Here is a 132,430-nt window from a genome sequence, read left to right as displayed (position 1 = left end):
TATAAAGGCTTAATTCAATTGCCGTCGACTAAAGAATTAGTACCGTCAATTTCTTCATAAAATGCAAACAACGCTTTTAAAGGATATAAGGCCGATAGTTGCTGGTGAGTCAAGGAAATGAAAATTTTCTTACCGCGTGAGTTTAATTTAATACAAATATCCAATGTAGCCTCCGAACGACTAGGCATCAGTATTGAGCTAAATACTTCCAAGGGTACTTTCAGTCATCCTGCACTTTATTTCATTCAAATGATTGGAGTTATAATATGGGCCATAGCATTCTATAGCTACGCAATGGAAAATTTCGCAGATGTGGACAAAATAGTTGCCGCCATGACAATAAATGTACAACTTTTTACTACATCGGGCAAAAATTTTATATTTCTAGCGCGACGAAAGCGTTTTTTGCGCTTAAATGAGGCATTGGAACGACTGGCATTGAAAGGTAAATACATAAAAAATCTTCTTTTCTGCATATAATTATTCAGAAATAATGTTATAATAAAGCTTTACTTTACTTTCTTCTGCGATTGCTCTCGTGAAGGGAACAAATACGAGCGTGAGTTATGGAATGCCACGAATCGCCCGGTGCTGCCGATCACAACGGCCTATAGCGTCTCGTGCCAGCTGACAGTCAATATTTGTGTGCTTTTACCAATTTTCAAACTACTCTTCTACTATATATGGTATAACGAAGTTGTCTTGACACTCCCGCTGCCCGGCATGTGAGTCTCCCCTTACTTAACAGAGAATGGATACTTTAACGTAACCTGCTCTTTCTCTTTCTTTTCTCTATAGATTTCCTTATGACTATACCTTACCCCTCTACTACATTTTAACCACTATACTCACCGTTCTGCTCGTGCAACTCTGTGCGAACACCATAACCGTTGTGGATGGTCTGTTCGGTTGGTTCGTCTACAATATATCGGCACATCTGCAAATCATGCGTCTAAAGTTGGAGCAGCTTTTGCAATTGCACGTCGATGATCCGAATTTTCATCGCGATTTCGTCGCTCTCATCAATTATCATCGCGAAATTATCGACTTGGCTTTGGAGCTTGATGCTGTCTATGCGCCAATCATATTCTTGGAGGTCACGTCTGCGTCCTTGCCAATTTGTTTTCTTGCTTATCAATTGTCCTACTTATCCGACCCAGCGAATGTACCCTTCATATGTCTCCTGTTGTCGTCTATTGTACTTCAATTGATGATTTATTGCTTTGGCGGTGAAAAGGTCCAAAATGAGGTATCTAGATCGTTGTTATAGAATTTTGTTTGGTTTGGTTTGTTTAAGTCCCTTAACGTATATTCTTAGTGTGATCAACTCTCTGAAAATATTTACTTGCTAATACCATGGCACAAGCTGCCACCGAAGCATTCCCGTCTATTACTTATCCCATTTATTCGCTCGCAGCGTGTTTTAGTCTTGACCGGCTACTTCTTCACAGCCAATCGTAGTCTACTTGTTTGGGTAAGTTATAACAAAAACAGCTAAAGTTAACGAAAATAACTGAAATTTGATTATACTTCCAGATATTCAGAACCGCGGGCTCATTCACTGCTATGTTATTTGCTCTGAAAGAAAAGGAGGTGTAATTCGCATACAACAACAACTTGAACAATAACATTTGAATATAATGACAATTTTTATAAAAATTGCGTCTTATAGATTTAATAAATGGTGTAGAATATTCTGGAATAAAAGACAGGATCTGGAATAAAGATTATAAAACGGAGTTTTTGGTTGCTTAAGACAGAACAAAATGTTTCCATAGTGACTATTGCGGATACGAGAATAAATTCTGAACCTATATGGTATATCAGATTTATTTCACAATCTCTAATTATAAGTATAATTTCTTATAATTATCTTTGTCTTAGAGAAGACAGTAGAAGCAATGGCAACTATCACTTCATTGCAATGGTAAATCCCTGATTTTCTCTATCAAAAGCAAATAAATTATCCTTAGCATATGTGGTCTATAATTTTAGTATTTATTTAGAACATGCCTTAGAAAGCTACGGTCCTAGTGTATCTTTCTTGGTGTATGAAATGAATGCAGCTTATATAATAATAATTTTCACAAACATGTCCAACTTTTTGCCTGAAAAAGTGTATTTTTGTAGAGTTCTTCTTCTTTGTATATCAAGAAAACCATAGTCGAAAGTTGTCGTATTTTCGTGGAAGTTTATAGTGAATATTCTTTAGCTTTGGAAACATGCCAAAAATAGTCTGGATCATTGAAAAGTAAGAATTCTGGTTTAGAAGAAGAGAAACGACCTGTCTTGGGCGACCAAAAATGTTTGAAGGTGGGGAACTCGAAGCATTACTCTATGAAGATTGTTGCCAAACAGAAGAAGAGCTTGCAGAATCTTTGCGCGTTCCTTAAACAGCTATTTCAAAATGTTTAAAATCAGTGGAATGCATTGAAGAGCAAGGAAATTGGCTCACATATGATTTGAAGCTATATCACATCGCCGAATTTGTATATCTTAAAAGTTGCTTGTGCGCCACAAAAAAGTAGTAGTTTCTGCATCGTGATAAACAATGGATCCATTGCTTCAACCCTAAGCGTAAGAAAATATATATTAAACGCGGCCAACCAACCAAATCAAAAGGAAAGCCAAATATCCATGAAGCCAAACTCTGTATTTGGTGGCATTGGGGTACACTGACGGCTCGAAAATACCGGAAGGCATTGAAAGCAAGCATTACGGGACCGCATATCAAACTATCCATACCAATGGGACGTTTTTCGAGCATTTTTCAAGCAGAAGTCTTTGCTATGCATAGAACTCAATATCCACCGCAACTATCGCAACCAGCGTATCGACAGTCAAGCTCTGTATACGGTTAAATTGTAGAGGAGTGTATAGAAAGGTTGAACCGCCTATCACTGTGCAACCCGGTAACCTAATCTGGGTACCGAAGCATAAAGGGGTAGCCGGCAAAGAGCTAGCTCGCTCTGCGGTAGCTTCCAAGATGACGGGCCAGAACCATACATCACAGTGGGGTTCCACTCTCTTAAGGAGCTGCTCCGCACGGAGGAGAGAGAAGGGAGAGAACAGCAATGGCAGCAGGTAGCAGCAATACGCCATGCTAAACTGCTTCTAGGAGGGTACAACGTCGCAAGGTTTAAAGAAATAATCTATCTCCATCGAGACAAATTCCGCAACTTTTTTGCGCTCTACACAATGTACTGCCGCACTGCATTGCTTCTTTCCCAAACTGCCGGTTCTTCGACATGGAACTGGAAACCCCAGAACACCTAATTTTGGATTGCCCAGCAGTTTGCAGAAGCAGGGTAAAGGCCCTAGGTTCAATCTACGTGGACAGTGATCACATCACCTCAGTCGCGCTCAGCAGATTCCTGGAGTTGTTCAGGATGCTGGACCTTGCTGAACATATGTGATATAGAGGAAGGCACAATAGACTGTCAGTCGCAGTGCAATGCCTCAATCTTTACTATCTATCTAACCCAGCCATTTGCCTCTTCTGACTACCATTATTTTCGATCTTTGCATAATGCCTTCACTCGAGTACGGTTTGCACCAAAGCTGGATATCAAAAACCAGCGCAATTCTTTTGGTATGGAATCCACAAATTGTCAGAAAGAGAAGGCGGAATGTTATAGCTTCAGATGGGAATAATTTGGATAATATACGAATATACCATAGTTACAGTTATCCAACAGAATCATGGTTTCTTTACCATATGAAAAATTGGGAAATCGGATTCGTTTACTCACTCTTGAAAAGTAAAAATGTTAAGGATTTTGGTTCACCATGTGCCTTTTATTATGTACCAAAATAGAATTCTAGAACAAAGCTGTATTTAAACGGTACATTGACTTCCTCTACGACTAATTTAGTGTATTTTAGGTAAGCATCAAAACACCACAAGAAAATCTATATCGTTTTATTGAAATTATACACCTTTGCACCAAACAACTGGGCGTCTAGACGTAATGAGCGCCACAAACATCATAATTAACTGTGACGTATGAGTGGTTGCATATACCAAGGATTGAACATATCTACTATATATTAAAAATTTCCACTCATATAAAAGCAATCGAACATCCAAATACCACGCATTCCGTTAAGTAGTGGCCAAAATGTACGAATATCTGCGAATACAACAGTTTAGCTTTCGCGTAATCGGCATTAATTTGTGGGCGCAACGGGATCAGCGCATTGCCAGCGCACCCTGTAGATACTATAGCTGGACCGTGGCTACAGCAATTATTACACTCCTTATGGGTTTCTACATTTACACCAGCGAGCAGGATAAGGCGATCCAAGTGTTAACGGTATTTCTGCAAGGCGTGCTCTCTGTGATCAAGAGTGGCATGTTTGTGGCGAAGGGAAGACGCTTTATAAAACTTATACGTAGCTTAGATATGCTGGCGGCTGAAGGTACAGAGTGATAAACTGAAGAAATCGATTATTTTTTAAAGAAACTGAATTTTCAGCGAATGTCAAAGAGGGGAAAGAGTGGAAGCATGAAAATGACTGGCAACAGCGCATCGCACGTGTTTACTACAGTTGCTGCATGTCAACGGGCACCCTATATTGTGCAGTGCCTGCCATCATTTTACTATATAGCTGGTGTTTCAATGGACATGCCATCTTCATACTGCCCTTCGATGCAGCGTAAGTGAGAATGTGGTGAAAATATAAAAAAAAATTTAATTTGGTGCAATAATTAGTTTTCCTTGAACGCTAAATTTTCTGTCGAGAAGAAAATAATTTTCAACATCTTGTTACTTTCATTTTTATAACTTCCCAGCTTTCCCTTCAACACCGCTCATCCCTTCTTTTACACCGTCTCCTATATCTGGTGCATCTCGTTCATAATCTACGCCGTACACGCCATCGCCGCCATGGATTCATTGTTTTGTTGGTTCATCTTCAACATTTCCGCTCATTTTCGCGCGCTACAGCGTGCAGTGGAAACTGTGGGCGCGGCCATGAGCGGTGCAGAAGACTACGCCAGCTTGCATGGCAGAATCACGCGAACATTGCACTATCATCGCCGCATCATCGAGCTATCAGCGGAATTTGACGAACTCTACGCGCCCATCGTATTCATCGAAATTTCCGTAAGCTATTTGAAACTCTGCTTCAGCGCTTACAATCTTATCAATCTGGGTGACATATCTGGGCTGCCGGTGATAGCTGTTGGACTTGTCACCATCACTTTTCAGTTGTGCATTTATTGTTTTAGTGGCGAAAAAATCAAAAATGTGGTTAGTCTTTGGATTAGTATACCTGATTTGCTTAAGAAGTAGTGAATATATTTTTGTTGCAGAGCGAAGCGGTTTCTGATCGTATTTATTTGGCGTTCCCCTGGGAGCGTGTGCCTCCATCCGTAAGGCGTTTGCTACTTTTGCCACTGATGCGCGCTCAACGTGCCACCAATTTAACGGGGTTTCTCTTCATTGTCGATCACAGCCTACTAGTGTGGGTAAGTTCGGACGGTTGTGCATAGAAAGTAACGGAAATGTTTGGATATTGCCTAGCCAAATTTTATTTTTCAGATATTTAAAACTACCGGCTCCATTATAGGGTTTTTGTCGGCCACCAAAAGTGAAAACACAAACTCGTAAACTACTTAAATCGTCACTTTAAATACTTTAACTTTAAATACTAAATTACTAAAAAAAATTTTCTGAACCCATTTTATTTTCCTGAATATTTTCTATGAACATATTTTTGAGGTTAAAACCGCCTAAGTACCAATCGAAAATGTTTTTATGCTTGAAGTAACTGACTTGGAAATTATCTGTACAATATTCTATCGAGCGTATCGTGTGAAAGATTAAAGCACATCGTCAACAAACTGATTGGACCTTATCACTGTGGCTTTTGACCTGGAAAATTAACCACTGACCAGATATTCACCATGCGCCAAATTTTGGAAAATACCCTTGAAAAGAGGATCGACTCACACCACCTCTTCGTTGATTTTGACGTTACGAAAAGGAGCTGTCTTTACGCCGCTACAAACAAACCTTACCATATCAGCTGTTCAAATATATAATGGTAAAGAAGTTATGAGTGAAGTTGGCTGAGAAAATATTCAGTAAGATCAGCTATTGTCATCAAACGAAACTACTTAGTAAACAATCCAATATTTCGGAAAATTCCATTTTTTGCTTAAAACACTACGGCGTCATAACTGTAAGAGAGGTGACGTTCGAGCTTAAGTTATTTTTGAATACTATTCCACTCAAAAACTTTAGTTGACAAATGTAATTCTGGTAGTAAATTCATAACAAGAAATAGAGAAAGAGATAGGAATATATATATCAAATAATCGTAAAAAATATTTTATATCTTTTCTCGCATAAAATAATACTCGTACGAAATTTTTGCGATAAACAACTATGAAAACTTAATACAAAATTAGGCCAATTCAATAAAGATCCATATAAAGCCATACCTACATACATATATACATGTGTTCGTATTTGAATATATTCATTGATATTTAGTTTGAGTTCGCATAAATTTAATAAAATTAGCGCTTTTGTCTACCAATGATTATTGTTTGTTTTCATAATTAGAATAAAGTAAGCAAAGCGGCAACAATAGTTACAACTTTCTATACGAGAATACATCAAAATGAGCTCCGTGACAGTCAATAAATTAAAAAGCGTATAATGAATAATAAACATATATCATATACATATGTAAATACAATTAAATATGAATCGGTTCTTTGTTAATATAAATCGCCACTGTTTGACATCGCTCATACAATCATCTCTATTATCATAAGAGCTGAACAGCGAGAGCAGCGTCCGCAGGCATTAGACCATGAATACAGTTCAGCAAAATGAGGAAAAACAGACAGATCACGCGTGAGTCGTGTCAAGCTGTCATGTTATTTTTGTTTAGTATTGGTACACATTTCTTCAAAAATTACGCCGATTAGAACGTAACCGTTAATCAATGGATTTATTGAGAAAACACTTCGATGAGTAGATAATATGATATCGTTAGACTTTTTCCTGTGTGGATATGTAAAATAGTTTTTCAAAAATTACGCCGGTAAAACTATGAGGACAATCCCGCCTCGATTCAGGCCTTGGAGCCATAGAGAATTGAACTCAAGGAATGGAACATCTGGGGCATAACCGCGGACAACATTTGAAAGACATAATCTTCAAAACTAAATGTCAAAGAATGTTCTTTCAAATGATAAAAAACATTCCCCAAAAAGTTAGTCACAATCCCGCTAAAGAGTTACGGCTCATTAACGTGGTGAAAATCCGCAAATTTTCTCCCCATAAATCCGTACGTTTATGACGATTTGCTTCAAGTAGACGCCTCAAAATGTATTCCTGATTTGGGTCTCTAAAACAAATTCAGGATGAAATAAGCCACGGTAATCAAAGACAACGAGCCCCTTGATATTTGACTGACGTTGACGTAATTTTTTCTATTTCGCCTTCGGTTTTGGCTTATTTCGCTAGACTCTCGGACAGTTTCAACGTAATTTTCATATAGGAGTCGTCACCAGTAATAATATGTTTGATGAATGTAGGGTACTCAGCTACTCGACGTTCTTTTTGCAAAAGATTCAGGTCTTTTAAAGCAAGTTTAGCATTGACACCTTTCATACCCCAAACATTAACCAAACTGTGTTAAGCCGATCCATAGAATATCTTGAAATCCTCAGATGATGCCAAGATGACAATTTTCCAGGACTGTTTCTAAATGGTTTTACCAATCTAGAGTCCTAATCAAATTTGATGAGATAGTATTCGCAAAGAGATCGTACTTACACGGTAATGTGGGGAGGTAGTAATTATATTATTTTTATTGGACGGACTCCAGATTACATAGTTAACCTTAAAAAAAGCTTTGTGATGAATATCAGATATCTGAACACCGGATTTTGAGTAAAAATTTAAACTAACACAGAATTTAAAAATATTCCGGAGGGAATTCAATGAATTTAGGAAAGCATTCAGCACCGCTCCAGCAATTCTACGCTACCGACCAATTCGTGACGGCTTACTTCGGCAAAAATTACTGCTTCCAAACTTCTCTCGCGCGACTAACTATCCAGAGCTTCCCCCACAGTGAATTTATATGCAACAGTGATGCTCTTCGTCTGCCTCGTGAAAGCAACAATTGTTGAAGCTCTGGCAAGCCAAACAAACATTTACCAGCTATGCAACGCGAAACCGTTCTATGCATTGCAACAAAGTGTCTGTTAGAGATTTTGCAATAGTGTTGTTGTGGCAGCTGCAGCAGCCGCGAACACTTTCCAGACTAGTCCATCCGTCAGCCAAGCAGCCGATTATTTGAAGTCATTGAACCTGCTCAACATCAGTTGTGTGGCAGCCAGTGAATGCATTGGCGCAGCCAAACGAAACTTGCAACAGGTTGCAGAGCCAATCAAGTTGAATGCCAATGCCAGGCATTTAGCAATAACCGGTCAGTCGGCAGTGCTTGCGTGCGAGTAAATTCAATTAGAATGTGTGTCGCCTTTGAAGTAGCAAATATACGTATATCACATGTATGAGTGAGTGCGTGTGTGTGTAAAAGTTGTTTCGTTAGAAAAGAAATGTGCTGAAGTCATTAATGCAAAACATATGAATTCCTTAAAGCCGACGCACACACACATAAAGCCAAACAGGCTGCTTGTCAATCACTAGCGGCATCTCCACATAATTCATTGCTGTGTGTTATTGTTTTTGTTTTTGTATTTCTTTCTAACTGGATGCCTGTGTGGCTTAAATATTTGCAGAAAAGTTGCAAAAATGTAAGCGTCCATTAAGCTGCGAAGTAATTGGCTCCTGCGCATGCGCGTAAATCTAACTGTAATTGGCAAGTGGTTGGTGGAGTTTTGCTAACAGAAGTACTGTTATTTTAAAGTGTGTAGAAATTAAGATAATTCTAAAATTGTGATTTTCCAGTTGCTCTTGAGGAATTTAACACTCAGTTAAAGCAAAAGCTTAGATTTGGAGAAAATCTTTAAATTTCTACGGTCTATGATGGTCTTCTATTAAATAGTTATCAATCATCTCGTTACTAATATCGAGCTTTTTTTTATATTCTTTCAACATATTGCTGAGTACATATAACAGTTTTGTTCTCCTAACGGTTATTTATATCACCTAAAACTAAATTAAATATAAATGATCAGAATGATGAGACGATTTGAAATCCGAGTGACTGTTTGTCCATTCGCCCGTCCGTCCGGATTTCTTTTGAAAGGAAAAAATGCAGTTGACGCTAAAACTTGGCTTGATGGCGAGTTTTCGGACACGCCCAAAAGAGGTTGTTACCGACAAAAACATCAAAAAAGTCCATAAAATAGATTTGGATGACCGTAAAGTCAAGTTGTTCGAGAAAGCAAGCACTATAAAGATATCAACCGAACGTATTTACCATATCGTTCACGAACACATATTTGGGTATGAGGAAGTTCTATGCAAAGTGGATCTCGCGCGATCTCACTTTTGACCAAAACAAAAGGACGAGTTGACGATTCGGAAAAGAGCTTGGAGTTGTTCAAACGTAATAAACCCGAGATTTTGTGTCAATATGTGGCAATACATGAAATACGGTTCCATCATTTCAGGCCGACTTCCAGCCGACTGTCATCCGAGTGGACTGCATACGATGAACGCGCTGTAAGCGCAACAGTCGGCTGTCAAGGTTATGGCATCTGTATTTTGAAAAAAGCGTGGAGTAATTTTAATTTTAATTGACTACCTTGAAAAAGGATGGGCCATCAAAAGGACTATTACATAGCGTTATGGGACCATTTGAAGGACGAACTCGCCAAAAAACGGCCGCGTTTGAAGAAAAAAAGGAAGATATCATGTTACAAGTCAATAAAAACGATGGCAAAAATCTATGAATTGGGTGACTATTTTTTTGTTTTTAGATCTCTAAAGAATGCTTGCCGGAAAGAAATTTTCGTCAAATAAAGAGGTGATCGCCGAAACTAAGGCCTTTTGTGAAACAAAAGACAAATCGTACTACAAAAATTATATCGAAAAGTTGGAGGGTCGCTATAATCAGTATATCACACTTGAATATATTGAATAAAAAAAACGAATTTTGTCAAAAAAAACGTGTTTTACTATGATCGACCGGGGTCTTTTGATTGACTTGTTAGTTGTCATACTTTCAGATGGCGATCTAGGATTCGTTACACGCTAAACGTCAATTAGAAAAAGATGATGAGATAATTCTAATATCTTGGAATCCTGTACCAGAAATTCTGGTGACTAGTGCATCCTCCATTTTAGCCTGGAATGCGTGTAATATTAATTAATATCTAAATAAAGGAAAGCAGATCTGCTTTCGGTTTAGTAGCAAATTATTACTCGACTTTTCATACTTTTCTTTTTGTTTGACTCATTCTAAATTGAAAACAGCTGATTAACGGTTTTTATAGTAAAATTAGCGAATGCGAGCTATAATTAGCATAAAACGTGAGGTCGAAAAGGCAAAATAAAAAAGAAGCTATGAATGCAATAAAAATGCATTAAAACGCAATAAAAAGTTAAATGAAAATCACAGCTTTAATAATTGTTTTTGCCAATAAAATTCACACTTAAAACTGGCAAAGTCGACGCCTCATAGGTGAGCATTGCATTGAGAACTTGTTCGTAACTGTAAAGATGAGCGGTAAATACAATAAATATTCTTATTAATTTTCGAGTCGTACACCTTCCGTCAGTTTTTTCTTCATATGAATACTAAGTACACATGCATATATACTCTGTACTCATACATATTAGTATATGGAGCTTTGTGTGCGGTTTGTCATCAACAGTTAGCGCGATTTACTAAGGTAGGCAATTAACGCTTGCGACAGAGCAACAAAATGCTGGAAAATTGTGAGAATTCTCTAAAGAAAAATATTAAAATATATAGTATGAGAACACATATTTTATATGTTAACTATGTATGTAAACAAGTATGTAGTGGACAATTGCGGAAGTAAAATCAAAAAGTAAATATTGGGTCTGTTGTATTTGTTCCGTGAAAGAGTCGAATTTGTATTATTAGCGTAGTTAAGTAGGCATAAAGGAATAACACACCGGTAAATAAATGGAGCTACGTACATTGGTATGTATGTATGTGTATATATTTGTAAATCCGTGCTCTTTTTAACATGTTCCACGCCTAGTTTGGCGCTAATTTACGGTGTAAACTGTGTGTTTTATTAATATTTGTATTTGCTTAGAATTCTTATATTCTCATGCACATATGTACATATGAACATATTGTATATACATATATATGTATGTATATATACTTAGTAAACTTGGCATTCCACTGGATTAAAGTGAAAAATAAATAGTTGCTTTTTAAATCTGTTAACCTCAAATTAATTTCAATTGCCACAACATTTAGCTTACTAAACAAACACCGCTACTGCATGTCAATAAGTAAATAAGCAAATATTTATTGTTGTTTCTTCCAGCTACTAAGTGTAATGTAAAGTTTAAATGCATCTTATCGATGAGTAGACAAATTTTCAAGATGCTCTTGCTCATGACATTTAATTTATGCTTTCAAAATTGTAAAAAAAAAGACCTCTAAAGCTATAATACGTCTCATGTACCGTTATAGAAATATTGATTTATGTAATTAACGGTACGATTTTATTGCAGCAAATACAAATATGAGAACAGCTAAGAAAATGTTGGTCGCATTGTGTTCAATGTGGAAAATATTTTCAACAATAGTGTACTTTTTTAGCGTAAGCTGCTTTGGCTACTCAAAAACAAAAAAAGGTGTCGGAGACTTTTAGTAAGGATAAGCCAAGAGAAGAAAACACTTGCTCTTAAAACTATTTCGGTTTTTCTAAATTAACTTAAAAGGGAGGAGTTAGGACAACTACTTGTCACAGGGTGTTACTTTTGCGCTAATGTATGGATATAACAGCGATGGTTATGTTGCTATATATATCACAGAATATGTGTCGTATGCAAGAACGATCATATCTGAGCTGTCATAACAAAAACAAAAACTTTATTTTCATGGATCTTAACACAAATCTTTATTAACGGCTTTAAAATATGCTCCTTAGCCATTTCAAGTATGTATGTATGTCAAATTTCCATACACTTGTCATACGCCTCGATTGGGAGAAGCTTCAGTACCTTCAGCGAGTTTCGACTAATTCTGGAGCGCCGTTCGCTTGATTGTTTGTTTCGACATCATATTCTTATGTGCCATATGTAGAGTCCTCTCCTCGACCTCTTACAAAAAATGTGTTTAGCCGATACATAAGAGATGATGAGCTGTTCGGCTTTATCTCTGATATTAAGGCGAAGATTCTCATGCACTGTTTCTTTTACTATTTCGATGTTATCTTCATCAACAGAGGTGGATTGACTCCTATCAGGTTAATTGAAGAGTCCCAAGCACATTGTTTTCTTTTACTCAACATAGTTCCCTGCAAGGGTGATTTATTGTAGTACGTTTGATTCTTTGTTCCAAATTGGGTCCCAGTTTTGGCGATCATCTTTTCATTCGATCAAATTTATTCCCAGCGAGTATTCTTTTCAGTTTTATTGAGATCTGTAAACAGGAAACAGTAGTTGGGCCAATTCTGAAGAATACAGTGGTTGCAGAAACAATTTTTCCCATCGTTTTGACTGACTTCTGGCACCTTGCATTGTCTTAGTGGAACAGTACTTTCTTTTCCTTCTTTTCCTTTAAATGCGACCGCTTTTGGGCGATTTCGTCCTTCAAACGGTCCCATAAATGTAATAGTCGCTGTGGATGGTGCTTCCTTTCTCAAAATAGTCAATAAAAATTAATCCATTGGAACTTCAAAATACAGACGCCGTAATCTTGCTGGCCTACTATTGTGGTTTTCCACACTTTGGAGTGGAACTTCACTTTACGGTCATCCAAAATTATTTTATGGACTTTTTTGATGTTTTCATCGGTAACAACCTCTATTGAGCATTCACTGCGTTAACTGTCTTCGGTACTCTTTTCACCACGTCTAAACTTACCATATCAATCCTTGATAGTCCAAGTCTTTGCTTCAACTGTATTTTTGACCTTAAAAAAATCATTCTAATACGATACAAACGCATTTTGAAGTTTAGGGTAAACTAAAAATCATATGGATTTAATGCCAGTACCGCCATCTATGTACATACATATATGATACTTATCATGTAACGAAAAAAAGGATTCCAAGAACAAAAATTTTAAAATGTTTCACTAATCAAAGAATCGGTGCTTATTTCTTACACTATCAAAGATCTCTTTTATTACATATTTGTACCTACCTCAGAAATTGTAATATGACAAAAAAGTATGTAGATTATTACGAACCTCCGAAGAATATTTTAAATCAAAAGTGTTAAATAGGAGCTAAGAACACTCTAAGAAGAATGCTCCTACCACAATTTTTAGCTAAGGTGAAGGTATTATAAAACTTAAAGTCGATTCCTGTCGCATGTAAAATATTTTTCTTTTTTTCAAAATCGGTTAAACCTTACATCCATTAAATTAAAAAATAATTCGATTAAGTTTTGCACTCCAAATACATTTCCAGTTTCCACCCTCCCTTAATACAAGATAATGCTTCCGATAATTCAATATCTTTATTAATACTTTGCACTAAAGGCATAAATATAAATTGGTTCATTCGTTTATATAATCGTTATAGTTAAATGTCTGTTTATGCTTAGAGTGTAGCAATTCTTCATTTAAAATATATTATAAAACGTTTGAATAGTTTTCTTCAACTAAGATACTTAAAAGATACCTTCAATACAACTTGCGTCCAATTTCACTAATTCTATTATTTTGTTTCTTATGAAAATAGTAAACAGTTCAGTGCAGTCTTCATACTCAATAGCCCTCCACTTGGCGACAAATGCCGTAGCTGTCGCGTCGCTGTCCGTGCATGCACAGAGAATCGTTGGCCTCCTTGACCATCGTGTCGAAGAACTGCTCCCACTCAATGTCGTCTTTGAGCTCACGGGGCGGCACATACAGCTCACCCACACGTGCATTATCCTCTACATCGTCCAAAATCTGTGAGCGATCAATGGCATCGTGTGGCGCCTCAAAGCTTTTCCCATTCGACTCTGGATGAAAGTAGACACGTGGCGTATCGATCGGCGGATATAGATAAGTAGCGCCCAGTGAGTGATCTGCGCGATAAAGCGGCTGCAGATCAGCGCTGTTTTGATGTATACTATTCGGTGAGCTCACACGATTCGAGTCCAGGAAACTGTCGCCGCGTATGGCACGCGAAATGCGATAATAACTGTTTTCTGTGGGTTTGGCCGCTGCGGTTGTTGTGGTGCTAGAAATCGTAGCGACGTCGCCAGCGACAGCATTATTTCCAGCTGCCAGACCAGGTGCCAGCAACTGATTATAGCTATCCAGATAGTTGCCGGAAATACGCGCGGGTGCGCTGTTCAACTCTGGCGGTGGTAAAGCTTGGATGACCGTTGGCTCAGCCTCCAGATGATAGGGTTTGATGAGGTGCTGGTAAGCAAGTGGATATGGTGGCGGTAATACATCCACTGGGCGATCAGGTTGTAAATCCGCTGAAGCATTCTCTTCATTAGCGGCGATATCAAAACGAGATGTAGTGCGACCTTCAATGAAATCTGAGAGACGATTGGAAGATGCACCCAAAGTAGAAAATACTGATGACGGGGAACCATGCGCACCGAGGAAGGCATCAAAAGGAGATTGCGCAAATTGCGGTGCGGTGAGGTAACCACGCGATCCTTCTAAAGAGTGTGGTGCTTGCTGACGGCTCACATACTGCAAACTTGAAGGAAAGGTTACTGATGATTTCAAAGGGTGACGATATTTGGTGCTGCCTACGCTGTTTGCGAAATGTTTGCGCTTCGATTTCGAACGCAACGAACTGCGACGCACTGAGGACAACAAATCGAGTAAGTCTATGCCCTCAGATGGTGACGGTGGTATCAGTACGATCATGAAATTCTCCAAATCGGCACGTATATTATACTGACCGTCCTGACGCTGATCATAGGTTACCACACGACGTTGCGGTGAGTCCACATCGCTGTCGGGTGGTAAAAGCGATGTCGGCGGCGAGGCTATGGGCAACTCGGTTAGAGTTTCACTGGCGGCTTCCTCATTCTTTGCCGTACTAGAAGCAGCCGGCACAGCGGGAATAGTAACTGTGGTTGGCGCGGCTTGTGTGGTGGTAACAGCACCGCTTTCGCCTGCAGCTGCACTCTCCGCTCCGCCGGCTGACTCAATGGTGGCGGTTGGAGTTGGAGTTTCTTTTATGGAGCTGGGGCTAGTTGCTGTTGTTGTGGCTACACTACTAGCACGCGATGCAGCAGCAGCACTTGTTACACTTGCGGGCAACGCATAACTTGCGGAGGTTGGTAAATTGCCATACCTGTGACCCGCTGCCGAGCTGACAACGATCACAAAAATTAAAAACGCGCTCCGCATAACTTCTTCCAATATTTTCGTATTACGCGAGGTTTCTTTATATATACGTTAACTCGAAATTGTGTTAACTTTTCGCCGACTTTCAAAGTTTAGTGTAAATTTTTTTATGCACGAGCAGAAGAAGCCCGTCTGACGAACGTTCTTAACTCTCACGCGTTCCAAACGCAACTGTTCTGTGCTGCGTGCGAGCGTTCACTTAATACTTCGCGCGTCTGTTGCCACTGTGCACTGCTCATCTCCATGCTTCTGACCATGAGCAATGCGCTCAATTGGTTGCTTTGAGAATTTTCAGTTGCTTTTTTTGCTGTTTTGTTATTTATTTGTACGCAAACGCACCTTGCTTTGGCTATGGCATAAAAGACTTGCCTCAGCTCATCTGCTTTCTTCTCTATCAACTCTTTCAACAGTGGCGGGTTGTGTGGCAACTTTTCTTTCCAACATCAGAAGAAATGCAATCGCGTTTGGCTTGCTTTCAGCCTCACCTATTTTACACTATTTACTGTTTGTCTTTACTTTTTCAATTACATACCTGCCGTCGTTCTATAGATACTTTGATGTGGGTTTCTTCTAAATAGTTTTTTCATTTTTATTGCAGCTAATTGGCTTTGTGATTATAATAACGGTATACATATAGTATTACTTGTCAGTTGAAAACTACATATATACATATATGTATACTTATAACGGTATTTCATTTTATTTACAGACCACAAAACAATTCCGGAAAACCAAATATCTGATAAGGCGACCAAAAAAGTCATCCGTCTAGCTAACGAATCGGTACAGAAAATGCGGAAGTCACTAAAAACGATATACAACGAAATTTTCAAAAGTTCTGACAAACGGATCACGGTGCGACGGAATGCTTAAGACACACAGAACGTACAAGATCATGTACAAGAGACCCCAAGAAAAGATTTTTACTTACACGTCCTCGAAAGGTCTACTGGGCAGATGTTGGCCTTGCACTTGACAGGTACTGTCATCACATCTGAGCCGGCTGGGCATATGTAACGACATTACATGCAGAAAGTACAGAAAAACAGGTATGAGTGAGACACTGGAGCACCTCGTATGCCTCTGTCCGGCATTACCTTGAACTGATCTTAAATATCTAGTGTCTCTGCAGTTCAAGGGGCTGGATAAAGTATCAAAATTACACATCAAGTCGCTCTTAAAATTCTAAAACAACGTTGACGTCCTGTATGACAACTACTTCAGCTTAAAATAAAGAGAACCTCTATCTGTAATTACTAAGAACCAGTAGATCTAACCTTATTCATTAAAATCTTTATATGGCTTCTAATAAAGCGAAAAACCAAAAGCTTTGGTGCGGAAGGTCGCGTTTGCAATGGTTCTACCTTGTTGTTGTTGCCATACAAATAAATGTTTACTAAGCCATATACTCTTTACGAGCACTATGAAAGTCTTGTTGGCGTTTGAGCAGACGCTCCTTAAAAATGTGTCACAATGGAATAATTCACAGCGCTGTTGACCCATTTTATTGTTTGTTTTTTACCGTTGACTAATTAACGGTTTGTTTGAAGTTGAAGGTTGAGGCTTTTGTAGATGAAAAACAAATGCGTGTTTGTTAAATAAACGCGAAGTTCGTGAGAAGACTAAGATGGGCAAATATTGAATATGTGTGCTGGTTATGTTCACATACGACAGTTGCTGGTATTTTTATACCTTGGACAAGATGTATTAAGTTTACTAAGGAATTTATAACGTCCCAAAGGAAATCCTGAGACGCTATAAAGTATATATAAATGATCCTTGTGACGAGCTTAGTGGATTTAGCCACGTCCGTCAGTCCGTATATACTCAACTTTTGAGATATCGGTCTGAGATTTTACGCACATCTCTTTCTCTCCAAGAAACTGCGCATTTGTCGGAACTGCCGGACCATTATGGCGGCCATGCCATGCAAACTGACTGATCGAAATCAAGTTCTGGTTGGAAAAATTTTTTATTTGACAAGATATCTTCACGAAATTCGGCACGAACTTTTTTATATGACAACTCTGTAATATCTGAAAAAAATTGTCCAGATCGGACCACTATAGCATATAGCTGCCATACAAACTGACCGATCTAAATCAAGTCCTTGTATAGAAAACTTTTTGAGTTGACAAGATATCGTCACGTAATTCGGCATGGATTATTTTCCATGACAATTCTGCAATATCTGAAGAAATTGTCTAGATCGGCTCACTATAGCATATAGCTGCCATATAAACTGTCCGATTAAAATCAATACAAATAACTTTTTATACCATTTATGCTGTAAGATATGCCCCAGTAAAGGGTATTAGAACTTCAATTCAGCCGTAGCTCATATTTTTGTTGTTTTAATGTACCATTCGGTTTATTATTATTATGTATAATTATTTTATTTTATTCCTTATTATTTATGATTTTCTGTATTTTTAGTAAATTAATAAAAAAAAATAATAATTTAATTAATTTTATTTAAACAAAAAACGCGTACTCATATCTTTTTACTCTTTTTTTAATACAAGCATTTCAATTCAACCGTTGCAAGGACTTTTCCGTCGTGCCTTATGAAGCTCAGCAGCTTCTGTAAAGTCCCTTACACTTGACTCATGCGTCAATGCCTATTTACTTACATGAAACTCTAGTGAATTGTACAACGTAGAATAATGTAAATAATAGTAAAATGCCAGCGAGAATAAAATATTTTAAATCTGCGCGTCATTTCGTCTGCTAAACTCATTTGCTACGTGATGAGCATGCGAAACGTGATTGAAATGCTGCCGAGTTTGTTGTTTAAGTCTTTTGTTTTTTTGCGCACACCTGCGTTATATGCCATAAATACAGTTACACACACGCATACATATATGAATATATTTATGTAAGTAACTCGCGCGAATTATTTTTTCTTTTCGCAAGTGCTGCTATTGAATTTGTCAAAAAATTAGGGGAAAGGTAATTGAACTGCGCTTGTAACAAGCTTATCTGATGATAATTTGTAATAATGCGACCGTTAATGCAATACAGGTTTAACTTTCCTGCTTTTTTCGGATTTCGGTCGCTTATCTTTTATTTTAATTACTTTATTAAAACTTTTAATTACGTTTTCGTGGAATTGGCATTTTTTACTCAAATTATTTTTTAAAATGTCGAAGTGAAAGTTTTTATTATATACTTTAATTTAAATTATTATCTGATAAAAATCGTGTCCGTAGACATTATGGACCTGAAGAAAGTTGATAGTGTCTCAACTTATTTCTTTGAATAAAAAATTATTGAGAGCAGAGACTAATCATTTATTTAATTATTTTAAATTTGTTTTAATTTTCAAAGAGGTATTTGGGATTAGAAAATTGAAAATTTATTATTCTTAAGATTTTCAGTTGTATATATTGGGTAGTCGAAAAAGTATTTCCGAATTTTGCCAATAGATGTCACCGAAAGGTCATCGGCCAACTAAACTTTTACAATAAAGACCAACCAAAATTTTTCATTCCTTTTGGATTGCTCTTTTTTACTCCAAAATGTTTAGTAATGGTCCCTATTTGTATATATTTTCTTGGATAGAATGTCCCCATATATTTTTGATAGGATTTAAGTCCCGACTTATTGCCTGCCATTCCAATACTATATCAGTATTTTTACTTTCCAAAAATCCCCGAGTAGACGTAGCTCTATGTATTGGTGCGTTATCATGTTCGAATGTCCACATTACACCCCAAAATTAGTCACCAAACTTCACTAACATGTTATGCCGAAGAACTATGTATTTTTCCGAGTTTATTTTGTGGCACACAAAACAAACTGAAGTCTTTCTTGATGAGCAAATTCGGTCCATATCACAATCAATCTTCCGTGAAAACTTCTAGCGAACCGAGTTCCCAAAAAAAGGTACTTTACGGCAAACTGAAGTCTCGCCAACTGGTGCCTATGCAAAAGTCTAGGTTTGCGTACGAACTTTTGTAAATTCAAGTAGTTCAAAAAATCTCCAGCATTCTCTCTAGGCCATTAGGAACTTGTAGACCAATGCCTACTAAACGCACACTAGGAGATAGTATGCAAAATGACAAGTGAGATTCAACTTGTTTAATTAATTAATTAATGATGATGGCTATATATACCATTTTTGTAATGCAGTTATCAATAAAAATTCAAATGTTGGTGGCTTCAAACGCTGGTACTGCCTACCGACCACTGAAAAGTGGTTTAAAATGTTTGTTTCGGAACTGTTTTCTTAGCCTCTTAAGAACAGTTTTGTACAAATTTAAAGCGAACAACTTCGGATTTGTATCAGCAATGTATGTTTCTTTAATCTCATTAATTTTTGTACATGTACATATTTATATACAATACATAAATAAAAATATACATATACATAGGTATAGCACGTACATATGTATACATACTGCATAAATAATTAACATTTCAACACTAGTTACCGAACGAAATTAAGCTAAGTGGTATGTCTTTTTAAATTACAGTGTGTCTGTGGTTTGTCTTCGCTATTTATTTAGTTACAATATATTGCATTTTGTAAAGAGTTTATGGGTTTGCACTGCATGTTACAAAGTTTCTAGTGATAAAAAGAGCGTATGTTGTACGTCTTTCTAGGAAATTGAAAATATCTGAATATTGAAAATATGATTTATTGTTTTAATATTTTTAAATTATTTTAATATTTTTTTAATTTTTTCTGTCTAATTTATTTGGAAGTAGAAACTTTTTCACACAAAAATATATTTGTATTTCTATTTAATTTTATACACAAAAGCAACTTAAACAAATAAAATGTTAAATTAATATCTTAGCACAGCGCACTAAAAATGATTTTTCTGATTTTGGAAAATTTAAATATATAAACAAAATTTACCTAGTTTTAATATCTTGTTGTTCTAATGTTTGTTATACGCCATTAAAGCTGCGCACAGCTTTATTCAGTCTAAAACACTAGTTTTACTTAAATATATAGTTTATTTATTTATATTGTATTTTAGAAGACATACGTATGTTTCGTCTATGCACACATACACAATATTCGGAAGTAGCTAATTTTAACTAACTAAAAACTAAACTAAAACATGCATCATAAAGCTCGAGTTCAAAATTTTCACGAACACAAATGACATATTCACATTTCACTTTCTATATACATAAGTATATATGTATGTATATTTCTTTTAGTTTTATAAAAATAAAATTTATGAAATTTGCGTTAAATTATTATTTATATAAATAAAAATATTAAGAGGTCTAAGCGGTTATTGGTAAACTTTTGATGACTTCATTTAAATAAATTATTTTGTTGGCAATAAAATAATACACAAAATAAATACTATTAACTTATAAGTAACTTAAGGTGATGTGAAATGAGGCGAAGAATTAACGAAGAAATAATGGCAAGTGATGTGTGGTGCTAAATGAGCGAAAAATATTGCCGAAAGCAATAAGAAAATACATACAGTTATTGTAAATAAACGAAAAACAAGCGCAATGGCAATTAATTAAATTTTTAAATTTAGTAAAAAATTTAGTTTCAGCACCCACTTCACTTCAACAGCGCAAAAGCACGAGAGCGCAAAGAAATAATAAATTTGAATAAATAGTTTAGATTATATGGCTGTTTGCAATTATTAATTATACGCTTTTTATTACAGTTGCATAATAAATAATTACTTCACTTCAAGCTTTTTAGAATTTTGTATGAACTTAAATGAACTGAGCTGCCAACTAATCTTCTACATCTATACTGTCTTTATTTTATTGACACTAAATGGCATTGCCGTATTCAAAAACCTATTATTTAGTGACAATTCTTTCAAGATCACGTTGTAGAGAGCACGAATTCATTGCACGGTTTGTAAATGCACAAAAATATGAGAGAGCGCTATGTAGCAAAAATATATTACATTAATATATTTCAATGTACATATGTACATACTTGCACTTTACCGAGACCAATCAATAAAGCTAAACTTGCTTTGAAAACACTTTCTTATCGGTAAATTATTAAGTAAAGGGTAAACGTTTATATCGAGCCTCCTGTTACTTTTGTTTTTGCCTAACTGCAAATGATTTATTTTTGCATTTGCATAAGCACACTTGTCTTTTTTTTTGGTTTGGTTGTATTGTTTAGTCGGTTTTCTCCATGTCGCGCAGACGTACATCTTGGGCATTTCTTACGGCTGGTTCCCGCTTGTTCACGCTGAAGCAAATGCGATTGAAATGCTCGCACATTTCATTTACCACATTTGTGCCGTAATGCCAGTGTGTTAGTGTGGTGACGACGAATAGAACATAGAGCATTAGACGCTCGAGTAGCGGTATCCATAAGCCAATGCCCACGAAGACCAAGAATATTGGCATCATATAATGAAACACATCACAACGCGTATTGGACATTTGCGCCACAATCAGACGGCACTAAGGGGGAGAAGAGAAAAGTGTTATTAGTTTAATAAAATTTTGCAAATATACATATGTACATGTATGTGTATTATCAAAATATAGATTGCTAATGACCTACATACGTAAGACCGATTTTTGAAGTGCCCAAATGGTGAACTTATCAGTTTGGTTTGACAAGCCGCAAAAAAATATTATTATCACGCCTCTATGCGCAATAAGTGTTATTATATACATTTTTCAATGCTATTACAACAAAAAATCATATCATTCGTTTAGTCATCTAGTTAACAAGATAAGCCATAATTAACGCACTGCAGTTTTTGTGATCAGTTATTATATACATATGCATATATTTATACCCTGAACAGGTTATATATCGTCAACTAAAATGCAAAACAACGCATCATCAAAAAAAAATCGAAAATCGCTATCGGATATAATATCCAGTTTAAAACGGTATTTTTAACCCAGTCGGAAATGTCGGATGCCTTATAAAATATATATCGGCGTAAAGAGCTCAATGGATTTAGTCATGTGCGTCTGTCTCGTAAGTTTTGCACACGCACTTTTCTCCGAAAGAAACTCATTTGTCAGTACCGCCGATATCGGATTAGCATATAGCTGTCATACAAACTGATTGATCAAAATCCAATCCTTGTATGGAAATATTTTGCATTTGAAAAGGTGTCTCAAGGTAGCACTATAATATCCTAACAAATTGTTCAGATCAGCAGTCATAGAAACTACCCGATCAAACTCATGTCTTCGTACGGACAAATTTTTATTTAAGCAGGCATCGTTACAAAATTTTTCACAGATTATTGCCTAATTAGAATATTGAAAAGGGTATTATAGCTTCGTTGCAGCCGAGATTAACGTGTTTTTGTTTTGATTTGAATTGTTTGCTTTATGAACTTAGTTGTATTAGTATGTGATGAAAATATGACTAGCAGTCACTTCAAATAGACTCAACAAATAGTGAAGCGTCGCAACGCGCAGCAGATAACATATCAGCAATTTCAAAACTAATACAAAACGTGCAATTAATATAAAACTTAAACTATTTGCAATTCAAATGTCTATATACACTACCTGAATGGAATACAGAAAACTATTTAAACAAGGAATTGAACACTTCTTATTTTGTTATGTCATTTAGGTCGCATATTTTGAGATTAGATTTTTGATTTCACATTTACTAAGTGAAACAGTTTAAAATATTGAATGATATCAGGAAAGGGTATTGTGTGCGATTACTTCGCTCACTTGAAATACTTTCCATGAACAAAAAGTACCAGCTATTTAAAGTGAAGGCATTTGTGAGCACATTTCTGTTTGCTATCATTGTTGTGATAAGATAAATGTATTACTGCAATGCAAAACATACACATATTTTGCGGCTCTACAAATCAATAGTAATCGTTTCAACTGTACGAATCATAAGTTAACGCATACAACATTAATTAAATATGAATCATCGGGAAATTTATATAAATCATTTGAGTCTAAACAAGTAATCGCTTCACGCGGGACAGTTTTGCGTCACCGCCTTGTTTTGAAAACAGCTAACATTTCTAATACCTCGTCACTATTTAGTTCCATACTTACACTGATATTCGAGAATATTGTCCCACTCAGCAAAAACATAATACGTGGATCTTTCTCCATGATATCATTCGGTGAGATGAAAGGCCACAGAAGCATTATAACAAGGAATACCAAAAGTGGCCATAATGGACGCATTGCTTCACTGAAGCAACGCATTTTGCCCGTGCGCTGCACGTATGAGCTATTAAATGAATAAAAAAGTCATTAACGAAAATACAAACAAAAAATATATACGACATATGGCTTACTTGTAAACATTAATTATCACCATCGGTGTATTGGCCATAGCGCTGATGTGCAAAACAAACTCCATCATATGTCCGAGCGTGATACCCATAGGTAGTGTATGTTGCCAAAATTGATAGCCGAACCACCATGTCAACAGGTACATAGCTGTTGAACCCCACATGCTCAAATCGTAACCCCACGGTAAATACAGAACACCTGTGTTATACTTTTCCCAGTGAGAAACATAAAAATTGAAGAACACCATCCAGCATACGTAGTACATGCGTACGGGCGCCACAGAGTACTCGGGACTGCGTCCAAAAATGCTATACAGACATGTGGGTATTAGCACTGCCGTATAAGAGTCGAGACCGTGGTCGAAGAGTTCACCCAGCGGACCCGATAAACCAATGCGACGTGCTTGCTTCCCATCAATGCCATCCAATGTATAGGCCAAGAATATATTTACAGCACAGCACAGCCACACCCAAGATGGTATGGGGGTAGTATTTGGTAAGCCAGAACTGGCGTAGAAATTCCAATCATAATAGGATAGAAGCAACAGATTTACCACTGTACAAAGGAAGCCAAGAAAAGTCATAACGTTTGGTGCCAGCCAACGGGGAAAGAACTACAAATGATAGTAAGAAGATTATTGTATTAATAATTACAAGTCCTTACAAATTCCAACATTAATATGGTATTAACTTAATATTATAAATTAAGAATGAAGTAGAAGTGGTGTTTACATATCTACTTAGAAGAACATTTTTTTTAAGTGTTCCTAAAGCATTAATAGCATTTATCTATACACTTAAAGCTACATGTGCACAATTTTCTTTTATTTCTTTATTGAAACGTTTGGTTGTAGTACACCTTTTCAACTATAATTATAATTTCTAATCACATGACATTGAGCTGTGTACATACGGCTTTTGTCTGCCAAGCGGTTTGTTTATGATTATTGATTTTCCTAACGCCAGTTAATTACTGCCCTCTGCAATAGTTTTTTTTTTTTGTTTTGATAAATTGATTTTTTTTCAATACCGGCGAAGGCTGGGTTTTGTTTAGGTCAAATATTTAAAAAATTGCAAATTTTTGCGCAAATTGAGCGATAACAAATTTCAATTAAGCTGGTTTCTTTATAAGGTGCTGAACAGGTTTTCTATTGCTATTTCAACTTACTTTGACAGTCCAATTCCAGAATGGATGCATTACATATACGCTCAGGGGTGAGGTATCACGCGCGCTGTACTGTAATTATTTATTTAATTATTATTTATATTTCAACAACATTTGTTTTGTTAGGCACTTACTTTGTAGTTGTCAAAGCCATTTAGTTGTTCCTTTGTGAGGTATTTGTAATTCAATAACTCTTGTAACGTCATTTTGACTTGGGATTAGGAAATGTGATTCTTTAACACACTACAGCTGGACAAATCTGTCCCAGCACCGTCAAAAAGCTAGAAGGGTATACAAAAGAGTGTTGCTGGTTTGTTACGGAAGCGTGTAGTGCTTCAATTAATTCATATAATCTGCACTATATTAGAGATGAATTTCAAACCGAAGCAAATTCAATTAAAAGGAATGTATGCAAATAGCTATAAACACACGTCCCATTTATATTGTTGCTGTTACAAGCTGTGTTTGCGCACACACACAAATAATTGGCGGCTTGGAATAATCAAGCAGTTCATAAAGATGCGTACAAATCCGGCGAGGATGGCTAATCAACAGCAGGTACGAGGGGTTAGCGCAACAATACAACGCTCACACACATAAACCTATGCAGTGAATGTAGGCTTTTTCACTAATCTAGATTCACAATATTTCACTTGCTCTTAATCGATATTATTTAGAATTACATTTAGACGTAATTTAGCACAATTCAAATTCGATTTTGTGTTATAAAAAACCGGATTTATTGATGATTTTATTCATCTAATTAAAAAGAAAAATGCGTACGTAATATACCCCACCGCAAAATCGAAATCGTGCAATTCACAAGAAAATACAACACACGACAACACGATCGCCCGCAAAACCCGTGAACAAATGAGTGGAAATCAATTTTTTTCTACTGCAAGCAACGCGGCGATTTTTGACACTTCGCTTAAAATCAACTGAGTGGAGAGAGCAAATGCCGCTTGAGTGCTGTCAAAATTACGAAGAGCATGGCGACAACAGTGCCTTTCAAACTGTATTTGGTGTAGTATGTTAAATATATGGTATGCTATTTATCACCAGTAATATTTTTTATTGAACCTACAGTGCAACGCATGCTTAATGGATACAGTTTATGTTAAAAATTATAAACTGTTAAAAGATTTATATAATACCATACACAATTTTTTTTTCTCAAATAACCATTACATATTTGAAGCGCAATAAAACAGCAATTATTAAATTTGATTTTTGATTTATTTATTCAATGAATACTTTATTGATTTTTTCATCACTTTTGTGTAGCTAAATTGAATTCGTATAAGGTTTCGCTTTATGTATTTTTGTAGTGTAGTTTTTTGGATGGTTTTTTTAATCATTTGGACGCAATATAAAACTTATTATAAAATTTCATAGGTTTCACTTAAAAAGCAAAGTATAAATTTGTGTTAGTATAAAAGTTAACAACTTAGGAATACAATTACCATTTTAACTAAGCAGAACAAACTTATTTTAAGAAATATTTTAATAAATTAACAGTAATTTAATTTAAAGGATTTACTATACTATGCTATAGGTATATACATACTTACTGGTTTACAAAAACGCACTGTTTAAATTCGATTATAAAACTCATTAAGTAACTGCAAATTGTAAAAATAGAATATGTATGTATATGCATTCTTACAAAAGCGGTTATAATTAACTTTTTAGTTGTTTTAAAAACGTCTTTTACGCTTTCGAGAATTATTTTTAACATATTTTGCATAAATCCCTAATATAAGTTTACGTATGTATTTATGTATACGTTCTCAGTTGCACCTGTGTGGGTGGAAACACTTGTTTCGAATAACTACTCGAGTTATAACACAATTCATTTAACGATTACTAAATCCGATGAATAAAGGCTTTCAATATATTCCTTTGAATGCGAAATTCGAAATTATCTTTTCTTTTTTTTTTGTGTTGCCTACCTTTTTGAAATTGTTTTTGTTTTTGTGTGTGTTTAATTACCTGCAGTCAGCAGTGCAACTCTTCCACTGAAGAGTAGTTAATAATTCGCTTTCTAAACTTCATGTAATCTACATAGGTTTGTATGTATGTGTGTTTGTTACTACTAAAATTCGCTAAACATTAGAGTTAGTTTGATTTTTTTGCACGGCGTCTAGTGTTGCCAGGACAACCTGTAGAGCTGAGTAAGTGTAACTTCCAGCCACCGTCTAGGGGCAGATGTACATCATCGTGGCACAGTGGGCAACGCGCAGCGCCTGTCTTCAATTCTGTAAAATAAACATACATACAAACATATTTCGCTGCTACAAATAGTAAATTTCACAAAATGCTACCATACCGCGGCAATAGTCTTCCATTTGATGCAAGTCATACAACTGCTTATGCACCGACTCGGTGCAGCGTTCACACATCACATAACTATCCTTGGCCTCGCATTCCTCTATAAAACATATAAATAACAGTACATTGAATGAGAGCTTGAAGCAGGTATGGCGGTTTTTCGGTACTTACTTGTGAGATGATAATTTAAGGCCGCCACTTCCAGTACTTGGCTGCATTGAGGGCACTTGGTTAGGAAAGGACAGGACTTCCAGTAGTGTCGATCCAATTGAGACTGATCGCTGCTACTGCAGCACCAATCGCAAAACGGGCAATGGCTGGAAAGGTAATAAAAGAATTGCATATAGTCCGAAGGAATTCAATAGTTATACTACAAGAAATATACAAGGTTATGCTTATTGTTACTTAATCCACTTTTAAACCCTGGAAGCTCAGTGGTTCACGTCGTGTGAGGCTTTTATAAGTATGTGATTGAGCGTTAAGTTCGAAAATCTTTATTCATCATACCACGCACTCATCCTAATACTTACAGAGGATGTTTTTGTAATTGTTGTAGCGGCAGAAACGTTACCAAGTGTACGTAACCGGAACGAACGCGGATTGTTTTCCGGCCAAAGACTGTAAATTAGGTAGAATTCTGCCACTCCAACAACAACTTACAGAGGATCTATAGGTTTGATGCTCTAGAATTATTCGTTTAGCGGCACCCCTAGAGGCCACTCACTATACATGCCTCTTTACAATATCTGTTATTTTATAATACTCACATCAAATCGGGTGGTTCTTCTAGTGATTCGGAATTCGAGTTCGAATTTGATCCCTTCCTAGAGTTGCTTGCAGATATCATCGAACGCTTTAGTTGCTCATTGTATTGCTGCTTGCCATTACAGTTAGAGAATGTGCCTACCAGTCCGCCGGTACTGCCACTACTTACTCCGTTACCTCCGCCACTGCTACCACTCGCATACCCATTCGTGCCGCCAAGCGCATGACCGCTTTTACTTTTCAGTATACGCGTCTCAGAGCGACGCATCGGACTGGACTGCAGATCCGGTGATTTTGTGCTATACATATAACCATAAGGACTGCTACGGCTGTCGCTGCCACTACCAGCACCACCGCCGCAGCTACTACCGCCAGCGCTGCCCGTGGCTTGCTGCAAGTGCTCCAAATCATTGCGTCCACGGTTTGGCGGTGGCGTTATTGGATCACTATTATTGTGTGCGGAGTATTTATTTGCTTCTAGCATTTCCTTCTTACGCTCCAAATCCAACTTATCGAATTCGGTGAACAATTGACGATAGAGCAGATTGCGTCTGGTTATATCATCGTCCGGTGGTAGCTGCTTACGCACCAGACGTGGATTCACTTTATATACCAGTAATAAAATACGTTCGGCCACCTTACGCACCGGCTCAGCGGGATGATGTATACCCGAACAACCGCACTCGGAAAGTGCGCGGCAGGTTAAACCGCTATGCTTATCGGTGCCGATGCCTTGACTGAGTACCAATTGTTCCAGCATTTGCATGCGACTAAGCGCCAAACGTGGATGTGTGCCCGAACTAACGCTACGTGAAAGCGCTGGCGCCACCAGATGCTGCTCGATTACCTCTGGACAAGCGGCAATACTAAGTATGGTGTGTTGGGCCAAAGTGTGGATACGCGCTGATGGATCACCAGACTTGGCTAGGAGTTCGGGCAGCAAACGGTCGACGCAACGTGCCACTTCACTTTGCGACACACGTCTAGGCACATATTCGAGAAAGAGCACGCGTACAGTTTCGGTGGCCTGACTGAACACCGAGTAGACAGCGTCGCGTACGGCGCGGTGAAGCAGAAGCGCAGCACTGCGTGCCACCTTGTTAGGACCTGCCGTACTCTCGCTGCCCGAATTGTTTGCATGCGTATTCGACTGTTCGGCATCCACGCCTTTTAGAAAGTTACGCAAACTAATCAAACCATCCTCGCGATCTTGAAATTGCCGCGAATAGAATTGTTCAACCTGCAAAAGAGAAACGGATATTTTGATATTTATAGCAAATATTATGTTATGTGGTCTTACCATATCATTGCCGAACACGAGTATCGGCAGTGCAGCCTGACGACGTTCGCGATCGTTTAAGCGCGAACGTCCGCGATTGGGATCGGCCTCCAGTAGAGCAGTACCCTGACATTCCCTTAAAAATTCATTAGTATTTGAACTACAGTACGAGAGTGTAATGCAAATACATATGATGGGTACATTGCAACAAACACCGATATAGGATTTTTTCATACAGAAAATGCACAATTTTTATATAAAAAGAAAGGAAGAAGAAAGAACAGAAATCAACTAAAAGTACACCGAAATGTTTATGAGGTCGCTACAGGATAATTTATACGCTACAATATACATATGTACAAAACTATTGTTAAAACACAGGGTTTGGACGGAAAGTAATAGGACTGATTTTCTTCCGCCACGACTGTACTTCGTAGCGTGCGCGCACCGACTGGATTCGGTAGAGTACGTTCCTAGCTAAGGAACGAGCGGCTGGTCAGTTGTCTCCCAGCTGTTTCTGTGAATGGTTCAAGCTGAAACTCGGTAAATCTGCGACAGAGACGTTTGATATGAAGCAAGCTTACCCAGATGTGGCTTTAGCAAGAAGTGATGTGTTTGGTGGCAGCAGGCCTGTTTGGAGAGCCTAGAAGAGGCCGCTGATAAATGAGCATATAAAAAGTGGAAACGATGCTCGTTATCTTTTTTGGACATCAAAGGCATCGTCCACCATGAATTTGTTCCTTCTAGACAAACCGTCAACGCCAAGTTTTACGTCGAAGTCCTCAAGAGACTCAAACAACGGGTCAATCGGGTCTGACAAGACATCGCAGCCAATTGGGCGTTGCACCACGGCAACGCCCCGTCTTACACCGCTTTTCTTGTGAACAGCTATCTAACCAAGGCCGGCATTCCAACGCTTCTTTTTTGTTTCCTTACCCGAAAAGGCCGATGAGAGACAAGCATCTTGAGACGACGGAGGGGATCCAAGCAGCATGCATCTCGGCTCTTAAGACTATTCCGGAAAATGCCTTCCGTGACGACTTCAAGCTTGGAAATTGCGCTGGCAGCGCTGCAGGGCTGCATCGACACATTTTTTTAAATCGCCTCAGTTCTATGACGTTCCGTTCAAACCCAGTATATAAAATGTCCGACACCGAGTTGGATGATGTGGCAACTTTTTTACTACGGATAATATTTTTTTCTAGGTATGTAACTCTAAGTGATATAGTAATGAATCGGATGAGTTTTAATCAAATAAGCATCATGCATAAAATTTTCTATGAACTACAAATTATGAGATGATACGGAGATCTATTTTTAAAAAATTAGACCAAGGATCGAATTAGTGCTGTTCTGAAGTTACAGACCTTCGGATTTAGATATTTCTTAACAACGCAAATCGGACAGTAAAATGGACAAGAGATAGTTGGCATTTCATATCAGTGAAGGGACTAAGTTCAACAATGTTACCACTTTTTAAAGAACTTAGACTCCTTTTAGATGTTGTATACTGGAAATCCCTTGATACTTCCATTCGCAGTATCTAATTTTTCCTATATTATGGCAATCAAGTTTTTCGGAAAAGGCAATTCACTCGACACAATTTTTTTGACTGATATAAAAGTTACCCTTGGACCTCGGTCCAAAAAAGTGAGGATACTGAGATGTTCTGTAGAAGGTCAGGTACTACTAAAGAAACTGTATATGGTATTCACAGTCCAACGCAGGTTGTCTTAGCAGTTGACTACTTTCTTAATCTACCACTACAATACTCTAAAATAAACTCTGTGCTACTCGTATTTACGACCACGCACCAGAACACCATTAAACTTACTGTCTCAACGCCGGTACAGCGCGCTCTTCATAATCTTCATAGGAATTTCGTGGCGCACTCTTGTTTCTACGGCGCAGCGAACCTTGACGGCTGGACATGGGCGAACTATGACGACTGGGACTACGTCCTTTCCCCAACTTGGGCGAAACAGGTATGTCGTCGTGTGATTTCCGCAGATTCGCATTTGATGAGAGTGAGAGAGTTTCATTTGCATGAGTTTGTGCTATACCAGCTGGTGCAGAATTGGTAGTACCACCACAACCGCCACCGCCGCTCGAACTACAACCATCCAGAGAGGAACGATCGTCTTGTACGCTCTTCGGGCTCATTGTGCTTGTTTGGTAGTGCGCTTCGGCTAGCGCTTGTGCGACGTCTTGCAGGCTTGGCGCAGGTGGCAATATCGGTTTGCTGGCATACACTTCGCTGGCCAAATCATTGGAAGCATTTAAGCCGTTCACTTCCAGCAAATCGTTGACTAACAAGTGTTTTAACACCACTGACTTGTACATTTCTATTTGCTCTTTCCGCAGCTTAGCGGTCGTGAAATCCTCCTGTTGCACCGCCTGACGTTTAGCCAGCGCATAACGGCCCAAACGCTCACCGGCCGTGCGCAGCGCTGTCATACAAAGTTTCAGTTTGCGCGCATACTCGAAACGTTCTGCACCAACCGCCTGCAATTTCTTTTCCTCCATTTCACGTATAATCTCCGCAATGGACTCCTCGACATACATCGAAAAAAGCAAATCATCGCATATGGAGACCAAAGCCGGCTCAGCCGCAGGCCCAGTCGGGCCAACTAAATCGGTATTGTTTTGCTCATTGCTCACAGCTGCAGCGCCGTTGCCATTGCCGCCGGCGTTCTGCGACTCAGCTTGCGCAGCACTTTCTGTCGCTGCAACGGTTACATTCCGATCCAACTCTTCGCCCAAGACGTTGACTGCAATCAGCGCAACTTGTTCGTCCGGATTATAGTCATTGTGATGTGCGCCGCTGAGGCGCAGCTTCAGATGTGTACCGCGTCGCGGATTCACCGACACGCTTTGCAGTTCACGTGACTTGTAATTGGTGGCCGCGTTGTCGGAGAGCGCCACAAAGCCGAGGAAATCGAAGCACTGTGAGGATGGTGTGCTCGGTATGCCCTTGGGCGAGTAGTGCAACCATAGCTCAACTTTCTCAGCTGATTTGAAGAATTGAAAAGAGAATGTTGAGTTGATTTTTTTATAAAAATTATTTAAGCATTTGATTACTTACGAATATGGAACTGATGTGCTAAGATTTGTATACGACATATCTTCGCTGGTCGGTGGAAACGCAGTACGATGTCGTGTGGTGTGCTAGTGTTACCGGGGGCGCTACGCCAACCATGCACTGTAGGACCATGTGTGTTGAGTTCGCTAGCAGGAAAGGCGGGGTCTTCATCTAAACGAGAAAGAGGAATTGAAAATAGTTAGAATAGTTGCATAGTTTCAGGCGTTTAGCGTGTATATGTTTATCTTTTTAGAATAACAACTTGGAAATTAATAAAAGGGACCTCCATCATATTATGGACAATTAATGAAACAAATATTAGTGGCTCGGCATTTTTCATAAAATCGCTGTCGCATTAACTATGCATCGTCAGTTCCTTTATGAGCCACATTTCCATAATTAAATTGACAACACCTTTTATTACACGTTTCGATATACATACATGCATACAATTATAAGTATTATATTTTGATTTGCTCAACCAGAGAATGTAGAAAAATTGTATTATGTTCTCTGGCTCATACTCTCATAGTAGCAGCTGAGCGCCTTGCCCGTAAATTGAGTAACTCCAAAATTAAGACTGACATAATCTCAATGAACAACAAAATAAACAAACAAACAACTAACGTGTTGAGTGGCAACATAAGTACATATTATACATAGCAAGAACAAAACAAAGTCATAAACGCGGAGTAAAAGAGCTTTCGAATCCAAGTAACATAAATATCATATGTAAGTGTGTCTGTGCGTAGAGATGCCACGTACGTTTGAGTAAGCAGGTTTCCAAATTAGGGAAGTAATAACCCAATAGAACATTTTTATTATTTTTTGTATTTCCAAGTATTCCCAACTATTCTAAAATATTTAACAATTTGAAGATGCGTGCAACATATTCAAGTAATTTGCAAAGGATTCTCGAGATAAGGTATTAGTACATTTAAAAAAATTTTATTAAGAATTTATGTTTTATATACCTTTAAATACTATTTCTACTTGAAAAAAATATATTTTTTTTATATACATATGTATATGTAATACATACATATGTACATATATGTATATTGGACAGTAGAAAAAGTCTTTTCGTATTTCTAATCAAACTTCAACTTATTTTTTTTATATTTATACTTATAAATAAATAAACAATACCATTTTGATGGACAGTTTGTACGGCAGCTACATATATGATGCACCGTTGCTTTGAACAATAACCTATACCAAATTTAAAGAAGACATCTCGTCAAATGAAAATTGTTTCCTACATGCACTTCAACCTAATCAATCTATTTGTATGGCAGCTATATGCTATAGTGATTCGATTTCGGTTATTCCGATAAATAAGCAGCTTTATGGAGCCGGAAAGGCCAGGTGCAAAATTTCAGATGGATTGTCGGTATATCTCAGTAGCGCGTTGCGATTTTTATAATGGGTAAAAACATCGAACAAAGAATTTGTCTATAATTTTGTATTTCTAACCACATATCGTGTGCCGAATCGTTGCGAATGTTAGAAAAGACTTACGGTGATTTAAAAATACAAGCCCACGGGTGGTACAAAACCTAAAAAGACGGCCGAGAGATCTTAAACTGATGAGAATATATAAAAAGTGAAGGATATAGTGCTTGAAAATCGTAAGGGAAGGGTAAGGGAGATGGCAAAAGAGCTCGACATCTCTCACAAGTCCGTTTTAAAGGTTTTGGTGGATATCTTGGGTATGAAACGTGTTCTTGCTCAACTCGTCCCGATAGAGTTTAATTGTTTTTGAAAAAGATTACAGTTGTGGCCGAATTTAGAGCCAAGAATGCAATGAATACCATCGATGAACTACCGTATTCACCAACTGTGGATCCGTGCGATTTTTTCTTGTGTCCCAAACTGAAATTGTCGCTCCAAGGAACCCGTTTTTAGTCGAACGAAATAAAAACAAACTCGCTGAAGGAGCTGAAGACCATCCTAAAAAGTGCTTATGAAAAGTGTTTGGAGGACCGAAAAAATCGTTCACAAAAGTGTATTACATCTGGTGGGGATTACATAGAAGGCGACAAAATAAATATTGATAAATAATTAAATATGTTACGTTTTATTTACAATACAGGTTCTTTTTTGTCAAAATGCATACAGCATATTGTCTCTGACATTTCTTTAATTAGCACTTAATTTGGACAAAATTAAAACGAAATTAAAAAAGCAAGGAATTTACCGTTCCTTTCTTATTTTCCAAAGTTAACAAATTGAGTCAATGCTCTCACTAGTTCATTTTACACTAGCTCAAGCTCTCCCTACAGGGTATGCATGCGTCATGCTCTGACGTGGGCTTTTTTAGTTTTATTCGCTCTGGCGCTCTTGATAATATACCCCACCCCTTGCGTTCAACCAACTTCATCATACATCCAATCAGCTGAGCAGTAGACAAGCACAAGTGTAGAATGAATATAAGTACTTAGAAATTTAGCACCGAGACACGTTAGTTACACTCAAAACACAGATCGCATCAGAATTAACACAACAACGTGCTGTTCGTAGTAAAGTGCTGACGATAAACAAATATTTGACACGACGAATTAATTTTGATGAAATAACTTGTATACTTAAAAGTGCTAACATAAAGTGAATTTTTTTACGCATTTGTGAAACATAAAAGTCTAAAATGACAGCAGAAACTGATCAAGTGACTAATTCCGGCGCGCCGGCGACCTCATCGTCGGGAAAAGCATTCCACTCGATTTGGCTGCAGTTGCAAAGTCTCCTCAACACTATCAATCACATTTTGATCGCACTAGTTGGCCTCTACTTTACAGTCTTGGGACGCAGTCTAAATTTCCAAGACACCGCAATGCATGCCTTCCTAACCGTCATTGGGGTATGTAGGGGTCTGCAAGATTTTGTAGATTGACGGCAGTTTTTATTACAGGCGTACCGTAGTAGTTATCAGTTAACTTTTGTGATATTCATTTTAAAGCAGTTCAAAGTGCGCGACCCTTCGACTTCGTATAGCTTCTAAGCGCCGTTTTCTCAATGTCAGTTAAGTTATAGTTAAAAACAAGGTTCTTTACCGAGAAAAGGAGTCTTGATTAAGTTAACCGGAAGTTAACTGGTAGATGGCTGCTAACCAGACATTGGAAAAACGGTTCTAAGCCTGCATATCTTATCGAGTTATTGACTTTTAGTATTTATGATAGCGATTAATTGAGTAAGACATGTGGCATAACTATTTGAGTTATCTCTTGACAGTAGTTTATGCTCTGTATGTATGTAGCTGTGCAAATACATAAGTGTGTTAACAAATTTGTGCCTACTCATTCCAAATTGCATTTTTATTGAAGGGCTTACAAATTTGGTATTACATTCTTATCGAACACAGGTGTATATACATATAATAAACCGATTTTTTTATGCAGACTAGTTTTTCATGATGATTTGCATTTTTTTAGAATTACTCATATTAGTGTTTAGAACAGACTCGAATAGCCTTAGATGTATATCAGGTCTAGTAAAAAGAAATCCATTATTTTTCCAAGAGATGGCTTTAGTAATCTGCATCTCGGAACACCATATAACAAATTTTGTACTCAAAGTGATGAACAACAGCAAAGTAAAAAAAGCACTGTGTTTTCCACTTCATCACCGAAACGGACCAAAACGCCAGCCAAGCGGCTGGAAATTTGAACAATTTTTAAGTTCCTACCGTAAGATCCAATCGCACGCAATTTTATTTCTGTCGAATCTGTTTTGGTGATTTTGACGTCAAAGATGAACCACGCTGTGGAAGCCCATTTGTCAAAAACACTGATAAAATAATGGAAATAGTGGATTTCGACTATCAGGAAAACATTGTATCCATTCTATAGGAGCTAAAAATGGCCCAAAAAATATCATTCGGCCAAACTCTTTATTCGAACGTGTACCGCCAACAGTTCGATCGTCTGAAGCAATCGCGCAGAAGCGGCCGGGCTACATTGTTAGTGAGTCGCCAGAAGCTCCGGAGCTTGGTTGGGAGATACTTTTGCATCGACCTTATAGCTCGGACCTGGCATCAAGTGATTACTATCAGTTCCTGACTATGGGGAATGATTTTGTTGTTGAAAAATTCGTCTCAAGAGAAGTACGTGGAAGTCGAGTGACAGAGTCTTTTGCGACTATGGATGAGGGGTTTCTATGCGAGAGGTATTACGAAATTATCCTCAAAGTGGCAACAAGTTATCGAACAAAACGGTGGTCAGATAATTATAAATTAAACTTTCGTTTTAATGCAAAACTAATGAATTTCGTTTACTAGACCCAATAATATTCTAGAGGCTGGTTGTTTCGGATAAGAACAATAATCAGCACTAGTCATACTACCAAATTTTAGGTGCAAGAAAAGAGGGTATAACTCTGTCTTTGACGACTTTTTTTGAAAAATGTGAATGTTCAAGCCAGTCTTAAGTACTATTTATGCATTATAAAACCTTAGGTCGCTCTTTATGAAGTAATGGGCCGTATTTTGTCTATGAAATCTCAATTGGCAAAAATACTGCAGAAGTAGAACAAAACTAAAACTAATTTATGAAAAAGGACAAAACATATATTTCGAACTTTGAGAAAGCGTTAAAACTTTTCATAAAATTTAAACTGACTAACAATATATCAAACTAATTTATGCGCAAATAAAACAATAAATTTGTAAATAACTTTTACTGACACTTCCATCCTTACTTACACAAATATTTTACTCAACCACAAAAATAGTACCATGTCCTCATGGCCGAAGCACTGATGTCACATTATCCAATCAACTTCGTAACGAATCGTTTCACTCACCGCACTAAATCAAAAATTCACGGCGTCATACAATTGGTGGGCGGTGCGATGGCTTTGCTGGGCTCCATTGGTAAAATCTCGCAGACGGAAGTGCACTTCACCACGTGGCATGGCAAAATAGGTAAGAGTCAAGGTTGCAAGTAATAAGCGGCCAACACACGCACACACACACATACACATATACACAAAATATCTGCTCAATAGCGCCACAGAGAAGTAAACACCACAAATCCTTTGCAATTTCCAGGTCTTGCTGCCACATTCCTCTGCATCGTGAATCTGATTGGCGGCACCGTCACCTATTTTCAACCCAAGTTCATACGTAAATCTCACCCACCGGCGGTGCTGAAATTCAGGCACAATCTATCTGGCATGGTCGCCTTTACGCTGGGCATGTTGGCCATCTTCCTTAGCTACCGCACTAAGTTCACCTATAAATATGTGGATCCGGAATTTATTGTAGTCTTAAGTTTGGCGACGGTTTTGGTGTATGTCTTCACAATGATTGCGCCGATGCGTTCCTTTTTAGATAAACTTAAATATCGGAAGCAACAATAACAAGTATTTCCATGTTTGTACTCAGTATGCTTAACTCATAGTTTATTTGACGGTAATTAGTAAATTATTTAAAAAAAGAAGTGAGGAAGTTGTTCTTTAATTTATTTTAGTTTGTTATTTAGCATTGCCAACAACTATTCAGTCATGTTGAAGTTATTGTTCATTAATAAACGCTTAATTTTAATGCCAACCTTGGTCGAAAGTCTTTATATCAATGCTGCATGAGCAGAGTGTGAAAAATTGTGCTGTAAGGCTTCAGGATGTCGGGTATATGAAGAACACCCCTAAATTCACTTATTCTATAACTGCATGCCTGCAAACTTGGATCACTGGGTGCAGAGGCAATTCGTGACGTCGTTTTCTTTCACATACCGGCGAATGATGAGTGGATGGGAATGAGTCGCTTAAGAAGAGACTCAGTAAGTCTGCTGGATGCAGTGAAATGCAGCAAGGAAGTTTCAAACTTGTCAGAATACTGTTGTCCTAACTACGACAGGATGCATCTTGATGTTTCCTATCGAATCCCTGCATAGTGAGGCCCGTATGCTCACAGTTAAGCAGCAAAATAAACTCCTCTCTAAGCAGTACCTGCACAGAAATCATCTCTACGGTCACCTACTTTTATCTGAACCGCCAAGAGCATTCTCAACTATCGACGACATGAAACAATACGCCGACCAGACTTCGGACGCAACTAACTTCCGGCAAGCACTGACCGCCATTCACAATGGAGCCACTAACAGCTTCAAAGACTCCCTTTCAGTGAATGGCGTACTTGGAGAAAAGCCACCACCCATTGTGGACGAAGAGATCGAGTTGCCGCGAGAAACGAGAGTGACACTTACGCAGCTTCGTTCTGGGTACTGTAGAAGATTAAGCTCCCACTTATCCAGAATAGACCCCGATATATCTAATATATGTCCAGCGAGCAATGAGTCCCCGCATGACACTGGCCACTTCTTTGCATGCCCTACTAAGCATACGTATCTGACACCCTTCTCCCTTTAGCGCGACTCCGTCGAAACAGTAAGTTTCCTGGGATGATGAAGTCGACAATTTATTTAGTCCTTACCATCCTAGCCGGGATTAGGTACCCGTTCCAACAACAACAACAAGAGACGCAGTGAGTTTTTCACGTATGGGTCAAAGGCGAACTTTTCTGTAAGGAACTCTCAGTCAACCTTAGCACGCATTCATGCGGTTATCCTAAAAATCTTGACGGAAGCTAATTGTCAAAGTTGAATGGAAAGGGCTGAGGTTGAAACATCCAAACACTTTCTCCGCTATTATCTAGTCTTTGCCTGACTGAGGTTGAAACATCTCGGCAGTCTTACCTTCGGTGAACCAGAAGATATAGGAGTTTTAGGTACCACAATGGACCGAAGTTCTAAGCTGTCCAAGTGAGATCCTTGTTAGGATCCAAGTGAGCCCCTTTTTAGCATCGATCAGGTCAGATAAAGCGCAGATATCGACTTTTTGTGGGAAGCCGACGTCAAAGAGGCAATCGGCAAAAATATTTTTTTAAGAATATTCATCACTTACCAACTGAAACTATCTTAAATTAATGCAGTGCAGGTAAAAGTTTCCAAAAAGGTGAAGGAACTGTTTATTATAAACGAATTTCTACGTTCAAGCTGCTTGCATATATTGTATTATACACATACACATACCACTTTATCGAAATCACCGAGAAAAACTTGGCCTACCTCCAGGCAGACTTGTCAAATACACATTACTTGCAAACGATAAAAGAGATCGCTGCACTTTCCCTATGCAGCATGCCCCTTTCATTTCAAAATATCTGCGACAAACTAGTATAAACGCATAAAATGCACACATTTCAAATAATTATATGTTACATACAATTATATTTCCTTCAAAGCAGGCAGGAAACGCCTGAATGTAGGCATAGACAATGAACTCTTGCAGAGCAATACAAGACTTCCGTTGAACGTACCGTTATGTACATATATGAATTCAATGATATAACTATTCTATAAAAAACTAACGGTAAAATAACGATTTGGTGTGTGTGTGTGTGCACAAAATGTTAAAAAAGCAAAACGCCGTAACTGCTGCAGCCCATTCGGGTTAAAAAGCTGTCTGCTGCATGATTTGAGGCGTAAACAAGCAGCTTCAAGGGAAATCTGTATAAAAAACACACACATTCATAAAAAAATAACAGTATATATAGCAAATCTAAGTGCAAATTTAAAGCGCAGTTTTATTGCATATTTTGCGGCATTTTCGGCATAAAATGCGGTGTGTGTGCACACAAGTAGTCATCTGCGATATGAAAAGTTGGCATTTGTGGCCGCGGAGTGGCTAGAAAGCGAGTGGCGAGTGGCGGCAGGGCATGCCAAATAAATGGGCTTTAAGTGCCAAACTAACTTCTTCGTATAATGCAGTTTCGTTTTTGCCGCGTGCACATAAACGAGATAACTGCAATTTTTTGACGATTTTTAAAGCAAATCACGACTATGGCATAAAAAGTTGCGCGATATATTAAATCATATATCTAAAAAAGATATTTATTTAGACTAAAAATCTACCAACAAATATTTATGACAAGCTTTCTTAAGTTAGGGGTGGATAAGAAGGCTTGACCTAACCTGAAAAAGAGTTATCTTTATTAAAAACGGTTTTCACAACAATATTCTGATTCAACTCAACCAGCTGTGATAACATTAAATTTCATTTAAGCAAAGATGCTTAAATTATGACGGCCCATCATCATTTGGACGGAGTAAAAACTCTTGATTAACTGCTACAATCCGCAAATGAAATGAAAAGAAAAAAATGTATACAAGTTGTGCCAACATTACTGATTGCAGCATGCATACAGAACGAAATGCATTTACAAATCTACAATGGAAGGCCTTGAGCGCAACTCAGCGGCCTTGTACGGTTGCCTACAGCAGTGACTGTGCATTCACGCCAAGAAGTATGCTACGCCCCACACACAATTACTCTGAACAATGAATCGCCAACAAATGGGATGTTAATAAGGGCTAATACCAGCTTAATATTTTCAATTAAGAATTAAAATATTATCTTATTACATCATTCAGCATGTTCTGCCGCTAAGGAGTGCATTAAGCTGCCGATTTGGGCCTTACACTTCACTTGTGTCATGAGGCTACCACAAAAAATCACACACACATATATATTACTATATGGAAATACACGTGTTGTGTAGATAGTAATCAAAATAAATGCAAATACTTTCACACACACACACAAGTACATGTGTTTTGACGAGAGTGCTTTGGTCGCGCATTCAATCGAACACAAATGGGCAAGCAGGGCAGCCACCGCACAGCAGGCGACCAAACAATAACCTAGCCCACTAATTGCCAACTATGTAGGTGCATATATCAAGCACCGTTAGGTGGACAAGTGGCGCTCGATTGCATGTCTGTCGCTACACAAAGCACTTACATTTATTACCGTTATGTGTGACAGATTATTTTGTACATTTTATTTAATTTTCCACTAAGTGCAACGTTCATGTAACGGAAGGGGCCGTCGGAAAAGCAATAAAATTCCCATTTCATAGGAGGCACGAAACAATTAATATTTATTACGTTGAGGACTTGGTGTGTTATTTGCAAAATTTTTTATTAATCAAAACTGATGTTTATGAAGCAGCGATGGCGAACAAATAGCTCGAAGATTAAAGGGCTACATTTTACAATAATCGATGACTAATTTCGTGAAGTTAGCGTGCCGTATAACAACTTGTATGTACGGCAGCTATAGCTATAGTGGTCCGATCTGAACAATTTGTTGGGAGAATGTACCGTTACATTAGATAAAAGTTCATCTCAAATTTCGTTGCGATTTATTGTCAAATAAAAAAATTTTCCGTACAAAATCTTGCTTTCGATCGTTGATTTTGTATGGCAACTATATGCTATAGTGGTTCGATCTGAACAATTTCTCCAGAGATTGTTACGTTGCTTCGGAAAACAAGTTGTGCCAAATTTCGTGAAGATATATTTTCAAATAAAAAAATGTCCATACAAAGACTTGATTTGGCTGAGGTACCAACCCGCGTATATACAAGAAGACAGACATGTCTACCAAAAATCGACTCCGCTCGTCATTCTGATCATTAATATATATACTTTATAGGATCTCCTGAGTATTGGAAACTGCATAACTAAGTTAGCATGTATTAAGGGTATAAAAAGTAAATTTTTACAGCTCAGCCTTATACTTCAGCTAAAGCCTTGGTGTAGTGCGTATAGCTGAAAGAGTAAACAGACAAAGTAGACAGTAGAAACAAAGGAGTCTAAACTTAAAATCCGGTAGCTGCCAAGACATTGATAAGCAAACAATGTCTACATGTTTTACTATTTGACCCAGTTATACATAAGTAGAAACAATTTACTTATTTCACATTGCAGCTTTTAGGCGCACTTTCTGAAAAAAGTATTTTATTTATTTACGAGTACACTTTCGAACAGATTCTGAACTAAATTTGGCTTTGAAATAATTAAAACTTAAATATTTACCTAAGACACGGACATTCTGTAATAAAATTACTAATTTATTCATAAACAACATATGTATGTATATATATTACGTAGGTGCACTTCTGAATGGATCGAACTGTCATACATAATCAAAATATGTGCACAGCAAAAGTCCTAACCGGCGCACATAAAGAGTTTGCTAACTGACCAGCTAAATTATTTACGGAGCACGATTGCTAAGGATACAAATGTCCAGGTGCAAGACAAGTGCCAGCTGTACACATACAATATTACAAAAGAGAATTGGTTGTTGCAACATACATAGTTATCTGCTTACATGCACGAGTACATACGTATGAACATACTCACGAGCACATATGCAAGTTTGTGTGTCACAGAACTTCGGGGGCGAAGTGTTAATGAATCTCATAGAAAAAGGGAATAAAAAAAATAAATTTCTGCGATGGTAAGGACTTGAAGTTAATACAAGTAAGCAATAATTAATACAGCCAGTGCACGTATACTACAATACATACACACATACATAACTATCTATTTACAACTTGAAAATCGTTGCATAAAATCATTTCGAAGTGCAACAATGCATTATCAAGTACCAAAGGAAGGCGTAAAAACTCTTCGTGTGTAAATAAGTGCAGCGGCTGGCTGGCTGTAGCCTGAATAACGGCAGTTGGGGCAGGAAGGCGTGATTTATCGATTTCTCCAGTTACGAGCCACACGCTGCCATACTCATAACCAAATGATTACGCATTGTGGAGTTCATCTAAAGGAATTTTCCCCACAAAAACTAAGCCATTAAATGTGTACATTTTCTTTATCGTAATAAGCTAACTAAGCGCTTCCTCAGATAATTTGTAGTACTCACCGGTGGCGAAAACAACATTGAATGGTATTTTTTTGGCCATTTTCGTCGCTCAGCAAAATTTCTCAATAAAAAGATGCTTAAATGTGTAGGATTTTTAATTATATTTAATAGTTGAAGGTTGCTTTTATGTGTCCCACTTTTTTAAATGCACTCTTTCTTATTGCTAAACTATTTCTTCACATATTTGCCAGGTTTTTTAAATTTTGTTGTTATTTTTTTTAGAGATCTTTTAAAGCCTTGTGCTGGAATTTCACCGTGCACCCATTTAAGTACACTTTTCCACTAATTTCGACTGTTCCGAAGGTATTAATACGTATCCGTTCCAAATGCAACTACCAGTTTGTGTCCGTCCAACTGTTAATATTCCTTTACCGTCAAAAAGCACGCATGACATTCGCGTAACAACAAAATTAACGCATGCGTGATTTGCCCAAGTCACAAACAGCTGCTTTTGTTTACGTTGGCGGTGTTTTGCTACACGTTTGTAGGGTTTGTTTGTGTATGCACACATATGAATGAGCCTCGTTCATAGCGATATTTCTATTCGATATGGACTTAAGACTTATTACTTATTTCAGATTAGCTTAGATAGCTTTCTATTAATATAATATTTATTTCACAAAACCAGCTATTTGATACAATTTTAATGTTTACTCGGAAATTGTTTGTGTTGGCAATGTCACTTATTTGACATTCACAGAACACGTCAGCCGGTGGATTAGTTTACCTCTAATTCTATTAACTGCCCATCTATATATTATCGTTATTAATTAAAAGTTAACTACTGAAATATTATGTCTACAAGTGCACATAAATACAGTATATTGCTTCCTACATACAAAGAAAAAGAAAATTTGCCAATTATAATATGGCTAATTGTGAAATACCTTGGAGAAAGGTAAGTGCTGTACAATGTAAACACTAAAAAGTTATACATTTTCCTTGCTTCCAGTGGTCATAAATACGAAATTATTATTATTGATGATGGCAGTCCAGATGGCACTTTAGATGTTGCTAAAGATTTGCAGAAAATCTATGGTGAAGAGACCATAGTGCTTCGACCGCGCGGGTCTAAACTGGGACTTGGTACTGCATATATACACGGCATAAAACATGCTACAGGTGATTTTATTATCATAATGGATGCAGACTTAAGTCATCATGTAAGTATTAAAATTTTATAAGAATTAATTCAGCCCATTGATAAATATAATTAATATCTCATCTATAGCCTAAATTCATTCCAAAGTTCATTGAACTACAAGCGAAGGAAGACTACGACATAGTATCTGGCACAAGGTACAGCGGTGATGGCGGTGTTTTTGGTTGGGATTTCAAGCGTAAGCTGATTTCGCGTGGTGCCAATTTTCTTTCCCAAATTTTACTACGCCCAAATGCTTCAGATCTGACAGGATCTTTTCGTTTATACAAAAAGAATGTACTTGAGAAATGCATTGCCAGTTGTGTTTCCAAGGGATACGTTTTCCAAATGGAAATGCTAGTGCGCGCTCGTCAGCACGGTTACAGCATTGGAGAAGTGCCAATAACGTTCGTGGATCGTTTGTATGGTTCTTCGAAATTAGGTGGCACAGAAATTATACAATTTGCCAAAAATTTATTGTACTTATTTGCTACTACGTGAAACTAATATATTAAAGTATTTAATTACTATTTCATAAAATCTTAAAACCTTAATAAAATATCGATCGCATAAAAAATTAATTAATTGAAAAATTTATTCAGTTTTTTTTTCTTTTCTCATAGAAACAATATAAGTACTTAAGATTGCAACATTGGTTTTCCATTAACATCCCTGTGTTTTATTACATATCTGTGTCAAATGACGGAATCGCAAGAACAACAACAAAGTAGATATTGGCAGTCGCACAAAAATCTAAAATTTGTGAAGTTCAGGCATATAAATATAAAATTTTTGATTATTTCGTGAACTAACGCAACTCTCTTGTTTGCATACTAATTTACAAATTTGCATTTTGATAAATAACTTAAAACGAATACATTCGAGCACGAAAGTTGCGAGTTGCTCTTGCAACAACAATACTGCGTGGTTGAACGCAAAGACACAACAGTGAATAAAAAGCACGCGAAAACGAAAGTTCGACTAGTATCTATAAAATTATTATCCTCTCTTCTACCCGCCCAGTTGCATTTACACTAACGGCTACGTCTTGGATAAAGAAACTCTTCCAATTGCCAAAGAAGTAAGATGTCTGTAGCAGAATTTCTCAAGGACCTTCCCAGTCACAATGCACAAAATTTTTCGCAATTTAACATGGAACAAGGACTTCGTACATCACAGAAAAGGCCTTCCGTATATCTACCTACAGAAGATGTGCCATCGGAGCAGCACATTGTGATGGATAAACGTTGCGTGTTATTGAGATATCTTAAACAACAATGGGATAAAAAGACATTACCTCGGAAACGTGATCACACCAACGGCGATGCAAACGTGGGTAATGGCACAGCGAATAACAGTTGTAAAAAACGTCCACGATTGGATATAAACCAACTTGTTTAAAACACCTTGGATTATGAGTTGTAAAGTGGGCGGGGCATCGAGCGCAGCACGAATAACCAAATTGTGTCTGGCATGCGCTTAAAAGTATGACAACTTGCTGTTATAATTTACTAAAAATTGAATTATTTTTTGTTTTTTATTAAAACAACACTTCAAGAAATTTTTGGTTTTAAAATTATATGTTTGTATAGCATCCTCCTTAGTGCTGTACAAAATCAACGAATTATAATCGGCAACATAAACCCTAAATAAATATATTCCTGAATGATTTTAAAACCCTCGTAAAAAGGGGTTCTGTACAAACACACAAACAATAGTCTGCAGCTTGTTAAATATGGTGCAAATATGCGCCTAGCCATTACACATTAGTTATTAAGATATTATTTTCTAAATATTTGAATATAAGCAATTTTGTAAGTCGCAACTCACATTAACGGAAACTTGGAAATAACTTGTACTAAAAAATAAATTCACACATGCACGCATTAATCAGTTTAGTTTTATTTGAAAGTGATTAAGGAGTAGCAGACCGTCTTCCCGACTGAATAAAATGTATAGTATTCTACAAGAAGGACTTAGTTTGTAAGGGTGTACTTCTAATCTTTCTGCACTTTATAAGTATATTGACTAGATATTATCCGCAACATTTTGTCTGCGTTTTACGAGTTATTCCACTATTTAAGTTTAAAGTTCCTGTTCGGCGAATAAAAGCAATCGAAACCGCATCAGCAACAATTCATCTAAACCACCAAATGCTAGTCGTACAATTCACATCTTATAATGAAGAAACAATCGGGTTTTCGCATTTTTTATTTGCTATACTTATATTACCATTTGCAGTTTATGTTTCGGTATTTCGGTACTTATTAAATGAGCCTTCTCGTTTTTTGTTTTGCGCTCAAGATTTAATGCAATGCTTCTTTAATGGTGACCTAAATCCTTTGGATCTGGTTTGCCGTACTGTTTTTCCCACCAAGCAACAAATTCCTGCTTGCGTTGTTCTCGCTTGGCAAAATATTCTGGATACTGTGCTTTCTCCAAGGGATGCCAATAGTCGATAACCCAATCTGGTGGAATAACTTCTCGTTCAAAGGCGCAGCCACCAGCACTGTTGGCAACTGTAAAAACAAAACCAAATTTTATTTTGCTCATAAATTTCGACTAACATATATCGCTTACAGGTTCTAGGCTGGAAATGTTTGGTCTCGAACAATTCTTGTTCGCCAGCAGCTAACAAGCGAGAGGCTTCCGCCATGTCAGTGACACTACGATTTTTGTCAAATCGTTGGCGCAGTAAAACCGCTCTGTACCGGAAAATATTTCTGAAAAGTAGCGTAATGCACAAGGAAATTAGAAAATATAGTAAATTACATAATATTGTTTTGGATATTCTTGCTTGGGGACCAAACATACTTGCGGTCATACCACGCTTCCAGATTACGTAGTGCTCTCTTGTATAGACTGCATACTTGGCGTGAGTGCGTCCGCACGGTGAACGGTACCGACATTTTTAAGGAAACGCGTCTTCAAAATTTATGTTTTAAAAGGCCTCGTAAAAATCGTCTACTAAATTGCTCCCAAGGTTGTCCAATTTGACTTTTGATGTACGAACAGCTGATGGCAATTGTGGAATGCCACATTTCTATGGTTAAATCTGGCAATAATGTAAAGAACGTACGTTCTCTGTAAATGAAATGTCACTAAAAACTTATAAATAAAGTGGACTCTGTTCTTCAGATTACGGTCTTTTCTGCATTCTCGTAAAAAAGTGTTTGTCTCTGCTAGAATCGGTCAAAACAGCTTCCATTTCAAACATTTATCAATATCCACAATCCAAATGAAAAATGAATATTTCCACATTTTTTCCAATTTGCCTCTGCACATTTTCTCTTCCGTGCGCTCAGACAACAGCTACGTCGGCGAATACTACAGATTTCTCAATTAAATTCTGGTGAGTATATACTACAAATAAGTGAAATTACAAAACTTTAGAAATTGTCAACCTATGAGCAAAAGGTATCCGTTGTGGAATGAATTCGTTTGTATTAGAATAAAGTGTTTTTACAAACTGCGTTTTTGTGTTTGGTGCCGGTTATGGGCGGGGAGTGTTCATCCATGGCATCGTGTTCGGATTTTTCGCCAGCTACAACGGCTTTGCTTATAGTTGCTACAATTGTGACCATATATGTTATGATATGAATGTGTTAATACTTTTTGTTAATTCACATGCATTGTGCAAAGTTCTAAGTAAAAGTTTATATGGTCATACATGATTTTTTTGGGTGAATTGTGGGCTAAAGTGCGAAAAATGGCGCGCAGTTTATTGACGTACTTGAAAGACATCACATTCTCCCTTTTAAAGCTATTTTGCTCATCTTCCGTTCTTTTCCTGCATTTCCTTTATGTGTTTGTTTTTCTTGTTTCATAGTGCTTCCAGTTTGTATTTTTCATCTGATTGTTTCCCTTTCTTTGCAGTTCATTCACATTTAAGTTCGAAAAGATAGCCCAGTCCGCCTGGCTATTTCGAATTGTCGGCGCTTTTGTGTGCAAGAGTGTGAAAAAGACGGAAAATCCAAAATATAACAACACAGCGGGGAATCGAAACAGTACAGACCTACACTTGAACATGTCTTCAGCGGCCAATTCGCCTGCGACCAATTCGAATTCTGATGACGAACAAAGCCGGTAAGTTGTAAGTTGGGGAAATTGTATTGCTCACCGTATAAGGGGTTTGTTTGATCTAAAGAGAACGTTCGTTGCTCTCACTGCAAAATAAAATTTGCCGCTAAAGACAGCAAAGTCAACCAATTTTTTAAATGCGTTTTCTAACCAAAAAATGAAAAGGAGAAGTAATAAGGCGTAAATATAATACATGATGTTTGTTGATATATTTATTTTATGTCATGACTTAATTTAATTTTAACGAGAAAACGGCGTTAATGAGCATTGTTCCGCAAATGTTGACGAATACACACTTATGTAAATACTTATGTTAGGAAGTGTTGCCAACTATTTGCATTTATTACTCAATAACATAACTTCGAGGAAATTAATCCTCTTCAGAAAGATCTGTGCTTCTTTTGTTTAAAATTATTCAGATGCATATTTATATGAATATTTTACATTTTAACTGCTTCAATTATTTAGGTTATTAAGGGTATCAAATTTTTTTCTTTTGTTCGTGCTTTCTCGGCAATTTGACAGTTCAAATTAGGCAGTCATTTTGGTTTTTCGCATTATTGAACTCAATGCAGAAAAAGGTGTATTTTATTTAAAGATTCATTGTAATATATGTGCGTGAAAATGTATCCATAATTGGTTTGGTACAATGCACAACAGAGGAAAATACACTAGCATATATTGAGAAATTTGCAAAAAATAGCATTTTTTAAAGTGAATTTGTGGAAAAATTTGTGAACCGATTTTTATAAAATATGTTTTAAAATAAAGTTCGATAATTTAAGCATACATGCGTGTTTAAAATTTTCAAACCCAGGAAAAATTCTGAAATCTTTTTTATGTTATAGATCGAAATGGCATTTACAACTAAATGCGGACACACCTCCACCAAATTCAAACACCCCATTATCTACGCCCACCTCATTGCATTCCAGCGCCGGTGGAGTTAGTGGTGGAGCAACAAAACGTAAAAGTGCGTTTCTTCCATATCGTCCACATGCCACTGTACTTACAAACTTGCAGCGCGGCAATACTGAAGCTACATTTTGCCCAGTGGAAGTAGCATTATCATTCCACGAACGTGCCGGTCAAGGTGAGATCACCGATGATCAGGTGCGTATAGAATTCGAGCGTAATGCTCGCAATATTGATTTCAAAGATGCTACTGGGTTTACTGCTCTACATTGGGCATCATACTACGGTCAGCTAGCTGCCGTACGCTTACTTGTTGATTCTGGTGCTGATGTGAATGCCGAAGCACCTGAAATGGTAACACCACTTTTGCTTGCAGCCTGTGGTGGTCACAATGAGGTGGTGCGTTTGTTGCTGGAACATGGTGCTCGCCCTACACATATGGATATTGTCGGTAATACGGCGTTAATGTATGCCGCTGCTGGAAATCACCCACATACCTGCAACGAATTGTTAGCCAAAGATCCGGATATGACGGCAACCAATGAGAATGGTGATACCGCATACTCCTTGGCTGTAGAAAATGGAGCTGTTTTGGCGCAAGCTGTGCTGGAGCAGTACTTGAGTGCGTTGCTGCTGCTTTAAAAGAAAACTATTCTCAAAAGGAATTGATTATGAAAACGACTCGGTAAGTTGTTTGCTTGCGTTGTTACCTTGTTGAATATTTTAGCTTTATAAGAATTTCGAGTTCCTTGCATTTTGTATCTCAAAAATGATAATAAAATTGTTATTTAAAAAAATTAAGAAATGATGAAATAGGTAATACAAAACCTCGTTATGTTTGAAAACTATTTAAAGTATGTACTTAAATTTACTTTTCATTAAAATACCCGGTATGTAGGGCTGTCTGCAAATAAACTGTGACAGGAAGTACATTCGCTTTCCGCAGACATACTTGTGAATTCACCTCTGACGCGCCCTAAATAACAAATCGAAATGCTTTACATTAACTTGTTGGCAATAGTGATGAAGATAGTAGTGGCGTTAGCAAGGGAACCACCCATAAGTGCCACTTCCGTTTATCAGTAAAAAATGCAGACAGACTTTGTGCCCTGACACAGCATCGCCGTTCCTTTCATTCGTCTACTCATCAGTTTGAGAGAAAAATGCTAAGTATTTACGCATTCAACGGCACGTTTATAAGCATTCGCTAACAATACATGTGCAATTCCGACACAACTGCATCATTATTTACATATGAGGATGCATTGCCGCCTCTCCACTGTCCCCACTGTACTGGATAAAGCATCATAGGCGAGAGCTTGTAATATACTGCCACCACCCACATATACACATACATGTTTGCACATTGACTGTGAGCTAATACAGTCATTTTAATTCATTCATTCATTTCTGCATACTATGCAACCGTTGCTTGTTGATTTCCCCGCCCGACAACTCCTCCAAGGCTGCATGCTAAATAGATCGCGAATTTATATATGCAAGTCTCTTCTGAATTCCTCTTACTTATTGCCTGTACGGAAACTATCTCTCATGCCTATGAACGTCCCCAGTTGCCCCTCTCCACCCCTTCTTTCAAGAGCTTGTGCGAGTGTTGCATTGTAATAGTGAGCGTTTTTAATTGATGAAATGAAAATTTGGCTTTGAGCAATGAAATGGACAACCCGACTGGATTCAAGCAATTTCATATTGACTACGGACTTTATACAAGATAATTGTACTCCATTATACATAAGACCATGGCCATACGGAATATGTTTAATCGGGTTCGCTTTTTTTTGGTGAAGTTCACACATACTTATTTGCTTCAGAGTCAGACTAGTTGAATATCTGATTCAGGTCTTATATTAATGACCTTAGTATATTAGTTCAAGGTAAAACCTGAAGCTAATGTATAAAGCTGCTTGAAAGCGTTAGCATATTGGTTTAATTTTTCCTAAGGTTGCCGTCAGGTATTTCAGTTTTCCAAATGGACAGAGTGGTTTTAGTGGTACTTTTGTGAAAAGCAGCCGATGAGTGTTCATGGTTCTAAATACTTCGGGTTTGGTTTGGTTTCTGCTATCGTAGAATCATTTCAAAATACTCCCCAAGAATTAAATATTTCAATTGTTACTATTTTTTTCGCAGAGGCCTAATTATTTCCATTACTAGATATTTTCCGCCCGTCTCAGTTTTATAAATCCGGATCCGAACTCACAAACCAAACAATATTCGCATTTGCAATTAATACCTACATATAAAAGATGTTCGAACAAAATTAGTGGCATCAAACATCATACATGTACTTTCAAGTCTGTTATGTTTACTTATTTCTTCTCCTCTCTTTTGTTCGTTCACCTTTACCCCATAAAATTTCAAATGGTTTCTCATCAGCAATCCAAAGAGAAACTGTCTCAGCGGCTTCGCTGACTGTGCTGTCGGCTGCGGTGTTTTGTCTTCAACGGCTACGACTACGGCTCCGTTCAGTTTTTTACGACGCTCGCTAGTTGTTTGGTTCGAACATTCATTTAGGTTGGACGTGTTTGTTGCTGCTGCTCTTGGCCAATCGCTTCATTAGTGGAGAGGAAATTCAAAAAATTCAACTTCATTGCTAGTTGGTAGAAATATTGGCTGATTGCCACAGTCAGTCACAACGTCAGCGACAGCAAATAAGCGCAGCGAAACAGTTGGAAGGTGTATATCACAATACAGATACTGAAATTTAGTTTATACAGAAAAAATCAAGATTAGGATATGTGAAGAATATCGGTAAAATAAATATTAATATACATAAAATTGCAAGTGTAAAGCAAGCAAAACACATATACCAAAAAGAAATAGATAAACTACTTGTGCTGTGAAAATTCAATTCCAAAAATTTGAAGTAATAACAGAACACGAAACGAAAAAATTCGCTACGCAATTTATTATGTGTATATACCAACAGTGCGCGCTGTTCAGAAACTAACATCGGAAAGCAAAAGGAAGTGCGTGCGCGTTTACACCATTTACAAATTGGACATTACAAAATTACATTGTAATATATCTGAAAAGAATTGCCAAGGTCGTCGAAAATCTATCTATTCGCAAATGAATGCTTAAAGGAAAACTTGTGTCGAAACAGCAGAAAATTACGGTTCGACTTAGCCAAAGCAGCAGTAGTTCACGTCGTGCTCAAGCATCTAACAAGAAAATGTAAGTTAACTTTTCCATACGTTTTTGCCGCTCCTTACTAGTGTACTCTATATTTTGACACCTTCCTATGAGTTATTATAAGTACATATATCTGTAAGTGCCATATATCTCGTGCAATCATGGCTTACAATGTAATACTTTTCTTCACTTGCCGTAAATATGTACAGCGGCATTAACGCTTTATTTGGCTTTGCGGAAAATGCTCGTCGTACTGTCAAGAACTAACATCTGTACATGCAAAATGTACATTTGTGTATACTACTTGCCATTTGTCTGCTTCATACTCTTTGTAGTACATCATATCAAATGCCACCCTAATAAAAAGAAAGTGCGAACGCAAGCGCCTCAAGGAAGGAAAGACAGAAGAAATTGAAACTCTATTCTCATTTGCTGGTTTTCAGTGGCTTTTAGTTGAAATTCATGATGTGATATGCGGTTATATGCGTAAGGAAGATGCAATAGCTTCCCATGAAGATAGCCGCCTTAAACAAAAACCTAACTTTTATTGGGTTTAAATTTTGAAAATGAAATGTATGTATTAAAAAAATATAAAATACAAAGTTGGACTTTGTTTTAATCTTCATATTTATGATAGAAAAGTATGCAACTTGAATTGTTAGGTATATCTAAAATTTAAACCAATTTGAATTATTGCTATCTTTTCGCACAGTCTCCTTGATTTGATTCACCATACTCAACGTTTATTTGTTTATAATTTGAGGTCTTTGTTTTAAATCTGAAAATCTAGATCAGCAAATACTAAACAGTCGTGAATGCAACACCTAACTCACGCATGCTGCCTTCTTACATTGTTTAATTAATTCATTTTGTTTTTGGTTTGTAGTTTATTTGTTTACACCTGCCTCTGTACAATCTATAGTGTAGATATAAATATCTATTTGCTTATGTATATATCGTATCTATTCTATTCTATTTTGTTCACCTGTAGCCTCAAAAAATAAATAATTAATATGTAACATACACTTTATGTCTTAATATACTGTTCATCGTTTCAATGCAGTCCACTTTAATTAGATTGATCACGAAACAGAGCTATCCAACCGGACCCCTTTCGATCCCCTTACGTGTATAGGTGTAACGCCTCTGCTAATGTTATTAGCTTTATATGTGTATGTGCATTTCATTTTGCTACGTTCTTTTTCCTGCACTTTGGTATGTGTTTTTGTTGTTTGTTCTTCTTATTTAGCTGGCGCTGAGTTTGCTCTGCTCATTATGTATTACGCCTTCGTTTATTTCGTTCGTCGACTGTGCTGTTTTGCCGTTTTGTTGGCCTTTCGGTTGATTGGTCGGTCACAGCGTAAAAAGCAAAAAGTCGCTTCGCAGCAGCAGCAGCGGTTGTTGGCTTTTCTGTATTGCTGCATTTTTACGTTTCTCTGAAAGAATGCCAACAGTGGCAAAACACATGCTTGTCATATGTATGCGCATGTGGAGAACGAGCAAACGAATAAATAAATCGCGAATAGAAGAGATTTTTGCACGTTGTAAGAGTAGAAACACATTTAAAAGTGAATTGGATTTAACGAAGATTCGCGTTGCCAATGTCTGCTATTTTAGATTGCAAATTATTATTTTTAAGTTGATCATTGATCAACTGTTGGGTTTTTTGCTTGAAATATTTATTCTGACAAATTCAATAGGTTATGTTCTTGTTATATATGTTTATTTGAATATAAAGAAGTATGATTCCATTATGTGAGAACCGGTTTCTTACGAAAATATTTTTCAGTCTACATACATATGTCAATTTCTTGTTTACATTTTTATGATTTTGTATGATTTACAACCAATTCGTAATCAGCTGTCATTCTGTCATTATTGGTTAGAGTATTGGCAAATAGGCATTTGCATCGTAAAATCAAAACAAAATTGCTGAATTTGACATTACGTGTCAAAACACTTTCTGCTGTTAAGGATATCGGCACAACTTTGCAATTATTATTAAGCCCACAGTGATGGCTAATCATAATATAACAAAGCAAGCAATTTATTGTGTCTAAAGTTGGCAACGCAATGCTGCTTAATACCTAATAAGAGTTCAATTTCCAATCTCTTTTCATGTTCGGTTATTATTTAAAATTTCTCTCAATTCACTCTCTTAGGTGTATGAGGGGAATGTTTTATTTTGTATCTTTGTAAGCGTGTGTGTGCGCGGGCAAAATAATACTGTAGATATGCGTGTGCAAAGGTGTGTGTGCTGTCGCGCACACTGCGACCGTGTGTAGTGGTTGAAATATCTCGTTGGCGTACGAAATGCGTCGACGTACGAATAACAAATTTCATTCAGTACTGGTTTCTGGGGGAAATTAAACGCTAAATAGAGTACACAGATGAGCAGAAACAAAGCCGTAGTAAAACTAACGAACAGACGACGGCAACGGCAACGACGACGACGAAGCGAATGAGCGTGTTGTATATGTTCCACTCAAGTTCGTTCTTATTTTCACTACTATTTTTGCTTGTATTCGTTAATTTAAAATTAGTTCGCCGACCTCCCTACAAACCAAGCAACGACCGATTGGCCTGGTCTTCGTCACAATAAAATCGAGACAGGGCGCAAAGAGCGTGTGAAGGTGCATATAAAAAGTATTCAAACTGAAAAGAAAACGCACAGGAAATACTACTCGAATGTTACTACTACACACATACATCCATGCATACATATGCACATCATGTACATAGTATACATATGTATAGCACTATGTATTGCTGGCATGACTACTTGTGGGCACAAAGTAATGGAAAGGTCGTTCAAATGGAATTTTTCTTGCAATTTCAATTTGTTCGCCTTCATTGCTGTCTTCCGTCTGTTGCCTGCTATGGAAGTTGGTGTGGCAGCGGTTGACGTAGACGCTAATATTGGTACCAGCAGCGCCATTATATTTATTTAGCGCATGTCTGCTCTGCATCTGTCAGCGCAGTGTGTATAGTTCGTATGCGACGCTGGCCGAATGGTTTGAGGATGTAGAGTCTATAGCTCACTTTTTTTTGGGTTAAAGATATAAAAAAATTTACCTATATTTTGGAAGTATTTGAGTAGACAGATGTTTTGACAGGTGTCATATATACAGATGTACAAACCACCAATAGGACTAGCACGCATTTAACAGGTCGCAGTAGAAGTTTGAAATTAATATGCTACATTTTAACTTGCAACACCTTTTCTCCTCAAAGGTTCAACGGGTTATGTGGATAAAATATATTAGAAATATTCCGTTCTGAAGTTGGAAGCATATTCCAATCGCAAGATTAAGGCGAACCGTTAGAAATGTCCAATCAGCTGTTGTTCTTTGAGAATTGTTAAAACTATTAAAGAACTCTACTGACTGCCTAAAAGAGTTGATTTTTGGGAATTAAAAAAATACATATGTACTTATCAATTTTAAAATTTCACTGATATATTTTTACAAATTTTTAAGAAAGGTACAGTAAATAATATTTTTGAACAAGAAAATTTAATATTTTTCTAATTACAGTCGGAGGTCGCTGCTGATGGCTCTAAATCACGCAAGCGAAGTTGAAAACACAGAGTTACCTCTTAAGTAGCAACAGTTATTCGTAAAGATGTGAAAGTTGGGTCCAACGAAATTTTTAGCAATTATCTGAAACTTGAAGCTCTTCTAGAATATATTTACTTTTTCTAGAATCCCCCTCTACATTCTTAAATGTATCAAACTTAAAATTTATCTTATACATAGAAAAAGTCAATACAATTTCACCGAATTGTGAAAATATTAGAATTTTTATTTTTTATTGCAAAATATATTCTTTGTTGCTGCAGTGTATCTGAATTGTATTTCCTGTTTATATTTAGAGCCCACACGTTTTAATGGTTTCCTCCAGATGCTGGAAGTCTTGCTACTATGTATTTTTATTGACAAAAAGGAAGAGTATCTATTGCCCGTTATAACTGTGCAACACAACTTTGTTGCATCTGTTGATTTAAACACTGCACGTGCTCATAAAAATAATGAAATAATTAAAAATCTAATTTTACAATAATGTTTTTACAAATATACGTACATACATATATAAATACTGACCTTTTTTTTAATACAAATCACTTAAATAAATATGAATTTATGTATGCATTTTTAAATGGCGTCTGTGTGCCATGCATATACATATGTATACTCTATTGAGTTTTGTTTTGCTTAGCTGCTTCTGTCGCTTTATTTTGCGTTGGGTACTGTACGTAGAATCATGTTGTTTTTCATTTCGAAAATATGCTGCATTCCCAGCCAATGCATTCAACAAACAGCAAGCGAGCTAGCGAGGCAATTCCAATAGCGCAGCCAGGCCAATCGACGTCAACAAACCGACGACGACCAGCCGAGCATCGAAACAAACAATGGTGCAACCAGCTTAACTGGTGGCATCTGGTACGCTGCATCATACATACGTACATACTACGTAGATGTTGATGATGAAGATGACGACGATGATGATGTTGTGCATATATCAACAAAAACAAAGCTGCAGCGTTGTGCCAGTTTATTTGTTGCAGTCGTCGAGCTCGAGAGCTGCGTTGCATCTGTTTTCTCCGGTGTTCGTTGCAGCCGGCATCTGAAATGTTGTTGACATCTTTGTTGTTGGTATTTTCGCCTATGCTCTCCATCTCTCTTCTGCACACTCAATCGCTCTATGTTGCGGCTGTGCTGCCTTTTCGAAATGATTTTCTCTTTTACGAACCTATTCGTTTACCATCTGCTTTCGCTCTTTGCATTTGTGCATTTGTTTTTATTGCATTTCTAAAATTTTTTCCCTCATTGTATATTTTCTCATTGGATATGCCATTGCATCCAAATGTCAATAATAATAATAACAAAAACAACAACAACATTGTCAATGCCTATTTTAAGGTGTTTGCCTTTTCCGTTGTGCATCTTTTCTATACATATTCGTTTTTTGCTTTTGTTTTGATTTGATTTGCTGTACAGTTGCAGACATAAAAATACATACATATGAGTGTATTGTTGCATGCGTTTAATAAATAGCATAGAGCTAAGTCTGTTCTATAACACAAAAGTTAGAAACTTTATTTTTTTTTACAACTTTCTATATTTTGAGCTTTGAAATGGAATACGCCTCGGGTTTCTTAAAGAGGCAAAATAATATATCGCGTTGAAAAGTTTTTTTAATGGTGCCTGGCCGTGTAAAATATTGGTCATGGACCCGCCTACCACTGGAAAAGCAACTTTGGAGTTCAAATGTGTTACAAAAATAAGGCATCTGGTAGGAACTTGCTTTGAGCCAACAAAAACTTCCAAGTTCTCCAAAACTGAATGAAGCATCGTTAAAGTTTGAAAAAACTCCCGAATAAATAAGCTACATTTAGGGTTTCCCTTATGTATTACACACATAAATGGAACAACTGAGACACTCTTGTATTTTCTATTATCCTTCTGACGATATCTATATTTGTATACCATATATTGTATGTACATATGTATATACTTATATATTTAAGTATATGAAAGTATCCTCACTAGTGCGATGCCGTCTTTTCTATTTTCTTTCGTCAAACTTAAGTTTTTTAATTTCGTTTGACAGCGTTTAACAGTCACGTTTCGTTAGCGATGCTTTTCTCTATTCTTTCTTGGCTTTATTAATTTCAGTGTCAACAACTGTCGCAATAATTAAATTTAGTAACAATGTCAATTTGTCTGCTATTATTGATGATGCTAGAGACGAAAGAGGGTAAAAAGTCTTGCGACAGTTCTTAACTTTTGAATTCGCGTTTTCTTTTTTTTTCAATTCGTCGGGGAATTCATTAAAATTGTTTTTTGTTTTAAGTTTACTACTTGTTAAAAGAAAGTGGAAACATGTTGGGTAGTCGAAGAAGTATTTTCGTATTTTGTCAATAGGTGTCGTTGCAGTCGTATATATCCAATTGTTGGAAAGGTTAGATTTTAAGCTTAATTTAACCAAAAAAAAATTCGGGGAAGTTGAAAAAGTTACAGTTGCTCAAATATGAGTAAAAACATTGAAGAAATTCGCTTTATTTTGAAATTCTTGTATAAAAAAGGGAAGAATGCCACGCAAGCCACCAATGAAATGTGTGTTGTTTATGGAGACGTTGCTGTATCAGTTCGTGTAGCACAACAATGGTTCGCAAAATTTGGTCGAACAAAATGGAACAAATATAAAAAAAAACTTTTATTGAAGTCATGAAATCCAGGTATAATAAGGGCCCACACATAGTAAAAGCCTAAAAAGACTGTTACTCAAAAACTATTTGAGATATTTATTTAAAATTTGAGTATGTTATTTTCAAAGGTATCGAAATATGAAAAAAATTAATGTCTCGCTTAATACGAGTATTAAGATGATACCGGAAGTATTATGATTTGTGACAAGTCGAAGTTAAGCATTTCAAGTATTGCCTATTCTATTACCAGTCGTATAACTAGCTGTGTACATATAAATAACTGCTAAGCAATTTCTGATTTCTGACACCATACATGCCCCGCCTCCCAAACAAATTCACACCATGTTCATGTGATCGATTTTAAAATGGGTTGTTGAACTTATTTGAATGTTAAGTCAACAGTAGCGATGGTGAGGGCAGCCACCATATATTGGATTTTTCTGCAAAGTGGATACCACACACACACACACGCACGCAAGAACATGTGTGAAGTAATGCTCTTATTTGCCCCGCTACTTTGGCTTGGCATGCCAATGCTGCTATGCTGCCATGGTTCGAATGTCAGTCACACATATACATTTACTTATGCATACATATACATACATATGTATGTATAATACTTGTGAGTATTAAAGTTGCGCTGATGACGGCGATGATGCGAAAGATGTGTTGAGCACGGTTTTGCTTGTATGATTATTTGTAACAAAAGCTTTCTTCAACTTTGTTGCTATTGTTGTTGTTGTTAAATGTAATACTATTTAATATTTGTCATTGTCACTATCAACAACAACAGCAGCGCATACGCGCTGAGCAAGTTGACGATGGCTACGACGACGGCACGATGACACTTGCTTCTTTTCTTCACACAATTCGAGCTTACACTTGCAATGTCATGTCAGCTATGCGTTGTTGTCTGTCCATGTGTAAAATGTTGCTTGTGTTGCCTTTAAAATGATGCTCATGCGAGTATTAAGAAAAGTTTCGCTGTGTTACTACTTACAAGCTTACGACTTTTTTCGTTGCTGCTATTTTGACAGTTGCTGCTGTCACTGCTTTCAGAATTATTACAGACAGACAAGCAGTAGCAGCGCGACCTGCCTGCCCTTTGCTGTGTGGAAATCAATTTTCCACTCTCTCATCCTCATCTTCATCACTGTCATAGCGTCCCACCGTCACACCACTCCCTTTTTGATTTTATGTTGCTTCAATTGATCTCGGTGTTCGGTGGTGCGTGCACCCCAGTGACCCCCTCCCAGTTACTACAGATCTCTACGCATGTGTCTGTATGGAATCCGCTATGTGAAAGTGAGTAAAGCAGCAATGAGCGAGGGCCCCAACAGCCAGCAACACCCAAATTGCCCTTATAAAGCTTTCATTATATGACAATATGGGAATTTATTTATATTCCTAGGTCTCCGTTGGCGTGGTGGAAGGGTTAGCTGTTGTGCGAGAACTTTCAATTCACCAGCCACCATTTACTGTTACTCATAGTTTTAATTTAGCTGCTCTATTTTGTAATTAGTTTAGTTGGTACTAAATGCTTCTTTGGTGCGCGGGGAGTGGTTCACACTCGCGGCTAACTTCCGTTCACATTCGCTTCCTCTACGACCGTTGTTGCTTCGTATATGCGAAATGTCGTGTATACCCATAATGCGAAAGTTGTACATGTTTTACAACAACATCATTTGCTCAACGGTACCACTCCCAGTTCTTGACATAACGGGTATAACTTGGTTTGTTTGTTTCAAAGCCTACTGGGCTGTCGGTCGGTCGGGCGTTCGTTTCTCGGTTTGTCTGTCGTTGGCTTGCTCGTCTGCAGCAGCACAACGCCTTGTCTGCTGCGCGCTTGTGGGTGTGTGTGTGTTTATGAGACACCGAAGTACGGCTGAAAAGTGGGTGGCTGCCTGTGGGAGTAGTCGTTGATGAGAGGTCGTCGGTGGCGAAGGCGTTGCAGTGTCGTACGGTGGGTGACTCCTACGCTTTGAACTTTGAAAATTGATTTGTAGCTGCTAAAAGGCTCGGCTGCTGTTGTTGTTTTGGCGTGCTTCGGTGTTGACAGTCACTTGCTGCGAGTGCATTAAAGCGACCGACCTCAACGCGCTTCATTAAAATTACTTCATTCGCACACGACCACACAGACACTCGTGCCGATATACCGTTATGTGAATCTGTACTGTGTATCGCATTTAGTTGATTGGTTGTGGGTTTCTTTTAACGCCTCTTAGTTTCTTTTTCACTTGCATTTCTCAATATACATTCTTAGTGGTTTTATAATTAGATTTCATCGGTGTAATGAGTTTTTAACGTGATTTTAAGATATTTTTTTTGTTGTACTTGGTACTCCCTACAAGTGTCATAAGTTATTAAAACATGTTGATTAGATTTATTCGTAATGTCATTGTTGAGAGCTCCGCTAATTGGTTTATAACGGGTGATTTTTTTGAGGTTAGGATTTTCATGCATTAGTATTTGACAGATCACGTGGGATTTCAGACATGGTGTCAAAGAGAAAGATGCTCAGTATGCTTTGACATTTCATCATGAATAGACTTACTAACGAGCAACGCTTGCAAATCATTGAATTTTATTATGGCCATTTGAGGGAAAACTTCGGACAACAATTCATCTCAAGAAATGGACCCGTAAGTTGGCCACCAAGATCATGCGATTTAACGCCTTTAGACTATTTTTTGTGGGGCTACGTCAAGTCTAAAGTCTACAGAAATAAGCCAGCAACTATTCCAGCTTTGGAAGACAACATTTCCGAAGAAATTCGGGCTATTCCGGCCGAAATGCTCGAAAAAGTTGCCCAAAATTGGACTTTCCGAATGGACCACCTAAGACGCAGCCGCGGTCAACATTTAAATGAAATTATCTTCAAAAAGTAAATGTCATGAACCAATCTAACGTTTCAAATAAAGAACCGATGAGATTTTGCAAATTTTATGCGTTTTTTTTTTTTTAAAAAAGTTATCAAGCTCTTAAAAAGATCAAAAGTTTCGGCGAAGGTTTCTAATATTTAGTATTTTAACACATGTTTGGTGATAGTTATGGGTTTTTCTACACTGAAGATGGTTCATTAAGTTCGTAACATCAAGTAGGAAACATCGGAAACCTTCTCGTTTATATATACATTTCCAGTTTTTATATACAAGTATAACGAGCTTAGTCGATTTAGTTGTTGGTGCTGTTGTAACACGGATAACTAATCCCAGTTAAGATGTTAAGGATTAGATAAGTTGTCATCGATGTCATACAACGGTAGGCCCATGAAACGTGTTGTTTCGACAGGGACAGACTATAGGGAGAGCGGTGTCAGATGGGCAGGTTTAGCAGGGCAGGCAGGTGGTCATGTGGTATGTGTGTATATGTCAGTGTCGATTCTAGATATGTAAGAGTTTAACCTGCTACAGTATCCAGACCGAAGTTGCGTAAGGGTCACTCGATTCCCTCGGCAACTCGAAGTCTACGTCTTTAATGGGTGATGGTTAGACTCCAAGTACGCCATTCACTGAGAGGGAGTCGGTGAAGATGTTAATGGCTTCACTGTGAATGGCGGTCAATGCATGTCTTAAGTTAGTTGCGTCCGAAGTCTGGTCGGCGTATTGTTTTAAGTCGTCAACGTGGTTGAGGAAGGAACTCTTAATGCTGCTAGAAGGCGGTTCCGGTCCAAGCAGGTGATTGCAGGGAGGATTTCTGTGAGCCTCACTGTGCTGGTGTTCGATGGAAGACATCAAGAGGCATTCCGCTGTACTCAGGAGTCGATTTAAGTCAAGAGTCAAGTTTTTTTTTATTTAATATAATTAATATAATTTTTTTTTTGTAAACTTCGGACAAAAAATAATCAGAAAAACCAATTGCGCGAAATATTCCATGAGCTTTCGCTGCTGTTATCGCCCTTTCGCTGTTAATGTCGTCCGTTTTCGTACCATAGCATGGTTTCTTTACAGCTCTGTTGTCTCCCCCTGATTTGTGCTTGGGAAGCAATGTATCCCTTAGTTCATATATTTCTGTGCGGAATTGACATTTATTAATAACCGTCTTCGATTCGTAATTTTTTTGTGAACGTTTCTCTTGTCAAAATCAAACATACTATTAAGTTTTGCATTTAAGAAGTCAAAGGCGCTCGTTTCCTACCATATGTTTCTTCATGCTACTCGTACTAGGTTAGGTCCACCCTACAACCCCGTGCGATAGATCTTACTTCGACAGTTGTGAACTTTGGTCTTTTGTATTACCCAAAAATTCTTAAAATTCCCGGATAACCAGATCCTCATAAATCAATAAAGTGTTTTAAGGTTACCACAAATTTGTTAAGGCGATTAATATCCATCCCAGCTAGCTCCCAGGTTCGGCGAAGATATTTCAACCGAGATACTATATTTCGATCTAAGCCTGACAAATGCTAGCTAATAGAGCAGAAAGTCTCGAAATGATTTCACCTCGCACTCCTTCCTATAGGTTTGGCAAAAAGGGTCTGAGAAAATAATTAATTGCACCGCATCTGAGCATACTGGGCAGTGCTCAGTCAGAATACCTAGTATAACTGTGAGATGAACCTTGCTCAGAGCAAGTAAAGCAGATGATCTCTTGCGTTCCATTTTAAACCAGAATAATTTCTCTGCAACACAAGTTGTAGTTGTTGACGTGTGATTGCTCCGGTCACAGGAGGTCCATAGACCCAACGCTAGAACGACGAGGACAGCGGATTACCAACTCGCTTGTAATGGACGAATGAAATTGGGCTAGACCCAATGCTAGAGTGCACGAGGACAGCGGATTACCAATTCGCTTGTGATCGGATGAAATTGGGCCAAGGATGCCTTCTCCAGCGAGTTCGTCGGCATGCAGTTTTCAGCGTTTCCGTTGTGCCACAACAAGTCTAACAAGGAAGAAGTTTGATGCTATAGCTAATGAGTTCATGGACACCTTGAAGAGTTGTGAACATACATTGAGCTAGCTCAAAGCCAGTATAGCCACTCTTCGATCGAAGTGAATGATACCTTTGCGGAGTAGTACATATACTGCTGCTTTGATGGCAGCCTCATTCGCTTGAAATATACTACTTATGATCTGGTAGCCTGAAGCTAGAGAAGATTCCACCTTCTACGGTCTCTTCTATATTCGATTCATCCGTGACATTGTGGTAATTCCGTACCTTGGCCGGATCTGTTCTGGTTACTTAGACCCGACTGTCGTGGGAGGAGCGGCTATAACGACTTTGCCCCACCCGCAGACTGTGTGCCTTGAAATCGAATCCAATTTAGTAATAAAGCTGGCTTTCTTTCGCCGGAGTATTGTCAGCGTGCTAGTTTAATCTTATTCGTAGATGATCGATTGGCTGGTATTTTTGCATGTCTTGTTTTCGTTTTCGAGACGACCATTTCTAATTTTGTTAATTGTGCTAATATTTTGATATTGAAATAAGGGTTGGTTAGTTCAATGCCCTAACTTCGATAATTTTGCTTTGTGCTTTGGCTTTTGACTTGACGCTGTTGTATTTTTTTTTTTTTTTGTTTTGTTCTACTTTTCTTACATAGGCTCAGCGTCAGTTTTGTCCAGTCTAGACTTATTTAAAAGGTTATAAAGTACATACATACTTTCTATAAGAGTAGCGTCTGCTGATTTACGAACCCTTTTTTTTCATTTTAATTTATTTTTTATTCTTTATAGATCGCATCTGAAGATATGTTGTTGCAGTACCGCATAACTTTCCTAAAAGAGCATCGAATCCCTTATAAAACACAAATGACAAAAAGTTAAGCAGTAATTCCTTGAAAACATTCCCAACACGTTTTTTTTTAATTCACCATCTCAGCAACACAATACGCTTTTGGCGCCAATTTGTGCCGCATCTTCGAAAACAAAATCATGGTAACGCCAAAGCAAATAATAAGAGAACACATACATACAAACAAAGGCAACAACATAAACATATGTACATACATACACATATGAGCATATATTGTTTATGTCTGCGGCTGCTGCAGTGTCCTTCATCGAGTTCAAAGAATTCCTTACTTCAAAGGCATTAAGTCCTCAGCGTTCCTTGAACCCATTTTTCAAAGTCATTTATAAAAGTAACAAAAACAGAGCGCAACGGCAAAAAAGCAGCATACCAAATCAGACAGACAGACAGACAAACAGACAAAAGAACTAATCAAGACTTTGTATGGATAGCAACAATGCATGGATGGCATAACTTACCTATGCGGCAGAGCCAGACAAACATAGTAGTCCTCGTGGGAAGGAATTTCATGGCGTGTTATTTGCAATGCCTGTGAACTCCGCCTTCAAAATGGGCAATGCGCTGCATACCGCATTTCACATAGCCACAACTAACCATACGCGCATCATAACAGGAAAGCAGTGCTGTTGTGATCGCGTATGCTTCAACGTATGTGTATGTGTGTGCAAATGCGTACGCATGCGCTTATGCATGTGTGGCATTTAGATTTGCGCGCGGTAAAGTATGCTTTATAGTAGAACTAATCGGAATCATGCGTTCGCTGGGCGATCTTGCAGTCATTGCCATCGCCGCGGCAGTGATTGCCAACAACACAACACAGCTTGATGTGCTTGATCTCCTGGTTTGTTGTACGATTTTCTTGTTTTGATCGCGCTCCTGCGCCGTTGGTATGGCGTTGGTGCGGGCATTTATACAATTCATGGATTCCATGAACGAATTCCTTTATGCACGACAAACACACACATAAACACCTTGTTGTTGTAGCATTGCTGTTGCGTTGTTGCAACCGCTGCTGCAGCTGCCGTGCGCAGACCAGACTTTTTCTTATTTCTTGTTTACGTCGTAGAGGCCTATCGGTGCGGTTGTTGTTGATGTTGTTGGAGGTGGTGATGCTGCTTTAAAAAGGCAATAGACTTCTTGGAATGCCAAAGTTGTTTACTTGTGTTTTGCAGTACTTTTTCCGCTTGCCATAAGCGTGCATAAATTCACTTCGTCTGATACTAGGCCTAAACGGCACTCGTATGTATGTACATATGTATGCTTGTAGTTATGTGTTTTTATACAAGTGTACGCGCATAGTTTTACGACTTGCTGATCCGCCTGGTATTAATGGATTTATATTACCATAAACTAAATAATTTTTGCATGCTTCGTTTGCGCTTCGGCACTGTTAATTAGCTTTGATACGCCACCAGCGTCCGTTTACCTTAAGTGATCTATAAAAATTGGGTATGTGGACGACGCTTTTATCGTTTTTTTTTTGTTCATATTTTCTTATTATAATTTTTATTGCTGCCTTTTTAATTGCAGCGTTACTTCGAAGTCGTCTTTTGTGTAGTTCCGCAATTTGGTATATATTTTTAATGCTATTTTGCTGTTCTTTCCCCCTTTTCAGGCTTGATAAGTTACTCATTAAATATATCGCGTGCACTTTGCATTTGTCTCCAGTTTTTCCATCTGGCATGTTTGCGGTTAACACTGCGCGCTGGCGGCCTAGCCAGTCATGGCTCCCCTACTTTATTAATACCGAGTTAGTTATATTTTTAGAAGGTCTTCTTATTACGTTATTCGTGTATGAAAAATTAAACTATTAAAACTGTGCACCTTAACACCGCCGCTCCATAGTGGGTATAATTATCATTAAGCAACATGCTTGTGGCCGCTCATCAAAAAGGGGGAAGTTGATTTTCCAGTACTCCACTTCGGTTACTATAGTTTATGTTGCAATGCTGCCACACGCTAAATAGCATAATGCTGTCAATGCGCGGACGTCGTTGACCCTTCTGCACATGTGCAGCATATTCTTAGCGCTCAAATCGCTTTGCTTGTTGCAGTGTTGCTTCATGATTTTGTGCTTTGCATGCATGACTCTTTGCAATTTTCACCCCTTTGGTTGTGCGACTTTTGCTGCTATTTTTAGCGCTTTTGCAACATAGTATTCTAACTAGAAATATGCAAAAATGTCTAGCGTGAAATAATAGTTGATTTTAGAATCGCCCACTTTTGCAAAGAATCCTCCAATATTATAAGCCGTTACTAGTTTAAGAACGTGCAGAATTAAAGCAGGTAGCTTGAGCTGCTTGCGTTAATCCGTGAGTTTCTTACAGCGTGCCAGTTTCTATAATAACTTCGCATATTATTGTCTTTGGTTTGTTATAGGTTACAATTGTCGCTTACAAAGGATGTCTAACACATATCCTGTGGTTTGGCAATTTATTTTCTACCTATATTCTGAGAACTGAAGAAAGTAACAGATTCAATGTGCTCTTATTGTCCATTGTCAGCGTTTGTTTCGAATTTTTCCCACAAGCCGTTTTTCGTTGAGGAATGTGTACGTCGTACAACATTCTTTACATATTCACACACGTGTATACACACAATGCAATCAATTACCGTTCCATGGTCAATACCAAAAATATGTTGCGAAAATTCCTCAGTCATTGCATGTGTGTCCGCAAGAAACACGTTTTGCTGCACACCACGATCATTTGGCTTGGCTTAATGGAAAAGTATGCGGAAAACCGTTAAATCGGCACAGCGTGTGCGCACAACGCCTCTATCGATGTATGGTGAGTTGTGCAGTACAAAGTAAAATAAACATTTTTATCTGATCAAATTTGAACCAAACTGACCAAAAGAAAACTACAATTTTGCACTTATTTTAATACTTGAGGCTTTATAATACAAAATAGGTTTCTGGGCCAATATAATTATGTCAACACTTAATCCAACATTCAATGCAACCGTTCTAAGACTGGGATGAGATTGAGGTCGGGGAAATATTCAAGCGCCTGAATGTATACTTCAAAAATCGTACAATTGTCATCTAAATTTTATTACTGGATTCATTGATTTGGTTGATGACCTCCAATGTCTTAAAGAAATTTTGGTTGTTTCACTTTTGGCTCAGTTTTGCGGCGCCACTCGCTGCATTGTTCGGCAGTTTCGACGTCATATTCATAGAGCCACATCGCGCCATTAGTAATGATGCGTTTGATGAATGTAGGGTTCGCAGCGACATCGTCAAGCAGGCATCTATTTTGCAATCCCTACTCGACGTGAATTCTGAAAAGTATTGAAGTGTTTTGGAACGTGTTTAACATTGACATGCATTATAATCAAAATATGTCGAGAACTTACCACCTCTTATCAGATTTTCTAGTCACACACCCTACTTCTTATTGATTTGCTAAAATTTTGCCACTGGCTCTTTCGTATAGTCAATACATTTAAGAAAACTAGTTGATTCGGAGCTTATGGCTCCTAAATGTATACTACGCAAGTTAGTTATTCCTCATGCTAGCAGACAAATTGTTGTCGATATTCAAGTTTGCGTCTACATATCCCAGTAACTACCGCCTTCTGCCTCTGCCCCTGTGGTGAAGCTTACATCCATATATGTAGGTGAAACAGCATGTATCTATACATTTGACAATATCTGTGCGAGCATTAAGTCGGATCTGAGCACATGTATAAATTGCGAAATACACACATATACACATAGAAATGTGGATGTACCTGACCAACCAACCAAGTCTTCGTCCCACAAGAATTCTCAGAATTCTTGACAACATTCCATGACGTGGAGTGGTCTACCAAGCGTGCTTTTGCTACCACACACATACACACATAGCCACACAGGCATGCGCTTCGGCACTACCGCTATCAGCACCATCTATACAGCAAACTCGTCGCGTCGTTTGCACATCTCATGGCCGCGTTCGACGGCGACATGAACTTGCTGTCTTTGATCGCCGATCAGTAATACGCGTGCGCGCACAGAAAATTACCCACAAAAAATGCAAAAGCGCGATGATCGTCATGCGCGCAAAGATAATTATCAATTCGCTGCTTTTTCTGCGCGACATCATCGGAGTATGCGTGTGAGTGTGTGTGTCAGTCGGCCTGTGGGGTGGAGAGCCCCCACAAAGAATACGCGGTGCTGTGCTTGTGCCCTGCCAAAAATGTAAATAAACCTGTGGCGGCGCCTTGTTGTGGCTGATTGTTTTTGTTGTTGTTGTTGGCGCTACAATGTTTCCATTATAAGTTGGCTAAATGGTGGGAATAGTTTAAATTTTATTTGGATTTTGAAAAGAAAACGATTTTCGAATTTGAAACCTACTTTGCAACCCTGGATGCGAATCTTTTTAATCAAAAATTTTCGGATTAAAATTCATATTTTTAATTTTGATTTTGCGTTAAATTTTCTATTTCTCTAATATGTTTGGTATTAAAAATTTTGAATTGAAATTTTATTTTTTTTATTTAATAATAAAAATTTAACAACTATTTTTTAATTTAAAAATTGGTGTAACAAATAATTAAATATTTTTCAAGTTTTTTCTTTTATAATTATTTTTTTTTTATAATTATTTTTTATTTTTATAATTATTTTTTTTTTTTTATTTTTATAAATTTTTTTTTATTTCTCTTTCTGTATGTATGTATGTATGTGGGATTGGAAATTTAAAAAGTATTTTTAATTATGATATTCGGATTAAAAAATAATAATTTGCATTTTTTAATATTTGTTTTACATCTCAATCCGGTATTTAGGATTAAAAATATTATAGTTAATTTCTTAATTCAGTACTTGGGAATTCAAATTTTAAATTTATTTTTAATTATTATTTTTGGAGTTAAAAAATAATAATTTAAAGTTAAATTCAATAATTTTTTTTATCATTTGCAACCCTGATTGCATTTACAATAACACAAGTTTGCTAGTGAATATTTTTGTTAAGTTTGAATTTTAAGTAATGAAACTTTATTCCGTTTATTCCGACAGTTTTTATGCTCCTTTTATGTTGATTTAATGTTGTTGTTTACCTTTGTATGCCAACTGCAGTTGTACTTTCCCCCCCACACGCCCTGGCTTTGATGTCACTGGGTGTTATGCTCACTTCGTCTTATTTATTTACATATACATACATACATATGTGTGTGTGTGCAATGTTTTTGCTGTTGAGTTCACGTGTGTTTTTTTTTACCTTTTCCCTGTCATTCACTTCAGTTTTCGCTGTCATGCAATATTGTTTATTATATTCACTCAATATACGCATGTGTATGTGTGTGTTTATTTAATTCATTTTTTATTTTTATGTGTTATTCTGTTGTGCCTTTCATATTCGCATTCGCTTGTTTTAAACAAGCCCTTCAACTGGTTGCCTACAATAACTGCATTGCCCATGCGAGCACAAACATTCAAATATATGTATGTCTGTATGTATTGAGGTGTATTAAAAATATGCTCACCAAAGTCAGTCATTATCATGTTATGCTTCGCACACATGCACATACATAGCTACATAAACAACATTGGCTTTATCATTATCAACGACGCCGATTAACTTCATTATGGCGTTTGTACAACGACCCAATGCTTGAAATGTGCCTTGTGTTATTTGCCTTGCCTCCTTGGCTTTGGAACAGCAAAACAACCCGCAGTGGAATGGAAGTTTTTTGGAGGGAAAAAATCTTGGCGTCGTTTTTCAAGTTTTGCTTTGTGCCGTCTTTTGTTTTTGTCAAAGTTGCTCTGGACGATTATTTTGTTTTCATTTTCTTGAGTTCCTCTTTAATGTTTTAAATTTTTTTGTTTTGTATTTTCGCAGTGCTTGGCTTCATATCTTTGAGGTTGGTTTCTGTTGGATTTTTCCTTGTAAAGAGGGTTTACAACACTTTGCTATTTGAAATGTGTAGTTTTTGAGTTCAGAATTATTATTTCAATAAATAATAAAAAATGAAACATTATATTTTGAAAGACTCTTAGTTGGTTTACTTTATAATTCACTTTCAGAAACTGTTTGGTGCTTTTAAAATTATTTTAAAAATTTAAAAAACTTAAAGCGCCTGATTGTATACTTCGCCAATTGTGTAATCGTGATCTAAATTTGTTTACTAACTAGATTGGATTTGGCTAGAAAAATAGGAACTTAGAGTAATTGGCTTCCAAAACTTTAAACGCGTTTTTCCCAAAACACTTTATAGTCGGTGAGGAAAAGTTCTCCGGAAGGACTAAACCAATCGTATTGAAATTTTCACACGTCCTGTTTTGTGATTGATTGATCTTGTTTATGGTTTCGATGTCAGGTAACGATGGAATGAACCGATTTTTTCATAATAACTTCGATTTCTTAGGACGCATTGAGGTGTAAATTGATTCTTGTTGGAGAAGAGTCTTTTTTTGTCAAAAATCAAAATGTTAACTAGTCCTCCGATCTTCAATATTAAAAAAAATGTTTGGTTAGAGTAATTTAAACAGAAAAATGTTTCTCATCGCCTCACACTTTTTCAGATTTCCACCTGAAGATCGGCTACGAGATCAAGGGATATCATTTTTTTTTTCTCTTAAAAAATTCATGAAAAAACACGTTATTTCCGACTTGCGAATGCATATTACCCCTTAAAGCATACTTTCTTTCCCCATACATACCCACTTCGTTTTTGCACTCTCTTCCCACGTTAACACATCCGTTTTATCTATTCTAACTGTTGTCATTTGTGATTTTCAGCTTTCACATTTTATGATTGGACGTGGATTTTATGCTCACAGTTTCGCATTTTCCTTTTTCTTTACAGTGTCACCAACAACAACAATAATAGACGCAATAACGCAACATTCCTTTCGCTGAAGTGAGTCGAGCGCGCCGCTGAACATAATCGAAGGCCGTAAAGTCGATGGCATAAAGAAGGAAAGAAGGCAAGTAAAACAGAAAACATTTGACCTCAGTGTGTAGACGATTGTTGTTCACTTCGGAAGCCGGCATATAGTAGTGTATTGCCAGAGTTGGTAGCGTTGCGCGCAAAGTCTGATGATACCAAAGTAAAAATACCGAGCTCAAAAAGGATGCTATAAAAATAGCATGCAATAAAAACAAAGCAGTAGAAGAGACATATGCGGAAAAGCAAGCAAATAGCAAGAAAATAGCAAGCGGTAGCGGCATTAACAAAGTCAACAACACATTGTTAACATTTAGTACAGTGTTGCACAAAGTTGTAGGCTTGCGTTGTTGTGCTGCGTTGTGTTGCGTCTTCAGCAGCAGCAGCAGCTCAGGTTTACACTCATTAGCGAGGCAGCACACGCTTCTTTGGCTTCATTTCCCTCGAAATAGTAAGCAAAAGAAATCTAAAGTCAGCAATCGAAGACACCACCGCCACCACCACTGCTGCCACCGGCCGACAACGAAAGAATACCGATACCGACACCGACGTCTGGTCCGTCCGTTCATTCGTCCGATACAGAGATAGACAACAACGCTTTCTATGGGTTTTCGTTTCGTTTGCCTCTCTACTTCTTACTATAAAAGTGTTGGCGTTCGTCATTTGCGCTGACAACGGTATGTGTTTTTGTCGGTGCACACTACGCACCTCTACCTTAGCATATAGACTTCTTTCTTACTTTTTTTCTTCAATTTTTTTGTTTAATTTGCTGTATGCGTGCGTGCCCCCCAAAGACGAACGTCGGCCATTGACTGGTGACTGTCTGTCGTAATTAATGTGTGTATGCGTGTGTGTGTGTGTTTTGTCTGCAAGTTGATTTTTTCTGTGTGTGTGTACGATTTGAACCTCTGCTCGTGCGTGTGCGTTAATCGTACTTATAGAACCGAATGCGTTTCAGCGCATACCTGTATTTGTGTGTAGCTAGAAACTAGTCTCGCTTGATCTATGATTTTTGTATGTATTGCATACTGTCTGTTCTGTTTTGTGTTAGTGCGTCTGGTTTACGCATTTGTCTGTGCGTCTCGTTTGTTTAATCGTATGCAAATGTAGTGCTAGAATCGCAAGTATTCGCTGCGTTTTGCTGAACTAATAACAGAACTTTTTGCTGTGATTTAGCTTGGAAATTAGCGGCTGCTTATAGGGAAAATATAAGAAAAGCCTAATCTAAATTCGAAAATATTCGGCTGTATTCGTCAATATATGTATATATGTAACTGTCGCCATATCATCATGATATTTTTTCGGAAGTAGGTACCCCTTACAACAACAACATAATTTCTGCCGAACACATTAATTACTTTTTAACTCTTGGACAGGGTCGATTTGGTCAAGGTCGATTTTGGACAGTCAGTAGTATGCGATACTAGTCTCTATATACGCGAACGAGCTCCTCAGTTTATGAGATAAGTATCGATCTGAAATTTTACACATCCGTTTCCCTCCAAGCAGCTGATCATTTGTCTTAACTGCCGCAGTCGGACCAATATACATACATATGTAGCTTAGAAAGATCAAAGTCAAGTACTCCGTTCTCACGGCAGTCGGGTCTACGTAACCGGAGCGGACCTCGATTTTTATCCGGGCCAGGACTGTCAAGAAATTCTGCCGTTACAACAACATCAAAGCCAAGTGCTTGTATGGAAAAGTTTTTTATTTTAAACTATTTTTTCGCGCAATTTGGTATGGTTTATTGTATTAGGCAACTAAACAAGCTCCGTACAAATTGTTCAGATCGGACCACTATAGCATATAACTGCCATATAAACTAAACGATTAAGTTTTTAAATGAAAATATTTTATTTGAAGATTAGATTCGGTGCAGCCGATTTCCACATTTTGACTTGTTTTTGTTTACTTTGTGTTGTAGATACTCATTGGCTTTGCGCGACATTTCTGAAAGTTCAAACGAGTTTTTGCGAATTTTTTAAATTCAAGGCCTCATTAATAGAATCTAATAAACCGAGCATTGCACTTTGAAGCACACAAAAACAAATGTTCGAACTTCCTGTCTGCGTGATTCATATTGCGTTATCAAATATTTTTAATCTGTTTTCGAACGCAAAATTTGTATTTACTTCGCAGTTGACGAACATAAATGCAGATTTGCGAAACATTAAATCGGATTCGCTATAAGAACTGTACTCGAAAATTAATCTACACATTTTATACATCCTCGATCCATATAAAAATTGCATTTTCCAGTAACCCACGCTTTTATGTGCCCATAAACAAGCACTTGCGTTCCGAAAAGGCAGCGTTCATGCAGCGTGTTCGAAAACAAGAATTAAGCGCGTAGGCGCAGTGCAGCGCTTACAACGGAAACAACAAATTTCATATTCGGTTTACAGTTGTTATTCACATTTTCGTGCAAGTTTTTTGGTTCATTTGGCAGACACTAACCACCACACACACACAACTTGGTCGTTTTGTCTATGCACTTAACAGTTTAGAATGCGCTGCTTTCGCCTTCGTCTTCGCCTCATTGGTTGCGTTGCGGTGCGGTGAGGTGAGACGTGGCGAACGTTGTTATGGGGATTTATTTTTGGTTGTTCCCCACTTCCGTTCTCCGCTTTTATGCACTCGCAACAACAACGAGCACATAGCCGAGGTATTTTCAATGCGTCGCGTCACCATTTACCCTGGCCCTGTCCTATTCCAATCGTTTCGTCTCATTGAATCTTGTTGTTACTGCTCTTCTGTACGTCGTACAACGAGCGGAGCGACTGAGCGCTGCTCCCCATGCAAGCTCTGACCGGTTGTTGTGCTACTATTACTCTGCGCTTTGTTGGTATTGGCTGTGTGTTGGCGATGATGCGACTACGGGTGTGGTGGCGGGTGCAGATACTCATTCATGTGTACGCTGTTGTGGCCGTCGTCGCCACCGTCGTCGTCGTCACTACTCATTCATTCATTCATTAATCCGTAACTTGTCATAGCGTACACATCGTATTGTCGCGTGGCGCGCTTGAATAGTGGGACGTTGTATGGCGCGCATGGTGGTGTGGTGCACCATTGGGGCCGCAAAACAAACGATCAGCGCTCAATTCGTGTTGTTGCATATAAATACATACATATATATTCGGTGCAAACAAGCCGCACCTTTTAGCGCTTTGCCGCTCGCTGTGGTGTTCGTTCGTCGTGTTTGTATGGCGCGTTCGTCGCATTGTTGTAGCAGCAAGTAAGAAATTTCCGTTATGACTGCATAGTTTGAATTTTATCCGCGCTGTTCGTTCGGCTTCATGTTGTGTTCTATGTGTATTTGAAGTGTTGGTGGTGGTTGTTGTCGTTGTGTGCGCGCGTGCGCTTGGCATTCCAAAGATTTCAGTTCGCTCATTCAATACTCAATTTGTGCCGTTTAGTTTGAAGCAGTAAGGTGGTGCGTGTGCGGGGTCAGTAGACACACTTTCTTACACCTGAACTAAAAACTAAAAAAAAAAAAAAATTTAAGTACAATATTTGACTAATGTTGCAGCGCACTGAATTATAAAAAATGTGTTCTGTTAAAAATAATTAAAAATAGAAATAAAGAAAATTATAAAATGGCTTAAACAAATTTCGCAACTCATAAAATATATTTTTATATTATTTGTGTTAAGAAAGTGCAAGCAATCAACTTTCGCCGTGTAATTTATCATCGCACCGTAATACAATAACAACAAGCAAGCAGCAAGTGGCTACAAAGCTCACCCTATACACCTGTCGAAGGCAAGGAATGTGTGTGTCACCACTTTACATACATACATACATACATACATATGCGCATCCACATGTCGTATATTATATTTCTCGTGTTTTGCGTTTTTTGCGTTTTAAATAAATTGAATTGACAATATTAATAGTCGTCATTTGTCTACACACACCTCACCTCGATTATAATCGCTACGCCTAGTTGGGCGGGCAAAAAGCATGTATTCGCGTCGGTTATTGAATTATTTGGAGTGACGTCTTTTTTAGGCCCCATTTTCGGTTGCTACAGCGTATTCAAACAATTAGAATTCCAAAATATTCATGCGCGTGTCGCTTTATTATAGACCATGCTTGTTAACTACAAAGAAAAATATCAATGAATATAGAAAAAAAAGAACAATAACAACATTTTTGTGCCATTTTTTTTTTTATTTTACTTTATTTTTTATTTAGCGAATTCGGCAAAGTTCCAAATGCGTGTGGTTTTCAACTAACTGTGTGTGATTCAAACACATACATGCTTACATATATAGTGTTGATTCATATATGTACATATGTATGTCTGAATATCTGTTATACCACGCGCAGGTCGGTTGAAGATATTCAAAGTCATTGAATTAATAAATTGGCTAATGGCATATCGCTTGCTCCTTAAGTTGGCGCACTATTGTCAACGCTTGTTCCAATTCGGCGCAACTACTTAATATTCTGTGTTGAATTTGTGAAAAAACAAAGCCGCCAAAAGCAAGACATTATTAATAAAGTTGTTGTGGCATAGAAGAAAGAAGAAAAAACCGTCTGCAAAAATGCGAACGCGTTAACGTGTTCAGATCAGCATCATAAGATCAAGCCGATCATCATGAGCTCATGCGAAGACAACAAAACAAATAAGAAGCGACTGTGAAAAGTGGTGAAAGCATGTACTGCGTGTACATATACAGTACCTGTCCAATAAATTACGAACGAGAGCAAAAGAACAAAAAAATATATATATATATATATATGGCGACAAAATATTGAATATGATTCAATACAAAAATATAATAATTTAAGTTTAATGTATATAGCATATAAAAAATAATTTTTTTCTAAAATTAGCCAAATATTTATGTTTTTATTAATGATTAAAGTTAGAACTATTTTCTACTTCGTTCGTAATTTATTGGACAAGTACTGTACATATGTATGTATGGATGTATGTACTTGTATTTATGTGTTCCAAGTACAGTTGTGCTGATCTTGACCTACACACATGCACATAAAAAATTTAATTGTTGCTAAGCATAAATTAATAATGACTTTCACGCATTATTTAAACATATAGGGAATACATTTTCTCAATTGATTAGTGCTCCGATGTCATCTACTATTTCATAGAGAGACTGTGCCGTTGCCTTACCAAATTTCTTGAAGATATCTCTTCAAATATAAAAGTTTCCATACAAAACCTTGATTTGAACGATCACTTTGTATGACAGCTACATACATATATGTTAAAGTAATCAGATTTGAACCATTCTTCGAACATTGTACCATTGCCTTGACCTATAATACATGCCAAATTTCGTGAAGATATGTAGCTTGTCTAATAAAAAAAGTTTTCCATACAAACACTTAATTTCGAGCCACTAGTGTTCGAAATTTTAGATTGATAACTCACAAACTGAGGGACTGGCTCGCGTATGGATTCAGAAAAAGACGGTAATAGACTCAGCTCGTTACATTGAACCTCATGACAAGCTTAATATACCCTGTTCAGCGTACAAAAAGCTATCTTGGACGGCATTATTATGTGCTCAATCTGCAAAATACATTCACACATCTCACCTAAGAACGGTTACTAAAACACGAGCTTCATTCTCGTTCACAGAGGCATGCAAAATTGTGCTAATGACCCAGGAAAATGAATCTGTGACAATTTGTTTAACACACTTCAGCTGTTATAAGCCAAAACGCTTAACATCATATCATTATATAAATTTTTTATTCGGGACGGATGAACAATTCGTTTAGCCAAAAAAAATCGTATGTACGAGTATACAAGCAGAGATGTATGTATGTAGATGTGTATGTATTATATTTGCACATTTAATATGATTTCGAAATCTACAACCATCGCTTGCACGCATTTAGCGGCTGTCATGTGTGAATGGCTGGTGGGGTCAAGTGATGCTTGCTGCCACTTTTCGCGCATTTATAACTTTATTTCAGTTTCTTCTGCAGTCTATACTTCATTTTTATTATAATGTATATCAATTACAATATGGAACGAAATGATTTTCGCTATCGTTTCGGGAAATTGCCTAGCGCCAGCTTAATTATTAACGCTTCACCACCGTCCATTAAACTTGGTATGCGCTGTCTGAATGATATGATTCGATTCTTAAATTGTGTGATATTTTTAAATCCTCAATGCAGTCCAAAGGTCTCTAGAATGCTTCGGCATTGCGCCGGTGAATCAATTATGTACGCGCGCCATTACGCGTCGCGTCATGATAAAGCTCGGCACAGCATTCTTCTCACTTTTGAAACAATTTGTGCGGTCATTGATGATGAAATATTCGTAATTATTTAATAAGCGACATTTTGCAAATTTTTTCAAGTATTGCATTGCTCTCATTCAATTATTTTTTAATTACAAGTGTGCTAAACTAAATTTTAGTGTGCTTTTTGTATGAAAATACTATCACTGAGCAACAGGTGATCCACTTTGACAAGCTGCTTCAATGTACAACACTTGCTTGAGGCTGTAAATAGTGTTTTTAAAATAGTTTTTCAATTATGAAACAAAAAGTTATTTATTTTGTTTGCGAGTTTGCCAGGAATAGCTTGCTTTATAAAATATAGTCTAATAAAATCAAAAATAAATATTTAAATTAATTAAAATTATAATGTGAACTACTAAAAAAAGAATCTTTAGAATATGTACATATGCTTGTATGTCAAAATATATATTTCTTCGTAGAGATATGAGTTAAGATTGAGGGTATTGTAGTAGTTACCGGAATCTCGAATCTCTTTCGCTTCTCTAATTTTGTCATCCTCATTAATGTATGTATGTACGTATGTGTGTATGTGATACACATATACTGTATCTGTATGCTGCTGACACTACGTGCGCTGCGGTGACTTGTTGAGTGACAAGCGAAATAATACATTTCTGTGGTTGCTTTATGCTGGCACTTTTTTCCTTTTTATTCTTATCAACTGTTCAAAGCGAAGTTTTATAAAAAAAAATCACTCAAAATTCTCATCTACGCGGTGAAATTCTTTTTAATTATATTTTCTTCGTTTTTTTTTTTTGGTAGAAATCGGTACTAATTTGACTTTAACCTTGATGTGGAGCAAGATTATGAAGCATACAAGTTTGTTTTTTTTTGTTTTTTGCCACAACTGACTGCATACTTATCGAACATTTTAGAAATTACGTATTGCTGGTTGTATGTGTGTGACGCGTGTTTATTTTTTGTTTTATCAAAGTTGATGCTGACTTTCAAATCTTTAATAATATCGCGTAGAAGACAATGAAAATGATGCTAAATTCTAAGTTTTGTTTTATGTTTGTATGGATGTTATCAGCGAATTTGGTGGTGACGCTCGGCAGTAAATTCATTTGAATTTGGCGCAATTTTGTTTGATGTTTATAAATTAAGGAAAAGAAAAGAATCATGCCTGTACTTACTGATAGAATTGTGTCATTCTTCAAAGTGGCTGCGAAATGTTGACATTTTCTGCTTAAAATATATTTTTGAAATTCATATCACAGCCAGCTTTGAGGAGCGTCGCGATTCTAAAGCATTAACGGAGACATTAACAATGATAAGCGAAAAATTGCAAATTTTCGTGATTTTTTTTTAAGAAAAATAAAAAAAAAATTGTTAGAAGGAAAAAACAAATAAAGAAAAGTTTTATAAGAAAAACTAAATAAGTAAAAAATTTATAAGAAAAAAAAAATTTATAAGGAACAAAAAAATAAAAATTGTATAAGAAAAAATTGATTAAAAAAGATTTTGTCAACTATTTGAAAAATGTGAAAAGTGCACAATCAGCTTTAAAAATTATGTTATCACCATATTAAAACAAAAATGTGGAAATTGGTTTGGTAAAAAATTGAATTTTTGATTTTTATAAATTACGCAATTCATATTAATAATTCATTCGCCATAATCACAACATCACATACCAAGTAGACAGCCTTATAGTTTATTATATATCACAACAATAACAACAAATACGTTTGTCTAAATCTCACAAAGTGGTTGTGAAATGCTCTATTTGAAACTGCATATCACAGCCAGCTTTGATGAGCTTAGCTGGACGTCTTCCTAAGAGCTGCACCAAACAAAACCAAGTACCAACCTAAACGTTACAATCATGAAAATCTGTCACAAAAAAGATTACCACTCACTCGAATAACATGCAATTACAAAGCACATTCATACACACACACATGCAAGTAGTGCGCGTACACACACACATGCAGCGCGCGACCATAAGCACACTGTGCTCACACACGAAACGCTGCAGGATATTCCATTCTCCATAAATTGCATAAATGTCAACATCATCAACCATCAACTCGGTTAACCGGCGCTTGCAGCTTGGAAATGTCATTTAAAATAATAATAATGCAAAAAAAAAGAAACAAAAAAACAACAAAAAGTTGAAAGTAAAAAGTGGCCATAAAATGTTGCTTATCTAAGCCTCATCAAGTGGTTGTGATATGGATTCTCAACGCATATCACAGCCAGCTTTGATGAGCTAGGATAATCAACGGGGGACAGCGCTCTACAAAAAGCAAATTAGAAAAAATTGTGATTATAAAAAATATAATGAATTGGTTTGACTATATGTGCTAAATTGAAAATATAAAAATTGGTGTTTAAACTGAAGATGAGTAAGCAAAAAGTCGTCAGTGATTTGGTTAAAAATTAAAAATAAAATAAAAACAATTCAGCCATAAAAAAATAAATAATAAAAACTAAATTGCATGTAAATTATTAAATACAAAATTATAATAGAAATTTAATTGCACGAACGAGCGAAAACAATGAATAAAGCGAATTTCCTAAAATGTTGAAAGACTCATCCCTGCATTTTCACACAGTCATCGAATGCACCGATTTGTGTTTACCTATTTTTATTTACAATTCATTCAAAAATTTTACGCTTATCGCACATTTGTAATGTTTGCAGCTCATTCTACACACATACATACGTCATACATACCTTAGTCATTGGCAATTTAAAGTGAATCTCTGGTTGTGGCGCCGAGAGTATTGCTGCACTTTGCCCCTGAATGAATGAGTGCTGCGTCAGTGGGCCGAACACGCGGTACTTTCTCTAATATATCTATGACATACTAATTTTTCTATGCACTATGCCTATGCATGACGCATATTACTTTCTCGAAAGGTCCTTATTGTATAATGACTTCAGAATAACAATTAGTAATTGGGGATTTTTAGCTATTTTTATTTAGTTAGTTTTAATTTGAACTGCATGTTGTCATGCATTTATGGATAAGTTGAAATAAAACAAGTTTTCTTATTTTAAATAAAGTTTATGAGAAATCCTAATTGAAGTACCAATGTTTTGTTTTTCTTAACTAGTTTATACATTTATGGAGCATACCAGGCGGACAGCAAAAATAAATAGATTTTTGGATATTAAGGGGTTATATTGTCTTCCTCGGGTAAAAACAGCTTTTTTCAACAATTTTTTTTTTTCATATAAAAATCAAATGTTTTATTAGAATTTTTTACTGTTACAAACATGCAGTATTAACAAGAAAATTTTGAAAAATTTAGAAGAAAAAAAAATATTTTAAACGCGGCCATTGTGACGCCATTTCCGGTGACCCCTCTGAAAAAAGGATCGTCCGCGTTGGCAGGATAACTCCTTACAGGATCATCTAAAGTGAAAAAATTAGTGTTTTAGTTAAAACCTAAACTTAGAACTTGGACGAAGGAAAAAAAAACTGATAATTGAATTTTTGGCAGACATTTTTACAATATAATGAATATTCACGGTGATTTTATGTTAAAATTAAAAAAAAATTCATATTTCACCCGATCTCCGACGGTGCTAAAAGTTTGTCTTCCACTGCTGCAGTGATTCCGGCCTTTTCCTTTAATGAAACCTGAAAACTTAGAAATCTCACTAGAACATACTGTTCGCATGTACTGACCAACGTCGAAAAAATCCAAATTTTATAAAATTATGGTGCTATTTTTTAGTGATAACGGATTCTTGGTACATGCTTCGGAAAGTAAATTTCTAGGATTAAATTTGTTGACATGAAATTTTTTTTTTTACAAGTTTAAAGGTTTTGTTTATCAAGCTGTTGTTATTTCAGCTTAAAAAATTTTTCTTATATTTTTTTGAAAGTTTAATTTTTTTAAATTAAAAATTTGTATTAATTAAAAATTTTGCGTTATTGAACTTTTGGTTTAAAATTTTATTTATTTTAATTTTCCAGTTTTTTCTATTTTTAAATATAAGCTTTTCACTTAGTTTGAACTATACTTGTTACAGATAGCTTAAAAAATGTAATTCGTTTAATCTTATTTTCGCAGGTATACCACAAAACAACAAGGACTAACTGATTTTTTAACACTTTTCAACATCGAATTTTGCCTGTTTTTACAATATTTATTAAATATATTTAATATAAGTATAAAGTGTTCTGTAAACACAACTGTGTGTGTAGTTAAGTCCGATTATTTGTATCGAAAGTGTGTGAAAATACCGTTATAACGTTATATGTTCGTACATGTCCGACAATTGTGATAGCAAGTTAGTAGTTTAGCAACTTGATTTAACTGTTTATTAAAGTCATACGTTCTAGTTACACTACTCACATCATAAAGTGTAGAATATTAAACCAAATATAATTGTAACAGAAGTGAAAAAGCTGTGAAAGTCTCTAACAAGAATTTTGTATTATTTGTGGGCATGTAAATTTCTGTAATAACTGTAATAATAACCTCGAAAAAGTAACTGAAATCAAAGATCTTGAATTTTAAGTAAACGAAACATAAAATCATAAGAAAGTTATCGAAACTTATTTAAGTTTTCACGTCCATTTTTTTAAGTAATTAAAAGCATAACATCAACTGAATTCCACTTTGAATAATTTCCATTCCAATAAACAGTATTTTGTGAACCGAAAACCAAAACTGATACAAGTTTTCAACTCACACATCTTACACTGATTCACTCACTCACTCAAGTATTGAACACATTCTCTTAATTAAGTAACTTTATTTCTATAAGCAAACTAAACGCTAATTCTGTATATCATGTCTTTGCTCAAGCGCAAATGCACGCTACTCTTTAGCGTCTGCTCGTTGACTCTAGTGCTCGCTTGCCTTTTGAAGCAGCCGACTACGGCTAATGCATGCTCTAGTCGTTCCATACCCAAGCCACGCACGCTCTCCTCGGCCGCCTCATCGCTTTCGCCACAACAGTCGACAACATCCGCTACGACAACTACTACCACCACCACCACCACGGAGCCGACTACCACTACCACAACGACACCCAGACCCAACATCACCTTCCCAACCTACAAATGTCCGGTGAACTACGATGCTTGGTATTGCTTGAATGATGCAACCTGCTTCTCGGTTAAGCTAGGCGACTCGGTTATGTATAATTGCGAGTGCGCAAATGGCTTTATGGGGCCGCGCTGCGAGTACAAGGAGTACGATGCATCCTTCTTGCCGAAACGACCACGTCCAATGCTGGAAGAGGCGAGTATTGCAAGCGGCGCCATTTGTGCCCTACTCTTTGTGCTCTTCATCTGCTTGACCTTATACCTACGTTATGAGCAGCGCGCTAAGGTTTTTGCTGAGGATTATGAGATCACCGACGCTATGGAAGAGGAGGATGACGAGTGTGAAAACAGCTATTTTTCAACGAAGACATGTCGCTATTGCAATGAGCCGCAATGTTGCGGTGCAAAGGCTGGGGTTGTTGGTGATGTTGGCGATAGCGGCATGCGTGGTCGTGTCTACGGCGCGGCCGAGGGCGGCGTTGGTGCACCATCGCTGCGTCGTTACATTGAAGCGATTTCCATGTCATTTGCTATCAGACGCACCACCAAAATGTAAAATGAGATTTGAGAGCATATGAAATATAGTTTATATGAAAAAGCATAAATAGTATGGTTGTTGTGTTGTATTTGCGAGATTTTATTTAATAAATCGTACGAAATATATCCGCGCGCAATTCTGCGCTCTTTTTTAAACAAAATTTGTTCTATATCTACATTACCGTTAATATTCCACCATTTTAGTTCATTCAAAATAAAGTAATGAATTTATTGTATATTCACAATTACTTAATTTTTAATTGTTCATTCACAATTAACTAAGCCTAAAAATAATTTGATCTTTAAAGTACTTAATTTTTAATATTGTCCATTGCAATTAACTTATCTGTACTTAACATCCTACAATTATGAGAAATAATAATAATTTTTTGCCAAATACAACACTATAACCAGCTTTAAAAAAATTTAAAAAATATATATTAAATAAGCTTTGTTAGACATTAAGCTGAGCTAGCAAGCCAATTGATTTTTAACTGTACCGTTCTTTGAAACACATCAGTTTTAGACTAGTGATGACTAAATGCCTTCGAGTGCTTTATATACAACACTTATATTATATACTCCTGAAATGACTTAATATTTCAACTAAAAATGAAGTCCATTTTCACAAATCCATGACATCACAGCACATTTACATATATACAACACAAACAAACATGCATTAATTTCATTTAAAGTATAATATTTATCAAATTTCACCACTTAAGTCCGAAATCAACTGAATTTACGAAATTTTTTTACAAACTTTATTTAATACATTCGTGATATTTATTTATTTATATTGCAGCGTATTTGATGAGAATTCATATTAATTTATCTTGCGGCATGCAAAAAGTATTATTCGTGACAACTATTGTACACACCTTCTTTTAATAAATAATATGCAAATTAAATAAAACTGCACAAAGCTATATGCAAAATAAAAAATAAACTTTGTTTTATTTTCTAGAGAAGTAGAAGGATATGTTTTCGTTGTTTTTTTTTTTTTTTTGAATAGGAATTTTATTTAATAACAAATAAAAAATGTGATTTATAGAAATGAACGCGGGGTAATGATCGGCGAATGGACCTCCGAAAAAAAGTGTCTGGCGGTGTTTAAAATTATATCAAATCCGAAAACTAAAAAATTGTTTTAAAGTAAAATCCCGAAATTGTTCGAAACAAACTACAATTTGCAAACATTAAAATAAAATTAAGGGACCGTGGAAAATTTTTCGAACATAAAGAGTCGCTACAATCTTCCACTTCTAAAAATATACTTCTAAAGTAAAATGAAAAATTTGAAGCATTTTGCTCCTCTTCAGTTAAAATCCATTCAATTGTCAGGAAGCTTTTTTCCCAAAAAAGTCGCTTCTTGTAAAAATTTCTTTAAAAAATGAAATCATATTTAAATTATCATTCCTTCGACCCCTTTCTGACGATTATGTTTTAATAGGACTCGGAAGAAATTTTGTTGACTGAGCCTGAAAACAACGTTTTTGGGTACTAATTACGTTCATATCCGAAACTATTTGACGGATCAAACTATCGGAAAATACTTTCAAATATATGCACCAACATGCGATATAGATATACATATGTATGTACATTGTGACAAAAAAGTAACGAAATTGTAATTTAAATTCCCCTTGTAAATAATATGTCAAAAAAGTAGTTTGCTAAGTTGGTAGGACTATCCTTAATTACTATGCCAAATATGGGCACGATCTGTCAAATAGTTTGTCTACAGCAACTGTTAAGTCGGTATACCTCAGTTGTGCGTTGCGATTTTTACAATGGATACAACTAAATTTCGTGGGCGGAATCTTTGCGAATGTTGGAAAAACCTTATGGCGATTCAGTTTATCACAAACACAAGCCTACGTTTGATACAAAGCCTTCAAAGATGGTTGAGAGATCATTGAAGACATGCCTCGTCCTGGACGATCGCCGACCTCTTCAACTGATGAGAATATCAAAAAAGTAGAGGATATGGTGCTTGAAAATCGTCAGGCAAGTGTTAGAGAGACGGCATGTTTGACATCTCCCGCGCGTCCCTTCGAATGATTTTGGATATTTTGGGTATGAAACACGTTCTTACTCGACTCGAGTTTGACATGCAAACAAGTCAACAATCATCGGAATGGAGGAAAAAAACGAGTCGAAACCAAAAAAATCACGCCAAAGCTTTTCAAAAATCAAGGTGATGCTTATTTTTTTTTCGATATTCGTGGTTTGGTGCATCATGAATTTGTTCCGGAGGGTCAAACGGTCAATAAAACGGCTGGATTTTCGAAGAAAAACAAACAACATTGATCAATAACTAAATAACTTGCGTTTTAATTGCAATTTCCAGGTCCATTTTTTGTCACAAACGGTCTATTTTCAATATCTTTTTAAAGAAATTTAAACAATTTTTTTTTTATAATTCCAAAGATTTATATTTTACAAAAATTTTGTGTTTTCGAAGGATATATTAAAAATTAGGCTATTGCGACGTCAATTCTGGCACTCCCTAGGAAAAAAGGTGCATCTGTGTTTTCAACTTGAAAATTAAGGACAACCTTCTGGAGATGTTATTATATATACATATGTATATAATTTATTTTTGCAAGTTTTACTCTCCCATTCCGTATCTATAACAAGGCGATTATAGTTGTCGCCTGGCAAGCGTATACTAAAACATATACTCACAACATATGAATACCGGATAAATAGCGCAAGCAATTGACTCAGAAGTCGCTATTTTGTGTATATTATAGATTACTATTAACGCTTCTTATAGCACATAATCAACTTGAAGAACTAAGTAACTCACAGGGATTCAGGACCAACATACAAATGAGTTCTACGAGTATTATACTAAACGTAATCTTACAAATGCTAATGAACTTCATTGTTTTCAATATCATTATGTTTTATTTTATGATTTCTGTCAAAATTTTAAATAGTTTTGCCAAATGCTTTAAACAGTGCTTTTTAAAAGTTTGAACTCAGAATAACTCAAGTATACTGGCTTCAGTAACCAAGGACAAAACAAAATACTGCTATAGTATCCTGCCGGCAACTATAATGCAGTAGCCTTCTGCAATAGGGTTGTTAGTTTACTTAACTGTTAATGTTGGGCGCAAAAATTTATTGTTGATAAAAAGAAATCTATTTTATATTCATGTTATGCAGTTAAATCGTATATTTTCACTTTTATACACTATTTTCTAATGTTCAATGTTATTATTCACTATATAACTCTCCGTTTATTTCACAAACGACTATAAAACAAGCACCACATAGGGCCATAAGCGGTCAACACAAATATAATAATTGTGATAATCTCCAAGAGAAAACGGAAGTCCATATAAGTTGATGCGTCTAACGAGTAATCGTTAAACAGTTGCGTCTCGAACGAGTAATACATGCTTAGCATGGCCAATGTAAACGTAATTAGGCCAATAATATTGTGCAATGTTTTATTAAAACGTGGTTGCAGGCGTCCCTTCAGTTCGGCGGCGTAAAGTGAGCTGAGACCGCTTAACAAGCTGATAAACAAAATAACCATGGTAGCCAGACCTGCAAAGGTAAATATTTGTATTTATACCACCAGACAAATAAACTTAATTATACATCATAACACACACACACACTCACCTATGATGCCGTGACGCGTGTGAAAGTGCACCTCCTCCAAACACATTTTAATCACAATGCCAATGAGACCGATTATGGAGCCGCACAACTGTAACACCCAATGCAAACGTGCCTTCTCCGGCCGATGACACACCTGCGTACAAGCGTTGCCACGATAGTAGGCCATCAGACCTTCGGACATCAAGCAGAGAAACTGAAAACGGTAAATATTTGAATTTTATTCATAATTCCTCCTTTGAACTAATTATTGTTCGCTGTACTTACGCCCAGTGTACAAAACACCGCATGCCATGGAATATCCTTGCTATCCAAACGCAGACTCATCCAGCACAAGTAAACTGTTACGAAACCGATTAGCAGCCGATTAACGAGCGTCACTACGAATTCGAGCTTCTGTGTGAGTGTGAGCGTGGGTGGCGGAGCGGGCCGTCCGCAACCCACTTGCGCAGGTGTGCTGCTGCTCACATTGTGGCACTGTTGCGGCGCCGTGCTCTGTGGTGCCGGTGTGTCCCTAATGAAATGTATTCTAGCATTGCTTACTTTATTCACTACGAATTTGCCACGACGTGTCATTTCGATTTTTGCGTAGCTTTTCGTATTTATCTAAAAACATAAGATTTTATTTCCACTGTAATTTGCGTTTGCGTTTGCGCTCCGGCTGAGAGCGCGTTTCGCCTATTACTGTTTTTGCAATCATTGTATTCCAACCGAAATTTTGTTTCGATATGTAAAAAAAAGCATTCCCCGGCGTATCATCATTGTCTTCCATTGCATGTGGCTGATTGCGTCTCCACCCACTACGACATCGACTCGTGATTAATATGCTTGTTTTCTTATTTTTGTTTTGTAGTTTTTATCATTGCTTCTCAATGTCTTTATCAGTGTGTCAAGCCGCAGCTATGTACTGGCGGGCATATGCAGCCGTGATTGATTTTGTGTACAGCCCCAGATACTTTCTTGGCAACTTATCGGCGCTTGCACCTTTGCCGCCGTTGTTCAATTAGGCCGCTCTGCCCTCGCTGTCGATATGCTGCGTTGTTTGTTGTATTGTTTTATATGAATGAACGTGGTTGTGTCTTTGAAGAACTTCAATAAGATCTAAGATATTTGCGCGGATTGCTTGAGCTTTGTTGTGAGTTCTTGTAAGTCACCAGAAAGTATCTGTATTCGAAGTTTGTTTTGCTATCTTTTAAGTTAATTGTTCTACACAAATCTGTAGCAACATTAGGGTTGTGGTTTCAGGCCGAAAAGATGTGCAGCATTTCTTTGCTGTATAGTAGTAATCTTAGCTATGTATATCCTCTACGCGAGTGGTGACTTGGCAGTGGACGTTGCTGACATTACAGTCTAGGCTTGGCAACTAGCAACTAGCCTAGTGCAGATGACGTCTAGCTAATGCAGAGATATTCATCCTCCGCTTTGCATACGAAATTAAAGGAGGAGAATTTATAGCTACCTCTGCCATTGCTAATAGGTATAAAGCGATAGAGATAAAGCTTTCCTGAAAAAAAACTTAATATGGAGTACACCATGGATAAAAAGCGGACTGCGATATCAGCTCAAACGTCGTTTGGAGAAGTGGTCGCTACCACCGGTGGGCACAGTGAGTTCACTTGCGGCTATACCTCTGCTGTGAAGAATCTGTTCACAGCGTTTGTAGTTCTACAATGACGAGTTGTTAAGGTCCTTCAGGCTCAGTCCTCGAAAGCATTAATATGATCGAAGAGGAAACCTTGTCCGGGATTGCCGAGGGTGCTGGTTTGGCATAGAAGACTAGGCCGAAGACAAAACCCAGCAATGCGGGTTTGAAGCCGAAAGCTTGATATATTGCGGCGTTGAAAGTGCATTAGAGACTTAGCTGCAAGGAAGAAGAGTAGAGATTGGCTTGGGCTAAGAGATAAATTTTTTCACTGAGTCTGGAAACGTGGTTTCGGCGAAAGCACGTTTTGAGAGCCGACTATACAACAGAGTTTGTGCGGAAAGTAATAAGATTGAGTCGACTTAAAAACATTTATTGAACCAATCTTTGCAATTCTTCAAAAACTTTCAAAATAGGCTCCTTCAGCGTCGATGCAGCGCTGCCAGCGTGATTTTAAAGCATTGAAGGAGTCACGGAAGGCATTTGGAAAACCTTGAGAGCCGAGGTGCATGCTTCCTGGATCCCCTCTGTCGTCTCAAAATGCTTACCTTACATCGGCTTTTTCAGGCAAAGAAGCAAACAAAAGTTCGTGGAGTCACATCTGGGCTGTAAAGCAGTTGCGGAAGCGTTGGAATGCCGGCCTTAGGTAGCTGTGGTGCAGCTTCCAATCGGCTCCGATGTCTTGTCGAACCCGATTGACCCTTCGTTTGAGTCTCTTGAGGACTTCCACGTAAAACTTGGCGTTGACGGTTTGTCCAGGAGGAACAAATTCATGGTGGATTTTGATTCTTTTCTAACTTTATGAATAAATAAAATGACTAAATAAAAAAGTTTAAATTTTAAAAATTAAAAAAAAAGTTCAAATCAAATTGAGCATTTCAGATTTATTTTATATTAATTTAAATGATAATAATGAATACAATTTTACAGAGAATGTAATGAAAAATTGGAATATGCAAATATATTACACTTTATAAACTATAAATATATAATTTATATATAGTATGAGGACGTCCAAATGCAGACCGATGGCCACAATAAACATATGAAATATTAGTCTCTTACAATGATCCGTATCTTCTGCAGCAGCGCTTTTATTGGTCCAATACAAGAGAGCACCAGCGAAATGAGCGTTATGGTTTTCATGCAAATGGGAAGAGTGGATCCATCTGGGTGAGCTCTTATAAAGAAACCCGTTTGATAACCATAAAATTGAGCTAGAAGCGCTAGTACGAAGCATGTAAGGCCGATCAAATTGTGGAATGTGCGATTAAATAATGGACGTACACAGCCCTTCATTTTGAGCTGATAAAGCGCGGTTAAACCGCTTAGCCAAGACACCAAGCAGAAGATGAATGAGGCGAAACCTTTGGAGAAATATGGAAAATTTGAAGCAATAAGTAAAACCAAATAAATTGTCTCTAAAGTAGAAATTTGTATAAATTGAGCAACAGCAAATTATTTGAAAATAATTTAATATTTACACAATAATAACAAAATTAAGAAAGTAATAAATTGGCACTTGTATTTTTGTGCAAATAACTTTTTAAATAAGTGAAATAAAATAAAGTTCTTATTTAGAACTATTTCGCAGCTACTCACCCAGTTTGCCATGCGTGCTCGATAGCAGAAAACCCTTCTGTATGCATTTATATAGCGTACCGCCCATGCCCAGTCCGCCGCCTGCCAGTTGCAGCACCCAGTGTATTGTGTGCTTCTCATGCCGTTTGTAGTGTGACGTCAGCGGATTGGCGTTGTAGTGTATCATCACCGCTTCGGCCATCAACAGTGAGTACTAGGCGAACAGAAACGATAATTTCGGGGATTTAGAACAGAGTAAAAGAAATTTCGTATGTGTTTGTTGCATACTTTTAGGCATTTAATGTGAGTGATCATTTTACGCGATCGTTTTTACGACGCTAACCGCGCACAGTGTGTGTGAGTTAGACACTCACATGCACAAAAATCGCAAATGTATTTCATGTTATCGTATGAGTGGAGGTTATAAAATTTTATTTGACATATCGCTCATTTGCTGCAAGACCGGCATAATTCAAAAAACGTGATTTTTGAGTTAATGCTGCAGAATTGTTCGTTATATCATACTTCATGCTGAGTGAAAAATTCATATGAATACCTCTTATATGCTTCGCTTGAGAAGAGGTGTAAGGTTGGAGTCACCGTGTAAGGTTGTAGTAAGTTGAAAACTTTAAACGCGTTTTCTGGCGAATCGTATTTTTTTTACTTATGCCGGTCTTGCAGAAAAATGAGCGATATACTAAATGTACTAACACATAGAAATTAATAGAATTTAGTTATGCATATGTTTTTGATGTTTATTGTTTACATTTTAAAAATAAATGTTTTAAATTATTTAAAAATAAATGTTTTCTACGAAATTAGTTTTTAAGTGTAATAATCTCAGCAATGAAATTGTTAGTTTAACAAATAAAAATTATTGAGAAGTGCTGCCACCTAATTTTTAATTATATTTTATTAAAAAATGTTGAAATTATTGCGACTAAAATTGTAATTATTGCGGTTGTTGAAACTACAGAGAGTTCCTGAGACGGTACTATGGGCGCTTGACTTAATATTAGTTGAGCAAAAATGGACACCAACAAAGAAAAAACACGTAATTTTAAGTTTTTTTTTTCAATAAAGACGAAAACGTAAGCCAAGCACCTAAAAATTTTAATAATCTTTATAGCCCTGACACAGTAATACCAAATCAAACGCAATTTTACTTTCAACTGTCGAAAATATCGATGAAATTATGGAAATAGTAGAGATCGACCTTCAGGCAATCACTGATTCTATTACCTAGAAACATTGCATGAAAATCCGTTTAAAAATAAGACTGGATACAAAAAGAAGGTTAACGGAAGAAGTTAACGGATAAACACTTCTTGGACCGAATTTTCATACGCAAATCGCTGCTTAATCGCAATAAAATCCATCCATTTCGGAAGCGGAGAGTTTTTGGTGATGATAAGTGGGCTTCTAACTACAACCTCAAAGGAAACAGATGGTTGTCGAATCGTGGTGTGCCAGCGCAAATGGTGTTCAACCCAGAATTGATACTCAAAAAGGTTTTACCTTGTTTTTGGTAAGATCGGCTGAGAACCATCTACTATGAGCTGTTATCTTAAGGCCAAACTCTTAATACGGATTTGTACAGGCAACAATTTGCCGTCCGTGAAGGAAATATTCTCCCAGAAACGGCTAGGTTTAATCAATGGGAAGGGATTGTGTTTCAGAACAACGCCATGCTACACACATCGATGAAGGGTCCATCCCCTTACAGTCGGAACCATCCATCTTTTAGTCCGGACCTAATGCCAACTGATTACTACTTTTTTTCTGTTTATGGCTAGTGGAAAATTCCCCGGTTTTTTGCCCATAGACATGAGTGTCTATGAGAAAGGCGCTATGAAAATACTTACAAAATGCCAACAAGTTTTCGAACAAAATGGTGATGGACGTACTTGACATAAATCGGATTATTCCAACTGTGCTAAATATAACTTTGAATTTTGTACAAAAATAATGAATTTCTTTTATCAGACCATATGCTATATGTATAAAACTAATTGCTGGTCTTCGAAAAATTTCTAAATTTATTATAAAATGTTTGACTATGAATATCCTTAAGACTTTCAGACAGAATCTTTAACCTTTACCACAATCATTAATATTTCTTATCACAAAACGATGATCTATAACAGGGTGCTCATTAGGGTGGGTCGATTTTTTTCTACAATATCGCATATGCTGGAAATGTTCTACGGTTCATACTGAACCATTTTACTTAAAAAGCTACGGGATTAAAACCGGTTTCGAGTCAGCGATTTTTAAAGCGAAGTTGTGCGATCTGACCGATTTTGACAAAAGATCAATAGAATGTCTAAAAACACGTATGTATTAAATTTCATTCGGATATCTCAAAAACACACGAAGAAATTTTTGTAATCCCTAAAAAATTTCACCTTAAAAATCGCTGGTTTGAAACCAGTTTTAAACCCAAAGTCTCTTAGGCAAAGTTTTTCAAAATGATCCGTTAAACATTTCCCGCATACACGATTTTTTCCGTTTTTTTTGGCTCACAGTAAATCGACACGCCCAATGTTTATGCTCTAAGTCACTTTTATTAATGCGAATAAATCATTTCCAAATCCGTTAATTGTCAAAGCCACAAGGTTATCCTGTACCACAGTGTTCAAAACATTTTTTAAAATCTTTTAATATTATCAAAGCAATGAATGAATTATTGTGCTTACAGAATGTTTTTTTGTTAGTAATTTTAAAATCTGTTTTAAACCGAACGTATCTAACATATCCGCGCACCACATTAATAGCCAACGTTATATGTAAGAAATTTAAATATTTTTAAAAAACTTCGATCACTTACTCCGAGTGTCACCAACCACGCATGCAGTGGGGTCTTCTGCAAACCTTTGGTGATGCACAGCCAGCTCATGTAGATGGTCACAAAACCAATGCACATTTGGTTCAAAATAAATAGAAAGGTTTCGAAACGTAGAAATCTAGCCGTCTTCCAAAAGGATTTCGGAGCGGTGGACTTCTCATCGATATACGAATCCATTTTACTGTAGGCGTAACGCGGATAACGGGATTGGCGTGTTTGAAAACGCGACGGCGAGGAAACACTACTCGCAGCGGCAAAGAGGCTTGAAGTGTAAGTTGTTAGCGGGTTCGAGCGACTCTGATAGGCGCGATCGGATCCACTAGCTGCCGCACTGTCACTGGAATGATAATGCTCCGTTGACTGGTCACTATTAATGTGATCACTGTTCTTTTCGCACGATACTAGTGCAGCTGCGTCGGTCGCAATGTGTATTTCGGCTGTTGATTCTTGACCGTTAGTTGTTGGAGCGCGATTTTTTAACGTTGTGCTGCCATAGTCACTGTGCTTTGAACTGATCGTTGCGTCGAGACGTTCCGTTGAAGTCAACATTTTTGATGTATAATAGATTTGCTCGTTTTTAAATTTGTATACGTGCTTTCGTGCAGTAAGTGTATTTAACGATCGTTTATTTTGATAATTTATTTAGTTGTATTTTTATTTATTATTTTTGTTTTATTGAGCTGCTTAGTGTTCTCTTCCTTTATTGTGCTTATCAAATAAAAATTTCGAAATAGTTGACGCTTAAAGCTTTACGACTCCGGGCGCTTTCACGAAGTGACGAACTGTCATATTGATAAGATGTATACTTAAATGCTTAATTCTTATAAGCACTGATCAAAGCGGCGGTAAAAAAAAAAGGTTTCATACACACAATCACGCTGCAAACGCTGTTGAACGTTTAAAAAGCTGTAACTGCCATAGCCCTGATCCATAAACAACTTATAACCAATACAAAATACCGCCCCCATATTAATTTAATTAATGTGTTACTACTAGTGGGATTTTTGTCTCTAAAGTTATTACTAAAACGAAATAAGTACGCTTATGTGGCATTCCTGTTGGCGTTATCGACATTTATCAAAAATATATTGGAATTCCCCATTTTGAAATGAATATGATGATGACATAGAAACAGTAGTTCTTTGGCGTTGTAATAATTGAAAGCGCTCCTTTGAGGTGAATATGAAAATTTCTAACAGGAAGCAGTTGGAAACTTTAGTGCTACATTTGAAAAAACTCTCCGTAGGTTTAAAGAAAGGAAATGAAATCATTGTATTTCGAGATTTTTTTATGGGGTGCTGGGTTGGTATAAAGAAAATAAAATTTGTATTTCTCTATCTATGAAGGTGTTTAACATTTATGTATGTATGTACACATATACATATTTAAGGCATGGAAGAACTTTAAATTCAAAAATTTGACTGCGTCGAATAAAACTCTGCTACATATTTTCCATACTGTGCAATTGAAAATGTAAAATAAAAAATAAAAATGCCTTAGTAGGTCTTAAATAATTGCCAGAAAATTTTATGCGTTCGTTAGAGTCAATAAAAATTTATTTAACAAGAAATTATTAAAAATAATATCAAACGATACCGCAGTGGTTGCGTTTTAAACGCTTTAAGGAAGATGAGCGTATTGATAAGAAAAAGAGTTCTGGTAAACAGAAGGGGCCACATTATCGTGAGAAGGCGAAGAAAGATCCAATCATTTCGGACAGGAAATTGGCGAGGAAGACTGGATCCTCTGAATCTTTCGTGCACAGGACGAAGAAAGAAGCTGGGCTGAAGACGTTCAAGGTACAGAAATTTTCGGATAGGAACGCCGTCAGGAACGAAACCGCAAAACAACAAGCTAAGAAGCTGACGACAGTTTTTGTTAAGAAGTTCGAATGCTGCATAATGGATGACGAGACCTACGTTTTAGCGGACTTTTCTCAGATACCTGGATATGAATTTTATATAGCCTATTATCGAGGAAATGTTACTGAAAAACTCAAAGCCAAAATTTCCACAAAAATTTACTGTGTGGCAGGCAATTTGCAGTTGCAGCAAAAGAAACAGCTCATTCATTACATCGGGTACAATCAACAGCGAAATATGTGTGAAGAAATATTTACAAAAGATATTGGTCTCATATCTAAGTATTCACGTTTTGTTGCCTGACCTCACTTCTTGTCACTATAGCAAAACAGCCTTAGAGTGGTTCCAACGGAATGGAGTGATTTTAGTACCTAGAGATGCGAATCCACCTAACTGTCCAGAACTAGGGACGATTGAGAGATACTGGGCTTTAGTAAAAAGTGAGATGAAGGCTTAAACGAAGGATTTAAGACTTTAAAAGAAAGTGGTCTTCAGCAGCTATGAGAGTATGGGACACTGCGATAAAAGCCCTATTGAACGGGGTTCCGGAAAAAATAAAAAAAAAAATAAAAAAATTATTAATTAAACACAATTTTTGGTTTCTTCTTCCGTTTTTCAAATTTGAAATAATTATTTTTTAATAAAATATTTTAGTTTATAAAAATCAGACAACTGGTTTTTAAAGTTTTTTATTATTGTAACGGACAATTTCCTTATAGCAACTGGAGAAGTTATTATTATTGCCCTATTATACTTAAATTAACAAAATGGTTCAAATATTTTCTGCAAAACAACAAATAACAACTTCCGATACAAAGGTGCAATTGAGCGTTACCATATTTTCTTAATTTTATTTTAAATTCCAATACATATTACAATACAAAATTTAAGAACAAAACGACGATAACAACGACTACAACTTGGAAACGACAACGGTAATGAGGCAGATTATGGTCATAAATCATCCACAAACAACGTAGTGGCCCTAAATTAACTGTAAATACCCTCAAAGTGATATCATTTCCAGCGTTACTGACCTTATCAAGAATTTGAATACAAAAGCTGCGTTCGCTCATATCAATTAGAAGAGGTGGCAAAGTAAACCTCTCAGCCGTCAAATTATCATAAGGACTGCTAACAAAAACTGGAATATTTTGGTAAAATCGTTAAGTGAAATTTATTCAAAAGTATACAAAAAAAGGGAAGTTTCAGCGATCACAATTCGGAGAACTAAATTAAATAATTTGTTGAACCTACCAACAAGCTAATTGCAAATTAAGCGATTGATTTTTATATTTGCAGTGACACATTTATTATTTTAAAAACAAGTAAGTTTTTATTGAAAAAAATACGTGAAAATCTATAGATTGTCCTTTATCATATACTATAGCTCTGTTTGTTGTGATACGTTTTGTTTATCTTATGTCACAGCTGTCAAATGCGAACCAAAAAGTAGCGGAATGTTATCGTTATATTTTCATTCTTCAATTTATCGGAATAATAAACTTGTATATTTTTTTCACGAATTGTTCTCAATCTAGAGACATTGCAAATGTTTCTTTTTCTTTCACAAATTATTCTAATCTAGAGAAATTAAGGGGTTACATGGGTTTACGGGTTTCAAAAAAACGATTTTTTTATTATCTTATTAAATTCTACAACACCTATAGAATATTGTTATATATTTTCAAGTTGATCCGAGTAATAGTTTCGGAGATACAGACATGAGAATTTGGGCGCTCGAGGCTAGCTAGGCTAAGTGCGCCGTCTTTAAACGCGTTTTTTTCCGGAAAAATGTTTTTGAAGTCTCTTGGCAAGATTTCTCGAGAACTACTCTACCGATTTTTATGAAATTGTATACAGGTTTTTGAGATACAATTCTTAAATACTTAGACGAAGGATTTTTTTTCGGTATCAACTATTTGAAATTTTTTTTTTATTTTTTTGTAAAAATGTCTGCTAAAAATCCAATTTTCATTTTTTTTGTTTCTTTTGTCCAAGTTCTAAGTTAATGCTTTAATTAAAACACGTATTTTTTGCACTTTAGATGACCTGTAAGGATTTATCTTGCCAACGCGCGCACATATTTTCTCTGAGGGGATGATCGGAAATAGCGTCGCAATGGTCGAGTTTAAAATATTTTTTTCCAAACATTTTAGAATTTCTTTGATAGTAGTGTAGTGCAGAGAAAAAATTGTTGAAAAAAGCCTGTTTTTTACCCGTGGAAACCAATGTAACTCCTTAACTCAACCAAAGAATTTTAAGGTTGTCTTAAAAGATGTTGAAATATTCTAATGTGTTGAAAAATGTATAAAGTAGACATTTCAACAAGCATATAGTCTGTCGATTAAAAAAAACATATTTTGAAGTCAGAATTTTCGATTTAAAATTAGAGTATTTTTCCGATACTAAATCAATATGAAGTCAAAAAAGAAGTATTTTAAATCACAAAAACTATAGTTTGTGGCACATAAATAAAATTTCGGGAAAGAAAGCAATTTTTGAAAAATATTATATAAAAATTAAAAACCGAAAACTTGGTAGTTTGAATTTTTCACATAAATTTTGATATTATGTCAAAAAAGTGTTAACATAAGCCTACAACTTGACTGTTTAAGATTATTCTATACAACACGTAGTTTTGCTGAAAGTCGAGATGTAACGTTTTTAACCCTTAAAATTCCACAACACAAGAGGAGAGCTTTCTTCCCGACTTCAGAGCACCCGAGCATATTTTCAAAGAAAATATAAAATTTTTAACCCTTAAAATTCAACTACGCAAGCGTAGAGTCCTTTTCCCGAAAGTTACTACTCCTTTCGTTTTTGTAATTTTATCTCCTCTTTAGAAAGATTTCATCCTGCTATGTTGTTTTTGGTTTCAAAAATGATCGATGTTGGTCCATGGTGCGTATTTTCAGGAAATACATATTTCTATTAAAAAATTTGTTACTCAGTGTTTACACATACATACATACATTATACGTAAATATTATATTCCAAGGAAATTGTAAGTTTTTTGCGTTAGACTAAGCAGCACACAAAAGATGTCACGTGTTTAATTGTTGTTGCTTTACAAATGATTACAGCGAAACGAATTCAATTTTGCAAAAGATGAATAGAAATGTGGGTACATCTGAGAGTCGCAAGAGTACATCATATAGACTGAATGTATGTACATATGTATGTACAATGGCACCCATGAGAAATGAAAAAATTGTTATTGTAGGTGAGTTCTAAGAAATGGGCAGCTTACGAGGCGTCATATGCTAATCTTGTGCTATATACAAATACAATGGGGGTGTATATGTATACATACATATGTACATATGTACGAGTATACTCATAGTAAATAAAATTTGCATTTTTGTTTATCCGAATACACAGTTCGTTATCTAAAAGATCGCTTTAAGCTTGATGCTTCATTTCATACAAAATTATACATTCAATTTCATTATATGTATATGTATGTTGTTGTTTTTGTTTTTTAAATTTCACACTATTTAGAGCGGTCTCATTTTTTTCCAACAACCGGCGCGTGTACACCGTTTTCCGACATTTCGAATATTTGTAAATTTTCTGCCATTTTACTTTAAAAGTGTTTGTGAAATTGAAGGAAATATCTTCAAAGTGAAGTGAAAGGTAAAATATTGTAAGAAACTATGCGTGATCGATCGGCTTTAAGTTCGTGATACGGGATACCTTTTTTTTTTTTTTAACTGGAAGAACTTTTTTTTAGTTTTGGGATTATGATTTATTTCGATTTAATTATTTATTCTATTGGTAGTCGAAAAAGTTTTTTCGTATTTTGTCGTAGATGTCGTTGCAGTCGTATATCTCCAGTGCTACCAATCACATTGTGTCGTATGTATCATATGTTGTGTGTTGAAAAGGTGAGATTTGAAAAGGGAAGTTGAAAAAAAGTTACAGCTGTTCAAAAATGAGTGAAGGTAGTAAAGAAATTCGCAATATTTTGAAATTTTTGTATAAAAAAGATAAGAATGCCACACAAGCCACCAATGAAATTTGTGAAGTTTACGGAGACGATGCTGTATCAGTTCGTGTAGCACAACAATAGTTCGCTCGCTTCCGTTCTGATGCAGTAATGTCTCTAGCGGAAAAATAGCAAAAAGTGGTTGACCAAAATGGTGCATATTTGCTAATTTTTTATTAGTATAAATATAAAAAAGTTGTAGTTTGATTAGAAATACGAAAAGACTTTTTCGACTACCCAATATAAAACAATGCACAGAAGATTTCAGCAATTGAGAATCCTACTGTATACTAACTTCTGAAGATGTGGTGGATATTGGTGAATATTGTTGCTAAATAACAGTAATTAGATTACGGTTTTTTATCTATATGCTTCATATCACAATAACGATTTTATAACGAATTTGCACTGGACACACACACACTCACATTTATACGATATATTTAAATGTATATACGTTATTTAAATATAGCGCAATTCCATGGAATACTTATGTATGTATATCATAACTATTATTGTGCATATCTCATACAAGTGATATTTTCACAGAATTTTTGATAAGCGCGACGAAAGATTGTGGATTTCCCACAATTACACGCGATAAAGAGCTCGCTCGCCGCGTGTTTTTAACACAAATATGTATTGCCAATAAAAATATTATTATTAGATTATTATTCGAGAGCAGAGCAATTTACATTTACACGCCACAATAAAAACGTAAAAATTGAATAATATTTATATTATGTAAATATTGCTCATCCACCCACCGCGACTGTTGCAAGTGCACTAATAAGCTTCGCGAGTCACCAGATCTCAGCCGCCGATCTCTCTCGCCAAAAGCCAAACGATTCGCTTTGTTGTTAACCTTATTAAATAAAACCCAAACAAGTTTTCGCAAAAATAGTAATAAGAATAAGGCACAGACTGACATGCTTACACATAAGCGTAGAATGTAAACAAACAAGCAATCGGGTTTTATAAAAATTACACATACTTTAGCTGAGTGGGGATTTACCCACATGTGGCGGCAGGTCTTTGCATTAGGTGTGTTGCGACAATGTCAGTAAAAATGTTACGAAAAAGAACAGATAACAATAAGAAATAAAATACCGTCAAGTGATTCTCACCAGGAGATACTTATGTATATGAAGTATTCCAGAGTACCAGTAAAAAAGGATAATGCTTATTTCCTTACAACCAAGAATGACAGAATCAGAAGATGTAACATCGACTCATTCCGAATTATAGAAGAATATGATGATTTCAATACGATATCTACCATAGTGATTTGAAAGCGAAATCAAAAATCCATAGTCTATTTATCCATTCGCAACAAAGTTAAAAGAGAGTTTCTATGCTATCTGAATTTGATTATACCGGTCTATTTTATTTTTATCGATAATATTTCGACCCGCCAAGCTAAAAAATTGTGATTATAAAATTTATACAAAATTCTGCATAACAAAGGTATGTATATGAAAATTCTAAATCAGGGGTGACCAAAAAATGTAGAGAACACCCTTGCTTTAACACGTTGGCTGCCAATTGTATCTCTGGTGATCACGACAAAAATCTACTCCTGGGTACCAAGCAAAAAAATACATGTTGCGCTTTAGACTAGGCGTGTAGCACCGGTAATACATTGTCACCTGGGAGTAGTTTTTTGTCGTGATCACCGGTGACCTTGTAAAATAATAATGCAGTAATCGAAAAAATACAAAATTGTAATAATTAACATCTTTCTTGGTTATCAAAGCATTTTTATATATAGTTAAATAATAAGATCATTTGTGTCTAAATTGTACATTATAAGATATTAAGCATATCTAAATAATCTCAGAGAGGAGTACTCCTCTCTCTCGTGTTTAGGGACCAAGATATCAAAAGTGTATACTCCTAATTTAACCCTAACAGTTATAAAATTCTCTTTATATGAGAACATTCAAATACTAATCGGCAAGCTACTCATGTAGTAAATATCACATTTTGGACATACCTCTAGGTATTTGGAACGTTTTCATCTCTTAGTATATTTCACACTTTTTTGTTTAGCTATAAATACAATCTATGATGGCGATATTGGAGCGTTTCCACCGCAAAGGTTATACCAATAACTTAACCTTTAAAGTTCAACTGCATTTTCCCTTAGTACAACTGAAAAATATGAAAAAAATTAACTTCGGCTGCACCGGTGCTAATATACCCTCTACAGCTGCATTTCTTGCAGCATCTACATACATACTTATATAGTATTTATGTATGTAGAAAAACAGCCAATGGTTAATGGCTCTTTCTATCCGTGTTGTTGGAGATTACCAATATTCAAGATGGTCACATAAGAAAAAACATATTTTATGAGGGAATCAGTCAGCGTGAATGACAGCTACATGCTGTAGTGGTACGATCTGAACAATTTGTCCGGAGATTCTAGCCTTGCCTTCGACAATGACTCAAGTTACGTGAAGATATTTCGTCATATCATAGGAATGTTTTCCATACAAAGGCTAGAATTCGGCGGTTCCTACAAATGGCCGGCTCTTTTGGGAGAAAAGGATGTGTTTTGGGTCAATATCTCAAAAATTTAGTTACTAGTCGTGTATATACAGACGGAGATGGGTAAATTAAACCAGCTCGTCATGCTGATCACTTACATAAAGATTCTATTGGGTCTAAGGTTTCTTTCTAGATATTGCAAACTTTGCTCAAGCGCAAACACCCTGTTCAGGGTATAATAAATGAATTATAATACTAGGGCTACAACTAAAGGTATTTTCAGATCCAATATCTGTGGTTTCTATTAGACTTGTGAACTTAATATTGCTCTGTTGTTGTAGCCGCCGAATATTTTTATACGAGAACAGTAAATTAATATACTATATATACATACATATATATGACGTATGTATGTTAGGATTGCAATTGCTTACCCAAGCAGAAAAGAATTGAAATAGACTTAGAAATATACATACATATGCAACTGTATGTACATATATGCAAGTATAGGGTCTACCAACAAGAACGACGTGATGTCAAATTAAAATAAAACACTCAGTTAATCAAAATGGGTACTGTTTCGTTTTGCTATGCAGATAATTTTTTGTAATTATGATTTCAACAAAATGTGTACCAAATGGCCACCACGGCTCTATTTGCATATCTCCACCCGCTTAACCATTGATTTAACATACCCCCAGCAAAAAAAATCTAGAAACGTTAAATCGCATGACCTTTGTGGTCATTGGGCTCGAGCATATCTCGAATATAACGAAGTGCTAAACTCATGTCCATGTGGAAACTTGATTGTAAAGATAGCGCAACATCTTGTTGGAACTAGGAATCGTTCGATTCAATAAAATTCCGCTAAAAAAATGGAGTCAAAATCATGTTAAAATGCTCGCAATTGACGGCAACGGCATTTCCTGTCTCATTTTGAAAAAAATTTAAAGTGCCGACGATGCCGCCCTACCACAATCCGCACCAAACGGTCAACTTTTTTGGGATTCAATTGCGTCTGTTGAACTACACGAGGATTAGACTAAACCAATGCGACAATTTTGTTTATATTCGAGTCATTTAAGCCAGAAATAGGCCTCATCTGAGAAGCTGATGTTTCGATGAAAGTCATCCAGCTCCCAATCGGCAATTCTACGGCTCTTCAAATGGTATGTCGGCTTCAGTTATTGTGTCAAAGCAATCTTATACTTATGTATATACAGTTAGTTTTCATTCTCTTAGTAATTTTAAGAATGAATTAGGTTGAATCTTGTCGAAAAAAGTAAAATGCGTGTAAGGAACCCAGATTAAGTGATAATCCTATTCTCCTCTTACAAAAATCGTGCCAGTGTTGTAAAAAAACGTTTAGGAAATAACAATTAAGTACATTTTTCAGTAGTTAATCAAGTGTGGATGTAATATGTGTGATTACAAACTGAAAAAGTGTTAATCTCAAAAACCGGTTTTTATGCACGTGCAGGTGTAGTAATAAGCAAAGTCATAATATAAATATTTACAATAAAACAGGGAGATTGTCATTGAACTTTTTAGCTTCTGAACTAATTTTTTGATAGTGTGAGTAGTTCTCATGAACTGTCCGATTTCACATATGATATATATATTTATGCATACATATGTATGCATGTAGATAAATAAAAGTAAATTACTTGGCTTAGAATATGATGGCAATAATTTATAACGTTAAGGTAAAGATAAAAGCTTTTCCCTACGTTCTAAATCAATAGCCATATCCCTTTTAATTTACTTTCTAAGCCCTAAAGCTTAACGGATAGTTCGTCTACCGAGGGATCACCGTCAGAAAATCTTTGTCTATGATAGAGATTATTTAAAAAATTTATATTTTGTTCGCAGTATTTATATCAACTATCTTAATAACAAAGTAGGTGAGCTTTAGCTCTTTCACCGCCCGAAATTAACTTCATCAATGTTTCTAGAAACGGAAGTCGCTATCTTCAGGAAATGATTTCCCATTTCTAAAGAAGCGTTCGTTGGTTGATTGAAAAGGTTGGCGCAAGAAGAAAACGTTAATTGTTTAATTATCAAGTTTTATGCAGATTCCTTCATTTTCACGGTCAGCTATACCAGTTTCCATTATAAAGGTCAGGTTTATACATGCGTCTGTTTGTCTTAATTATTTTATGTCCAACAATAAACCGATAAATGTCACCGACTGAATTGTATTTGGTTATCAAAATTAAAAATATGAGTACCATTAAGATTCCGTCTGTGACAAGTGAATAATCATCAATCGAAAACTTTTGAGAACTGGCGGACGTCTCTGGTGCACGTTTTTTGATAAGCTATAAATATCGATATTGTGTTTTTCCTGTGATAATCGCAATCGCTTTAAAGAGTCTTCCAAAGCTAACGTAAGAGTGGAATTAAATACAAGGTGTTCCAAAATGAACGCAAGATTTGAAATTGCTACCGTTTATATAGTTACAGATCACGCTCAGTTCGAAAATTTCTTTCGAAATTTGATCGAAATATGAAATTAAATGACTGCAAATTTCAATCTCGTTAATTTTGAGACACCTTGTATAAAAACAAATTTCAAGGTGATGGAACTCTTTTAGCATATGTAACGGGTGATCCAAATAGATGTACTTTTTTCAAAGCCCCTTTTGACAGATCACGCTGTTATGTTATGTTTATACAGTATTTTTTGGCATTTAATCATGGAAAAACTTACGTTCACGTTCTGTATGTGTTTCGCGCGCTTCGCTCAACTTATGGTCAACATAATCGTATAATACATATGACCACGTCCAGCACAAAGTGTAGAAAATATGGTAGCCGTAGCTGAGAGTGTACACGAAGGTCATAGAGAGTCGACTCGGCGCCGTTCACAGCAACCTGACGTCGCGACCTTTAAGTGAAATCGAACAAAATACAGCTTGTGCAAGAACTGAAGCCGCTCGACCTTTCCAAGCGGCGACGCTCCGCTTATTGGGCTCTTGAAAAGTTAGAATTTTATTCAGTCCCATTTCTGTCTCAATGGGTATGTGCACGCATTTCGGACAAAGAGTAAAATGAAGTTTCATCCAGAAAAAATAACGCACGATAACCGACTATTTGATGACTGAAATTGAAGCTCGTGATCTCGGTGACATTTGGTTTCAACAAGATGGCGCCACTTTCCACACATTGCATTAATCCATGGAGTTATTGAGATAACACTTCCGATAATTTCGCCTTTTAGGCCGGCCGATTGCTCACCAAGATCGTGTGTTATCACACCGTTAGATTTTTTCATGTGAGGATATGTAAAGTCTAAAGTCTATGCGCACAATCCCTCTTCGATTCAGGGTTGGAGCAAACCATAACGCGTGTCATTCGCCAGTTACCAGTCGAAATGCTCGAATGAGTCAACGAAAATTAGACGCAACGGATGAACCATCTAAGACGTAGCCGCGGCTAAAATTTGACACAGATAATAAAAATAAATGCCAAAGAATAATCTTTCGAAAAACATTTCCCATTAAATTTGAAGTTTCTGTGTTTTTTCTTTTAAAAAGTAGGGAACCTCGAAATGGATCACCCCTTACATACATATTAGCAAGACACTCGAGCGGTAGATACACCACTTGAGATAAAGGCAATTTGGGCATACCATATACACACTTTCGGGTTTTTCTATATTCCGAACTGAATTTGAATTTCTAAATGAACCGCAGAATTTTGCATAGATAAAAATACAAAAGAAAACGCCAGGGGCGGATTTCAGTCATTTGATTTGATAATGTGAGTTTTAGCTTAAAAAAAAGATTGAAATTACAAAATGTTATGTTTTCAGTTTCTGCAAACGTACCTAAATTACACTGTTAGATACAGCTCTAAATATGGCTTTTTGGGTTTCTTGACTTACTTTGCCGCTATACAGTTATTGCAAGCAGAATGTGCTGATCATTGCGCTTCAAAGCGCTGTTCCTTAGTCTTGAGTAAATATGAATTAAAATGATATATTTTGGATATACATATGTACATACATGTCTACTTGTGTATATGCACCGATTTTGCTTTCAAAATATGGTTTGTGAGTACAAAGCGAATGCAATTTGACATTGACTGAGTGTTTTGCCTCCAATTTTTTTCTCATTTTGTTTAATTTTCGCAATAATTAGCAAAATTCGAATGTGTTGTACTTGCCAACTCGAGATTTATGTAAGTATATGACTGTATAATTATTGTTATTATTTTAGTTCACGAAAAATCGGAGCTTATAAATATGAATTGGCAAATCCTAAACTTTTTAGATCAATACATGTAAACAAATGTTTATACATAGTAATAGTATATACATAGTAATTAAAGACTTAATACCTAAAGCAGGTCTTTTATAAGCTTAAAAGGATTAAGCACTCAAAATACTAACATAAATTGCATAATTAGCAAAAGTGATAGCTTCTGAAATGGTTATGAGTTTAAAATGTTGAAACTGAAACTAGTTTTATTTTCGCGAAAACATACCCAATAACACTACCAGAAAGAGTGACTTTAAATACCTTTTGAATTATTGGCTCCGAAATGTTTAAGGGACTGTATTTTCTAAGTCGGTCAACCGATCAACCGATCTTAATGAAATTTTATACTGTTCTTGGAGATATAATTTACAAGGCCTAGAACGACGATTTTTTATTAAAAAAAAGTCAAGAAATTTTCACCAAATTTTAATTTTTTTTTTGTAAAAATATCTGCGAGAAATACTATTTTCACTTTTTTTGTTTTTCCTAGTTTATGGTCTTAATTAAAATATGTTTTTTTTTATTTTTACTTTTGATGTTCCTGTAAGATATTCTACTGTCAACATGGATACACTTTTTTTAAAGGGATTGCCAGAAACGTCGTTGTGATGGCCGAGTTTTGAATATTTTTCTCTGAAAATTTCATAAAATTTGGAATAATTAATAGTTTGAATAAAATATTTAGTTTTTGATCGACGAAATCCATGTAACCTCTTAATACAAATTTTTGGTATCGCCTTTTGGTCCGAGTCTAGCATTGACATGTTTCACACCCAAAAATTAACCAAAATATGTCGAGTCGATTCATTGTAGGATCCTTGTCATTAACAGAAGTGGAAAGACGACTAGCATGAGTCAAGTTTTTCATGATTTCACGACCTTCACTAAATGTTTTGTGTCATCGAAATACTTGTTTACGTGATAAAGTATACTTCTGCGACCTTTGCAACGATTCCCTAGTCGTGATTCCATTGGAACACACAAAATTACAAGAGAACTTGTTCGATTAAAGTTCTTTCGCGGCAAAAATTGCTTTCGCATCGTAAACAAACAGCTGTAAAACACACAATACATCTTAGATCTTAGCAAAAATCATCTTGTCGAAATTCTAGGGGACTTACTAGACATTCATGCGGAAATGCAAAGAATCTGGGACGCAAGATGTCAAAGTTAGATGGAGTAAGGTGAGGCGGAAACATCCAGGCCCTTTCTTCTCCATACTCCAGCCTTTGCAAGGCATCTCATCAGTTTTACCTAGAAGACATGGACGGACCAGCTGACCCAGTAAGATACCTGTAAGTATCGGCCTCATAAGCTAACCTAACTTACATATGTCGGTCAAACTTCTCATGAACATAAAAAACATGCGCTCGCAGTTTAAATAGATCAGTCCTAGTCAAATTTGATCGGATGGTTTACTGGCATAAACTTTTCACGCCAAGTGTAGCATTTTTGAAAAGTTTTCAGTAACTTTTTCTCACAGGCAATAAATAATTTGATAGCTGAAATAATAAGCACTAGAGGAAATTAGTTATCGTGTAGAATTATCACAAAATATATGAACGTATGTACATACAATTCATATGTACATATGTGTGTGTATAACGTCACCAATTTTGTTTTTCTGTGTTGTTTTATTGCACACTTTCGCTAATTCATCCAAATAGCTGGGGGTTTACCAATCCAGCGCTCACTAGCCCCAATGAAGCTGGATCGTGACGTCACTTCGTATCGTGAAATTCTGCGTACAAGTTTAGCCGATTCTTTGAAAACGTTCAATGCATACAACGTGGTCGTGACGGCAGTGAGCTTTTCAAATGAGTCAAAAATTTTGCTTTTTATTTCTTTATTGTTGCAAATGAATTTAAAGTGAATATTTGTGGCTTGAAAGGAGCGCAAAGTCAGTTCAGTCGTGTTACAAACTCAATAAGAGTAAGTCATTGGTGCGCGAAAGCATTTAATCTAACATAAAATTATATTTGAAGTGGCTTTGTTGGCGTGATAATAAAAAACTGTGATATATAAAATATAATTTAGTTTAAATTTGCGGAAAATATAATAAATAACTACTAAAAGGTATTGATTAAAGGGTCATACCAGTCAGCGGTAAGTAGAAAAGTTGACCTTGGTTTCGTTTGAGCTAAAAATGCATATTTACATATGTGTGTGACAAGAGCGATCGTGTGTAAGCAAATGAGCATTTGGCGCTTTAAGTGAATGCAAGTCATACGAACCAAATATGAAAGTAATTAACAGCTGACTATTGCGGACATTAAGCATTTCCGATCGACGATCATTGAAAACGGTGATTGATCGCAAACTGTTTTTGAGCGTGCACTTAATTATATCCGTACAAAGAGTCTCAGCTATTAATGAGAATGTAATAAATTAGAAAGGTTCCAAGCAAAACTATTACCTTGGTTAGAAGACAAAGATTTTAGAGTGCAATGCTTGTTTAGTGGATATATTTTTTAAGTGATCGACACAGGAGAAAACGACTATACTTCCGTTTAGAATAAAAACCATTTTTCGTGTGTCTTGTTTGGCAAAAAAATAATTAATTAAAAAAACATAAATTAAAAAAATTAAAATTAAATAAAAAACTATTTAAGAAAAAATTAAATACATTAGAAAAAATTTAATTCATACTTAAGAATTACAAAATTTTAATTAAAAGAAAAATTACAAAATTAAAGAACAAATTTTATAAAACAAAAAATTAAAAAAACCAGATTGTGCAAAATTTAATACAATATTTCAATAAATAAATATTTTTTTTTAATAAAAAAAATTGCAAAAAAAGCAAGTATAAAAATTAATAGGTGTTTTAAAAAATGTAAAAAAAAATAATCAAAAATTAAAAAAAAAAATCTATAAAAAATTTAACGAACATTTACAAAATTAAAGAAAAATGTTTATAAAATAAAATTTAATACAAATTTTCAATAAAAAAAAATGAACTTTTTTAATAAAACATACAATTTGTTTGTCGACTTTAATTTACTTCCCGCCAATAATATAAGTGGAGCCTTTTTTCTAATGGCCTTAAGAACCATTATGCAAAAAATAAACAAAAAAAAACGGAGAAATCGGAAAAGTGGCCTAATCGAAACTATATTGGAGGAATATTAAAATAATCCATCTTCGGAAACTTCTTCTTTTTCTTTACTGGCGTAGACAACGCTTACGCGATTATAGCCGAGTTATAAACAACGCGCCAGTCGTTTCTTCTTTTCACAGCGTGGCGCCAATTGGAGATTCCAAGGGAAGCCAGGTCCTCCTTCACTTGGTCTTTCCAATGGAGTGGAGGTCTTCCTCTTCCTCTGTTTCCCCCGGCGGGTACTGCGTCGAATACTTTCAGTGCTGTAGTGTTTTCGTCTGTTCGGACAACATGACCTAGCCAGCGCAGCCGCTGTCTCTTATTTCTCTGAACTGTGTCAATGTGATCGTATACCTCATACAGCTCATCGTTTCATCGAATGGAATATTCGCCGTGGCCTACGCTCAAAGATTCATAAATCTTTCGCAGAACCTTTTTCTTGAAAACTCATATCGTCGACTCATGGGATGTCATCGTCCATGCCTCTGCTTCAAATAGCAGGGCGGGAATAATTGAATAAGTGACTTATAGAGTTTTGTTTTAGTTCGTCCAGAGAGGACTTTAGTTCTCTATTGCCTACTTAGTTCGAAGTAGCACCTGTTGGCAAGAGTTATTCTCCATTGGATTTCGAGGCTGACGTTGTTGTTGGTGTTGATGCTGGTTCCAAGATAGGCGAAATTACTTACCACTTCGAAGTTATGACTGTCAATAGGGACGTGGGTGCCAAGTCGAGAGTGCGGTGACTGTTGTTTGAGGATAAATTTCGTCTTGCCCTCGTTTACTGCCAGACCCTTTTGTTTTGCTTCCTTATCCAGTCTGGAGAAAGCAAAACTAACGACGCGGGTGTTGAAGCCAATGATATCAATATCATCGGCATACGACAGCAGCTATACACTCTTATGGAACATTGTACCTTCTCGACTGAGTTCTGCACCTCGAATGTCGATTCTCCTTTCCAGGTCTAAAGCCGCATTGATAACGTTGATTTTCGGAAACCCTGGCAATTAACTTAGTTAAGTACAAAGCCTAGACTTTTATCAAATACTATTAATAAAACACTTTTATTATCTAAACAACAAATACACTTAAACTACTTAAAAATAACAATTAACAACAACAATAAAAAATAGTATAATACAACAATAAATACAATAAAATGCATAATACTTATTAAATCTTATAACACTTGCAGCTACTTTATTAAGAACCTACGTGCTGATTATCATTCGAAAAAACTTGTAATCTTCTTATAAAGTGCCTTAAGAGGCCCAATTGAAGTGAGCACTAACGACACAAGGGTCACCACTTGCAATACTCTTACGAAGGACCATAGTATGCTGTGATGGAAGAACTCATAGCCGTAGAATTGCGCAAGCAGTGCCGTTAGAAAAGTGCCAAAGCCAACTAAATTGTGAAAGCCCTTATTAAATAACGGACTTAGTATGCGTCGTAGATTGTTCGAAAACAGAGCACTCAAGCCTGATAGCATGCTGACGAGGCAGAGTATAAATGCAGCAAAACCTGTTGGAAGACAAAAGTTGGGGAAATTTATAGCTGATGTTTAATATATCTTTATTTGTATATATAATCCTACTAGCTTACCTAAACGATTATGAGTTTGATCCATCTTGAATTTCACTATGACAATCATAACAAGACAGCCGGCCACGCCACAGCCACCGCCGAGTGCCAGCAGCACCCAATGTATGGTGGTTTTAGCTTTGCGTTTAAAACCATTCGTCAGCGGGTTGATGCTATAGTGACACATAATACCCTCGGCCATTAGTAGGGAGAACTGCAGATATTAAAAAAAAATCACTTAGGGTAATCGTAGATTTACTTTTTATGTTTCAAATTCGCTTACCCCAAGGGTCACTAGAAAAGCATGCAATTGCATGGTATCCATGTCCTGGTAAATACATATCCAAAACATATATATCGTCACGAAACCAATGCAAGCTTGGTTAACCACCCAAATAAGGATTTCCACTCTTTCCAAAATTCTTGACCACAGTGGGCTTTCTTGAGAATCCTTTGCGCCCATTTTCAAGTAAGAAATTATTTTGTTTTTCTATAACTGCGCGTTCTTCATGCACTTAAAAATTATTCAAGCTGAAAATTTAATTGTTTTGTAAGGACTCTCGTACCGCGACTCCGTATAGTGACTGATGCGGCAGGCAGCTAATTAACTTCTCACCTTCAATGCAAAAATTATGACTTTTAAATATTGTCTTATAATGTTGTCTGCCCACGTACGTGATTAATTGAAGTCTTAGATTAAATAACGTTAGATATTAAATAGCATATAAATATTTATATATTATGTATGCATTTATAAATATATATATTAATTATTGCTGTTGCCTTTAGTAAGTAGCTCGACTTATCAAGGATTTCTAAGATAACATTTTACACAATGTATGCCTTCGTGTGTTTGCAGTGTCCATAGAGAAATGAACATATGTATATCATATATACATATCAAAATGCACGTACTAATTAAAGTAAATATTAACAATTTTGTAGACGTTATCGAGAAATTCGTGAAAATCGCATTCAACTATTAAATAAATTACCAAAATAATCCTCAATTAATGTGTCGAAAAAGCGGTGTTTGAACACACGTAAATGATACGAGTCTGCATTTTTCCGATTTTTTATAAATAATTTGGAAATATTTCTCACGTTTAAAAACGTTTAAAGATAACAAAGTTATTATTATTCATATGACAAGAGAAGGCTTTAGATTTGTAGAGTTGAAAAACGAAATGAGAAATCAATTTTGCGGTAGGCCAAGTGCAAGAAATATTTCCGACCATAGCAGGTGTACAATTACTGAAGAGAGCTGGAATGTGGGACTATTTTTTAAGTAAATTTACCATTGATTGATTGATTGATTGATAAACGACGAATGCACCGCCACCCTGCAGCTGGGTGTTAGCTAAGCGACATAATCCTTATTTGGAAGCATGGATCCAAGGGACCTTAATCGGCGTCTGCATAGTGCTGTGCAGTCAATTAGCAGGTGTTCTGGTTCCTTGTTGCAGAACTCGCAATCTGCGTAATTTGATGAAACTAGACCCATGCTGTGTAAATGCTTCTTCAGCTTGCAGTGGCCAGTGTAAAATGCGGCCGGTAGTCTGAGTTTATCTCTAGGGAGGTGTAGCCGTTCTTTACACTCCTGTACAAGTAGCGATTTGATCTCATATGAGGAGTTTGGTTTAACTGCTTTGGTTATACGTTTACCATAGCAATGTAACATATATATTTTTAATACCATCCAGCAGTAGAGAGTTAAGCAATAATAAAGCCTACTCACATTTAAAAAAAAAATCTGAAATTTTGACTTGAGACTCCTGCACATAAATTTTGAGGTTATGTGAAAAAGTCCATATACACAATTTATAGATAATTTCATTACCTACATACATCATTGCCATATAACTCGTATGCTAGTTCCTTAGTACATTCGTAGATGGGACCACTGCCATGCCCACAAAACGCCATTAACAGAAAACATATAAAGTGCCGTTAGTCTTAGATGGAACAAGAAGGCTTTATGTTAGCCGAGATAAAAATTGGACGATGGGTGTGGCACCGCCCACTTTTTAGTGAATCACATACCTCGGGAACTCACCGACCGTTTTCGACTAAATTTAGTACATAGCATTCCTCTCACATTCTCCATTGTGAAAATGGGCTAAATCGGATTGCAACTACGCCTATTTTTCATATAACATATTTTTAAATTTCGTGTGAAACTTTGATTTTTCAGTACACCAATCAGGAAGCAATTGATATAACGGTATAAAATTTTGAACTATTACTTCCTTTAACGTATGCCACCTTATTGCCAAAAATTGCTCAAGCCCTACTAAAACTGTTCAAGCCTTTCGGTACGGATTATAAGGACCCCAGTATCAATAGTTGACTTTTGCCCGATAATATCGGTGAATGCATAGGATATATAATAAAAAATTCAGACAGAATACTCTTCTGACTCTGTGCATTGTAAATGGGTTGATTCGGCTCAATACTTCCCTGAGCCCCCATATTTCTAATATAAAGATTTTCCAAATTCCAGATGACTTTATGATGGATATATCGGTAATTTTTGAGTTATCTCAATGAAAATTAGAGCGTGTTTTACTCATAACAACGTATCTTTGTACTTAAATAGTTAAAATTGAGCGACAACTTAATCTAGGCCCCCATAAAACTAATATCAGGATTTTCGAACATCCGACTGACTTTACTCCGTATGATTGGTGATTGTATGTGAGGTAACTTAATGAAAACTAAGGACCCTGTTCAATACCCTATAGTTGACTTTCGATCGAAATTATCGGTCAATGTTTGGATATATGTATAATTGAAATTCAAGGTTAATACTTTTCTGACCATGGTATATCTGTATGTTAAAAATGGGTTGTATCGGGCCAGTACTTCCTTTAATTCCCATATACCTAATATAAAGATAATCGAACTTTCGGGCGACCTTGTACTGCATATATCGGCTAATACATATGTGAGTAATCTCAATGAAACTGAGGGAGCGTGGTTTACTCATAACAGTGTATCTTTTTTCTTTTTGATTTACCCCCTATACGGTATTTGCTGGTTTTGGTCCTGATAGTATTAAATGTTCCGTTGCACCCGAACTTAGCACTTCCTTACTTTTTTTTGTTTTCAAAAATTGTCACCACGGTATATAATATTTGTGAATACCAAGAGTTTGAACTTGAAAAGAGAAATGGTTGACTTTGATTACATACGAGGCGCATCTGGTGCGAAAGGGGCTGGGCAATAAAAATCACACCAATGCCAGCGATAAGTTGAACGAAATCAGACGATACAACAACACCAACAACATAAGTTGAACAACCTGTTAAAATGACGTTGCGTTAGCAAATTTTGACCATGGCTGAGAGGAATTTTGACGGAAGTGACGATAACAGTACGGTTATCTAAATAGTACGAGACTTTATATTTGAAATGAATCAACTTTCAGCTGCTTTATTTTATTGTTGCTGCTTAGAATTTATGTACCATATATAGTATATGATACTTATGTATATCTTATCAGGTGCTGCCTATCTAATTGACACTCGTACCACGTAGTTGATATGTAGTAATAACATGAGAATTAACAGTTAACTTTTTTTTCATTCATTTCAGCGTCAGTGTCGTTTCAACAGTTGCGAAATCAAAACATTCCGTTTACTAAGCTTGTCGAAAAGAAAATATAATTTTATTACTAACAAAAACACAATGGTCATCAGCAGCTACACGTGGAATCTCGCCAATCAATGCTTCATTTTGGCCATAACAGTTTGTATGTCGGTGAAATGTGCGCAAATGAAGTTCCAAAAGACTGCCACACACGCCTTTCTTTGTACCCTTGGGGTAAGTACACCTATCACACTGGAAAAACCCCCGATTTGGTTAACCTTCAGGAAACTAACAGTAACTGTTGTGCATTTTTAGTTTGTTTTTCTCTCGGCCGAGGGCATGATGGTGCGTTGCAACAATAATTGGCTAACACGCTCGCTGCATTCCGATACAAAGACAATGCTGCACTTTTGGTTGCAATTGATTGGAGGTATTTTAGGCGTGGCGGGTACGCTGCAAAAATCACTGCCAAAGGAACACCATTTTCGCTCGTGGCATGGAAAACTCGGTATGTAAACAAGTGTACAGAAATATATATTTTGTACTATTAAATACATATATTCTTCATTTTTTGCCTTTAGGTTTAGCTGCTTGTGTGTTCTTTGTGATCAACTGTCTCTCCGGCTCTTTGGGCTTGTACTCCTGGGGTTATCGTCAGTATGTGTCGCCGGCAGTTAACGATTTCATTCACAACTTTCTCGGTTTGCTAACATTTGTTACTGCGATGCTGGCTCAATATACCGGCTATAATACAGGCTTCTTTCGGCGCAATTTAAAGGAGCATGAAAAATTCTATAAATACTTGACAGCTGCGGTTTTGGTGCTGACCACATGGGGACCATTGATGATATTTCTGCGGAAGCTCTAATAGTTTAGAAATTAAGTAGTTAAATATTAAGCAATAAGTTTTCTTTTTAAGGAAATGTGATTATTGTACAAAGTTCGAATTTAGAAGCGTGTTGTGACTTAAAAAATTAAAGAACAAATGATATTGTATTATTTTGTGTTGTTGAAATTTTACTTTGTTAGATACCGTTATGGAGAATTCGATTAGTAGATTGCTAAATATTGGGTAGTCGAAAAAGTATATTCATATTTTGTCAAGAGATGTCGTTGCAGTCGTATATCTCCAGTGCTACTGGAGAGCATACGGGCCTCACTACGCAGGGGTACGATAGGAGACATGAATATACATCTGCTTCTGTTGCTTCGGTTTGAAAAGTCCCACTTTTACGTGAGTTCATTTCTGTTTTTGCTTACACATTGCTAAATTAAATCGTTTCATCATTCTGATTATCAGAGCGTAAATAGAATTTTAAGCCAAAATAGTTTTAATTTTTTTTATATTTTTATTTTTTATTTTGGATATAATTACATTCCTCTATGGATAAGGTTTATCGAATTCTATATATGCAGGTATATATTATATAATAATTGAGAAAACCATTTCAAAGCCATTCAAAAATTCATGTAATGAAATAAATTGACACTAAATATGTGTGTGTAAATAATATGAAATATATATTGGTTCATAAGATAAATGTAATCAAAATATATATGTACTTGTAAGTATGTATATTCAAATACGGATTTCATTGGTCGAAGAACAAAAGAAAAAAAAAACAAATATATAGAATGGTAAAAGAAGGATGGTATACAGAGTGATTTTAGGATGAAGGCTCATGGTAATGAATACACTTTTGACAGTGTTAGTATAGTAGTGCACATTTATCGTTTCAGTAAAGAAACGAATGCATACGTGGTAATTGAGAGGATATTATGATTTTGAAATAAGCATTGTAGAGAGAAAAATGTTCCTTAAATACTAAGTGAGCGGCAGACTTTGCAGCTGCATACAGATATCTTAATTGTTGCCTTGGCTCTGTGCCGGTGACATCAAATCCAATGCTGCCGAAATATTGCCATTGACCGACTCAAGCAATTGTGTTAACCATCCGCCTTCATTGCTAAAGCCCATAGCTATCATAGCATGTATAGCTTTATTGATACTAGGATCTGTTTAGGATAGAAGAATTGAGATTAAACTATTCAATATTTCTACATTTCGAGCTTACCTTTGTGATAAACGAGTACAGCTAGATTCTGTGGTTTGGGTGTAGCACCAGTGTTAACAGATGTTGTGGGTGTGTTGTTGGTCATAACGTCAGACTTAGCCTTTAAGACATCAGCAATTTTAATTTTTCGTTCAATAAGGGCACGCTCATTTTCCTTTTCAACATGATCCTTCAAATCCATGCTGAGTTGTTCAAAACTTATATCGGAATTGCTCTTTGGCGACAAGTTTTCGACAACTGGTGTTGATGCTGGAGTAGCTGGCGGGATGCCAACGGCGCCGGGTAATTCGATTTTTTCAATAGTTTCTGTCGAGCTAGCAGTAGAAATATTGAGTAAATTTGTTGTGGACTCGGCAGCCTGTTTGTCAATCATTTGCCAGTCATTTTCCTCGCTTACTGAACGTTTACGTTCCACAGTTGTCGTATCAGGATTGATAGGTTTCTCAGCTTCACCGGTATTTTTGGATTGTTCTTTATTTAATTTTTCTGCTTCGGTAGTCTGCTTACCAATTGCGCTCGATTTAGTGCTTGTGGAACTTGCAGCCGATCGCATTGAACTTGCTGCTGAAGCTGAAGAACTTTTGCGTGCTTGGTAGCCAGTACCAGCATATGCAGATGCATAACTGTTGTCCTCAGCGCCTTCCACTGGTTCGAGCATTTTTGCGAACATATTGCTGAAATTATTAAACATTTCTACTCCTGCTTTCATGAATTTCGGATCAATGAATTGTGCGAAATCTTCTAAAGTTGGTGTAACTGGCACCGACTTGTTGTCATTTGATTTATTGTTAGTGTTGCTTGAAGCGGATTGTGATGTAGGAGTTGAAGTTCCAGTGCTAGCCTGTATATTTTACGAAATATATGTTATGTATATATGTTGAATATTCCAATATTTTTACAAAAACTTACCATGTTAGGTGTGGCATTTCCTCCAGCTGCACCTACATCTTCATTATTAGACTGAACTCCAGCCTCTGCATTGAGCAAATCATTCAAAACTTTTGCAGCTGCTTGCTCATTGATTGTTGCTGTTATTCCAGCAGCCTGTTTGTTTACTTGGGCTGCTACTTCGGTGGCTATTTTAGTAGCTGCTTCAGCAGTCTTTGCTGCTGCCTCACAGGCGGCTTTGGCTGCTTCGCTTGCAGCATCAGCTTCTTTTGGTTTTGTAGATACATTTTCCTTTGGTGGTGAAGGAGCTGACGGTGTATTGGGGTCGCTTTCATCCATTTGCCTATATGTTGCGCCACCCTCGGCAAGGTCGGACATCATTTCGTACATGTGGGACAAAAAGCCGTTGCGCATTTGACGACGATGATGTTTGCGTTCATGATGGTGATGATGTTTTCCAAGCTTGGGCTCTGCGTCATCATTAGCGCAATTGTCGTTTGCTGCAGTTGCTCCTGCTGCTCCCATATCAAAAAACGGGCAACCGCCAGCATTTGAACCCTTGCGTTCACGCTTTGCTCGCCGGCCGCTACCGCGTCCACATGGACTAGTTATCCAAGCGTCAATTACACTGGGTGAGTTTTCTTTTGGCATGCGTACCATCATGTGCTCTGGGTGTTTGTGCTTGGCCTCACAACGTTGGCATAAATCGAAATTTGGGCACTGAATACACTTGTAACGAAAACCAACAATTGGTGACAAACCACAAGAATCACATTCTACACGTTCGTGTATAACAAAAACACTTGGATCATCATCATCCTGGGCCGGCTTTTCCGCATATTTGAACGTTTCCTTCCACAGTTCTAATGATGTGATGTACATGTGCAATCTATCCGACCGTTTATAAAGGAACAAATCATAATCGACTTGGTTGCAAATGTCGATTTCATCACCATCCTCATCTAATTAAAGTAAATTAAGAATTAAATTATATCCTATTTTCCGGTATTTTCGTTTTATAAGTGAAATCTAGAACGATTTCCACTCACATATATAAAAACAAAATGAAAACTGAAGAACAACAAATTAGTCATAGGCCTTTGTTACGAAATTGTGATAAGAAAACGAAACACATACATACTACTTAATACTACGGAGTATTGGTAAAGCAGTTTTCAAACTTGTTTTCAAATTTTGCTATTATATACTCACCAAACCAGGTAGTTTTAAATGCAAACTTTGATAGCTTGCGTTCATCAAAGAGTTGGTTTGAAATGGTATCCTTTAGGATATTGTAATTGTTCGACGGCATCTGGATGTATATATTGAGTTTAGCACTTCCATCATCATAGGTGACTTTCATTAACTTGGTGAAACGCTCCATTTTTATAACTTTTTATATGAATTCAAATTTTTTTAATTAAATAATCGATTTATCGCACAATGTTATCCTTGATCTTTAGTTGCAAAAGCGTTTGTTTATGCTTGTATTTATATACAATATACAAATATGAATGTTATTGCAAGAAACACTTCCTGACGGCTAGAATTACTTTCAAACTATGCCTGTTTCGCACTTTTTCCGAAGTTTATATACTGCGCAGTTGAGTTCTTGCAACTAAATGTTACCTGATTCAGCGCTATACCTGCTGGTTTTTCTTGATATGTATACCTTCGCGTATTTTCGTGAATGTTCTTCTTTTCAAATTCTGCAACTCACTGAATAATGTTCGAGTTTTTCTCTCTTTCTGGTTCAATATATATGTAAAATAACCAGCTTCAAAAGTGCAACTTCATTTGTTGAGACGAAAAACTATAGAATCGGTTGTGAAATAATATAGGATGACGCTGATATCAAAGGCTGCCAACTGAAAATGCACCAATAGATAGAGAAAAAATTGGTACGAATGTTACGAAGAAGCGGATAAAAGCAAAACATGAAAACTGCTGATGCCATTGTGTCGATTGTGAATATGGATAATAGAAGCAGAGTTGTATTTGACTGAGACAACACAAGATTTAAGTTCACAATAGTGCAAACTTGATATTAAAATTAATTTAAACAATATAATCAGAAAAATATGTTAATATTCTATACAATAAAATCAAGTCAAATTGATTTTAGATATTTCCGGGAGTTTAGTATTCATAAATTTATAGGTCAAACCGAAGTTCTAGATATGGTGCATATATTTATCATTTCGTATGAGACGCCACTTGCTCATCACAGTCGTGCCCATGAAATTGGGACCGTACCGGATTTTGAGGGAAACGTGAATAAGAGGCTAAAGAGACGAGCAGTTAGATTCTTGGCTTTACTTCCGATTAGTTCGGATGTCCATATTGAACGACAAGCTGGAATGGTATTGCTGGCATAGTGATCTGATTCACTTGGTATGATCGGAGATAATATCGGTGTCTTGGAAAAGAGTTTATGCCAAATTTCGTGAAAACATCTTGTTAAATAAGAAATTTTTCCATTAAAGAACTAAATTTTGATTGATCAGTTTGTATGGAATCTAAGTAAATATATGCTATAGTGGTTCGAAACACGAGCAGCTTTTTATGTGGAAAAGGATCTGGCGAAAATTTTCAGCTGTCTATGGTGGTGTTTTTGCAAAGTTGAGTTGACTGGACAAATTGGGACAGAATTATATCTCTTTCTATTTGTTATTTTGTGGGCTTGGAAATGAACTGATAATAGCAATCTGCAATACCACTTCAGAGTGTCAAGACAGATAATTTTTTTAAAAAGAGGATATCTCAATTTTTATATAACTTTCCGTTTGGTTGGTTGGCTGGTCGAAAAGAGAAGCGCAGGAGCATCAAGCCGCCTTCGACAGCCCGAAAAGGAACTGCCTCTATGCCGCTATGTCTGAACTTGGTATACCGCAGAGCTAATACGGCTGTGAAAGCTGACTTTGCGCAACATCAAAAGCTCCATCAGGATGATGTGATTTCACGAGCCCTTTACGCTCGCCAATCGTTTATAAAGGCATAAAGTTAGACGGAAATGAATTTATCTCGACTAAAAAACGGGTTCGGAAATCAGCGTCAAACCAATTCATTTCGGACATATATACTTTTTTTGCAATGAATTCCAATTCAATACATGTATGTATTTAAATTGCCAGCATCATTCAATTTAATCATGAATTTCGAGTGTTAATTTTATTGAACTGAGTGACCGCCGACAGGCTTCTTGTTTCTAATTTAATTATTTTTCAGGTGTGCGATTTATAATTCTTGAAAAAATAATAAAAAGTTTTCTACTAATCTTCTCCTCCAACAACATTTTCACTTTTGAATTTCAAAATGTTTCTCTGCTCTTGAGCTTTTAAGACGGAGATGTAAAAACTACGCAACATCTTCTGCAGGTGTCTTCTCCTTCTTGCAGGTCCCATAATAGCAAACACTGATGATTATACCTGAATTAAACATGTGGCAATTATAAATATACGATAAATTGTGCCGTTTATCACTGCCAATCGTCAAGCAGATGTCAGGCTTTTGTGTGTGCATATATGTATGTATATACATATTTAGGGTGGGTAAAAAAAAAATGAATATTTTTTTCTTGTTAATGTTAAAATTAGTTTATAGGCACGTCTAGGTCTTGAATAATTTTTGGATTAAATTAAGCGTATACGAGATGTTTATTGCCAAGAATCATCGAACCAAAAATTAAAACAATGAAAAATATATATATTCAAAAAAAAATATTTAAAAAATATAAAAGGAAAAATATTTTTGTAGAGTTGTAAATTTCCTACAAAATTATGAGTTTTGCAATTTAAAATTATTACTTTTTCAGTTATAAAGTTCTTAAGAGAATTATTGTCTTAAAATAATCACTCTTCAAAAATTAATATCTTTTGAACGGTTAAGTTTACGGAAAAAATCGTAAGAGACCATTTTGTAGAAAATTTAATTTCCTGCAAGATTTTGCGTTTTTTTCAAGTTCGTTCGAATCGATTTATGTGTGTTTTTCTATCATAATAAGAATCTGTAAAGTCTTTCTGTTACACTCAAGAGCTCATACTGGTAGAGTTTTTCTAAGAGGTGTCTATCATACAATTTTTCAGAGTATCAGTGAAAAAAATATTCGTTTTTGAGCCACCTTAATATATGTGAACATGTATATATATGTATATAAAATGCCTATTTAATATAATTTTATACAAATGCCACAGAATTGAGATAAAAAGCTTCTTGTGCGGCGTGAAAATTGGTCCAGAGAAATAATGCTTCTTTAACAGCATAATCAGTTGGCTACAGGGGTTTCAATAGCGTGGACGTTTCAGCAAAATTTTCGAAAATTTATTATTTTGAACTTATGTGCTTATTTAAAAACGCGAATGAAGCAGAATTGATCTCGTAACTTGCGAATTGTAAACGCTTATCAAAGTATTGCTGAAATGTGGCGAATAAAGGCATTAAGGTTTGTGTAGCGCATGTAATTCCGGAGGGCGTTACGCTGATATTTTTCAAAATAAAAGCGAAAATACAAAATAAAATATATAAATTTATGATAACGGTAAAATTGAAAAAAAATTTGAACAAGATTTTTGAATTAATTTATACAACCTCAGCAAAAACCTAGAAGTTTATTATGCAGAAATGTTTTAAATATTGCAAATCACTTTCTAAATTTAGAAAATTAATCGGCAAATTCAAAAATAATAAAAGAGTTTGACAATGAAATAAAATTGCAGCATTTGCAGAAAATATCTAAGCCAATGAGGCATGCAAATAAATAAAAAAAATTTATTCAGTTTGAATGCCGAACTCAAACAGACAAAAAAGATAAAAAAAACAGAAAAAGAAAAAAAAAAGAAAAAAGAAAATCGGGGTTATGCTTTTCTAATGAGCACAATGAACTCTTTTGTGGGCAAATTTTTATATGAAGCATGCAAAAAACAGAAAAAAGCAGAAAATTTGCAATAAGCGCAAATTGATTCGGGTGCGGTCGGGATGCGATCATCGCTAACGAATTAGAATACAAACAATTTGTCACCGATTTCCGCGTTTTGAACAAATTGTTTGATTTAGGTGATTACAACAAAAGCTAATTGAATAAAAATGCAAACAAAAAATATTAATTAAATAGCCGTTTTCAACATAAAAGGTCTTAATGACAACTTTTTTTGAAAACGTGAAATTTTGTATTTAATTTATTGTCTGCGTTTTAAGATGTGTGAATTGGAAATAATGGATGTATCGCCTTTTTGGTGGAATAAAGGCAATTTACTAATTAGAGCATGTAAATGCGAAATTAGCGTTTAAATGGACAGTTAGAGTGAGTGAGTCACATCAAATTCCAAAGTTATGTAAACAAAATAGTTTCACAAAGAATCCGAAATATTTTATGAATGCAATTTATATAATACTTTATTATATAACTGTAAGTAACATTTTATATTTTTCGATTCCCAACAGTTTCAAATCGCAGCTACTGTTGGTGTTTTTATGCGCGCTAGCGTGCTCTTCATATAGCGCCGAGCTTTCGGCTACGCCAAAAAATTCCGAGTCATCCTCAGTAGCAAACAGTACTGAAATATTAAGAACCCTAAGCAGTGGTAAAGAAAAAGAGAGCTTGAGAAGTGAAAGCGCAGAGGAAAATGTGGATATTGATTATGACGAGGAGCAGGATGACGATGATGATGATGATGACGACGAAGCCACCGGAGAAAGGCCAAAACATTCACGCAAAAAGCTTATTAGCATTATAAAACGTGTGGGCACAACTTTTACCTGGGATCGCTGGGAAAAGTGGACTAAATGTAGTAATTCTTGTGTGCAAATACGCCGAAGGAAATGTATCGAACGGTGAGTATTATTGAAATGAACAATTCAAAAGATGTCGTAGATGTTTATGGTCTGTCTTCCACATTTTTCAAGCATACTTGTATGTTTGGAGGAGTTACTCTGCTAAAAATACAATACAACAACCGAAATAGATAAAGGGTTATAAGTTTATTAGTGATCAGGATGATGAGACGAGTTGAAATTCGATGCCTGTCTGTTCGTCCGTCCATCCGACGGTGTAAACGATAACTTGAGTATAATATAGAGACCTTAATGAAACAGGGTGGATCTGTCTTTAAAAATGGTTTCATGAACCTATTTTTCAAACCTCTTCATCTCCCTATTGACCGAGTTTACAATAGCGCGCCAGTCGTTCTTCTTTTTCGCTGTTTGGTGTAAATTGCAGATTCCAAGTGTAGCCGGGTCCTTCTTCAACTGGTCTTTCCAACGGCGTGGAGGTCTTCTTCTGCTTCCCGCGGCGGGTACTGCGTCAAATACTTTCAGAGCTGGAGAGTTTTCATCCATTCGGATGACGTGACGTAGCCAGCGTATCCGCTGTCTCTTCATTCGCTGAACTATGTCAATGTCGTCGTATATCTCGTACCATAAATCTTCCGCAGAACCTTTCTCTCGAAAACTTGGAACGTTGACTCGTCAGGTGTTGTCATCGTCCACGCCTCTGCAACATATAGCAGGACGGGATGATGAGTTACTTGTTTTGTTTTTGTTCGTCGAAAGAAGACTTTATAGGAGCAGGTATAAAATTTGGACAATGGAAGTGGCACCCATCTTTGGATGAAATTCTTTATCTTGGGAATAGCTTGACCGGTTGGTGCGTAAAGTCACCCAAATATTTCTCCTAACACTGTGAAAATGAGCTAAATCCGAGGACGGTAAATATATGTGATATCTTAATAAACTTGTATCCTCTTGATTGAAATGAACCAACTCAGGGCTATACTTTCGCCTAAACTTCTATTAGTCCTTCACTTGTATCTAATATATTAGTCAATCTGAGTGATTTCTTAACTTGCAAATTGCGAAAGTATAAAATGTTCGGCTACACCAGAACTGAGATCTTCCCTACCTGTTGCTATATTCATCTCAAATTTATTTTTCATATAAAGTAACCTTAATTTCGAGGGTTGTTGATCTTTCCAGAACTTTATAATATCTAATTGTTCTTTTTTACTTTATTTTCTTTTAAGTAAATTGATCTCACTTGATGCTGCTCCGATTGACCGGGAATTCTATCCAGAACCCAATGGCCTCACCGGTTGTCGAGGTATTATAAAACGGTTCCGGCTTTGCAAGGACGAAAAATGTAAGGCGAACAAAAAGCGGCAACGTGACGAACAATGTGCCGCCTTCAACAGAATAGCATATAAAGAAAAGTACTACAATTGGTTGGGTTATGAGAAAGAACACAACGAGTGTGAGTTGTTTTGTCGTCCAAGTGGCTCGGGCATGTTCGTGAGCATGAATCAGTCGGTGACTGATGGGACTACCTGTGGCAGACCGGCAGTGTATTACACGCACTATTATAGACGTAAGGCGGTATGCGTGGAAGGTGTGTGTCGGGTGAGTAATACGAAGGCTATATAATATAAGTTGTAAGAAAGAAAGAGTTTGCAGAAAATATTCTTTACTAAGGAATTGTTTTCCACAAGTTTCAAAATATTTTCTTGTGTAATTTCAATGAGTTAAGTATATACTAGTGATTGATCTTACTTCTCTTCTCCTTTTTAACAAAATTTTGTTCTCACATTAAATGTTCGTAACAGCATTGGCTGACCTTTTTTACCACTTGACCTTCGCAGCTTTTATTCTACAGTTGATGAGTTTTCTTGATAAGAATGAAATAACATAGATTATGCTGTAATCAATACTTTAATGATTACTGTATGCGAAATCGATCCATTCATCAGCTAATAGTCGTAAATATAATAAAAATCGTGCGCCATTGTTGAGCGCGTCGCCTTGGTCAAACGTTTGAGCTTTGAACGTTTTGATCGCTCCGATCGTTTTGATGATCTCTCAATTCTTCTTCGCTGAACCAACGTGTAAAAGTTGCAAAGGAAAAATTACACACTTGATTAAATTTGATTGAATTGCTGATCAGCTGGTTGAGTCTTACATCTTGCTTGGCCGGCTGCATATAGCACCCGACGTGAGTGCATTCTAAGCATCACCATCATCATTGTCAGCGTCATGATGAGCGCTTCAAAGCCGACACTGCCATTTGTAGTGGCCTTTTGACGGCCGATCGTTGTGCATCGTCACAAAGTTATCACGATCCGCTCAGCTCATTTGCGCAACGATTATCTCTAATTTGTTAAAATGTACATTACCGTGTTCGCTGTGTGGACATGATAGCGGTGATAAGCGACTGACCGTTGGTGTAGTTGGTCACGCCGCGGCCGCAGCCGCGACCACGGCGGCTGTTGGCCATTCGTTGCGCTACAAAAATGTGCGCGCTGCTGTTGCGTTTACAAATCATTTAAATTCGTTTTATGATGTGCACACTTTTAACTTTTTTCCACTGATTCTGGTTTTTCAGTTTTATTTGGTGGTACTTTGGCCAATTGGCACTTAGTCGGCTTGCCGCTCATATGTTGTGATGATGCTGATCTCGTGCCTCAGTTGGCAGATGGCAGCTATTGAAGCATTTAACAAGTCGCCCATTTGTTTTTAGTTGAACGCTGTGGAGTTGGCATGAAAAAAAGATATTACGAATATTTTTTTTAGAGTTTTGAACCTTTGATCTCATTGTCGCGTGCGAACGTGTCTATCGTGGTGTGAAGTTGGGAGTTTTGTGAGACATTTAAGTACAAATGGATGCAGATTTCCTTAATAATTTATATATTCACATCTATATGTAAGTATTAATGACCGCCAAAGTATTCTGGCAAAGAATTAGAATTGATACTTCAAATATTTATAAACCATTAAGTAAGTAAGGGATTTAGATGACCATTTCACCAGTACATAATATACATATGTATAAGTATGTTCACAACGATTAATTGCTGACTTCTTTTTCTTTTCGACTTCCTTGTCCTAAGGCAAGTTTTATAGTTCGTAAGCCGATGTGGATTGATTGGCGGCTTTTCGAGTAGTCTCTTTATGTCCGAAAGTTCTCAATGACCTGACATTTGTCATCCTTAAAATTTTGTATAGAGACCTTATTAATCTTCAATGATTCGAAAGAGTATTGTTTACACTTTCATTAACATAACATATTAAGTTCACCACGGAGTTTGTAACATCAAAAAAAAAAAACGCGAAAACGCGTTAAAGACGAATCACACTATGAACGCGTCCAAAATTCAAGGATTTAGTGCTGGATCATCATCGAATGACAATTATTTGGCTCAGCCGAAACCATTTAGAAGAAATGCGTTAAGTCGCCATTGGTGCCAAAATCTCTCAAATGCATCATACTGCATTGGTTCTTCACGACTTTTTTTTGCCAAAAATCCACTCATATTGTTTCACAACCAGCGGATTCACCTGATTTGGGTCCGAGCGACTTCTGGCTATTCAGCAAACTCAAAAGATCAATGCAAAAACGCGTTTTGACACATTTGAGGAAATAAAAATCGAATCAAAGCAAATTCTGAAGGCTATACCGGAAAAAGGTCGGACGGGGATTACTTTGAAGGGGACGAAAGTGATTTAGAAGAATAATAGGACTTTCAATATTGACTTCTGAAACTTAAAGAGAGACTGGTTTATTGCTAAAGACCAATGACTTCAAGTCACTTCAGAAGTAGTTTAGTGGTGTTATTGCACATGTTGAGTGGCCTTATTGGAACTTGAAGTTGTCAAGATCAACTTCTTCTCATTGCGGCCATAAAAAGTTGGTTATCATCGATCGATACTGCTCTCTACTGATAGTAACGGTGCCAACAGCGCCATTTCGAAAGAAGTACGGACCGATGATTTCATCAGACCAAAAACTGCACCGAACTGTCAATTTAGGTGAATGTATTTAATAGTTGTTGGCGTTACGAGGTGTTGAGAGAAAGGTTCTGCGGAAGATATAGGGTCTTTTGCACATTGGCAATGTGGCATTGACATATTTCAGCAAATTAAGAGACAACAGCTATGCTGGCTAGGTCATGTCGTCTGAATGGAATACTCCAGCTCTGAAAGTATTTGACACTGTAATGCCCGAAGAAGCAAAGGAAGAGAGAAACCTCCATTCGGTTGAAAAGACCAGGTGGAGAAGGACCTGGCTAAACTTGGAATCTCCAATTGGCTCCAAATAGCGAAAAGTAAGAATGACTGACGCGCTGTTTTAACTCGGTTATAACCCCGTAAGCGGTGTCTAAAGAAGAAAAATAATAGTTGTTCATGAATGATTTGTGAATTTTCTTCGCACCAGAATCGGTAGTTTTATTTATTTACGGCACCACTCAGACGAAAGTAAGCCTCATCAGAAAAGGTAATTTTCTTTTGAAAAATATCGTTTACGCATCAAGTTGTTTCAAGGCAAAATCAGCAAATTCACGACGTTTACCGTGGTTCGATAGCTTCAGTAAAGATCATATTAAAGATCACCGGCGATTAGAAATCATGCCATACTTATTGGAAAACCCGGTATAAATGATCAGCGTGACGAGCTGAGTCGAACGGTTCGCCTGTCTCTTTCAACGCGAACCAGTTTCTGTGATATCGTGTGAAATTTTGATAACGTCCTTTCCTCCCCACGAAGTTGTTCATCTGTCGCAATCACCAATATCGGACCACTATAGGATATAGGCTACCACACAAACTGACCGATCAAATTAAATTCTTCTTTGGAAAATAGTTTTATTTGATTAGATATCTTCATGAAATTTGGTATGGATTAGTGCTAAAGGGAGCTCCAAAATCTCCGAACATATGGTTCAGATCAGACTAGGCAAACTGATTAATCAAAATCAAGTTCTTGTATGGAAACTTTTTTATTTGTGAAGGGTTTTATAGCTTCGGTGCGAAGTTAACTGTTTTTATTGTACGGTAGTGTTAGTACTCAAAACTACACGATATCGATAGTTTCGATATATAATTTTGCAACAGTGAAAAACCAAGCTGTACTTGCGCTCAGAGCTGGGAGTTATTGTTCATACATACATATACATATACATGTCAATATATTTGTAATTAACTTACCAGCTCTGACTTGCTTTAATTGTCACTAGACCTTAGGCCTGATTTAATAATGCATACCACAGTGTTTGCTGCTATTGTTGTTATTATTATTAATGAATACTTTCGATGCATCTGTGAATTACAATCGGGGATGTAAACAATTTTCGACGGCTTTTCAATATCACTTACATTGTAGTTGTTGCTTTTTTCACACACTTGACCTCACCACCCTCTCCCACAAGCGCGCCGATACTTCAAGTTCACTTGACGCTTTTTCTCATTGCTTTTTGCTATTGTATGTGTCTATTTCGCCAGTTGTTGTTATTGTTGTTGTGGCTTTTCGATTTTTCACTCGTGTGTATTGGCCGCCAATAATTGTGTTGTTACTTGGCTATTGTGGCGTACACATGTAGTTGCGAGCGGTAAGTGCCTTTGCTGCTGTTGTTGTTGTTAGTTGTTTACTACAATAGTTGGCAGCAATTGCTATGAGATGCTGCATTGCTGCTCTGCAAGCGTGCGATTGCGGCTCTTCGTGAAGATTTTTGAGTTGCTTCGCTATTGCTATTGTTGTTATTGTTGCTTTTATTGTTTTTATGTATTTCTGTTATGATTTGGTTAGCGTTGCTCGCGCATTATTATTGTTATTGTTTTGGCATTTATCCGTATGTATCGCATTTGGTATTTGGTGTGTGTGATTTTTCGCTTTTAATTTTCTTTTTTGATGTAGTATATAGTTTTTTGTGTTGAAAAATTCGAAATCATAAATTTTTCTCGTAGCCAAACTCATTCGCCAATGTTTTGTCAACCGCTCAACAACGTGTCCGGTGTTCTGTGCGACGGTACTTAGCGGTCAGTGGGTGAACTAATGAGTTATTAATTGAGTTTTTGGCGGTGAAACGTTGCGAACAATTAAAAATCTTTGTGTGTGAATGAAAAATTGAAGAAATTAAAAATCTCGTTAGTTAATCGTTAATAAATGTACGAACTTTCAAAAAATTTTACACATTTCGAAAAACAAAAAATGTGATAAAAATTTGACAATTATAAAAATAAATTTTTTGTCGAAAGAAAGTTTGACAAGTTTGGTCGGAAGAAATTTTCAAGAATTTAAAAAGATTTGAAAAAATGTTGAAAATAAACATTTTTTGTTGAAACAATTTAAAACAATCTAAATCTAAAAATTGAGAAAAAAAACATTTTTTTGTTAAAAGAAATTTTGAAGAATTTAGAAAGATTTTAAAAATTGTGAAAATAATTTTCTAATATGTTATATAAATTTCTGTTTTATCTAATGAAAATCACAAATTATTTCTAAATTTTTAAAAATGTTTATTCAACTTTTATATAGAATATATTTTCATCTAGACGAACCCCAAATCGAATCTAACATTCTCCTATAAACGTATTAATCTCTTCACTGTGCACTGCTACATTTACATATCTCTACATATTTATATGTGTATGTATGTTTTGTATAGCATTGTTGCGTGCACTTAAACGATTTACTCACCTGTTAAACCGAACGTGTTAACTGACACTAAATACATCTGTCAAATCGGAATTTATTTGATTTCCTACGTATCTACATATCCATACACATACATATGTGTATGTATGTATAAAATTGTATTTTGATATGCATATCATTTCATTAATTAGACACATCACACGAGAGGAGTTTTTTTATTTTATGCTATGTTCTTTCTCCTTTTGAACTCTGTTAAATGTTGTTCCCTCCTAAACGTGATAACAAAGAGTCCTCTGTTGAACAGAATAAATCATTTCTACTATCTCCCACTGAACATCGGATCTCTTGTTTTTTTGTAGTTTCTGCTATAGAAATATGTATGAAGTACAGACTCATGTTAACTTTACATGATTTTTGCACCTACAAATCTATTATACAGGCAGTCAAAGAAGGAGGATTTTCAGATAAACGGTTAACACTAAGAGACTTTCCAAACTTGACGTTTTTATCCGTGTTAACTCTTATTTCCCGTGATAAGTGCAAAGAAGGAGCTTAAAAGAAACCAACGTCATTTGATGACTAAATATGTACATAGTAGAAGTAGACTTCTTCTATTGGCTTACGGAAAGATTCACCGCTGCTAAGCCTCTGATATGAGCCTACCGATTCATCTGATGGTTTGGTTATGTATTAAAGTATGGATAGCAGGAATAGAGCAAAAAAAATGTAATTTTCTTAGAGGGATCACATGTGCTCAGGCTTTATGAGGAATTTAGTACTATCCAAAACCTCTCTGAAACTCTACCTCACTAATTGTAAAATGTAAAATGGGACTGCTTATTGATTACTAGTTTATATCTAAAGACCTTTCGGTATGCCTGTAATCCGTCTGATCGTATACAACTCGGTTTTCGCTGTATCCGACTTCAGAACCATACTCTGGAAGTCTTACGCAAAACTGACACTCGATACAACGGACTGCAACATAGGAAAATACCTCAATGGCTGACAGATTGCGAAGGTCACAGGAGCGAGTTTTTAGTTAGATAAGTCTTCCAAGTTGACGCCTTCGGGCTTGTAAAGTCTTATTTTGAATTTAGACAGACTTTTCATTCATATAATCACAATAAAAATAAATAATATTGAAAATATTGCTATTGACTTGTATTTGACATCAATCACTGTTCCAAACGAAGTTCTCATTCGAGAGCTAAATTAAAAGTCGTAGGAGAACTAAAATTTTCTCCATTCTTGATTTCAGTATATACCGTTCCGCTTGAGAACACTATATTCTGATGTTTCTACAGGGAGAATCGAATATGTTGAAGTTTGTGTTATCGTAGAGTGTTCTTAGTTATATAAGTCTTCTAACAGTTGACTTCTTCGAGCTTATATGTAAAGTCTCATTTTGAATTTAGATAGACTTATTATTCAAAGATCCCATTCGAGAACTAATTTTTTTTAATTTTCTCGATTGTTGATTTAAGTATGTTCCATTCCGCTTGAGAATACTTTGTTTTTCAGATGTTTCTACAGTTTTCTCTAAGTTCAGAGATTAGCGAAAAGGAATCGTGATCTCATCATTCGCTGGTCATTGTGTTTGCTGGGTTGTGTTTGTGGCGAGGAAACCTTTTAGCACCAAATAAAACACTTGAAAAAAATTGATGGCTGGAATGGATAATGAGCATAAGCCGTGTTTAGTGTGAGTTTGGCTGCAGTTGCACTAGCGAAATTTTCTTCAACAAACAATTGATATTTCAAAGCAAATAAAAGGTAACTAATTCGTCTCGCACAATGGAAAGGAGATCAAATCGAAATAAAAACGCACAAAAAATTTCTTTTTCACAGAAATTTTATTTTTCACCTTCCACTTGGTCATCGTCATTACCTTTCGCTTTGTTAGAGTACACACATGCACATATATGTATGTTTGTTTGTATGTGCGGCGGTGTAAGTGAAACTGTGTGAATTTTCGTAAAGCGGAAAGTTTTATTTGGTTATTATCTGTTGCTAAATTAACTGTTGACGTAACATCAATATGTTTGCTGAACGCAAATAACAAATAGACAGAAAACATAAGACAAATGGCTAAACACTTTGACCCACGGCGCAGCTTCAGACTAATTCATATGTATAATGTACGTATGTAGGCACATACTCGCCGATATACAAATAAACATGCATCATCTTATGTACACTTACATTTCTACTGGTGCTCAGGCACATGCTTTTCGGCTAACAGTAACAGTTTATCTGAAATATTTATTTTCATTTACCGTTACATTGGCATTTTTCTGCAAGCTTAGTGTTCAGATAATAATAATAATGAAAAGTTGCCATTCGATGCTTTTTGCTTCTTTACTGATTGAAGTGAGTGCGATTCCTAATGGCCAATGTAGCAGCAGTTATCAACAAATCTGTCTGGGAAACTTTAATAAACAGCCAGAAATGTGCGTAATCAAAATACAATAACAAATACAACAAAATTTTAAATCAACTCATTTTATCTAACATGAAAAGGTAATTAGCCAAATTCTTTTTATATTTTGATTTTATTTATAATTTTGTTGTATTTTCTGTAAAATGATTATCCCGGAACAAGCAGAAAAACTTTGTTTCTTCATTTTGTCGGAAGGTGGCGGTTTAAATATTTATTTAATGGAATAGATTAAACAAATTTGATATTTAATTTGACGTACATAGCAAAATGTTTGCAATTATTTTTCCTATAAATTGTTGTTAACTTGAGGAGCATCCGGGAAGTGTGCCAATGAATGTCTAATAAATTTATTTTTCTTGCCTAAAAATACTGAAATATGTATGTATTGTTTGTGTGCGCAGCGCTAGACTTATACAAGGTGCGTTCGAAAGTAAACAGGATTAAAAAAAAAAACATAACGAATGGTTTTTTCGGCAAAATCAATTTATTTTATTCAATACAGCTTCTTGCATGGTTCAAAAGCATGTCGATCGTTATCCATTCAGCACTCTGGCATTTCGTTTCGGGATCATATTGGAAATACCACGTTTCGTCACCAGTCACAATATTGTAAAGGAAGTTTTTATCCTTTTTGACCTCTTTAATTATGTCCTTCGAATGTTGAATTCTAAACAATTTTTGGTCGTCAGTCAATTTGTGCGGAACAAACCGTGCACGCAACTTCGTAAGCCCAAATGTTCGGTCAAAATGCGATAAATCTTTGTTTTGGAGATGTTCAATTCCATTTTCATGAATTTCAATGATGATTTCGGCTGATTTTTGATGAATTCATGAACAATTTCGTTGGAATTTCCGGTGATCACGGATTTTGATTAGTCCACATATTGATCGTCATTTATGTCCTCACGACCACTTTGAAAACGTTGAAACTACTCTAAAATATATTTAAAGTATTGATCATTGCTTTTTACGCATTTGGACT

The 132,430-nt window shown here is 36.4% G+C and overlaps 17 protein-coding genes across 25 annotated transcripts; 9 read left to right on the top strand and 8 right to left on the bottom strand.

Annotated features, from left to right (window-relative positions):
• Positions 1–294: 294 nt before the first annotated feature.
• Positions 295–1,595, top strand: LOC105232463 (odorant receptor 45a). The gene is made up of 4 exons (XM_029552860.2): positions 295–445; positions 545–725; positions 799–1,249; positions 1,319–1,595. Exons 1-4 carry the CDS (start codon positions 295–297, stop codon positions 1,496–1,498), a joined length of 963 nt encoding a protein of 320 aa, XP_029408720.2. The 3' UTR covers positions 1,499–1,595.
• A 2,526-nt stretch (positions 1,596–4,121) lies between these two features.
• Positions 4,122–5,998, top strand: LOC105232462 (odorant receptor 45a-like). Its single transcript, XM_049461419.1, has 5 exons — positions 4,122–4,422; positions 4,479–4,659; positions 4,796–5,255; positions 5,318–5,473; positions 5,547–5,998. The coding sequence occupies exons 1-5, from the start codon at positions 4,122–4,124 to the stop codon at positions 5,613–5,615; spliced, it is 1,167 nt and encodes a 388-aa protein (XP_049317376.1). The 3' UTR covers positions 5,616–5,998.
• A 7,600-nt stretch (positions 5,999–13,598) lies between these two features.
• On the bottom strand, positions 13,599–15,662 carry LOC105232329 (uncharacterized). The gene has a single exon (XM_011213981.4). The coding sequence runs from the start codon at positions 15,460–15,462 to the stop codon at positions 13,864–13,866; it is 1,599 nt and encodes a 532-aa protein (XP_011212283.2). The 5' UTR covers positions 15,463–15,662; the 3' UTR covers positions 13,599–13,863.
• A 4,078-nt stretch (positions 15,663–19,740) lies between these two features.
• Positions 19,741–25,957, bottom strand: LOC105232328 (ethanolaminephosphotransferase 1). The gene is made up of 5 exons (XM_011213980.4): positions 25,014–25,957; positions 24,883–24,951; positions 23,718–24,328; positions 23,470–23,650; positions 19,741–21,876 (listed from the first exon to the last, which is right to left on the bottom strand). Exons 1-5 carry the CDS (start codon positions 25,083–25,085, stop codon positions 21,586–21,588), a joined length of 1,224 nt encoding a protein of 407 aa, XP_011212282.2. The 5' UTR covers positions 25,086–25,957; the 3' UTR covers positions 19,741–21,585.
• Positions 25,958–26,104: 147 nt separating this feature from the next.
• On the bottom strand, positions 26,105–43,436 carry LOC105232460 (centrosomal protein of 104 kDa). 2 transcript variants are annotated; one of them, XM_049461421.1, is made up of 8 exons: positions 43,065–43,436; positions 32,343–32,510; positions 31,092–32,268; positions 29,279–29,393; positions 27,981–29,218; positions 27,385–27,530; positions 27,212–27,313; positions 26,105–27,140 (listed from the first exon to the last, which is right to left on the bottom strand). In XM_049461421.1, exons 1-8 carry the CDS (start codon positions 43,102–43,104, stop codon positions 27,001–27,003), a joined length of 3,126 nt encoding a protein of 1,041 aa, XP_049317378.1. In that variant the 5' UTR covers positions 43,105–43,436; the 3' UTR covers positions 26,105–27,000. The 2 variants fall into 2 exon arrangements, with proteins under 2 accessions (XP_049317378.1, XP_049317377.1); XM_049461420.1 differs by having other exon boundaries at positions 29,279–29,417; positions 43,065–43,435.
• On the top strand, positions 34,796–37,892 carry LOC105232459 (transmembrane reductase CYB561D2). The gene is made up of 3 exons (XM_019992452.3): positions 34,796–35,199; positions 37,068–37,260; positions 37,387–37,892. Exons 1-3 carry the CDS (start codon positions 34,987–34,989, stop codon positions 37,695–37,697), a joined length of 717 nt encoding a protein of 238 aa, XP_019848011.2. The 5' UTR covers positions 34,796–34,986; the 3' UTR covers positions 37,698–37,892.
• Positions 43,437–43,744: 308 nt separating the features above from the next.
• LOC105232327 (dolichol-phosphate mannosyltransferase subunit 1) lies at positions 43,745–44,786 on the top strand. The gene is made up of 3 exons (XM_011213979.4): positions 43,745–43,962; positions 44,017–44,227; positions 44,296–44,786. Exons 1-3 carry the CDS (start codon positions 43,859–43,861, stop codon positions 44,704–44,706), a joined length of 726 nt encoding a protein of 241 aa, XP_011212281.2. The 5' UTR covers positions 43,745–43,858; the 3' UTR covers positions 44,707–44,786.
• A 134-nt stretch (positions 44,787–44,920) lies between these two features.
• Positions 44,921–46,095, top strand: LOC105232326 (DET1- and DDB1-associated protein 1). Its single transcript, XM_011213978.4, has one exon. The coding sequence runs from the start codon at positions 45,292–45,294 to the stop codon at positions 45,604–45,606; it is 315 nt and encodes a 104-aa protein (XP_011212280.1). The 5' UTR covers positions 44,921–45,291; the 3' UTR covers positions 45,607–46,095.
• Positions 46,096–46,400: 305 nt separating this feature from the next.
• On the bottom strand, positions 46,401–47,240 carry LOC105232325 (NADH dehydrogenase [ubiquinone] 1 beta subcomplex subunit 9). The gene is made up of 3 exons (XM_011213977.4): positions 47,020–47,240; positions 46,786–46,928; positions 46,401–46,724 (listed from the first exon to the last, which is right to left on the bottom strand). The coding sequence occupies exons 1-3, from the start codon at positions 47,112–47,114 to the stop codon at positions 46,528–46,530; spliced, it is 435 nt and encodes a 144-aa protein (XP_011212279.2). The 5' UTR covers positions 47,115–47,240; the 3' UTR covers positions 46,401–46,527.
• A 146-nt stretch (positions 47,241–47,386) lies between these two features.
• LOC105232324 (DNA-binding protein RFXANK) lies at positions 47,387–71,234 on the top strand. 2 transcript variants are annotated; one of them, XM_011213976.4, is made up of 4 exons: positions 47,387–47,557; positions 48,082–48,291; positions 49,134–49,885; positions 55,887–57,747. In XM_011213976.4, exons 1-3 carry the CDS (start codon positions 47,451–47,453, stop codon positions 49,840–49,842), a joined length of 1,026 nt encoding a protein of 341 aa, XP_011212278.2. In that variant the 5' UTR covers positions 47,387–47,450; the 3' UTR covers positions 49,843–49,885; positions 55,887–57,747. The 2 variants fall into 2 exon arrangements, with proteins under 2 accessions (XP_011212278.2, XP_011212277.2); XM_011213975.4 differs by lacking the exon at positions 55,887–57,747 and adding an exon at positions 71,109–71,234 and having other exon boundaries at positions 47,399–47,557.
• LOC105232323 (protein spitz) lies at positions 71,107–83,986 on the top strand. 2 transcript variants are annotated; one of them, XM_029552851.2, is made up of 2 exons: positions 71,107–71,229; positions 81,515–83,986. In XM_029552851.2, exon 2 carries the CDS (start codon positions 82,241–82,243, stop codon positions 83,051–83,053), a length of 813 nt encoding a protein of 270 aa, XP_029408711.2. In that variant the 5' UTR covers positions 71,107–71,229; positions 81,515–82,240; the 3' UTR covers positions 83,054–83,986. The 2 variants fall into 2 exon arrangements, with proteins under 2 accessions (XP_029408711.2, XP_049317379.1); XM_049461422.1 differs by lacking the exon at positions 71,107–71,229 and adding an exon at positions 71,896–74,427.
• Positions 83,987–86,247: 2,261 nt separating this feature from the next.
• Positions 86,248–88,902, bottom strand: LOC105232458 (transmembrane reductase CYB561D2). The gene is made up of 3 exons (XM_019992451.3): positions 86,944–88,902; positions 86,680–86,872; positions 86,248–86,601 (listed from the first exon to the last, which is right to left on the bottom strand). Exons 1-3 carry the CDS (start codon positions 87,250–87,252, stop codon positions 86,294–86,296), a joined length of 810 nt encoding a protein of 269 aa, XP_019848010.2. The 5' UTR covers positions 87,253–88,902; the 3' UTR covers positions 86,248–86,293.
• Positions 88,903–89,182: 280 nt separating this feature from the next.
• Positions 89,183–99,373, bottom strand: LOC109579963 (uncharacterized). 4 transcript variants are annotated; one of them, XM_049461424.1, is made up of 4 exons: positions 98,896–99,373; positions 92,730–93,529; positions 89,921–90,113; positions 89,183–89,685 (listed from the first exon to the last, which is right to left on the bottom strand). In XM_049461424.1, exons 2-4 carry the CDS (start codon positions 93,294–93,296, stop codon positions 89,372–89,374), a joined length of 1,074 nt encoding a protein of 357 aa, XP_049317381.1. In that variant the 5' UTR covers positions 93,297–93,529; positions 98,896–99,373; the 3' UTR covers positions 89,183–89,371. The 4 variants fall into 4 exon arrangements, with proteins under 4 accessions (XP_049317381.1, XP_049317382.1, XP_049317384.1 ...); XM_049461425.1 differs by having other exon boundaries at positions 99,133–99,373; XM_049461427.1 differs by having other exon boundaries at positions 92,730–93,455; positions 99,133–99,373.
• LOC105232322 (hypothetical protein) lies at positions 98,103–114,626 on the top strand. Of its 3 annotated transcripts, none has more exons than XM_049461428.1 (4): positions 98,103–98,248; positions 113,637–113,864; positions 113,946–114,138; positions 114,212–114,626. In XM_049461428.1, exons 2-4 carry the CDS (start codon positions 113,730–113,732, stop codon positions 114,496–114,498), a joined length of 615 nt encoding a protein of 204 aa, XP_049317385.1. In that variant the 5' UTR covers positions 98,103–98,248; positions 113,637–113,729; the 3' UTR covers positions 114,499–114,626. The 3 variants fall into 3 exon arrangements, with proteins under 3 accessions (XP_049317385.1, XP_049317386.1, XP_011212274.2); XM_049461429.1 differs by lacking the exon at positions 98,103–98,248 and adding an exon at positions 107,150–107,290; XM_011213972.4 differs by lacking the exon at positions 98,103–98,248 and adding an exon at positions 107,169–107,464.
• LOC105232321 (uncharacterized) lies at positions 109,501–110,825 on the bottom strand. Its single transcript, XM_011213971.3, has 3 exons — positions 110,323–110,825; positions 110,061–110,253; positions 109,501–109,979 (listed from the first exon to the last, which is right to left on the bottom strand). Exons 1-3 carry the CDS (start codon positions 110,500–110,502, stop codon positions 109,681–109,683), a joined length of 672 nt encoding a protein of 223 aa, XP_011212273.1. The 5' UTR covers positions 110,503–110,825; the 3' UTR covers positions 109,501–109,680.
• A 330-nt stretch (positions 114,627–114,956) lies between the features above and the next one.
• LOC105232320 (protein ref(2)P) lies at positions 114,957–118,478 on the bottom strand. Its single transcript, XM_011213970.4, has 4 exons — positions 117,806–118,478; positions 116,615–117,555; positions 115,706–116,546; positions 114,957–115,646 (listed from the first exon to the last, which is right to left on the bottom strand). The coding sequence occupies exons 1-4, from the start codon at positions 117,975–117,977 to the stop codon at positions 115,495–115,497; spliced, it is 2,106 nt and encodes a 701-aa protein (XP_011212272.2). The 5' UTR covers positions 117,978–118,478; the 3' UTR covers positions 114,957–115,494.
• Positions 118,479–120,876: 2,398 nt separating this feature from the next.
• Positions 120,877–124,006, top strand: LOC115066579 (uncharacterized). The gene is made up of 3 exons (XM_049461430.1): positions 120,877–121,034; positions 122,033–122,422; positions 123,610–124,006. Exons 1-3 carry the CDS (start codon positions 121,012–121,014, stop codon positions 124,004–124,006), a joined length of 810 nt encoding a protein of 269 aa, XP_049317387.1. The 5' UTR covers positions 120,877–121,011.
• The last annotated feature ends 8,424 nt before the right edge of the window (positions 124,007–132,430 follow it).

Source organism: Bactrocera dorsalis, unplaced genomic scaffold (assembly GCF_023373825.1).
Source record: "Bactrocera dorsalis isolate Fly_Bdor unplaced genomic scaffold, ASM2337382v1 BdCtg031, whole genome shotgun sequence".
Taxonomy (NCBI): Eukaryota; Metazoa; Arthropoda; class Insecta; order Diptera; family Tephritidae; genus Bactrocera; species Bactrocera dorsalis.
Note: the sequence above shows the minus strand (reverse complement) of the source record. Positions and strands in the feature narration are given on the sequence as shown.

Coding starts and splice junctions, on each gene's coding strand:
- LOC105232321 (XM_011213971.3), bottom strand. CDS start 110,502: ATGGGCGCAAAGGATTCTCAAGAAAGCCCACTGTGGTCAAGAATTTTG. Junction 110,254..110,322: donor CTTTTCTAGTGACCCTTGGG/GTAAGCGAATTT, acceptor TAATATCTGCAG/TTCTCCCTACTAATGGCCGA. Junction 109,980..110,060: donor TCAAACTCATAATCGTTTAG/GTAAGCTAGTAG, acceptor GTCTTCCAACAG/GTTTTGCTGCATTTATACTC.
- LOC105232329 (XM_011213981.4), bottom strand. CDS start 15,462: ATGCGGAGCGCGTTTTTAATTTTTGTGATCGTTGTCAGCTCGGCAGCG.
- LOC105232322 (XM_049461428.1), top strand. CDS start 113,730: ATGGTCATCAGCAGCTACACGTGGAATCTCGCCAATCAATGCTTCATT. Junction 113,865..113,945: donor CCTTTCTTTGTACCCTTGGG/GTAAGTACACCT, acceptor GTGCATTTTTAG/TTTGTTTTTCTCTCGGCCGA. Junction 114,139..114,211: donor CTCGTGGCATGGAAAACTCG/GTATGTAAACAA, acceptor TTTTGCCTTTAG/GTTTAGCTGCTTGTGTGTTC.
- LOC105232327 (XM_011213979.4), top strand. CDS start 43,859: ATGTCTACAAGTGCACATAAATACAGTATATTGCTTCCTACATACAAA. Junction 43,963..44,016: donor GTGAAATACCTTGGAGAAAG/GTAAGTGCTGTA, acceptor CCTTGCTTCCAG/TGGTCATAAATACGAAATTA. Junction 44,228..44,295: donor ATGCAGACTTAAGTCATCAT/GTAAGTATTAAA, acceptor TCTCATCTATAG/CCTAAATTCATTCCAAAGTT.
- LOC105232320 (XM_011213970.4), bottom strand. CDS start 117,977: ATGGAGCGTTTCACCAAGTTAATGAAAGTCACCTATGATGATGGAAGT. Junction 116,547..116,614: donor GAAATGCCACACCTAACATG/GTAAGTTTTTGT, acceptor TAAAATATACAG/GCTAGCACTGGAACTTCAAC. Junction 115,647..115,705: donor TGTACTCGTTTATCACAAAG/GTAAGCTCGAAA, acceptor TATCCTAAACAG/ATCCTAGTATCAATAAAGCT.
- LOC105232460 (XM_049461420.1), bottom strand. CDS start 43,104: ATGGCCAAAAAAATACCATTCAATGTTGTTTTCGCCACCG. Junction 32,511..43,064: donor CAATGTTGTTTTCGCCACCG/GTGAGTACTACA, acceptor TTTCTCGTTTAG/ATGAAGACCCCGCCTTTCCT. Junction 29,418..31,091: donor GCTGTACCGGCGTTGAGACA/GTAAGTTTAATG, acceptor CTCGTACTGTAG/TTCAAATACTAATGAATTTT.
- LOC105232459 (XM_019992452.3), top strand. CDS start 34,987: ATGACAGCAGAAACTGATCAAGTGACTAATTCCGGCGCGCCGGCGACC. Junction 35,200..37,067: donor CCTTCCTAACCGTCATTGGG/GTATGTAGGGGT, acceptor CCACAAAAATAG/TACCATGTCCTCATGGCCGA. Junction 37,261..37,386: donor CACGTGGCATGGCAAAATAG/GTAAGAGTCAAG, acceptor TGCAATTTCCAG/GTCTTGCTGCCACATTCCTC.
- LOC115066579 (XM_049461430.1), top strand. CDS start 121,012: ATGTGGCGAATAAAGGCATTAAG. Junction 121,035..122,032: donor TGGCGAATAAAGGCATTAAG/GTTTGTGTAGCG, acceptor GATTCCCAACAG/TTTCAAATCGCAGCTACTGT. Junction 122,423..123,609: donor CGAAGGAAATGTATCGAACG/GTGAGTATTATT, acceptor TTTTCTTTTAAG/TAAATTGATCTCACTTGATG.
- LOC105232323 (XM_029552851.2), top strand. CDS start 82,241: ATGTCTTTGCTCAAGCGCAAATGCACGCTACTCTTTAGCGTCTGCTCG.
- LOC105232326 (XM_011213978.4), top strand. CDS start 45,292: ATGTCTGTAGCAGAATTTCTCAAGGACCTTCCCAGTCACAATGCACAA.
- LOC109579963 (XM_049461424.1), bottom strand. CDS start 93,296: ATGTTGACTTCAACGGAACGTCTCGACGCAACGATCAGTTCAAAGCAC. Junction 90,114..92,729: donor CGTGGTTGGTGACACTCGGA/GTAAGTGATCGA, acceptor CTGTTCGCCTAG/TACTCACTGTTGATGGCCGA. Junction 89,686..89,920: donor GAGCACGCATGGCAAACTGG/GTGAGTAGCTGC, acceptor ATTTCTCCAAAG/GTTTCGCCTCATTCATCTTC.
- LOC105232324 (XM_011213975.4), top strand. CDS start 47,451: ATGAATATTTCCACATTTTTTCCAATTTGCCTCTGCACATTTTCTCTT. Junction 47,558..48,081: donor GATTTCTCAATTAAATTCTG/GTGAGTATATAC, acceptor CTTTCTTTGCAG/TTCATTCACATTTAAGTTCG. Junction 48,292..49,133: donor TCTGATGACGAACAAAGCCG/GTAAGTTGTAAG, acceptor TTTATGTTATAG/ATCGAAATGGCATTTACAAC.
- LOC105232328 (XM_011213980.4), bottom strand. CDS start 25,085: ATGACGTTACAAGAGTTATTGAATTACAAATACCTCACAAAGGAACAA. Junction 24,952..25,013: donor ATGGCTTTGACAACTACAAA/GTAAGTGCCTAA, acceptor AAATAATTACAG/TACAGCGCGCGTGATACCTC. Junction 21,877..23,469: donor CAATATTCTCGAATATCAGT/GTAAGTATGGAA, acceptor TCTCCCCCTTAG/TGCCGTCTGATTGTGGCGCA.
- LOC105232458 (XM_019992451.3), bottom strand. CDS start 87,252: ATGACACGTCGTGGCAAATTCGTAGTGAATAAAGTAAGCAATGCTAGA. Junction 86,873..86,943: donor CGGTGTTTTGTACACTGGGC/GTAAGTACAGCG, acceptor TACCGTTTTCAG/TTTCTCTGCTTGATGTCCGA. Junction 86,602..86,679: donor CACGCGTCACGGCATCATAG/GTGAGTGTGTGT, acceptor TTACCTTTGCAG/GTCTGGCTACCATGGTTATT.
- LOC105232463 (XM_029552860.2), top strand. CDS start 295: ATGGAAAATTTCGCAGATGTGGACAAAATAGTTGCCGCCATGACAATA. Junction 446..544: donor GGAACGACTGGCATTGAAAG/GTAAATACATAA, acceptor GCTCTCGTGAAG/GGAACAAATACGAGCGTGAG. Junction 726..798: donor ACACTCCCGCTGCCCGGCAT/GTGAGTCTCCCC, acceptor TTTTCTCTATAG/ATTTCCTTATGACTATACCT.
- LOC105232325 (XM_011213977.4), bottom strand. CDS start 47,114: ATGTCGGTACCGTTCACCGTGCGGACGCACTCACGCCAAGTATGCAGT. Junction 46,929..47,019: donor GAAGCGTGGTATGACCGCAA/GTATGTTTGGTC, acceptor GCTACTTTTCAG/AAATATTTTCCGGTACAGAG. Junction 46,725..46,785: donor ACATTTCCAGCCTAGAACCT/GTAAGCGATATA, acceptor TTGTTTTTACAG/TTGCCAACAGTGCTGGTGGC.
- LOC105232462 (XM_049461419.1), top strand. CDS start 4,122: ATGTACGAATATCTGCGAATACAACAGTTTAGCTTTCGCGTAATCGGC. Junction 5,256..5,317: donor GCGAAAAAATCAAAAATGTG/GTTAGTCTTTGG, acceptor TTTTTGTTGCAG/AGCGAAGCGGTTTCTGATCG. Junction 5,474..5,546: donor ATCACAGCCTACTAGTGTGG/GTAAGTTCGGAC, acceptor TTTATTTTTCAG/ATATTTAAAACTACCGGCTC.